The sequence below is a fragment of the Perissodus microlepis genome, chromosome 15 (genome assembly GCF_051167445.1).
Source record: "Perissodus microlepis isolate ML-2025 ecotype Zambia chromosome 15, ASM5116744v1, whole genome shotgun sequence".
Taxonomy (NCBI): domain Eukaryota; kingdom Metazoa; phylum Chordata; class Actinopteri; order Cichliformes; family Cichlidae; genus Perissodus; species Perissodus microlepis.
This window is the reverse complement of record NC_140475.1, coordinates 9,801,258-9,913,029: the sequence shown is the minus strand read 5'-3', so window position 1 is coordinate 9,913,029 and position 111,772 is coordinate 9,801,258. Positions and strand designations below refer to the sequence as shown.

General features: G+C 39.2%; 4 protein-coding genes across 7 annotated transcripts; 3 read left to right on the top strand and 1 right to left on the bottom strand.

Moving 5' to 3' along the window:
* The first annotated feature begins 3,675 nt into the window (after positions 1–3,675).
* Positions 3,676–19,984, top strand: snx9b (sorting nexin 9b). Of its 4 annotated transcripts, none has more exons than XM_084953197.1 (19): positions 3,676–4,008; positions 5,381–5,467; positions 7,330–7,404; positions 8,317–8,442; positions 8,960–9,037; positions 10,037–10,199; positions 13,259–13,397; positions 13,654–13,741; positions 13,983–14,108; positions 14,262–14,379; positions 14,457–14,587; positions 15,490–15,593; positions 15,696–15,799; positions 15,973–16,050; positions 16,288–16,364; positions 17,325–17,414; positions 18,175–18,289; positions 18,377–18,468; positions 18,648–19,984. In XM_084953197.1, exons 1-19 carry the CDS (start codon positions 3,997–3,999, stop codon positions 18,693–18,695), a joined length of 1,851 nt encoding a protein of 616 aa, XP_084809323.1. In that variant the 5' UTR covers positions 3,676–3,996; the 3' UTR covers positions 18,696–19,984. The 4 variants fall into 4 exon arrangements, with proteins under 4 accessions (XP_084809323.1, XP_084809324.1, XP_084809325.1 ...); XM_084953198.1 differs by having other exon boundaries at positions 3,677–4,008; positions 13,657–13,741; XM_084953199.1 differs by lacking the exon at positions 8,960–9,037 and having other exon boundaries at positions 3,677–4,008.
* A 16-nt stretch (positions 19,985–20,000) lies between these two features.
* Positions 20,001–26,437, bottom strand: LOC146371719 (angiopoietin-related protein 1). Its single transcript, XM_084953202.1, has 9 exons — positions 26,239–26,437; positions 25,691–25,937; positions 25,086–25,301; positions 23,947–24,066; positions 23,725–23,839; positions 23,492–23,629; positions 22,457–22,673; positions 22,167–22,362; positions 20,001–22,094 (listed from the first exon to the last, which is right to left on the bottom strand). Exons 2-9 carry the CDS (start codon positions 25,844–25,846, stop codon positions 21,948–21,950), a joined length of 1,305 nt encoding a protein of 434 aa, XP_084809328.1. The 5' UTR covers positions 25,847–25,937; positions 26,239–26,437; the 3' UTR covers positions 20,001–21,947.
* A 6,917-nt stretch (positions 26,438–33,354) lies between these two features.
* Positions 33,355–34,341, top strand: LOC146371718 (uncharacterized). The gene is made up of 2 exons (XM_084954360.1): positions 33,355–33,517; positions 33,614–34,341. The coding sequence occupies exons 1-2, from the start codon at positions 33,415–33,417 to the stop codon at positions 34,237–34,239; spliced, it is 729 nt and encodes a 242-aa protein (XP_084810486.1). The 5' UTR covers positions 33,355–33,414; the 3' UTR covers positions 34,240–34,341.
* Positions 34,342–68,907: 34,566 nt separating this feature from the next.
* LOC146371717 (potassium channel subfamily K member 2-like) lies at positions 68,908–101,029 on the top strand. Its single transcript, XM_084953212.1, has 7 exons — positions 68,908–69,327; positions 73,061–73,374; positions 82,562–82,679; positions 88,640–88,800; positions 90,272–90,467; positions 92,581–92,723; positions 96,738–101,029. Coding segments are annotated over exons 1-7 (1,290 nt in total). The 5' UTR covers positions 68,908–69,326; the 3' UTR covers positions 97,095–101,029.
* The last annotated feature ends 10,743 nt before the right edge of the window (positions 101,030–111,772 follow it).

Sequence of the window (111,772 nt, the reverse complement as noted above, 5' to 3'; positions counted from 1 at the left end):
TCTCTGAGTGCTGCATTCAGATCCTAAGAAAGTTTTAGGTTTATTTCCTTGTTCATGTGTTATTTTTTTACAGTGTGCAATCTTTAACCGTCTCATATTCTTTAGTGAACATTTCAGAGAGATTCTTCTTCTATGCAGTGGCTGAACAAATATCTAATATTTTAAGGAAAAGCACTTCACTTCAAGTAGAGTTACAACTTACATAACAACTGACTTGAGTGCTCTTACACATGACACTTCTTTGGTCATTTTACTGTGCAACTCATCCTGTTCACAGGTTCAGTTGTCAAGTCTAGGTTTGTTTTTTTGGTTTTTTTTTACCAACATATGCAATGTTTTCTTAACTTGAGCACATAAGGAGAGAGGAAGATTTCTTTAGTCATCGTCATCATTGTCAGTGATAAACTGGTTGACAGCACTGATCATTGCAAACAAATATTCATAGAAGTTTTTGCATTCTAGAATTTATTGTTTGCTGGACTTTCTGTTTAGGAGAGTGGGTTGATTGATGGACAACACACACTGTCAAGGCAGTAAAAGTATATCTGGATAGAAAATCACAGAAACTGACTTCCCCAGAGCGCAGAGCTCAACATTTTTGAAGCAGTGTGAGATCATCTTGACAGAGAATGAAAGAAAGGGCGGCGAAAGAACAGCATTCAATGTCCTTCAAGAAGTCTGGAGAACTAATTCTGAAGACTACTTAAAAATCAAAAGAAAGTTTACCTGAGAGAGTTCAGGCTGTGTTAAAGAATAAAGGTTCAAGAGTATTAGAACTGTACAAGCTCTGTTTTTGCCTTTTATCCTGTATTTCTATGTATGCTTGCACTTATTTCACTGCAATTTCTGAGAAAAATATAAAAAAGACTTTTACACAGTGCTGTAAGTCTTTACCAATAATGATAACCCAGGAAATCAGGAGACAAAATAAAAGATAATTGTAACTGACAGGCATCAAAAATTGAATTGAATTGAACTGAAAGCCTTTATTGTCATTATGCACAGTATAATGAGATTTAAAACAGCTCCATAAAAGTGTACAAGTACATAGCATATTATAAAAAAACTATACAATAATATAACTGTACACATAATATAAATACACAGCACCGGGTGACAGAGACAGACAACCAGAGAATAATGACACGGACAATTTGAGCACCGACAATTTTAAGCACAGACATAAGTTCATGCTAGAGTCCAAGGAGCATCAGAATGAGCACTCTAATGGTGCAGTGGTCAGTGCAGATATTTCAGTGCAAATTACTTTTGTGCATGTTTGAGTTGAGTATGTTGAAGAAGCTATCCCTGAGTCTGTTTGTTCTGGCCCATATGGATCTGAAGCGCCTGCCAGAGGGAGGCAGGTTAAAAAGATGGTAGCCAACGTGGGTGATATCCTTAAAGATGTTTCTGCCCCTGCTGAAACAACTGCAGTTATAGATGGTAGACAAGGAGAGCAGAGGCCAGCTGATGATTTTTTGTGCTGTGTTTACCAACCTCTGCAGTCTCTTCCTGTCTGCCTCCGTGGAGCTGGCGTGCCACACGGCATAGGTCAGCAGGCTCTTGACGATGGATATGTAGAAGGTCACCAGCAGTGGGGTGTTTAGTTGCTCCTTCCTGAGCACCCTTAGGAAGTGTAGCCACTGCTGGGCCTTCTTGACTTGCACCGTGGTGTTGACTGACCAGGAGAGATCTGCAGAGATGTGGATGCCGAGGAATTTGAAGGATTGCACTCTCTCACCGTTGATGTGCAGGGGGGCAGGGGCAGCTTTGTTCCGCCTGAAGTCCAGGATGAGTTCCTTGGTCTTGGTGATGTTCAGTGCCAGGTTGTTTAATGCACACCATTCTCCCAGTTTCAGGACCTCATCTCTGTAGGCCACCTCATTTTCCCCTGTGATCAGCCCCAACACCGTTGTGTCATCAGCAAATTTAACAATGATGTCCTCTGGGTGGGCAGGACTGCACTCAGTTGTGTAGAGGGAGTAGAGTAGTGGGTTAGTACACAGCCCTGGGGAGAGCCGGTGCTGAGAGTGTGGGAGGAGGAGAGGCGAGGATCCAGTTTCCCCCGCTGGGGTCTGTTGACCAAAAAGTCCTTTATCCAAGAGCAGGTGGGTGGCGGGAGCCCGAGGTTGGGTAACTTGGGGATCAAAATGTCCGGTATTATTGTGTTGAAGGCTGAGCTGAAGTCAGTGAAGAGCATTCTGACATAGCTCTCCTGTTGCCCCAGGTGACTCAGTACTTGTTTGGAGAGCAATGGCTATGGCGTCTTCAGTGGATCTGTTAGTCTGATATGCAAATTGGTGTGAGTCCAGAGCGGGGGGGAGACAGGTTCTGATGTGCCCCAGAACCAGTTTCGTGAAGCACTTGGTGATGGCAGGGGTTAGTGCAATTGGACGGCAGTCATTGAGACTGGTTGTGGGTGACTTTTTAGGGATGGGGATGATTATAGCAGATTTCAAGCAGGTGGGATGTTCCAGAGACAGGTTGAAGAAGATGCCAGTGAAGACCTGTGCTAGCTGCTTGGCACATGCCTTGAGCACCTTCCCAGGTACTCCATCGGGACCTGCAGCCTTCCTGGGGTTCACTGCACATGCCTCACATCCTGAGTCTCAAGAGTCAGTGGGGGGTTGCTAGAGTCTGGTGTGGGTTGTGGTGGTTGTTGGAATGGTGTGGCTGAGTGCAGTGTTTGAGACTCAAAACGGGCAAAAAAGTTGTTCAGCTCCTCTGCTAGCCCTGCATCTGAGTGTCACAGGACAGGTGTCACAGGACATCCTTTGTTGGTAATAGTCTGTATGCCCCTCCACACCTGTCTGGGGTCGTTAACATGTTCCTCTATTCTCCTCTTGTATTCTGATTTGGCAGTACTGATGCCCCTCCTCAGGTTATCTCAAGCGGTGTTGTACAATGCCCTGTCACCTGTCCTGAAGGCTGTATAAAAATTACAAAACATCAGCTGGACAAAAAGAACAAACCATGGGTTTAGGATTTGTTTGAAAATCTATTAAAGCTGAAACTCAGATATTAAAAATAAAGACATGAAGACTTACTGTAGCTGAAATTTTGAATAACAAAAACTCTTTGTGGCCTTCAGAGATTAGGATTTTAATACAATACTCAGAGAACAACCACACTATTCACAGTCCTGAACCACGGAATTATTTTGGCTCGAATAAATATTTGATATATGAGAAGGTGATAATGGGTGAGAAGGACTACGGATGTCATGCTGTTGGCATGTGCTAGGCGTTTGAGCTGTTATTGAAAAAGTTAAGAAAAAACCCACCAACAATAAAAACGCACTTGCACAATGAGGCCAGCAGAGGGAGACTTAAACAAAAGAGTAAACATAAGTTTAGGTTCAGGGTCACTCCCTTTGAGCTGTCAGGCCCATAGTGAGTAAACACACAATTAAAAAACGCACTGGAAAATTTAAAAAATCCCGCAAATAGTAGAAATTCTTTTATTACTACTACTATTTTGATTATTATTGTTATTACTTATTTTTTCCGACAAGTTAAAAATTTTAAGTTACCACGTTTTATATATATATTGTATTTTTTTAATCATCGTTTAATTATGAAGTGTTTTATTTCTTCATATTGAAAAAAAAATTATTTGCGATTTTAAACAGTCGTGTAGTCTCTCTGGAGGAGCCACCATATCGGACCTGGACTACCTTTCCGGTTTCTGTGCGCGTTGCAGGTCACTCCCTCCTCCGTACTGTCAGCAGCTCTTTACTCGCTTCAAACTTGGTAGTCGCACTCAGCTGGTCTCCTTCCCACCTTTCGTTTTCTCGGATTTTTTGAGTTTTTAAACGACCTACTGTTTTTAAGTCATGTGTTAATGCATTTGTCGCAGCGGCTTTCCACCGGGAGGAGTTATCGTGTTTGCTTCGCCTCCAGTTGAAGAGAAGCGCGGAGGAAATGTCCAGCTGAGGACTTGAAATCCTGAAAACTACAGGGCCTGTTTTTGTAATGATTGATCAATGCTTCGATAATGGCGCAAAAGGTGGGTTTGACAACTTTCCTGGGCTTCTCTTAAAGCCCCAGCACGACTACACTGGCTTCTTGGGTTCCCCCTGGAGCTTGTTTTTCCACCAATACTGAGGGCTGTAGACTTGGACAGTCAGAAGTGTAGTTTCTCGCATTAGTTTTACAGTGAAGACTTCACTCGGTGAGCTCCGCATTAAGGCTGAAAGCATTTAGGGAGTCTGCTTTAAAAGCGCTATGGCCGCTTGTCGCACATCTGTATGCGCTCAGCGAGAAACGAATGCTTTTGCTATACATGGAAAATGTGTCTCATTAACGAAGTGTCTTGTGACATTTTACTACCTTTCCACTGTGGGTCATAGCTGCCTCCGCGGAATTCTGGGAAATGCAGTCTTTTCTCAAAACACTGTTCGTACCATATGTGACTACTGTTTACCTTAGGTGAGGACTACAGGGCCATAAATGTAGCTGCAGCACTGTAAACACGATAATTTTGCTCATAGTATTGTTCGCATTTGGACCTAATGAGTGTTCTTTTAGGGGTACCGGAAATGGTACGTGAAGCAGAGTGTGTATAAAGATAAACCGTATGTAAAACTAAGAAGTTAAATATCCCCTCTACTCTAGATATGGTTTATGATATGCAAAAAATCCTACTGAGAATAATAACACAGGTCTGCTTTTTATTTTAAGTAATCCTTAATAAAATAAAATAAATGGTGTTAATAAAAAAATGCAGCAGTCAGCACAGTAAAAAACATGTATGTGAGGGACCAACGACAGAACGACCTGATAATTCAGTTTGATTTTTTTAAGATCATCAGCAGACATGAAAACATTTATTGTCATTTTCTGGTATGATGCTTCTGTTCAAAAACCTCATCCCGCTTCCTGGACTGCAGGGTGGTGGTTGGTGGACACTGAAACAAATGTTATTTTGATGGCTTCCTAATAGCCTTGCATTCCATCTCGATAGTTAATGAACAATTTCCCCACACACAAAGTGTGTGGGTTTGTGCTTATTTAACTTACAACATACTGGAAAGGTTTCCGTCTACTGTCTCAAATTAATTCATGAGTATAGATGAATAGATAGATGTGTTTTTGTGTGTGTGTGTGTGTGTGAGTGAGCTTCTCTGGGGCCATGGAGGAATGACAGATTAGTACATGTGGGTCACTGTGAGAGATCTTGTTGGCTCCTGTATTAAGCTGAACTGGGTAACGTTGTGGGTCTGCCTGTGTTTTGGTTGATGCAAGAATTTAGTTGAGAGTAAGCATACCATACCAAGAACAAGTTTGGCCTGTTTCACTATGTCCTCATATAATTCTGAAGTTTGTTAATCAGTTATATAGTAAACCTTAGAACTTTTTTTTTTTGTTGTTGTCTGCAGGCACAGGTTTTATACGACTTCACTGCTGAGCCTGGAAACAATGAGTTGTCAGTGAAAGAAGGCGAGACAATTACTATCACCAATCAGGTAAATAATACAAACACTGGTCTACTTTCCATCTGTTTAGCATCAGGGGTAAAGTCTCACACTCTCAGCTGTAAAGAAGCTGTCAAGATGTGACGTGTACGATATGAGTTTTTAATTCAGTGTGTGTGGGTTTTTGTTTTTTTGTTTTTTTGCATCTGCCTGTAATCATTAAATCATAAAACTTGCTTGTGTTGTGGATACAATCATTTTTTAATAACTTTGCCTACAACAACATTGCATACATTAGTCCGGGATCAAATGTTTAGTGCGGCTCTTCCAATTTAAAAACAAAAAACTTAAAGCACATGACCTCACGTTGTCACGTGTGTCACAAATGTGGACAAGAGGTGAAAAAAAAAACAAAAAAAAAACAGAAAGCAAACATGATGTCATTGCTGCCAGCCACAAACAGTTCAAAGGCCACTGGTTAAGTGCTGTCCTACATAGTTTTCCAATCGATGTCTGTGTCATGGCTATCAAGGACTCAGCGTATCAGAACTTTTATTTTTCATCAACTACACTGATGAGGAATTTGTCTCAGGTGTGTACATACATACCTGGCTTACCTGTTTATTTCTTTTTTGCTTGGTACTAAACATTAAAATGATGTTTAAATGGTAAGCTCGAGATCTGACTCACAATGAGTCAAATCTAAGTGTGACTGATAAACAATCTGTTGGGTTCCCACAGGTGACATGTAGTTTTTGTGTATAGGCAATCGCATATGTACAAGTTATTACTGAGCCTGTTTTAGTTACCATACAGCTTCCCTTAAAAATGTAAGGTACAGGATAAAGTTTTTGTAGGACAGCTTTGTAAGCAATGAAGATATTTATCAAAGCAATTTAAAAAAAAAAAAAAAAAAAAAAAAAAGTTTAGGATACATATGTTGCCACAATAGACACAAACACAAAAAATAAGCAGGAGGCTACCAGGCTACCAGACTTAAAATATAAATAGGGAATTGAAGATGATGCAAATGCTTTGACAGTATTGACATTAAGAAAACATAACTCAAATATATAAATTTGATCAATATAAAGTTTCACACACTATTGAGCAGAGAGAAAATATAGAGATAATATGGTGTCTTTAAAGGAAAGCCTCCGTCACCTGTTAAATCTATCTGGAGTATTTGGTTTATGGGTAAGTGATTCTTCCATTTGTATATAAAATAACTTCTCCTTAATCCAGTGCGCAAAGGTAAGTGGAGAGTTAGACTTCCAAGTTAAAAGTACATGTTTTGTCTGCGGGTCGAGCAGGACTGAAAAAAATGTGCGAGCTTCATATCAACCAAGCAACATTTGTTGCATTGAAAGGATATTTTTAAGGAAAGATGTGGTTCTCTTTGGATTTGTAGTAATACGACCTGTACATGAAAAGTAAATCAGAAGCCGTTCAGAAGCTATGTGCTACATTATTACCTTCGTCTTCAGTTTTTGGCATTGAGGTTACTTAAAAATGTGAAGCAGAATTTCTTCAAATGTTGATACCACAACATAATGTTCTTCAGAACATTATGTTGTGGTATTGTGGCCTCAGTGTGGCCTCTGTGTAACAACTGACCATAGGACTGGACATATTACACAAATATGTGGCATTTAAAGAAGTAGTAGTCGGAGAGAAACATTGTAGACAAAACATTTTGTACTTTGAAACATTTCTTTGTAAATGTGATTCAAATAATTTCCAGTAACTTAATACAAATTTTAAAAAGTAAGTAACTAAAACATTAGCTGACTTAGTAAAATGAAAAATCTATCTGATTATTGGCTATTAAACTAACATCCTGAAGGGAGAAATACCTAAGTACCTTGTATTTTTTTTCCTGTAACTAATATGCAGCTGGGTCTCTCTTTCAGAGTATTGGAGGTGGCTGGGTGGAAGCACAGAACTCAAGAGGGGAGGTGGGACTGGTTCCTGAAGACTACATTGAAGTGAGTTATATTGTGTCTGTTGATGTGAAGAGTATGGAGGAGATGCCAGCAGAGCTTTCAAACCCCATAGAATATTCAAAGAGACTTTAATTCACATAAAATTAAGCAAAAAAAAAAACGAAACGAAAACAAAACATTCTGTACCGAGGTCATGATGTACCGTGGGTGCAGTGGAACATTAATCAGCTAGACATTTCATAGACACCTCGTCACAGACAAAGATGTATCTGCATACTGTGGTGCCATCTCTTACGTGAAACTAAAGTCACAACAGGATGTGTCTCATTCAGGGTTTTGCTGATTTGGGTGTTTGTGTGTGCGAGCGTGCGTGCGCGCGGGTGTATGGCTCGATCCAGTAACTCTGACTTCATGTGGAGGATATGATTCACTCTGAAGAAATTTACAGACACAGAAAGAGTTGTTTAAAACTAAAGTCTGTGATGTTAACAACTTAACATCACTGTAAACACTTACCACACAAGAGCTAACAATTGTGTGTGAGGGTGAGAGGCATTGATATTAAACATCTGCTTAACTTTGCAAATTTTGGTGGGTGCATGCTTGTTTGTCTGACCTCGAGTTACCTCCCCAGCTGCTCCCGGACTGTTTTGATTCTGTGTCCAAATCATATAAAACCCACAGATGACAATTGCACTTGTAGCTTATGTAATGCCTCATGAAAAACACCAGAACTCAGTCTGTTTTTCAATCACACTGCTGTTTTTTGGAAAGATTGAGAAAATTAAAACCCTGTTTTGCAAAGCCACGAGTGAAAAATGAGACGATCACATTACCGCATGAGGATGCACCTTTAAAAATCATTAGATCATGCTGGAATGTCTGGATCTATTCACTAATGGGAATTTTTTCTCTCTCTTCCATTGTCTTTTTTCTTTTTTTCTTGATTTGCAGCTCAATAAGCAGTTTTCTGTGTTCCCATCAGCTGCAGCACCTACTCCAAGTTTAGGAAATGTTGCAGCTTCAGACCTGTCCTTCTTTGATGCATATGCACCTGCATCAACACCTGCACAAAACCAGGTAATGCATTCAGCCAGTGAAGATTTCTCAATTTCACAAGTCTAGTGCAATGCTGGGTAAGTAGGTGTGCAAAATATAGAGCGGTACACCTGGCGTGCTTCCATTCTCCCATTCAAAAATTATATATGGTAGGGTTATGCTACAGAAAACAATCAAAAAGCAGAAGTGAGCGATGGCAAAAATGTACTGACGTTAATGCATCCCGTCAACCCCAGAGATGCAGAAGTGAGACCAGCTGGTGTGGGAGGTATTAATCTTTGTCATGTCATTTTTAAATGATATGCAGTCCACCAAAATCTTCAGTTAGCAGGCAGGAAGTTCCACAATAGTGAACATACTGCTGGATCAGTAAAAATATGTTGCGGCTCAGCAAGTGAGGTAAAGCAGGAAATGTGTCGGCTATTGTTCCTCTGACACATCTATATCACTTTAACAAAAAGCCCTGCACAGTGTATACTGTCACATCTGGCGCTTTGTGATGATGTCACCTTTGTTTCCCCCTCCCCCTCCCCTCAAGGTGGATGCTGGGGGCTTGAGTCCCCAGCCGGAAACCCCCGACACCCCAGTTTCCCCCTACCTTTCGTCCCCTGATGAGGTAACCGTGAGTTTGGGGTGGTGGGAGTGGCCTAAAAGCATGAACCCAAGCCCTCCTGTCCTCACTCCTTCTTTGCCCAAGCGATCCTCTCTGATTGGTCTGCTTTGGCAAATTCCCCTGCAACCCTTACTGCCTGCAAAAAGCATGATCTCAACTTCTCCATTCACCTTGCACTTCAGCACAAGACAAGACATTCCACCAATCAGCACCCACACACTGTTAAAAAAGAAAAGAAAAACCGTATGAATCGGTGGTAAAAGAGTTCATGATCCCCACATGTATTTTACTAATCACACTGACAAATCATCAGGCCAGAACACACGCTTGTACCAGAAATCATGATGAAAATTATGCAAATATCAGTAATAATCACTTTTTTTAAGTGCTGCTCTGTAATGAGAAGTATAAGAGCTGCAAAATTTAAAAGCACATGCTCTTAGAGTGTTGTTCCTCAATGCACTTGCTTGTTAATGTCATTTGAGTAGTTTGCCTGTTTATTTTTTTTCAGTGATTTGTTTTTTTTAACCTACAGAAGAGAAACGCACAAAAGCAGTGTTTTTGCATGCCTTCGAGTTGTTAGAATTGTGTATATGCCTGCCTTGTAAGCATGGCATGCTGCATTTTGAGCATTTTTAAATGCTGTAAAAACAAAAATAGGTTGTGTAAAAACACAAATGGAAGTTTTTGTATGCCAGCATGTGCCTCTTTCTCCAGATTATCGGGTATTATTTTGATCTTTTCAGTTAACCCTTCTGTACAGCAGCATATGCAAACTACACACTCACTGCCGGGCTGATTTATCTCAGCAGATTCCCTCAGAGAAGCCCGGTCCTCATCAAATGTTTGGAAAAGGATGTTGTTTTGAAACTACTGTCAACTTCTCATTAAACAGACTCCAAACAGGACTGGACTTTACTCTGCACCTTCTCTTCTTCTCGCGTTTGATCTGTTATTACCGCCCGTCTTCCATTCCTCACAAGTTCTGTTTCACTCTTGCAGGCTACTAATGGTAATGATCCGTGGTCGGCGTGGAACACGGACCCATCAGGGGGCTCCACCAACAACTGGGCATCTAATCCAGAGGGCACACAGACTGGGAAGAGCGCTCCTGACCCCTGGGCCCCTGTATCACATGGTCACCCTCAGGCTTACCAAGGCCCAGGTAAAAAAAAAAAAAAAAAAAAAAAAAAAAAAAACCCAGATAGCTTCAGGAACCATGGTTGTCCTATTGTTAGAAGTATAATGTAAACCTTTTATTATCATAAAAATCACTTTAATATTTTTCGACAGTTTGAAATTTCAACTTTCTCTTTTGTAGCAATACTCGCATACGACTGTGTTTATGTCATTCTGAAGTATGTAAGCTTCATTTTCACAGCAATTTTTAACGTCTTAATGCGGTTACAGGAAAGGTAAAGTCATGCAATGGTTTTGGCTCGTCACACTACCTCGTGAAACAGTTTAGCTCACTCTTTACTTGTTAAACTGTTCTTCTGCATAAGCTGTACTGTATATATGGCTGCAGGGGAGGGAGCAGTTCTACAAACACGAGTGACTTCAGAGTCCCTCGCACTTAATGCATCAAACAGTCAGGCTCACATTGATTAGTTAGGTTGTTTTGTTGCAATCACAATTGGTTGAGGTGATAAAGGTTGTTGCTTCAAACAGCCTGTGGTGCTTTTTAGTGATTCTGCATGAGTTTTTGAGCTCGGCTGACGTTTGGTTAAAGGTGTTTGAATTACAAACAGACAACAAGTTCCGAGTTTGAGAATGCCTCTGTGGTAATACGAAAGATAAATTAAGCTTTGTGTTAAATTTTTGATTCATGCTTGATATCAAGTGTTTTGTTTTTGAATCATGCTTTCTGAAAAGCTCATTTTTAGATATGCAAGTGAGGCATTATGTGTTTAATTTAGCATATTTTTTCAGACCATTGGATAAGATGGTGTTTAAAGTTCTTTAACTATTGTTGCGACAAATTGATATACCAAGTGTTTTTATTACTCCACAAATCACAAACTGCTGTCAGTAGTTGGAAAAAGTCCATTGACTTTGTTTTCAGTGATAAGATGTTCAAGAGGTCAGGCTTTTTATATATGGAAAATGTCCTACTGTGAAAAAAGTGCTACTGAAATAAGGATTTGTGGCTGAGTGTATGAGGAAAAATGAATAATATGTGATGTAGGAAGAACACCCAGATGTATATTTTGGATGTTTCTTTTCCCGTGTCGTGAGAAATAGATGTTATGGAAACAAATCTTAAAATTGCAATTATGATTTTTCATTGAGCAGCCAGTGAAAGGTGTTTGCGTCATATATATCCTGTCCTTCATGTTATCTGATATGAACAGAAATGCATGCTATGTACAGTAGGACCTGTAATCTTGAACTCCACATACTGTATTTGAAAATACTACGTGACTCAGATTTTCACAGATTTGCAGTGACTGTAACTCCTCGATGTGGTTTTTCTTACTTGTGCAGTCCCGCCACAGAGAGAAGCTCCAGCACGGGGACAGAACGGTCAAATCATGATTCTGTTTTCTCTAGACTGTGGAAAATTGTGCCTCACTCATGACTCAGAAGGATATATTACTTGAGCTGCTTTTTAAATTCTTCACTTTCTTTTGTAAAAAAAACCCCCAAATACATAAAAAAATAGTACATTGGAAAAATGGTCAGAGGGGAAATTAACAGACTTTTCCTCTGTTTCTCTCTTGCTAAAGACATCTACCCATATCCTTACCTTATTGATTACACAGGTATTCCGTTTATTGCTTTTTGGAAGCCTGTTGCTCATTTTTGTGTGTGAACTGCCAATAATATGAAGAAAGAAACATTTCTTTTAAAGCATGTGTGTACAGTTTGACACTAACAATATTATCTTTGTATAAGAGGAGGTTGGAGGAGCTTTGTTAGACGCCCTGCACAGATGGAGATCAGTAACTAAACAGAGATATAGTTTTCAGTTATAGACTTTGTTGAGTGGTGCAGGAATAAACTTTTAAACATTTCTAGATTTATAGAAGAACACTTTTGGCAGGACTACCTTTGCTGCCTTTCTTAATCGTTTACCTTTATGGCATTTTAAATTTACAGATAGATAGCGGAGGAGAATGGCTGAGGCTGTGGCTTACTAGCAGGTTAAATATACCCCATAGTTGGTCAACTCGCTTTGGAGCAGGTGGCAGACCTCGGCAGCACATTTGCTTTGCCTTTTGTAGTGTTTCGTTTTCAGTTTGATTGTGATCCGATTGCAGTAAAAAGGAGTTGAACTGGGTCTGAGCTTGTCCTCCTGTGCTTGTCTGTGGGGGTTGGAGCTGTAGCGTTATCAGCAGTGAACAGGCACACACACACAACACACATGTCTCAACTAACTGATCGGACACAAGGACACATATATTTAAAAAAACAAAAATGAAAATTAATGAGTAAATGTGATTCGGCAGGCCAACATGGAGATAGAATGAAAGTTGCTGTAATTTATGGGGTATTTTTGTGTATTTTCTTTGCTATTTTATCCAGTGTGATTTGTTAGTATAATATGATATTTTACATGCCAGTTTCAGTTTTAACTAAGTTATTATATAGTTTCCAAGTTTGGCTTTGAAATGCAGTGTTGGAACAGTGCAGCTATATGTATATGTGGAAATGTTTTCTCTTACCGCCTGCTGCCTGATTCAGACTTTAAAGGTTTGGCTAGCACCAATCCTAACAAATCATGCTCAGCCCTTTTTTGCTTTGAACTGTGTCAATGCGTTTTGAAGCCTGCTTTGACATGAAGTGTGCAGCTTCTGACAAAAGCAATGATCTAGATATCATGTCTGGTTCAGTATGCATGCACTATTTTCACAAATGAGAAGTACTGAAGGACAAATTTAAGCTTTGCAGTGTGTAATATTTTTAGCCATTTAATTGAAAATGAGAGTGATGATGCTTAAAATCTTAAAGCATGAGAACCATTAATAGATTTGCATTGCTTCTGATATAGATGTGTGCTGCATGCCCTCATGCTCAAACAACTGACTCCACTATCTCAAGAAAAATCTGTTATGTTATATTTAGACCCACACTAAGTAAAGCTCAGTGAAGCATTAAGGTGTGAATTTTCACACAACTCTTGTAGTAGGAACATCTATAAATGTAGTATAATAGTTGTACACAGTGCTTTTTTGTGCATGTGATCTGAAAACAACTTGGTGTACACGAATCTTACCTCAGGGGCAGAGGATGACGAGTGGGACGATGAATGGGATGACATGAAATCCACTGGCGGTTATGCTGAGTCAGAAGCCGGAGAAAGTGGAGCACTGCAGAGGGGCGGATCACATGCAACTTCAATGAAAATCTCCCTCAACAAGTAAGAGTTAATAAGTCAGTAATGTGCCTGGCTTCAAATAAGCTTTTAACATAAAATAAGCTGCACTGTACAGTTTGAGCTGCTGATCAGAGTTTGGACAGCAGAATTTACTTCAGCCAAAGTGTGTTCAGGCTCTTACTGTAGATAATAATAAACTGAGTTGCAGCAGCACAGAGTAATCTTGTTCTAATGATGGTAACATCGTATCAAATAACTACACAAGACTAATCAGGAAATTTTGTCTTGTGTCTTTGAGCAGGTTCCCTGGGTTCTCCAAGTCGGGTCCGGAGCTTTACCTCCTTTGCAAGCAGCTTGTAAAGGGCAAAGACAGACTTCCAATTTATGTAGGTCATCTCCAAAAATGTTTTTTTGTGTGTGTGTTTTTCTTTAGTTCTGTTAGAACATCAACGTGTGTCTTATTAAGTTATTACACAGAAGTCACCAGTCATAATTAAAAACCTATGGCTAAATTATTTCTATAGAGATATTCGCCTTTATATAAAGTAGTATTGTAGCATCTTTTGCCAGCTCGCCATATGTTTGTCTGGCGCAGTAGACTTCTGAACCTTCATGTTTTGTGCTCAGATGGGAGAAGTTGGTCCAGTGTGGTCTTACCCAGAAACCCAGCTAGACTGTGTTGTAGCTGATCCCAAAAAAGGCTCAAAGATGTATGGCCTCAAGAGCTACATTGAGTACCAAGTCACACCCAGTGTAAGTATCCAAGAGCTATTTTTTAGGTTATCAAATCAACTAAATGCACTAAGCTAATCTTTAGACGCATAAATAAATATAAGAAGGACTGAAATGTATATCTTTACTTCCTTTAATGGAAGCTGTACTTTTTTTTTCCCCCCTGGCATGCAGACCACAAACCGACCCGTCAATCACAGATATAAACATTTTGACTGGTTGTATGAAAGGCTTCTGGAAAAATTTGGGTCAGCCATTCCCATCCCTTCTTTACCAGATAAGCAGGTTACAGGTAGGTAACTAGCCAATAAATGCGTATGGCTGAATGTATTTGTTTTCCGTTCTTTACGCATTGATCTCTTTTAAAAGGCCGTTTCGAGGAAGAGTTTATTAAGATGCGTATGGAGCGGTTACAGGGTTGGATGACCAGGATGTGCAGGCACCCCGTTATTTCCAGCAGTGAAGTATTTCAGCTTTTCGTCACCTACAAGGATGAGAAGGTAAACTGATACATCCACTTCCCATCTTTTAAGGTCTTTGAGTATGTGTTCTAAGACTGTGTTGCTGAAATCAGTCTTACATGAATGATTTGGGGTGTCAGTTAGTTATTTAAAGCTAATGTAACAAAATAATATGTAATATGTAACTACAGAATAACTAGCTATTGTCAGTTGACTGAGGTGACATGTGTCCATGTTGGTGTACAACTAAAAAGGTACTCTTGGCTGAGCCCTTATTTCCCAAGCGATAGATCTGCATGTTTGATTTGGCACAGATTTTGCACTGGATGCCCTTCCTGACACAATCCTCCCATTCATCCAGGATTGGGACCTCCACACAGGAAGGCATCACCTTGTGGTGCTGTTCAGCAGTTGCATTTAATCAGTTAATTGCTCACAGATGTAAATTCTAGACTAGACAGACTGCCTAACTAGCAAAAACTAATTAAAATCATGCAGAAACAGCTGGATATGGACTCCCATAGTTGTCCGGTTGCCCAGCCTTCTGTATGGAAGTCTTGTCTCTGGAAAGGCATGAAGGAATTTCTTTAAAATTGTCACAAATATTAATTGTGCCCCAAATGAACTGAACTTGCCGGTTATGATTTTGACCATAACTTGATAATTATTACGCTAATTATTACAACACCAGACTGAAATGTCTGTTCAAAAAGTGCAAACTCAGCTTCAGTTTGACTTTATAAAGTATCGCAGAAACCCTTTTCTGGCCACGACTATAAACTGCAAAGCAGTAGCAAACAACCGCAGGAAGTTAATTCTACTTTCTTTCAGCCAAATGTTGCAGATCAAAACTAAGATTGTTATTACTAATAGTTTAGGGTTGGGGCTTATTTTGTGGCATTAATTATTTCTTTTTTAATTAAAACAATTGATTGTTACAGGACTGGAAGATGGGCAAGAGAAAAGCAGAGAAGGATGAGACAGTAGGAGTGATGATCTTCTCCACAATGGAGCCTGAAGCTCCAGACCTGGACTTGATAGAAGTGTGAGTTTTACCAAGAGAAACTATAGCACCAAAAAGTGTTTATGTAACTTGTGTGTAGTACTGTATTGCGTAATTCATGCCAGTGGTGTTCCTCATTCACAGAGAACAGAAATGTGAGCAGTTTAGCAGGTTTACCAAATCCATGGATGACGGGGTGAAGGAAATCCTCACAGTGGGGCATGAACATTGGAAGAGATGCACAGGCCGTATGTTCACACTGCACTCAAGCTAAATAACTGTTTAGCACACCTAGGCCACACCTTAAGTCTGTGCTGTAATTACTATTTACATTAAATGTTCATTATTCTGAATATTTTGTCAACTTAGAAAGATGGGGGAAAAAATGTCTTTGTTACTTTGTTCATTTGTTTTACCATAGCTCTGCCCAAAGAGTATCAGAGAATCGGCAAAGCCTTCCAAAACCTTTCCTCTGTCTTCACCAGCAGCGGATACCAAGGTACGGAGTACAAATATCGATTCAGCGTCATGTGTAATTTGGGGCACTTGAGGCATTTTCCTGGGTGTAAGGAGTTCTGTGTTTGTCACACCGATGTCTCGGGTTACAGCTGGAGACATCTGGAGCAATCAGAACTATGCTGTAATTTGTTATGTGGACTTTGGTTTTGAAATCGAGTGTTCGTTATTTACTGTTGGGAAACAGTAGGATGTATTTTAACAGTGTTTCTCGCTGCAGGTGAGTCAGCCCTAACCGATGCCATGACAGCAGCTGGGAAGACATACGAAGAGATAGCTCAGCTGGTTGCAGAGCAGGTACGTACTTTGACCGCTGCTGTAAAATAATCTAATGTGACTGCTATTAAAAGTAAGAGAAATGTGTCTACCCTTACTTTTCCTCTTGTGATTATGTCTGGAAACTCACACACAGACCATAAAGAGAGAGGGGTGGGGCAACATCTTTCTGTGGCCATTATCTGTGTTCACTGCATGTCTCAATATCTGTGAGCATTTCCCAGTTCCCCTGTTGCTGACCTCTTTAACCCAGCGTCCTGCTCGTCAGTTTCTATCTGTGCAGGAAGAGGCTTACGGCAAACTTATTCCTAGTGCTTCCTTAGTTTTGCTTTGACTCATGTATCAATGTGGCTTTTTTGTTTTTTTGACTGAATGACCCGATGAGTGTGCAAAGTAATAAAGTCCATTCTTGGCCTTTTTGATGTCCCAGCAGCTTCCAGAGGAAGGATTTGTCTGGTAAGCTTGTCCTGCTCCAGGCAGACTTTGTTAGTGATTTGGTAGAATTCTTATTTTAGTTGAGTGAAACCTGTGATGCGGTTTAGTGTTGGAGAAATACGATCACTAGACACTGATTCATCTCAGGGCACAAAAGGAACCAGTCCAATTTATCTGATGTTATCCAAAATGGATGCAAACAGCACTCCCCTGCAGAATAAGGTCAATAGTGAGCAAAGGAATTGGCACTACAATTTAAAATGATAGTTTGGCTAAATATTTTGTGTTTTATTTCTGTGCCATCTCATCCCAGTGTGTCTCCCTGTTGGATGTTCCTCTGAATACATGATGTTTTATATATAGTACTGCTATTTAAAAAAAAAAAAAAAAAAAACTACACTGAATTATGGCTTCATTGTATTTTCTCTTATCAGGCTCTTGCATTCCTTCCTGCTCTGTTTTACTTTCTTCTATTTTTAAGTACTGGTGACTTTTACCTTTTTACATTTATAGTTCATGTTTGTGTCTATTTTTGTTTTCTCTCAGCCCAAGAAAGACCTCCACCATCTCATGGAGACCAACAATGAATACAAAGGACTACTTGGATGTTTTCCAGATACCATTGGAGTCCATAAGGTACACTAACATCCATGCCACAGGAAATGGGCTGGAATGTGATAATTTGCCGTTATGGGGTATCTGATAGGAACAGAGGTGCTGTGCGTGCCACAATATAGATAATACAGACATCATACCAATATCTTCCTTTATTTACACATTTACATATACACACACCCCCACATGCTAACACATACACTTTCAACCTTCAACTACAGTATAACGATACCTGTTTAAAATATGTCACCGCCTCTATATCACTACTACACCTTTACAATATATGTCAAGTGTTCAAGTTAATTATTATCCCTTTTCTTTGCCTAAGATTACAAAAAACTTGGGAATGTGTATGCACACACATTTTGCATGTACAATCTTTTTGAGGGACCCAGTGCTTTTTTTTTTAAGTACTTTCTAAGTAATATAAAAGAAAATTGCCTATGCACTCCATACTAAAGTGTGAGCAATTTCTGTTTTTCATAGTTATTATCATTGCAAAGTGAAAACTCTGAAGCCCCTGACTGTTGATGTCTGGGACCTGTACTATTTGCAGAAATCACTATAGCGGAAGTTCCCAAAACTGCTCAACACACACTCAAACAATCTATGATAGGGTAAAAATAGCACAGCAGGGGAAAAACATGCATATCTGATTTTTGGTTGAACTGTCCCTTTATCAGATAGAAGCAAAAATTAACACTAGCAGTGTGTGCATATTATTATACAAGGTTTAAATAGTCTAACTAAAGTGCCTTCTGTTTACTTTTGGTCCCTGCAGGCAGCCATAGACAAAGTGAAGGAGGGTGACAAGCTGGTAGCCGCCAGTAAAATTACTCAGCAGGACAAAGTCACCATGGCTAAACGTGCCAGCACCATGTCTTACGCATTACAAGGTACAGCACGGTCACAGATACTGAAGTAATTTGCTTTATCGCTGCATGCAGGCTGATCACCGTGGTTTCTCTTGTCTTGTGCTGCAGCTGAAATGAACCATTTCCATAGCAACCGTATCTATGACTACAACAGGGTCATGCAGTTGTACCTGGAGGAGCAAGTCAAGTTTTACGAGACGGTAAAGGCATTTTAATAGAGCATTTCTCACAGTAAATTTGACTGTGAAACAGTTTGTCCTTTTCACTTCCTTATTACCTGGAAAGAAAGTAGTTTCATACCAAAGTGACGATATGAAGGCGTCACATGACCTTTTTGTATTAATGCTCGTTTGTCTTCCTCTGCACCCCCCACCCCCAGATCGCAGCGAAGCTGAGACAAGCGCACAGTCAGTTCACTACAATGTGAAAGCGGCCGCTGGCTGTCTTGCACTAAGAGACGAGAAGATTTAAACCAGCTCAAGATCCAAAATAATTTTGCTTATTTTGCATTTTTCAACCCCTGTCCTCTTTAATTTAAATTTCACTTCTGTTTTTCTCTTACCTCATCTCCTCTTTTTACAACTCATCCCAACAGTCCCTGCTTTGCGGTATCCGCTACTTCGATGTTAAAGAGTACGAACGACATCTGAAAAGGCTTCAAGAGTGACAGCAGCTGTACTTCTTAACACAGACAGGGAAAAAAAATCCATGTTGTAGTTATAGTGGCGATGAAATCAAACCCTGGCAATTCTTTAACGTGATACAGTTTTGTTTTTTTGGTTTTTTTGTACAGCTTCACGTGCAAACATAACCATCTATCTCAAGGTAACGCTCTGCAGCTTTTCACTTTTATTCCATGTTAATAGTCATATAGGAAAGGGCGCCAAATACCAAAGCTATTCTCCGCTCTGCCAATAAGGACAGCCAGGATATATTCAAGCTTTACTGTAGGTTCATTTGAATAATTTTGTTACCATATATAGTATTTATATGTAAAAAGAAATTTACACTATTGTTAGCAGAAGCATTCCTTTAAGGATTCAAATCTTGAAAGAGTTAGCAAAGGCAGTGTGTGCGTCCTCCCGGTGTGTGACCGCCACTCGCAGCTCCCAGCTCCCCTTCATCCCACACTTCCTCAAAAGCGAACAGGAAGCTCCACCTTCTTCCTGTTTTCCCCTTTGAGAAAAATCGAAATGGTCAACCTGGTTGGCACCCCAAAGCTCCTGCATACTCACACACTGCAGTTTGCATTTTAAGAAACAGAATCTGGAATGAGTCTTTTTTTTTCTATTCTTTTTTTTTTTCTTTTCTGTTCTTTTCTTTTTAAAAACATTTAAACTAAAAGTCATTGGATCAGTGCTTCCCTGCCACACTAGTTAACTTTCTCTCAGTACTTCGAAAGAATATTTGCCCTTGTTTGACGCAGTCATTGTGTTTGACATGATGGTACAAGAATAAAGTCATCTGTAAGAATTCGTACTATTAGAGGAGTTTGGAAGAGCCATGAATTATATGTTCTTGTTTTTGCTTATCACCGCCCAGTTTTCAAATCAATCTCTAATCTTGTTCACTCTTTGTTAGAAAATATAAATTCTACTGCACCTATCAGGGGTTTCTTGTAATTGATATGTTATGTATAGAACTATTTGCAATACACGTGTCATTTAAAAAGAAGCAAAAATTCAGTTTGATTTATTAAACAATGATTTGTACTCATTAGGATGTCATTTATTGCGTGTGTGTGTCTTTGTGTGTTTTGAAAGAGCCCTCATCTTGTTCTCTGACTCGGAGGGGACGGCACACTACGCACCCGGATTTCCTCACACTAAAGCCTTTATTCACTGCAGCAGATTCATGCGTAGATATGGACAGGAATGGGAATGAGCTGGCAGCTTGTGTGAAGAGTGCATTTTGTGAATTCTTGTTGTGAAGGAAGTGAAAGAGCCCTTTTTACCCTGCTCTCATTTCACGCTGCCATCAGGTGCAGTTGTTCATGTAGGCCACAGTGGCTATATGAATAGATCTTATCAAATGGAATCACCCGCAGTGTGTTTATTGCTTCACAAGACCATATAGAAAGCTTGCAGAATTATTTTCCAGTTTTTGCAAGAATTTGAACTGATATTTTGCAATTCCGAGGCTTTTTGGGAATATATCTGCTAAACACATACCATATTATCATACTATAGTAACATGAAATGCTATTGGTCTGTGGAAACCCCAGGTTTAAATCAATACGATGTAACTAACACAGATAATGTGTTATGTGTAGAATGATTATACAGCAATGAATGCCATGCCATTAAAAAAAGATGTCTATAGTCATGCATAACTTACGAGGCATAGAAAGTGCTGTGCATTTAGGACTCAGTGCTTTAAAGTGCCAACTGTAGGAGTGTGAGTCCTGCATTACAGTCTAATTTCCAACTCACATGAGCTACATCCTGCTCATGTGCTCAGCTGCACATTTGCTGCTCAGTACTACCTCTTTCTGGCACCATGGCCGCAGAGAGTGATTTGATTGTGTCACTTTTTTATGGCATGTGGTGTGAAAACAAACACTTGGCAATTACATTATTTTATTTTATTTTTTGCTGTAATTACTGCATCCCCCCCTCCCCCAAAAAAAGAAGTGTAAGTATTCACAACTGTGTTATTGACAGCTTTTAATAAGCACATACAGTGCTGTCACTTAAAGCTGACAAAGTCATGTAATGTCTCTTCTAACTCCATATAACACTATTGCATGCTATGCAGAATGTTTGACATGAAGGTATAAAGCATTATAAAGTTCTAAAAAAGTATGACCCACAATGGTAAATTTTTTCTAGACCTCGTTAAAAGCTGTCAATTTAAACACTTGTGGAATGTGTTATAAATGTATTATAATGCCCTGCACATGATGTAAGATGCTTATAATGCATTACAGATAAGACCTTGATGGAGAGTTGGGGAGAGGGGATGCTCTGCTTGTAGTTTCTGAATGTGAAACATGTCTTTAAGCCACATTTTATTAAGTATATATAGTGTTTATTGCACAATTAATACATTAATGTGTATGTATATGGAGTCTTCAGATAGCACATGACCTAATACTTTGAGACAGTAGCACGTATCAGATATTAAGTGACTTTGTTTTGTAATATCAAACCCATTTTATTTCAATTATTTTTTTCCCATTGATTAAAACAGTAGAAGAACTCCAAAATAATAAAACTGGCAATAGAGTGATTACAAATATGGAATAAGCACATACATGCAGAGCGTTCAGCAAACTGTGTCATGTGATTCTTTCCAGTTGCAGGTTGTCTCCACATGGTGGCTAGAAGACAACCTTGTCATCACACAAATACATTTTGGCTGGTATTTTACATGTCAACATTAACAAACTATAGTACAAAAAGAAGTATAAAACAAGGAAGAATTCACTTACCAGGAGTGAGTGGGGGGAAAGAACTAATCAGTGAACAGGATGATGTTTATATTCACACAATACAACATGGATATCAGCCGCAGTCACATAAGATTTAAAAGCAAAGAGGTTACCGGGTAGGTCTGCTCCACACACAAAACGTTTCCTGAGCATACAATAAAGTGTAATCATCATCGTCCTGATCATCAGATATCTTCATCCCTACAAATGCTGCCAAGGACGCCAGTTCCCGTGTCCTCACCATTGTTATGGTGACGAGCGGCTTTGGAAGCTGCGTGGCCGGATCATCATGCTGACTTTGCGTAGGGAATAATAATCAGAGTCTTTCCAGGAGTGCCAAACAATTCCATCTGGACCCAGCGGCCCTCGCCCTTTGGGAGTGTAATGGCCTCCCTATATGATGAAGAAGAAGATAAGAATTTGTCTTTAAAAATGTAAAATGCAGGGTAATTTGTGTATCCTTACCCTGTAATAGACTCCATTAAGGTTGGCGTAGAAGCACTGGTTATACCACCAACCGCCATGTGAGATCTCAGCGCAGATGTTTCCACTGTCTGGTGTACTGAAGCCCTGCTTATCGTGGTACCAACTGAAAGAGTCCTGAACTGTACCACTGAAGCCTGACACATGGAGACGGTACTGATGCTCCTCATCTTCCACACTGCAAGAAATTATGTAAGGAACACAGTTGCTTGTGTATGTTTTGGAATATCCAGCCCAATGAAAGTCTGCATAGTTTGTCATCTGACACTAACCCGAAGCTCTGGTAGAGGGCATGCTTGTGCTTGCTGGTCCAGTCTTCCAGGTCAATCCGCAGGCTGTAGTCTCCCTGGGCACTCAGATCATGTATGTGGTCATTGCCTAACCAGAACTCTGAGTGCAGCTCACCAAATCCATCCCTGTAGTCCCTCCAGTTGCGGTCAAAGCTCACTGAGCCATCAAATCGCCGCTGAATCACAGTCCAGCCGCCACCTGGGAGAAAGTGTAAAATTCATTCCATGTTTGATGGGTTATCATCTGCTCAGCTGATGACTATAGGTCAGGTACAGAATATTTAACAATTTGACGAAAACATTAAGTAGCTATTATAAATGGCAGTGCATATTTTAACTCTGGCCATTTTTCTGATCTCAGTAATCGGTCTGATATTACATAAAGTGACTGTATCAGCTCAGAAAGCCTAAATCCATAGACGAACTGTGAAGGCTTCATGCAAGTGTACCAAGTAGAACTGGTTTTAAAGAAGTTTTGGTCACAAAAATGGTATTGCATTTATGTGTTGGATGAAAATAACTAATGGATAATCTATGGCACTGCTTTTGAAGTTATGCACATGAATAACAATATTTGGTGTTGTATGGTCACATTAATCATGTCCAAAGTTTTCAAATAATGAGGGTTTACACAGTTAAAGCCCAGGCTTTAGACTGCTCCAAATACTCTGTTTTAGTCAGGTATTTCTACCCTTGGCTCTGTATGATATCACTAAGAGTAGACATGATCATATGGTCATTTCAGGCACACAGCTCTGGCTGTCAGCACAGACCTGCTGTTCGAATCTTTTGTTTTGAGGGGCAGCAAATCAGAAGAAAGTTGGCTTAAAGAGAGGAGGAAGTGGGGGTAAAAGCAAACTGTTTTAGACAGGAAATGAACTCAGGGACTTTGCCAAGGATGAGTGTGAGACTGTAAATCATGCAGTGCTACTGCAGTAGAGTCCCAGAATAATAACATGGAGTTGAAAATTACCACCATAGCTTCCCTTTAATCAGGACCGCTTGCACATGACTTACCATCTGTGTCCATATCGCAATAGACTTCCACAGGCATCCCTGCCAGTGATGGCACCACAGTGTAAAGGCCAGATCTCCTGACACCATTGTGGTAGATAGAGGCACAGTCTATAGGACAGTTCCTCACATGCTGGATCTCTGAAAGAAGAGTAAAACAGGCAAGAAAGTGTCAGAGAAAATCAACAAGTGGTATTTGGCACCCTCTGCTGGAACATCATTGCTTGAGCATGTACCTGGGTGCAGCGCATCGTGAGCATTCATGAGAGGATTGGGTCGGACAATGTTGATCAAACAGCCGGGGCTTCTTTTTACTTTATCCACCAGAAGTGTCAGATTATGTAGTTGGTTCTAAACATAAATACAAACAGAGGCCAACACTCAAAAACACTTTTGCTAACGTTTATGAGAAAAAAGAGAGAAGAAATTCTAACAAAATATCCCCAAATGGTAATAACCTGAAGGTCTAGGATCAGAGTCCCCTGTAAGTGCAGCAGGGTAGTGGCTTCAGCGTAGTGCAGCTCCAACTCATGAAAACGCTGCTCCAAGGAGATGTTCAAGTGGACCCTCTCTTCACTCTGAAATCATTGAAATAGAAATACACAGACTCACATGTGAATGAAAGGACGTGCAACAACTGAGACAAGTGCATTTTTAAATTAGTTAAAAATAAAGGAAAGAAATCATTCACATTCCTGTGACAGATATATCAATCTGTTACAGGAACCCTTCATTCACATGTTAGGACATGCAATATCTGCCAAACCAACATCTAGATCCATCCATCCATCCATCCATAAAGGGTCATGGGGCCTGCAGAAGCCCAGACCTCCCTCTCCCCAGCTACCCTCTGCAGTTCATCTGAGGGAACACTGAGACGTTCCCAAGTTAGCCAAAAGATATAATCTCTCCAGCATGTCCTGGGTTTGCCCCAGGGCCTCCTCTGGGTATAACATGCCCTGAACACCACACACAGGAAACGTGTGGAGCAAGTCCACTTGTAATACTTAAAGACAGATTAATCTATTCAGAGCTCAGACACACCACCAACAACAACTCCCATCACCACAAACTCCAGAGCCCTCTCCCCTGTCCTGTGCTTCCTGTGCAACACACAAGACACCAGCCACTTCATCTGTGGCCACCGACCAGTGTCTCTGTTTAAGCTCACACTGAGACGAATGAGGCAACACATGCAAGAGTAGAGTAATCCTGTTAGTGACTAAGGTCAAGGGCATGCTGGGAGAGAAGCCAGTTTGATGACCAAGCACCACATCAGAGTAAAGAACTGCAGCACGTTTCCTGTCGTAGGCGGACATGTTTATTTCAAATAAAACTGCAATCAAGGCTTATTTGATCACATGTGGCTATATTTAATACTACAGACAGAACATATTAAGTTATAATAGTGCAGAAAAGTGAGCCACTACAGGTATAGTCTTAAAAATAAAACAAGAAAATATGTTTTCACACTGTCACAATATTCTCCATGTAGCTATCAAACCTAAAAGGGTTGTTGCTGATGGTTGACTCAAGTCTGCTAAGTATAGCATCCCCCCTTCTCCCACCTACTTAAGTATAAAAATGGAAATCGAACCTGCAGCTCGAGGACTTTGATATGATGTCGATGATTCCTGAGCTCCTCCTGCAGCTCAGAGATGGTCTCTTTCAGCGCCATGATCTGCTGCGTCCTCTCCTCATTCTCATGCAGCCAGTAAGAGACCTCGTCTGTGCAGCGAAACATATCGGGACATCTACGCTCGTCCAGCTGAGGCAGTGTGGCCACCAGGCGACACATCCCATTCTCCATCACCTGTTGAGGACAGGTTCAGACAGCCGAAACAACCGCTGTCTTTGTTCACTTGTTTTTGTCAATGCTCTATACATAATCTCAGATTTATATCAACTCATAACAGTGTTATCTTTTCCTCACTTAAATTCTCTGATTTCCCCCCCCTAAAATCTCTTAAATATATATACTTAAAAAATAATAGGTGTCTTGCCACCTTAGTGTATTATTTTTTATATTTTTTATGCATTTCAAATGTACTTGATGGGAACATTATTCTGACTTCTGCTCAGATGGAAAGCTCCTTAACCTAGCTGATGGATCTCTGGTGTAAAAGTAGCAAGCTGTTGCAGTGATAAGGCTGTGCTACTATTGTCTGGAGAACATCACTGCAAGATGGTTATTGTAATCACCTGGTTTGTGTACTCCCCACACTGGGAGCCCCCACCGTTGCGGATAATGGTAGCGTTCAAGCCGTCTGTTTTGGCCTCTGGGAGCAACACAATGAGGATATAAAGAGCAGAGCACATGCTCCAGCCGGGAGGGGCAGTTAAGGACAGGAGAGACATTGCTGCCACGGGTTGTTAGTCTTTCCCTGCCTTGTCAGCAAGAGTGGGCGTGGGACACCCGGAGTGTGCGCTTCACCATGTGAGGCTCTGTCTGCAAGGAGCGAAAGAAAGACAACACATGCATTATCATTCCACGAGAAAACAGAAACAGAATATAGAAAGGAAGGAATATAGTTCACAAAGCCATAAAGACACTTTAAGCTCACTAAGATATGATTACTCTGACAGACAAGCAACAGAGTCAGACAACTTAGTGTACCACTCATTAAGTCTCACTTACAGTGGATAAGTCATAAAGTTATCCACTATTTTATAGAGATAACCTATAACTAAAAAGAAGATATGAAAAAACAAACAAATAGTAGCACCTGTGGAAAAGTAGGTGTTCTCACCCTAGCTAAACACCACCTTCTAGCCCATTCCTTGCTTGCATGGGGCCAAGGGGTCCTTTCCATTGTCTTTGTCTTTTTCTTCTTCTCTTTGTTGTGTGTTCCTCTCACTCTGGATGCTTCATGCTCCTTTTCTCTCTTGCCATCTCTCGCCCTCGCTTTCCTTCTCGATGTGGACATCGTAGTCCAGTAATCCACCTCTAAGAGGATTCACATGACTGAGGGGTGGGAAGGAGGCAGGCATAGAGGGAAGTGATAGTGGAATTATGGGTAAAAGCCAAACATGTGCCAAGAGCTGAAAAATGTCTTTTAATTTACTAGAAATATCCATGTTTTCTGTTAAATTACTGTTTGTCCTGATTACATCAAACAAACTGTGGCAGAGCAGAATGTGCGCTGAACTGTTACATTTAATGGTTATAGATTTGTGTTCTTAATTATTAAATAAATAAAAATGATCATCTTATAGACCCACACGGTCAAGGATTGCTGTAAGAGGTGCACATAAAGACTGTTTGCACTTTAGAAGAGAACATAATGTAACTAATATGCATCAGCACACACAGTAAACAAACATCACCCACAAGTAATCCCGCTCTGAGCTAGTAATAAATGATGATGCGCGTCGAGGTATGATGGGTGCTGATCCTATTACAGTATCAAAGTCTTTATATTTTTATACCTTTGACTGCAGCTCAGCATGCATGGTCTCATTAAGAAGAAAATGAACTGCAAATCATACCCTCTATTGCATTTTCATTAAGCTGTTATTCAATTGAAAAAATCTTTTCCCAACAGTCTTCGCAACTGTGTTATATCAGTTGAAGAACTCGTGCATTGCAAATTGTCTGATCAGTCATTCACCTGGTCTTTTCAAAGAATTCAGCAAATCACACAGAAGACAAGGCAGTGCCTTAACCTCCAAGTATAGATGCAATAAATGCAAATGAATTCCACATAGAAACTCTCAGGAACTAGATGTGTCCCTGCTGTATATGTCAGCAAAATGATGTCTGTAAGGCCACATGGTGGTGCCACTTAACCACTTTATTATCTGCTGGCCTCTCCAGAGCTCACTGACCTTTCACATGTCAAACTAAAAAAAATTACTCAGAGTTACAAAAAAAGGGCAAGATGGGAAACATTTTACAACATATACAAGAGATTAGGACTGTGCACTGAAGAAAGAGATAAGCTACAAGCGTAATGTAAACAACAGAACACTAAGCATTGCAAAGTTTTTAAGTGTCCATTCATCACCCTGAAAAGGAGTTTTTTTCTTCTTTGTTTGCAACATACAAACAGTGCGGGGTCAGCAGATTTACAAAGTGTGGAAAGAAATGCAGGCAATTTCACATCATGCTCTCTAATCTTCAGGGATGATTAAGATTAAAGAGGAATCATTCTATCAGGGCAGGCAGGAAGGACTCAGGCGCAGACTTGAGAATAACAGTTAAACAGTACTTTATTTTCAACACTGAGTGCTCTATATACAAGTGGGGGGAAAGCCACTTGTGGCCACGCTGGGACAGCCGGGCAGGCACTGGGACCCCAACACATTCACAAGTACCGGTACTAGTTGATACAAGTACCACAATTGTCACATATATTCTTTTATGATTTACTATATATAAATACAAAAAATATTAATACAATAAATAAAAAAATACCTAAAGCTACATAAATAAATCATCATCATCATCATATGATTGTTTGGGTTTTCTCTGTTTTCTTATATTATTGTAGGGCTTTACAAAATAAAGTGCCTTGAGGCAACTGTTGTTGTTACAAATGAATTATTTTAAAAACTAAAGATGGATTTTTCAGTACGGAACTGCATTTTTTCATCTAACTATATAAATATATATATTAATCCACCCCACATGAAACTGGTTACCCAGTTGTCCCCCCAAAAGCATATTGTTTATGGTGGCGTGGGTTGTCTACTTTTCAGAAGATGTATACTGTATGCGGAACTGATCTCAGACAAAATGCTGAACCCCCCAAGACCTCCTGATGTATCCATCTGCAATTGCATATGTGCATGAGCATTAGAATTGTTTCCATGCATGCAGTTTGCCGGGTAAAGAGTGCTCTGGGTGCTGAAAAGCACTATATAAATTACAGTCCATTTACCAAGGACTAGCACAGACAGAACACTGCAGAAAAACTCAGCATTGGGTTCACTGTTGACTAACTTAGTAGTGTGACACTGGCCTGTTGAAGGGTGTATCCAGCCTCTCTGCAGATGTGTGGGATAGGCTCCCATGAATTGGATAAGCGTGTCAGCATGAGAGGGATGGGCAAGAATAAAGAATTAAATTAAATTAAATTAAATTAAATTTATATAGCGCCAAATCCTTTGGCGCTATATAAATTACATATTGTATTGTAAGGTAGTACACTCATTTGTCGAAACTTTAAACTTATGTGCCAGCCTTTAAAATGAGTGTATATCAGTAACAACACATGAAAACACCGTTTTCATCACCTGACAAAGACAGCTTCACATTTGGCATAATGCTAAGCAGCTTTTTCCAGCATGTTAGCATGAAGCTGAGAGCTGAGACTGAGTGATGTGACAGTTTGACAGGATGCAGGGTAGGTGTTGATGGTTGAATATGGGGGTGGAAGACAGGAGGTAGTGTTGGGAGGTATGTGACTTTGTGATGTGAACATGATATGTTTGTAAAGCGACATGAAAAAAGGTATGAAAGCAAATATAGTTTGAAAATATTTATGCAGCTCTCTTCTTCTAACTAACAATAAAAGACCTTTCCTTTAAAAGCTCTGTGGAGATCAATCACAACAGTGTCTCAAAGATCCTTTGAAAGCAGATGAATATGTTTTTTCAGCTTTATATTCTTCTTCAAAAAAATCCAGTGATCTCTCGCCCACAAAGAGTGATTTCTGAATAAATGAGTAAAGATGCATGATGTATGCAAATGCTGCTAGACTGGAGACTAAAGGTCACAAGAAGGTTTGATTAGTATGGAGAGAAAAAAAAGATATAAAATTAAATGCTATGGCCTTCACAGCCATTCAGAGGATTCCTCTGCTAATTGGAGTTTAAAAATAGAGGGCATTATGGCCGTCATGTCATGATAGCATCCCTACCACCTGAAACAGATTACATTTCTTTTAAAAATATAGAGCCTCAGAAATTACATGTTTTTTTGACTCTGTAATTCTTTTTCTTAGCAGCTAATAGTAGGGTTGCAGTCTATCCCAACTGGCACTGAGACGTACCCCGAATAGGTACAATTACAGATTATATGTGATTAGTGTGATTAGACTTCAACATATGTGCCTATGATTGAACTTGCAACTCTACCATCTGGATGGATGGATGGATGGATGGATGGATACAAACAACTTGCATGGGTGAGTGAATAATTTTGACAGTAAAGTGTAGTTGCCATCATACTCACCTTCTGTAACAGGTGTAACACCCTCCAAAGTAACATACTGCAATGCATTATTGTACTAAATAAATTTATTACATTACAGTTACAACTGTGTCATGACAGTCCTACAATAATACAGTACAATGGGAAAGAAAATCTCTCTTTTAACAGGAAAGTGTAAGGTAATGTGAAAAATTACAGGCCAAAGTTTCCAAACAAAAGCTTGGTTTTGGCTATGAAACGTTAATGTGTAGCTTGTATTTTTGATTTTTGAGTGACCAATGAAATCTGACTTTATAACGTCATAAGTGGGCAATCACACCTGAAGAATGAAGACTGTGAAATTTTTATAACATGAAAAATAAATCATCGTTCTTTGTGGATTTCATTCCAGAAATAAACTGCTGGTTCATGCTACACTGATGTAAGTGAATAAAATGCTGCGGTTGAATGGGCTGACATTTTCTTCAGAAAAATACAGCATGACATGATCCTCATTAGCAACAGGAAGGCTTTTAGTATCAGATCAATGCTGGACTTGCCTTCCATTTAAAAAGCTTTATATCTAACCGCATAAAAATCACCGAACAGTGGATAGATGGATTGTTATTAAGTGCTGCCAGTAGTGTCCATTTCCTTTGATTTCTTTCTAATGTGACTGTCATGAAAATCTCATGAGAGGCTTTGAGTGCCCACATCAGTCCATCAGTATCAATCATTGTGCATCACTCGCTACAGGCTTATTTATTTAGTGATCTCGGGCAGCTTAATAATAAGGGATTTAATTTGTTCCATTCATCATGTCTCATGTAAAAAATATTACCAAAAAGCTCCATAGAAGAGGTGGGTCAGTCTAACAGACAGTTGCCCTCTTTGATCATAACAGCGTCAGGTTTCAGCTTTTCAAGGGGGTCGCGCAGAGCAACTGGATAAGTCACTGTGCGGTGATGCAGTTTGTTTTTCCAACATGTCTAGGAGCTGGGAGGACCTTTGACCTTCAGCCTTCTGTTCTTCTCTATTGTCTTTCTGAATTATTTACACGACGACACTGACGCGTCAGCAGATTCATCAAGCACACCATTGGCTGTGTCTCATTGTTTAGCCTGAGGAAAGACTTACTCGACCCAAACGCCTCACTCTCTGTTAACCTAGGTCTCTTAATTTGATATAGCACAGACAAATGACACATAATGCACTAAATATTGCTGAGCTAGATCCAATCAAAAAACGACATTGAATTTCAGTATTTAAAAAAAATAAATAAGAGCTTCTTTTGTTGCTAAATACAAAGACGTAGATGGTATCTTGCATATGATGTCAAGCTAAAATAAAAGCCAATCATTCATGCTCCGTCCTCTTGACCTTCACATCACAGAAAAAGCATTTCAGACATAGTGTGCATTTCATGCATTGGTGCACCAGCGCAAAGTGGGGTTATATGTGTCCTGATGTGCACATCTGTGTGAGTGTGTGTCTTGCACAGTGAGAAAAGACATGGCTGACAAAATGTGCATTAGCTGGAAAATTGAGTCCCTTGTACTTTGCAAGTGCTGGTACAGTCACCTCAACATTTTCATGCCTTATTACAGAAAACCTGCTCAGAGCACCGAGCGCAGAAACACATGGCTGACATTTTCTTTGATGTAAACCGACAAAGAATAAACAACGAATGGCCCGAATCTCCTTATAAGAGAGCGAGGCATCAAAACCATCATAGCCAACCATACATTACAGAGCATCACAAGTGGTATATACAACCCTGAAATTAGACACAGTTTCTAAAGGTTACCTGCTGAAATCTCGAAAAGGTTAAACAAATAGCACAAAGTAAAAATTCGATGAAAAGAGACACTTTCCATACTGATAAAAATACCATTCTTGACTATTCAAAAGTGCCGTCTACCACAGTCGTATTTGATTCCTGGTAACTGCTGTCACATTTAATGTCAGACGTCTGAGACGGGTCTCGCTCTCATGGCATTTGAAACGTTTCTTTTACAGCTGATTTGAAATTAAAGTGTTGGGATTAAAGCAGAAACGAGCTAAGGCCAGTAAGTGGCGTGACTTTCAGAAACAGTTTAAACAGTTTGAAATTACTAGAAGGTTTCATTAAGGAAGCAGCAGAATTTAGAATTATTTTTAATGCAGGATTTTCAGGTGACTCAGGAGGTTTTACTCTCGGTGAGATGTGCTAGCACAAAGCACGCACTCTGTTCAGTGTTTCAGTCTGGTTTAATGATGAAGCAAAACAACAAACATATAGTAATCCCCATAGCCATGTTGTGTTCCTTAATTCCTAGAAATTGGCTCTTTTTTGTTGTTGTTGTTGTTTTTTTTTTTTATCTCAGATGTTCTGTTTTTAGCATTTCTTTCTCAGATTTGATGACACCTGCTGATTGAATAAATACTTGTTTTCTCAACACTTAATGTTCCTGTGTCCACATACCCTCTGGCTACCTGCAGCATGGGAACACTCAGAGACTGAACAAGACATAGGCACCAATACACTTACGAAAAGAAAAAAAAAAAGCCCACGCTGTTTCTTCTGCAGGTAAGTGACAACCTGCTGTTTACACAGCTTTTACACAACAGCGTTTACACAACCTGGATCACAGGGAAACATATTGATTTTAATAAATGTAAAAATTATCTAAGTACTCACACTCCTAACAATTTTGACAGAAATGGCTGAGCTGATGAGTCACAATTATTTAGTGACTTTGTGTTTTTTCTAAAATGCTGAACTAAAATGAGCTGCATGAACATTTCTGAGGCCACTGCTGCTAACACTAAAGTGAACCAAACTCCCTGCAGAAGCACACTGTATCTGACAGCCTATTTCACCATGTGTGGCTGCTTTTAAGCAGAATGAAGTGCTGAATTAATGTTTTATGAGCGTGTCTTCGTGACCCTCCTCTCCCCCTGCCTGTAGTGTAAAAGGGGATGCAGCTTCCCATAAATTACATTATCTATACAGAGTCTTCAGCTGTGGTCTTCTCCTGATTGTTGAAAACAAGGCTGCCGCCATCATGAAAACACTCATGAGCAGGTGTAAAATAGGAGGTCAGTTTTTTCTCTTATTTATGATGTTTGTGTTGTCAGTTTTATATGAGAAGACTAAATATATAAAACTTTTACTACTGCTAAAACATTTGTTTACTTTAAGCACATAAGTACATGCAATATTAATTAAATGACTCACATCCCAGCCATTGCCGACTTTTTTGTCACAATGAAAGAACCAAGCTCAGTTTTTTATTTTTACTGCCATCACTACTTAGAAATGGCTGTCTGTTAGCATGGTTATGTTTTTTATATATCAGTATATTGTGATTTATGCTGATTTTTGTGTTAGAAAAGGGCTAACTCCTCCCTCCATCAGGGTCATAGGGTACCTGGAGTACAGTGACTACATTGGTGGTCCTGAAGTAAGCTTACATAAGCCCTGATGAAGGCCATCAGAGTTGGCCTTCCTGAGGTGGAATTTCATGGAACACTCATGGGATGGAATTCTGGTAGTTCTTAAGACATCACAGCTATTGCACAGTTACAGTGCAGGTTTAAATGTTACAACTGAAACATATTTTTGACTCCAGCAACAAGCAGATACACACACAGCTGAACTAGGACATTTTCATAGAGCAGTTTCTTTGAAAAAAGGGTGAGTTTTGGGAGAACTGCTTTATAAGTGAAACTTAATTTTGATGCTGTAACTTTGATAGCTGATGATAGATATTTACAGTGAGATTTTTGAGCATGCCCTACAGTACAGATGGGAAATGTACTGCTTAACTTGAATAACTTGTGTCTTTGTGGGATCTTTAAAGCTCAGATGACGGAACAAGGAGATGGGGCCCATGCTCAGCCTAATGAGGGTAAGAACTTGATCTGTTATTGTACAAAAGAAACATAATGCAGTGTTGAAGTTTCTTTTGATTAGCTGTGACTTTGCTAACTGAACTTTCATGTAGAGCAACCACTCTTGGCTGAAGGTGGTAACTGGGGAGATATGGACAACTTCTTTGAAAATGGTGTGGAACATGTTATAATGTTTGCACCACGTATCTTTGAAGTTGCGAGACTTTGGGACCCAGAGCAGCTTAACAACAACAATGGTGATCACATCAATCAGAATAATTTCTTCAACATTCATTTTGAAATTGATGACAGCAACTCTGATGATGGAAATGATGACAATAATGCTGATGATGAAAATGACCACAATAACAGAGATATTGAAAATGACCACAATTATTGCAATTATAATTTTGCCGATGATAATCAAAATGCTGACAGCAGCAACGATGAAGAAGAACGCAATGAAGCTCATCAAGATGAAAATGACCTTGCTGCTGCTGAGGTTGACTATGAAGTCAACCCGGATGAAGGAGAAGCAGAGGAGGATCTGCTTCCTGGAGGATTTAGGAGACAGTTTAGAGAGGAAGACAGTGATGATGAGAAAAGTCATGCCAGCGAACAGTTCCACTGGTGGGATGAATTTGCTGACAGCGCCTCTGAAGAACAAGACTCCCTACTTGAAGGCAATAAAGAAAGCGATGAGGGTGATGAAGATGAGGGTGATGAAGACGAGAGGTGAATCCAAAAGTGACATGCCAACCGTCACTCAGAGTGACTGAATGGAACCTCTTTAATAAAAATGCATCTTCTACTCAGTTGTCTTTTGATTAAATACGAGCACTGCAACACTCTTGTTTTTAAAAAGATATAAAACTGTTTTTGTAAAACCAAATTACTCTTGCAGAATAGACGTACCAAGGTATGGTAGTATTCAGATTCTGATATTTAAACACAATCAATGTGCCATCCTACAAAAACAACTTTACACATAAACTTTAAAAGTGTAACAAGATGCTGAAAAATAATGCTAAAACATCAGTCCTCAACCACAACATTTACTGTAATCCAGATGCTGATATTTTTTTAGATGTGACATTGACAGGATAGGTTAGAGTGTGATGCAGAGTCCACAGACTACTAAATGTTTAACACGTACAAGGGAAACCAGCAACATGACGAGATACTATGAACATCTCGGGAGCAAAAGGTAAACGGACTGGTACTTATGCAGCACTTTACTACTCTATTTGAGCACTCAAAGCCCTTTTTTTTTTTTACTACATTCACACTAAAAGGGCCAACTCTGTATGTAGTAACATGCCCAAGGATACTTTGATTACAGGACCCAGGGGATCAAACCAACGATCTTCCAAATGGTGGACGACCTCTTCTACTTCCTGATCCACAGTAACCGGGCGGTTACTGGTTATTTTAGTGGAGGTAGAGAGGATGGCATGACATGTAGATGGACAAAGGAAGACTGAGGCAATATATTAACAAGAGGTAACAAGGAAAGCAGAGACAGTATGGGAACTAAACACAGCTGAAAACAATCACGATAAACAGCTACCAAAACAAAACAGGAAGTTAGCCACAGCTAATCAGGAGAGCAAGAAAGAGCTTGACACAAAGGAAGACAGGTATTGGACAGAAGAACAATAGACAAGTATAGAGAGAAAACAGAAGGAACCGAAAGGGAACACAGAGGGAACTAAGTAAATAGAACAAATAGAAACAATAATGGAACGAAATTACAATAAGAAATAAGGGGCTCACAACAACTTGGGAAAGAAATTAAAACAGGAATAATAGTAATAACAAAACTGTGAGGGACCAAGCAGCCAAGGCATAGAGGACACAGGCAAAAAAAAAGATATATTCAAAAAGGGTTTTCTTTATTTCAACCCTAAAAAAGTTCAAAAAATGACAAAGTTTTATTAGTTTTAATCTTTTAACTTTATGCATCAAGCAAAAATTTAATTATATGCAACATTCTCTGACTGGAAGAAATTTGTTTAACATTTAAACCTATTTTCTGCACATTCCAGCACATAAAATATTTTTTTGTCTTTACACTCAGTCTTTCAAATAAATGCAAGTGAAACACAGCAGAAAATAAATAAAATCAAAGACGCAGCAGTCCTGTTGCTCTATTTTCACCTGTATAGCAGGCAGGTGTTTGCCCTGGTGCAGGTGTGCCGCAGCGGTCAGTGGAAGAATCCGTAAGTTTGTCTGTGAATTTCCCATTACGTCATAGCGTACTGGGTGCTTGCTCGGAAGTTAAGGGTTTTTTCGCTGTAAAAAGAAGTTTTCTTCCCACGCAGTGAACAGTGGACGCTAATGTTTTTGTCACTTTTTACGGAATCAAACTCAAAGTAAGGTCAGTACTTCCACGCTTTAAACGCTGCATGCTCATACTCTCTCCTGCACTTGATAGATTATCCTTTGTTGATCTGCACACAGCTGTTGCCACGAACGTCGCACTTGCTTACGTCACTGTCATGAGACACGGTTTTAGTAACGCAGTAACACGGCGTGCTTACGGGAAAGTAACAGTAATCTAATTACCTTGCTTGCAATAGTAATCCTTACATTACTCGTTACTTCAAAAAAGTAATCGGATTACAGTAACGCGTTACTTGTACTGCCCATCTCTGTTGTTGACAGACATTAACATTAACATCAGGTTGTTTTTGTTGTAATGATGTATGTTTCGGTGCAAAAACCTGTCATTGCCAAAATCTCAGTTTTTCTTTGCAAAGTAAAACTTTGTTAGTTTAGTAATATTGAAAAATCTTAAAAATAAACACACTGGTTGGTCTAAACAGTGTAAGAATGTTGAATGTTCACAGTTTTGCTTAATCATTTTAGGATCTGGATAATTTCATTATAAAGTTGTTAAACTTATTGCATAATTTCTCTTCTGGAGGAAGAAGAAATATATGCAGAACTAGCTGTTGACTGATTTTCATGATGAGGGTGTGCAGGAGGTGCTATGATGAGGCAACATAATGACATCGGATGAGCCCATTAGAAACATGGGTTTTGCAAGTGATTATATTTTCAGATCAGCATTGCATGAGGCGCGTGTGGTTGTTATTCAAGGCCATGAAAAATTTGTAATTAAGATGTATTTGGTACAATTTAATAATCTAACTGTAAAAGTGTGTCTGTATGACTGTCCTCTGCTTTTCTTAGTGACTCATCATCCAATCTAGTTTACTGTAGGAGGCCAAGAAAGTACAGTGTTAAGAACAAAGTCATTTGGCTGAGTGGGTGGCTTACTTTCAATGATGACATCATGATCCTTCACCATTAGGACCCACTGACAGAGCATTCACAACAGCTGACTGACTGCAGCTTATTCTGTACTCAAACTGTAACTAAATGTATTATTACCCTCCACCTTCTTTTCCCTCAATGTCAAGTTGTTTTGGATGCTATCTCGGGAATTGGTTCTGCCACTACTTCTTTTAAAAACACAGTGGTAAATGGAAGCGTGATGAAGGTAGGGGCCCTGATTTCAGTGCACAGTTACACAGTGCTTTACAGTTTGAATAAAACCACATATTAAAGATAAGTAAACATGTTCCAGCATAGAGACACAAAGTCAAATGGGTGAAAGACTGAGAAAAATTGACCTATAAAAATGAGTTTTTAGTAGTCTTTGAAAAACACCACAGACTTAAATGGCTTGATAGGTGTAGACAAGTTGTTACAAAGTTTAGGCACTTCATCCTCAAAAGCTTGATTGCCTCTGGATTTAATACTAAAGAGGGAAACAGTTAAGAGTTAAGAGAGGCTAACTGCTGGAATAAGGTCTCCACTATATATGCAGGAGCCTGACCATCAAGCTTTATATGTTTTTATTAAAGTTTTTAAATGGATAAAGAATTTAATTGGGCAGTGAAGAGAAGAACGAAGAGGAGTGATGTATGAGTGTCAGCTAGTTTTTTGATGGGTCATATCTTTGAGATGGAAGAAAGTTAAAGCGTATATACTCAAGATTCAAATTAGAGGTTGGATTTTTGCAGTGTTTCTTAGACGAAAGAAACAAGATTGGATGAACTTCGAGATGTGAAATGTGCATTTCAAATGCTGGTCAAAAAATATACCAACGTTCTTGGCAGATTTGATATTAATGGTGGATGAGCCGATGTAATGACTCCCCCCCCAAAGAAGCTGTCGGGGTGAAAAAGAAGAAGTTTAGTTTTGCCAGGATTGATTCTGTATTCAGCTGTTGTATTATAGTTAATTCCTCTTATTATACTTAATTATACTCAGTTATTCCGGCAGCTCTTTTTCTGCATTGCTGATAAAAACAAGAGTGTGGATGCTGATTTAGTAATTGGCAAAAATGAATAAAATAAAATGGAGATTTATCTGAATTTCAGGAGCAGGCTCACACTTCATGCATTCCCTTTCCATTCTCTGTTGATATATGACCCCCCCCCTGCACTATAAGCAGTTTGTTCTCATTTTCATGCCCCAACCTCCCTGGGGCAAACATGGGGATCTGCCCTGTCCGGAAGCCATCACCAGTCCACTCAGAGACCTTTTCTAAATCGTAGACTCAACTCATTTTCATGCCATTATCTACTAGAAATGCTGTGAGAAATAAATGAGGATGTGGTCTCAGCCAGTGAAGCATCTTACTATAGACGGGCAGGGTTTGAAAAAGAAAATGGGAGATAATTGCTGTTAGATCCTCCTTCTTCTTTCAGCAGTTCTTAGAGCTCACCACAGCAGATAATATGCCTTCATCTCAGCCTGTAACTAGTATTCTCCTCTGCCACACCAACCCTCTGCATGTCCCCTTTCATTCATTCATTCATTCATTTCTTTAAGTAGTCTTTAGGAATAGTTCTAGGACATTTAAAGCTGTTGTTGAATGTGGGCTGACTTTTGTTTTGTTAGTCTGCCTGCCTTTTGATGCCACTTATTGGTTCTTGCAATTGGGCTACAATCAGCTGATAGCGACACAGTGTAGAGCGAGGATATGGACATTTATTTTTATTGTACAGAAGGGTGACATAAATGGTAAAGGGGAAAACTGCTTCCAGGACAGAAACAACCACATTATTCTGCTAACACAACTTCAGTTCTTTGCAAGCATTTGTGCAGACAGCATGCTAACGCTAAGCTAGCCAAGAACCCAGAGTGCTCAGCGAATGCCGACCCCAGCAGCCAGACCCTTAATATCAGGTAACAAACAGATGAACAGTCAGGCTGTAGCCTCTCTTTAACATGCTGCATTCCTTTTAAGAAAAGTTTTCTGTGTAATGTCTGTGAAGGTTCTCAGTCATCCAGGTCATCGTAGTGTAAGGAGCTTGGAAAGAAAAGCGTCTGGACTTCTTTAAGTTTCCTTGAAGACGTTTCACGGGAGTGTCCCCAAGAGAGCCATGGACCCCTTTTGGTCCTACCTAATCACACGAGCCAAAGTGTGGAAACGGGTGTAGTCACAAGCAGCCAAGGTTTCAGGTGAACCCATTGTGAAACCTAGCCCCACCCTATCATGCGATTTACTGAGGTCAAATTGTCCATGTTCTGTTTAAAATGTGTAATAATTACTTTTTTGAGTAATGAGTCCAACACTGATCTCAAAGAAGAGGGGAAATACCTCAACAAACATGAAACATTTGACACACAGCATGCAATTAATTTGCATTAATGTAATTTCTTTATTGCTGCTTAGAGATTGCGGTGACTCTCAAAAGAGAGCCAATGAGAACCCAATGACAATCCATAAGAGAATCAATAAGGAATTGAATCGATAAGTGATATCAATAATGGAGTTTTTGGAATCTCTGTCATGCTAAAAAATGAAGCTGTTGCCAGTAGGAACTTTTATAGATGGTTTGGTGGATCCAAATCTGACAGTACTTTTCTGAGTTTATAATTCCATCAATAGTGACAAGCTCTCCAACACTGCTGGCTGCCCCAAACCATGACAGAGCCTGCACCATGTTTTACAGACAACTGTTATATGTCTCGCCTGACCTCCTTCATACATGATTTGAATTAAAAATGTGGATAAATCACTCTCTGAGGCCTGTTGCCACTCATTTTTCAAACATTAAACCAAAGAAATGAAAACAAATTATGTATTTTTGTGACAAGCTGCTATTAACAAAGTGGCTAAAGATACAATTTAAAGTTGGTTCTTTGCTAAGTTGTCTGCTATATGTAAACTCAACACTGGTTCATCCCCTGAAATAGGTAAAATGCTTGAATTATTCATAGATCAGTGTTAACTGTCTTAGTAAGCAAAAGAAACATTTCTCTGAAAATGGTCAGGTACAAGGACTGGACCGATAATGGGTAAAAAAACCAAAAAAACCAAAAAAAACAATTGGCTTTGTTTTATGATTGTTAGAGCACTGAAATGAATCAGTTAGCGGCACTTGGTGTGTCTTTTTCTTATGCTCTAGGGGCATAGCAGGACATTGTCATGACTCACATTTGGAGAGTTTTATGTAATCAAGTGTCAAATAATTATGTGTTGTGAATAAAAATGCTTAATCACACATTCACAGTGTGTTTCCACACTGAATTGCAGCAGCTGCATTAGCAGCAATGATTTCTCTGCAGAAAAAGAAATTAATATTGTGCTAATGTCATTGTAGGTGAAAAAAACTTGTATCACTTATACTAAGGACTTGGAGACCTAAAAGATATTAGACTAACCAAAGTGCATTAAGGGGTTGCTGCATGGGGTTATACAGCACAAAGTACAGGAGATATTCTGACACTTTTGTAAATACAGAAAACAAAATATTGTAGTTAAAAAGGAATAAACAAGTTTGGGGTCAAAATACACTTCATCCCACACTACACACACATTGAATACACATGAGTTCACGCTATCCAGCCCTCTTCACTCAGGTGCCCTGATAGTAAACAAGGTCATGGTCTGTCATGCATGTGCATCCCACACATGAGCACAGCTTTTGCGGCTGTTGAGAGATTTTTTTAGTTTTGTGTTATGTTTAGTTGTAGCTTCATTTAAAGGAAGGAGAGCTTGTGAATTGGAACCACCACAGGAAAAGAGAGTGAAACCATATGTCCAGAAGAATGCGGTGACATACGATACTACCTCCTGTGTTAACAGACAAGTTAACGGTCTCTCTCTCTCTCTCTCCTTTTATGGACATGTTTTGAGATCTATACATACCAAGCTATCTCCTGTTTCAACAGACAAGCTAAAGGTCTCTCCTTTTAAGGAAATATTATCAGTTCCATACATGCCACTCCTACTGCTGTGGAAACTTGCTTGAAGTATAAATAAAGAATGTGCTAAGAGCCCTGGGCGGTTTTCCTCTGGGTCACATCTGTTCTGCACACGTTGGTGCAGAGCAGATCGGACCGTGACGGGGGATCGCCCATGTATATTTACATGTAAATAGATATCTGAGTCTGAGTTTCTTTGCCTTCTAACAATTTTCTCCTCACATTTTCTTGGTCCTTCGAGCCGGATAGGAAGCATCGGCCGCTGTGTCCTGGCGTCGTGGAAAGCTGCACTGAAGCCTGTCGACAGCCTCTAGGTAGGAGTGAAAAGTCCAGGGACGTTGAAATTCGATTCCTGGCCAGTGTTTTAATCGAGTGGTCCACGACGCTGGGATCCAGTGGCTGACTTTCAACATAGCCAGAGAATCTTGGGGAGGTAAAGAAACCACTCACTTACACTCGCGTAAAACGAACTTAGGTCTAATCCGCCGAAAGGATTTAATGAGTCTGATCCACTGCACGGATCTGTAAGAATAGGACTAATCCGCCGAAAGGATTTCAAATTAGGAATTTTTAGGACTGACCTGCCGAAAAGGTCTGCGCGACTGTGTAAATGTCTGTGTAAATGTTTGTGTTTTCTGTGTGTTGAGAGTGAATTGATTTAAACAGCACAATATGCTGCTGAATCACTCTCATTGTTATTGTTATTTTATTTCCTGTCAGTAGTTGAAGTACTGGTGACAAAAGACAACGGTTGAGTTTCATCTCATAAAATTGACACCGCTCCAGAATAGCTGGAGTAGAAGGGCGTGTCAATAACCACTCTTATTCGTCTAATACCAGAGAAGGCTCTGCAGTTCTGTTTAATGGGTAATCAGCCCACTAAGTTTACTGTTGACGAACAGTGGTTAGAAAAAAAAATGTCCAGGCGCCGGACAAATTAGTGTGCAAAGATGGAGAAATCCATCTGCACTATTACAACTTAAAGAAGTAGGAGAAACAAAAGATTTAAAGAAAGAAGGAAAACGCACGCAAGAATTAGAATATTTCCAAGTGTGGAAGCGAGAGGTAACAGACAGGGACAGAGGAGAGGAAATAGAGGCAGAGGAAGAGGAGGATTTAGGGGAAAGGGCCAGAGATACGTAGAACAGACAGACTTACGCGAAAGAAGTGAAGAAAGAGATAATACGTGCTGGAATTGTGGCAAGGAAGGGCATTTCGCCAGAGATTGCAGACATAAAACAGACAAACGGCAATATTCAAATGAATGACTAAATGAGAAAAAGCCAAATGAAAATGACAAAAATGACGCAGAAGTATTTAATGTCTATCAATTAGTGTCTGAAGTAAAAGGCAAACTTACGCTGACAGTATATGTTAATGGCAAACCAGTGCAGATGTTATGTGATACAGGAGTATGTAAAACCGTTTTGAACAGAAAACCACAGGAAGTACAATTCTCAGAAGATACTTTAATAGTAAAATCAGCATCAGGTCACACTACAGTGCAGTGACTGACAAAACCCTTATTAAGTGAAAACCAGAGATCAAAATAGTTTAAAGTAGTTTAAAAAGGTTGGAAACAGACCCCACCGAATAGATATAAATATAAGAAGTACAAAAATAAAATAAACAAAGACAAAATTACATTAGAACTTATTTTTAATGTATTGAAACTAATAATAGGAAGGATAACAACCTGTAAACTGATATTAACAATGAAACATAGTTGGCATGACGACCATGCCCAGAATGTATAAAATGAATAAAAGGAAATAATTCACACGAAAACCTTTTAAATAAAATAGAGAGATGCATAAGGTACATTAGGGCTGTGTCATTGTTCAGCCAAGGAAAGTGTGTGAAAAGGTAAATGTCTCCAGCTTGGGAAAGGGTGACACTGCAGATCACCCGAAGCCCTTGATGGATACAAAATAAAATATAAAATATATAATAATAAATTGCTTGGTTCGCCACGCAACAGAGAGAATGAATGTGACCGAAGGTTGGATCTGAGATGAGACAAACAGAAGACCAGTCTAAAAAGTAGGCACAAACCTGTTCAGGGAAAAAGCAAATTTGTACAGATTGGATGAATTCTAAATTATCTGTTTGCTGAGTAAGATGATCCTAACTATTAAATTGGCTCAGTAGTAGTATAATGGTATACACTAATAAAATATTGTAATATACTATTGTTATTATATAGAAAGAAAAAGATGATAATATTAATAATGACATAATATTAATAATAAGAAGCAACCTAGTCAGTTATGATGTGAGGTGGATGATTGTTATGAAGTAATCTGTATCAAGCTTAAGGTTTGCTCAAACTCAGTATAATGACATATGAGATGAAGAAAATAAAGAAACTATCTAAACTAATTAAGTGCATAGAGGCACCTGACCTGCTTGAAAATCTGTCATTTATCCTAGATAAAATATTACTGAGATATAGAGCACACCTATAATAACAACTAATAAGCCAAACCCTGTAGACAACAGCTAAACCTACAGGATTGAGAAGCTGAATTAAATATGTGGACACCGCTAAGTTGATGAGCATGTTACACATTTTCTTTTATTTTTATTTATTTGTTTTTAGAGCAGAGGCTGCATGCTATTAAAAGCCAACACATGCAGCTGTCTGTGAGCTCAGTTTTTCCCTCACACTTCTGCTCTGTTTCAGTAGCAGCATTTTTCTTTTTGTGTCCTGACTCATGTATGTTTTCTGTTTTGTTTGATTATTTTATTTTATTGATTTGGAAACAAATTTGTGACCATACTTGTGGATCACAGTGACACATAGTGATTAGGCATATGATTTACAAATGCCTAGTTTTAGAACTGTGAGCAATTCAAAGTTTAAAAATATATAAATATATATATATACAAAAAACCCTAACTTCAAAGTTTGAAATATGTAAGATGTGTGAGATGGGTGAATTCTTTGAAAAACTAGAAATTATCTAAAAATGCATTAAGTGAAAATGTAATGTTGCATCTATAGAGAAAGAAGAAACATTCAGTTATTTAAAAATAGGCATTACAGACAGATACAGTTTTAGCACTGCCTGACTATGATAAGCCTTTCTACTTAGGTGTAGATAGAGGAGCAGGTTATATGAAAGCTGTGATAACACAGGTATTTGAAGAAAAATAACGCCTGTTAACATTCCTGGTGAAACTTAGACTCGTGTAAATTAGACTCTGTTGCGTCAGGCCTGCCTGCATGTGCAAGCCTGTGCAGCCGCAGCAGAGGCAGTAAAAAAGTCAGCTGCACGTATGCAGTCATATGTGCATATGAATTGCACGCAGGCCAAAATATAAATATATACACTGACAGCCAGTTTGTTTTTTCAGCAGTGCACCACTTTGCAAAAATTTGGCATAACAGAGGTATGGTCACCTCTACGGATAACCCCGTGCAACACGGCAGCTTATTAAAAATTTTATTGGAAGTGATCAGCTTGCCAAAACAATTGGCACTTTGTAAATGTGCAGCACATCAAAAAGACAATTTTATTATCACAAAAGGAAATAATTTTGCAGATCAAGCAGCAAAACAGGCTGCACAACAATCGGCAGAGCTACTAGTATCCGACTACTGCCCACAAATACCACTTGACGTACTAAAAACCGAACAAAAAGCTGCAACAATCATTGAACAGAACAAGTGGCTGAAATGTGGAGCACAACTGAAAGATGACTTAATGGTCTGTGATGGAAAACCAATATTACCAGAGTCGTTACACAGGACAGCGGCTGTAGTGACACATGAAGTAACACATGTGTCAACAGGAGGGAAATATAGTATAGATAAACAATACACACTTTTACACTATAAATTTTGAAACTTCAGCGAAAAATTTGTAAGAACATGCCTATTCTGTCAAAAACACAACTCACAAGGAAACTTAAGACCTAAGAGAGGCCAGTTCTCCACACCATCCACATGGATTTTATTGAATTGAATGAATGTCAAGGATTAAAATATGCCTTAGTGTTCATAGATGTGTTTTCAAACTGACCAGAGATATATCCAGTAAAAAGCAGAGGCAATCTCCATTGCAAAATGTTTATGTAATCATTTTATTCCAACATATGGTATCCCTTCTCTGATAAGGTCAGACAATGGGACACATTTTCTCAATGATGTGATCAGTAAGGTCTCTGGAGCACTAGGATTCAGCATAAGAAATCACTGTGCTTATCATCTATGGAGTGCAGGGTTAGTAGAGAGAACTAACGGCACCATAAAACAGAGACTCAGAAAATGCTTGAAATAGATAAAAATGCAAAGAGTTTAGTTTATTTAAAAGGCAGTGTGTGTGAGAGGATTATGAAATTATTGTGTGAATGACGTTACATTTTAGATTAAAAGTTAGTAGAATTACAGAGGGTTTGTAGATTGTAAATACAAAATGAGTTTGATTAGCCTGTAGAAACACAAAAGAGAGTAACAGGAAGTGTGTGTGTGTGTGACAGGAACTTTGCATGCCCATGAAGGGAGTGAGCACCCAGAGAGAAAAACAGAAGAGACAGACTCTAGCCAGATGAAGCAAATGGAGGCTTTAAGAAAAGAAATGAAAATGATATTAATGGTATGGTTTAGTGTGTCAATATAGGTCACAAATAAATAAAGGTGGACTTTTCTCAACCTAGAATTTTGAGCATTGCAGCAAAACCATAGATTAACATAACTGGGAGAAAACAAGCCAAAGTTTGGCTTAAAATTTTACAGCTTGACCTCCCACTTGTCCCGATCCTGAGAAGAAGCTCAAAGGACAGTCAATCTCCTGATGAAGACCAACAGAACATCGTGGACTTGAAGAATTAACAGCAGGCTGGTAAGAACAGTGTGACATAACTGTTTAAAGGCACTGAATGTGATATTTTGCCTGGCTGGGACTTAATCTAAAAGGAAAATACTGAAAAGAAACAGAGAAGAAACAGATTGTGTTTGCTGGAGATTTAAGACAACAAAGGACACTTTGAGAAGGGTACAGGGGCCAGTGGGAAGGTGAAGCCCAGAGGAGTATAATTGGGTTGAAATTGAAGCCTGAACTCATGATGGTGTTTAGAGATGTCCACCAGATCACAACAAAGAGGTAAACAAAAATAGAAAACACACATATATAAATTGTTACATGTGAAATTATTTTTGGAAAGAATCAGAAGTAAGATAGTTTGAATCAGACCTCAGTGAAAAGATGCATGAATTGATGCAAGTGGACCAATAGATAAATCTGTTAGAAAGACAACTTTAGTAGAATGAATGGCAAAACTAGTAGAAAATAGGGATATTGTTTGAACTGCCGTGCGACGCTTCTCAAGTCTCTTGCAGATTAAAACCAGGTGATTGGGTCCTTATACAAGTACTCCTAACAACGCCAACAGCTTGCAAAATCGCTGAGAGGCCCTCTTGGATCCACCAGAGCCATTTCAAAAAGTGGAAGTGAGTGACAGCACAACCTAAAGACACCACCACCCCGACTCTTTGGTGATCTACAGGTGAAGGGAGGGCTGATTGGGTATATCCCGCCTTCTACTTCTCGCCTGTAGTCTACTCACCAGAGTAAATCGGTGTGTCTGGTCATCATGAAGATTATTCTGTTTACCACCTTGGCCCTGCTGCTTACAGCATGGACCCTGATGCACTTAAAGGATCAAGAAGCCAACTTGCATAGAAGGGCATGGACATATGACAACTCACACCGGGCTGAGGTGACACAGGACCACATCCATCCCTGGATGAACAACGCCTGGTACAGATACATATATAATCGCAAAGAAGGCAAAGATTGTTATATATGCTCACACATGCCTGCTACAACACAGCATGCTACATTATATGGCAGACCTATGAACATGACTCAAGTGACATGCGCAGCAAGCTTTGCCAGTCTAGGTTATCAATATTCAGGAATTGTCCTAAACCACAGCGACCCCCTGACTATTGGACTATAGTTTTGGGCTGTTTTTAAATGCATCGACCAGCATCAACAAAGAACAAAATCAGGAAATTGACGCCATAAGAATAACTGTTATGCAACACCGAGTTGCCCTGGACATGATCTTGGCAGAAAAGGGCGGACTGTGTGTTTTGTTTAATATAACTTCTTGTACATATATTCCAGACAATGTGCATTCTGATAATATGACAAATGCTCTACAATTACTTAGAAACGTTCAACAGGCACAGGTAACCGATTGGGCAAATTTACAAAGTAATTAGTGGGATTGGTTTATGAGCAGCTCATGGAGAACACTGATGTTTAAGGTTTTGATGTTTATTGGCCTAATACTTATCATGTTTTGTATCTTTACTACATGCATTATCCCCTGTGTAAGAGGAATGGTATCAAGAATGATATCCTAATCTCTTGTTGCATATGTCACTGTGCCAGACGAGGAAGAAGGAGAAGACGATGAGTATGAAACTAATGTAATGAATGATTATGTTTGAATGATACACATTTTATGACGACCAGACTGAAAGCACTCACAATGTAGGGTCTGTGTCTGAAACACATTGATGTATCTTTAAATGCAGCTACAAACAGGAGGGAATGTTGAGAGATTTTTTTAGTTTTGTGTTATGTTTAGTTGTAGCTTCATTTAAAGGAAGGAGAGCTTGTGAATTGGAACCACCACAGGAAAAGAGAGTGAAACCATATGTCCAGAAGAATGCGGTGACATACGATACTACCTCTTGTGTTAACAGACAAGTTAATGGTCTCTCTCTCTCTCTCTCCTTTTATGGACATGTTTTGAGATCTATACATACCAAGCTATCTCCTGTTTCAACAGACAAGCTAAAGGTCTCTCCTTTTAAGGAAATATTATCAGTTCCATACATGCCACTCCTACTGCTGTGGAAACTTGCTTGAAGTATAAATAAAGAATGTGCTAAGAGCCCTGGGCGGTTTTCCTCTGGGTCACATCTGTTCTGCACACGTTGGTGCAGAGCAGATCGGACCGTGACGGGGGATCGCCCATGTATATGTACATGTAAATAGATATCTGAGTCTGAGTTTCTTTGCCTTCTAACAATTTTCTCCTCACAGCGGCCAACGTAAAATCAATAAAACGCTGAATCAGATTTTATTGTTCTCCACAACATCCAGTCAACCCCACCTAAAAACAAAAATAAAACATAATCGAATTGGAGGTATGAGGTTTTCACATCATTTAATAATAACAGCTTCACTTACTGATGCTCTACAGTAAATCTGCACCCGATATCGGTTTCCTCATTGCATAGTAAAATGTGTTTGTCATGACATTTGTTGTTTGGGGATCCATTACTATTACTGTGATTTCATTATACAATATATTATATTACACAGAATTGTGTGTCTTGCTGACAGGCACAGGTAAAACGATAACAGAGACAATATCATTTCACAATATCACCACTTTATTACCCATTACCTCCGTGTCAAGTTTTATGCCTGACCCATATATATCTCTCCAAGAGTGGCTCTGCAGTGTCTACGCAATACAGTGACAACATTTATTTCTTTTGTTTTTACAAATCGCCTGGCTCTATGGATATAGATGTGCATAGAGACAAGTTTGACTAGAATATGCCACTATTTTTGGACAGGTAGTTGTTGGAAGAAGTGTATTAAAAGATCAGAAATGTCCTTGAACATTTTTGTGGCTACATAAACAGGATTTTGTCCAGTAGTTGAAGGTGAAAAGCTGGTTGAGTTTGGTTGTGGATGAAACAAATGTAGTTAAGTTGTGTAATACAAAGCTGTCAGGACCTGATATGTGTATGCTGCTAATAACAAACAACAGATACATGTATCTGGCTCATTGTTTATTCATTATTGTTCCAAGGAAAAGAAAAAGAAAAGGATCTAATCAAAACACTGCAACACAATAGTTCATGGAGAAAGGAGGTCTGCTGCTCTGGATTTTATTCATGAGGCACGCTGGAACCTGTGTGTGTCTGATGCTGCAGATTACCCTCTGACAGGTCTGCAGCCCTGGGAACAGAACAACAACAGGGACTGCACGATATCAACAAAACATGCTTCCAACGAACTGTTACCTACTTACACGGCAATGTCCTGATAGAAGGAAAACTATTACATATCTGTTATTTTACATTCTAATATATCGTTTAAAAACAGTGTTTCAGAAGCCTCTTTTTATTTGTTTCCTGCTAATGATAATACTCTGCGGAAATTCTTAAGAAGTGGTTGTCTCCCAAATGTCATTATTCTGAAAAAATCATTTATCCGCCTGCCGTATCTTCTCTGCTTTTGTTTATCCCCCTTATGTCTTTACAAAAACCGAATAATGAAATGAATTTCTGCAACAGGGAGGTGCAGTGTCGTGTTTTAAGTTGTTTCTCATATTTTCAGTTGTTACATTTTTACAACAGTCATTTGCTAAGTGACTCCACCAGCTAATAACCTACAATAATTACTTGAAGTGCCAATAAAGCCAAGGGAGCATCCAACTGGTAGAACTTCAGTATTCAGTTGTGTAAACAAGCCCCTGAAGAAGCCCACCTCACCCCACCCCGTTAGAGTGAATGAGCTGGAGTATGGACAGGTGTTCCCCATAATGCTCATGTGCCACCATAACAGCCTTTCCCATACAGTGCAGCAAATGTTGGCATGACAGAGTTGCAAATAATGCAGACCTACAGTACAGTGCTTGGTAATATTTGGTATGACCACATTTATTCTTCAACACAGTTTGAGCTCTCTCATGCAAGCTTTCTTGTCATTTCTTGGAGTAAAAGAGTCTCTAGGCTTCTTGAAGTACATTCAAAGCTCTTCTTTGGATGTTGGCTGCCTTTTGAATTGAATTGAATTGATATAACTTTATTAGTCCCACAAGGGGAAATTTCATAAGGCTGCCGACCTATTGCACGCAATGGCGGCGCCATCTTACCCTCCGACCATATATACATTACACAAAACATCACATGGGGAAGACAGGTCAGAGAGGTATAACAATGGAAAATGCACCACATGAGGAAAGATAAGGAGAAAAAAATAACTCCCCCCAGACTGAGCTCCAACAGGGAGATCAGTTTGAGAACAGAAAAAAACACCTTTGCACATAGCACATGAAAAAACTCTTAATACACCAAAGAAACACATGACAAGCAACAGGGGTGGGTAAAGGGTGAGAGACAGCCGAATTAGACAGTACATCCGAGCCTGCGTGCGCTGGTCTCCTTGATCCACCGTCAGCATCGGAAGGGAATAAGCGTCGAAGGCGTTTGGAAAGGCAGGGGGGATGAGTGTGTGCATATCAGTGTATATGTATGTATGTGCGTGTCCAGAGTTCAGCTGAGACAGTGTCCTTCGCCCTGCTAGGCTAAGTAAACAGTCTTCCAGCCAACCCAGGTGGCCTTGCATGGAATGGGAAGGAACAGACTAAACACAGTCGTTATCAGGGTGTTGTTGTTCAGCTCCAGCCTTGAGACCGCAGCTGGCGCCAAAGGGGTATCCGCATAAGTGATGGTGGTTTTTACTTTAGTGCGAACAGCTCATATGAATTTCAAAGCAGTTCTGCAGTCCAACACTGGTCTCTCAATCTCCCGTTGGAGAGCCGCGAGCTTCGCCATACTTGCGTTCTGTGATGTTGTCATTTCTTGTGCTGAAGGAGCCGATTTCTGAGAACTCACGGCAGTGTGCCTCCCCGAGATGTCATCCAATTTGCGCCCAGAGATGTTATTCCGAGCGAGCCCTTCCGAGATGTATCCAGTCTGCAGTCAGAGATCTTATTCTGAGTATTCACAGCAGCCGTAGCCTCTCCAAGATCTTATCCGTGCTGCACTCAATGAGCCCATTTTGAGAAACTCACGCCTCTCCCATCGTTCCAATCCCAGCGGGCAGCCTTGTGGGGGTTTGAACAGCCGGTTCCGCTTTCTTAATTCTTCGATAAGTCAGGGCCAAGCCAGCTCCGATCAGCCAGAACCCTGTTACCATGGTTCCGAATAGGTAGATATCTTCAGCACTCAGGCTCACCCAAGCCCAAACTTCTTGTTGAGAAAGGGGTGTCAATTGCATTTAGGGACCAGTTGATCCAATCCATAATTCCTCTTTTAGGTTTTAGAGAACAGACTGTGAGAGAATGTTCCAGGGAAAAGTAATACAAAAAACACGAGACTAGACAAGGACATAAGAGGCTAAGCAGGGAAGCTAAGGGAGAGGAGGAGGAGGAGAGGAGAAAAGTGCGACCGCCTTCGTCTAGCTCTCTGTTAAAATGATCCCACACTGCTTCAATAATGTTGAGTTCCAGGCTCTGGGGAGGCCAATCCCCAATAACTGATAATCATCTGTTGAGTTTTTTCTATCCAGGTATGCCTTTGCTGTATTGCCAATGTGTTTGGGATCATTGTAATGCTAAATAATGAAGCCATTGCCAATGTCCACATGGCATTGCATGGTGGATCAATATCTGACGGCGCTTTCCCTTTCTGTGCTTTGAAAGATCCCCAACACTACTGTCTGAAATCCAGCCCCAAACCATTAGAAGTGATGGATCAAAAATATTTTTTCATGTCTGTCAAACTGTTTTATGTTTGGCATTTTTCACACATTCAGCCAAAGAAATGGGAATGCGTAATATGCCTTTGTAACAGGCTTCTAATAACGTGCCTATATATACAATTGCTGATTTTTTTTTTTTGCTAAATTGACGTTATGTGTAGATATATCACTTTATTCTTGAATGATTCATAGGTCAGAGTTAAGTGGTTCATCAAGTAAACAAATATAAATTAATAAAATTCCTCTAAAAACAAGCAGAGTCAAGACTCGTGCTTTGCATACACCCCCCCCCCCCCCCCCCCCACACACACACACACACACAAAAATCTCAAACTTTAGCTCCACAACTAAGTAGAAAATATGTGAAAGGCATAGTGAGACACAAACATAAGCAATATTGCTCAACTACCTTGTATTCATTGCACCATTTTGAGAAGTCTGCCACTCAAACGAGAAATTCTGAACTTATAGAGCTGCACATACTTTTTTTTTCTCTTGCACCCTGTAATTTCAAAGTCTCCAAAGGCAACATGACAGGCCACTCATTCACACTGGTTCTGTTCGGTCTTTCGAATTTTTAATCTAACATGAGGAAATTGATTTGCTATGAATAAGGAGCCAACAATGGCAAACAGCTAAGTAAATACACGCCAGGCAAACCTGATCAAGTCAGAGGCTGCCAAACATTACACCGAAGAACATGTGCCATGTGTTCATGAATGCAGCATGCAGCCACAGATTACATTTTGCCCTCTGTGACCTGGTAACCATGGCAACAACACATGCATGGTCATCCGTAGCAAAGTAAAAGTCACCCTCCTGCTCAGATGAAGGGAACAAGAAAAGTAGATGGATGAAATACAGTGAGAGGCCAATAATGGATGCGTGCATCAAACTACAGATGCATAAAAACAAGGTTCTGCTGCTGCTGTGCTCTGCTCTTGTGACTGACAGTGTGTAATGAATTGCCATAATCCCTCAGACTGCATGTCACTACATAACTCTATCCTCCCACTCTGGGTTTTTAACTTATAGCTCACTCAGCCTACTTTGTGTGCTAATCGCACTGCCATGCTTTCTTTCACATTAGCATTTGCATAATGACAATGACAGGAGGAATGTGTGCTTGTGTGTGTGAATGTGTTTGGGTAATCTAAAGTGTCCCTCTGCTGCCTCTGTTAGGACTGTTATACAGTTTTTCTTGGGTATTCTCATTCAGCGTCATGAGACTAATTCTGCCATTAAGCTGGAGATCCTACAAATGACTCGCTATTCATTAGAGCATCATCTACTAATTTAAAATGCAATATTTAATAGTCATACACCAAAAACAATGAGATCATCCAGGCACTCAACTACAGGAGCCCTGTGCTCACATTAAAGTGATAAGATCCATCTGCCAGACAATATATCAGAACAAGATTTAAATTAAATAACCAAAAAGGTGTCATGGTCCTGGCAAGCCCCACTCTTCTTTCTCTTTCACTCTTCCTCTAGATTCCCCTTTTCTCTCATTTAGTGTTCGGAGCAGGTTTTCTGGTTCTCAGCTCCATCTCTGGGCAGGGCGGTGCCGGCCCCTCTGACCCAGCTGGCACACAAATCCTTACTTAACTCTTCTCATTACTCTTTAGTTCAATGGATTTAAGGCCATGCTTATTGTTGCCAGATTATTGTTGCCTCTATGGTGGTAAATTGGCCTCACAAGGTGTATGCCTGTTTCTGAAATCTTACCTGTTCCTGAGAAAACTGTCTTGGGCCTCTCCTAGTTTATGTCCCTGCTTGTGCTTAGATGGATCCCTCAGAGGAATCTATTTACTTTCAGCTAAATCGCCTGTGATCTTCTCAAGCTGGTCTCAGTAAGCCATTCATCATTTTTACCTGTAGTTACCTGCCTACCCACTTCCCACCTTTTCGTCCTCTGAATTTATCCTGGCAGTTCTCCTCCACCTTCAGCCTAAGGAAAAGATTTAAGTGGCCTCCCTGGAGAATACCAGCCCAGTCCCAGAAAAAGCCTTGCCTGACTTCAATCTGTCAGCCTCTGAGTCCAGATTCCTGAGGTCCTTTCAAATGAAGTCTTTTTAAACTAGTCACTGGTCTCTTGGGTCGTGCTTTAGAGTCCTTCTGTTTTATATATTATATTATATTATATATTAGATATATTATTTTAGATATTAGACAAACGGGTAAAAAGAAAGACATTTCCACCTGTTCAGTGTCTTCTTTTAAACCCTCTATTTTTATAGCTATAGACTTTACCTGATCTCACACAATCTGCTGACTGCTAGTACTTTAATGAAAACAATGACTTGCTTTACTGAAATACTTGAAGAAGCTATTAGAAATACAGAAAAAAGCATTGGTTAAAGCAATGTAAAAAGTGCTTATTAAAAAGGTATGCCGTTTGGTTCAGATCCACTTTCATAAAGTCATTAGATAAAGTCAGTACAAAGTTATTAGTATAGCTGTTTTCAAAATGGACATGATTTGTTATTTCCACATTTTCCCCATTTAAAAGCAGCCCTTCAAAAAATGTTAGTAGCACCACTTTGTGTTTTAAAAGATTCTATTTTTTTAAACATGAAACTACTTTACTCTTTCACACATGGGCAAACACACACAATGCTGCCAGCTTGGGCATTTCAGCAGGGAAGTGCACAATATACAATAAAAAGTGTATTTGCTCTTGTCTTCAAAGATGGAAACTGTCAATCACTGATCATGACACCATATATAGTGGCATGTGCATTAAGCATCAAACATGAGGAAGCTGTCAAGGTTTAACTGTGTGGGAGGCAGAGTAGGGCCAAATTGCAAGACTTAGAGACAAGGGATTACCTAAAAGAGGCAGTTTTATTGTTGTTACTACTCAATTTTACACAAATTCAGTCAAAGAAGGTGCAAAGAACAAAGGAACAAATAACTAGGAAGAAACTAGGAGGAACTAGGAGATGAGGAGATTGGAGACATCTGGTGAACACAGGTGAACAGAATCTAACTAACGAGACAGGGGAAACCAAAACAAAGGACAAGAGGCTATCATAATAATGAGGAAACAGTGAAACCAGGACTATCTGGAGCCTATCAGAGCTGTGGACAAATTGTTAGTCTATCACAAAGCAAACACGGAGAGCTAAACAACCAATCACGCTCACATTCACACACATGCAAAATATAGTTTCACAAAACTGACCTAACTGTGAGAGGAAGCCAGAGTACCTGGAGAAAACCTCCACAGGAACATGCAAACTCCTTGCCTGTGTGGAAGCACCTGCATTCACTGTGTTTCTCCACTTATTCTGCATTCTTCTTATTTGTAAGTACAGCAGATCAAGGGTCACAAAGAGGACAGCAGGGATTCACATAATTCTTGCTTTTAGTGAGTTAAGTTCATGCTCATTTTCCATTTTCAGAATTTTATGAGATGTCGTCCTCCTTCCTTTCTGAAAGCCTCAAACCTGCACCACTGCTTACAGGCTTGAGACAGTGATAAAGAAAATTGTATTCTTGAATTAAATCAAGGATTATATTCCATCCAGACAAGACGGATAATTAAATTTCTCCAAATTCAACGGTCATTCGTGGTAACAAAGAAAAAAATCTTCTCAGGTTGAGTCGCCGTTCCCATGCATTTTATGTGTTTTGGTTTTGATAGATCCAAATAAAATATTGATGTGTGTTTACAGACATTTCTTAATATCACAGTTTTGTTCTTTTTTTAAAATTTTCTGCTAGTGCCAAAGGGTTTCTTTCACACTGCAGAGGCGGTTGTGAGAACAGGGCATGCATGGTGAGAGGTTATGTAACAAAGAAAGCAAAGTGCTGCATGTTTTAGTGCTGCCTCAGCATTTTGTTTTTAAGATGTTTTTGCCCAGTATGTGTTGCAGTCCCAGACAGTGACAGCCCTGAGTGATATAATCCAAAATATAAACATTTAATTTTCTCTTAAAAATCCACTTTTTCCATTAGGGTGCTGTAAAACTGTTTCTTATCTCATCTGTTTCACACAGTGTAGGTAATTACAGGCTGCTGCATGCCACCAAATTACCCAAATCACGTCTCTTCTTAGCGCCTGACAAATTGCAGCATTGAGAAAGGTAGGAGGTTCTCCTTCCTCTGCCTTAATTTGGGGTATTTTTGTGGCACACAGATATTTGTGAGGTGAATGTTCAATACATGGCTGAATTATTGATAAATTTGATGAATTTTACAGTGGAAAGTTCAGAGTATTCCAGGTCAAAAAATTCAAAATGCATGCCCATCATAGGAGAATATATGATGTCCAGCACCTAGATTATGAAATCACATGTATTATTGGAATGGAGTCTGAACTCTACATGAGATGAGTTGTGCGGAGTTGAGGAAAATCTTGAATGTAATTTAAAAAAACCTACCTAATTTTAACAGCATAATATCCTATCTTATTGCATATCCAATACAGCATTAATGAGATATTATGCACAAAAATATTGCAAACGATTGCCATTTAAGTGGCTTTTATGATCAATTTTGCTGTCGCCTATTGCGGCCTCTGGATAGGAAGTGAATGAAAATTAAAATAATAACCTAATAAACCAGAAAGCCAGGACCCTTGTTGCTCCTTTGCAGTATTGCACTTCATTGTTGTTCAGCCTCAACATTGTGCCCTGGTTCAACTAATGCAACTTGTGAAGTGCTTGAAATTATAGTTCAAACCTCTTCACTGGAAAATATCTTCTTGGCAACTGGAGAGCCGGCGTCATTAGTTCCAGCATTCGGGTCTCACAGGTGGAAAAGTTCTTCTCCAACACCTCAGCAAACGGCATTTGAGGTACCAGGTTCATCTGGCTGTGAAAAACCTGCTGCTGGATCTGGTTAGCGGCTCCTTGACAGCTCCATGCACACTTGAAAAGAATGAATAGCCCTCAATAGCGTGAAGGGATTGTGTAAGCAAGCTGTCTACTGTGGCAAACGGTGCTTGTGCAGTTATTTTTATATTGTTCTCTGAACTACAGAAGTTAGAGAAAGTTGCTGGAATAGGAAGATACTTTAGTACAAACATGAAAGACATATTATTTCTGGAGCACGTTGATGCTCTGAACAGATGGTTATTACTAACAAGTTAATTCATTTCCATTTACTGAATAAAAATGTTGCCCTTCCTAAGCAACCTTTTCAATATGAAACCTTTTGTGTTACGGCAGTTCAACTGAAAGCTTGATTTTTTTTAAAAAAACATCAGCGCCATGCCATTCTTCTTCGACTTCCATGTGTCAAAGTGAGGAAATACCTTCTGAAAAGTGTACAACAGATGCTTTGTGGAGAGTTCTTCCACCACAATTTGCTATTCCTGGTTTGTATGTCTGCAATTTGGACGACGGTTAGTTGCCCAGCAACACAAGCTGCAGTTATTGTGATCCTTTTAACGTGATGCTGGCACACAGGCACTGAAGATGCAAATACAGGTCAGTGAGTCAAGGTCCCCTTCCCGTCTCCTCTAAATTGGAAAGCATATGAGGGAATCATATACTAGAAGTCAAGCATGTTCTCTGTTCACTGTTACATAACTTAAAACGAGGGAGAAAGAACATGTTGTAAAACTTCAGCATCACTTTTTAAAGCAAGAGTTCAGATTTCTTGCCAAATTCAGAATCATAGTTTGTTTGTCTTTTTTTAACAGTTTTGCTGCCAAAGCAGAGCCTCATATATGCACAATATTTTACACCAAACATGCCCACAGGACTAAATGGGTGAAAAGCTGAATTATTTATGAAGGTTTAGCAGCAGATTTATTTTTTGATTGATCATTTTTACTGTAGAAGTCAACAGACTCTCTGCACTATACCATCTGGCATTCAGTGACACAAGAAAAATTAATGTGAGATGATGTGTGCAGGGAGCCCCACAGGACCCACAGGAGAAGAACGGACTGCATTTGATTTCAAGAACATAAAAGAACAATAAGCTTTGTGGAGAAAAACACAGACAGGGATATTTCTGTGTCAACATCAGCATTTGTCTTGAAAGGCTTTGGCCTTTAGCATCTTGCCTCATTATTTCAGTGATGTTTAAGTAAATGTGGGAGCTAGAAACAGAAAATATTGCAAGCAATACTTTAAAACATCAACCTGCTAATAACTGTCTATTTGTGAACTGTTTTTGGGCGGCGTTCATGTCAATAACATGGTTTCCACTTTGCTTTCATAGCAAGCTGTCATGGAAAAATACATCTAATTTCCTGAAACTGCTGCTGCTGATCATCTTTTCATCAGGCGAAAAATAATAAAGAAAAAAAAAGTATGCATCAGACTTTATTTCTATTATGAGCAGCAAGCTGATGTAATTTGGCAAGATAGGAGGTGCCTCTGTGGCAAAGGCAGACAAGTTAATTCTTGATTAGAGTCACATACAGAGTGTTGCAGGTAAACAGGACACCTTGTATTAACATCTAGCTGGCCGATATCTATTTTCTGACAGTTTCATTTCCACACAGGTGGCCCCTGCTTTCTGGCAAGCATGACAAGATAGCAGAAGCATCTGGACGCGAACTACAAATATATCAGAGTCATTTCCCCTTTTTAGAATTTTCCGTGTGTGCGTGCGTGAGTGACAAAGTAAGCAATATCTGTGTTGTCCTACATGGCAGGGAGCATGTGATCTAACACCCCCACTACTCATCGGCTGGCGTGCAGCGCAGCGAGTGTTTGAAGAGAGCAGCAATAAAAATGTCTTTGCAGCAGCACAAGTTGAGAATGTAAAGCACGTTTTTAAACGAGAGGCGCTGAAAGCACCAGATAAAAAGCCAAAGTGAATATTTCAGCATAAAGGTTTATCTTTTTTCTCTCTCACAAAAACCGTTAAGAATAAAGGCCTAATCGCAGGTTCGAAAGGCTTCAGATGGCGCAAATGAATTCACATGCACACAAAAAGCTGCCTTCCAAGTATAGTATGTGCCACTGAGATGAATGTTATCCAACTGATAATGAGCTGTTGGGCTGCAGCGAGTTGAAGTCTCCAAAAGGGAAAATGGGTAACCACAAAGTCAATGTGATAGGAAGCGAGGGAGGACTCCTGTGGGGTTTTTTTTTTTTTCTTATCAAAGCAACGCCACATAATCATATCCTTGGGCAACAGCTTATTATACAAGGTGCAAACCCCAGTGCTTCAGCAGACGCACACACTCACACACATTCAAACATAACCGTGAAGAGCTTTTTGTTTTCAGCTGAATTTCTGTATTAGTATCTACAAAAGCATCCCGTTTGTTAGAAGTAGGAATCGGGATCTTTTGTGGTTTGGTGATGTTGTTGCTCAGTAGTCGTGTTTGCAGGGAAGGACACAGTGGGAGTTAAATGCGAGAGCTCAGTTCACTTGTATGGATTACCTTCTTCAGCTCTCAGACGTTTATTGATCGGTCCATCTTTGTCTGACTGCTGCGTGTCACTCCCCTGTGAAGAGAGAGGGAAGTGCACAAGGAACAAGGAAGGGGCAGATTCCCCCATGCGCACACGTGTTTGTGCACATGTATTTAACCACATATAGATACAGAAAGAAAGTGGGCACAGAGGGGGAGGGGGAGCAATAGAATCTAGAGACAATTATTAAAACCGTCACTTCTCCAAAGACACCCGCTTAATTAATGAATCAATCAAATGCCAACAGTAAAATCCAAAGCAACAGAGAAAGATATCAGATATCTCACACACACACACACACACACACACACACACACACACACATATATATATGTATATATTTATTTATTTTTTAAAATTTATTTATATATATATGTCAGATTTGTAATAGAGCTCCTAATTTCACCACACAGATTGTTATCTAAAAAGCTCTTCACCCCTGTGTTATTTGTCCTGCTGCTGCTGCATGTGTGAGACACAGGTATTACTCAATGTTGTGGGGACCTAAAGTTTTATTGAGACTAAAAGGTAGCACCACAATGTGAGTCATTACATTGTAAAGCGAACGAATGTTTTAATATTTTGGGTAAGGGTTAGCATTGGGCGAGTAGTGGATCTGATAAAGGTTAGAATACACCTTAGAAAACAAACATAGGAAGATGTAATAGAGACTAAAGTCATGCATCTAAGTGCTTGAAAACCTCCCCGCCAAATAGGTCTTCTCTCCCCGAGGAGAAGTTCCCCTTTTTTCGTGACAGGATGCTCCACCAATCCCATAATAATCTCGGATCCTGCAGAAGGAAGAAAAGGCTGACAAGAGAGTCACAGTTAAGTCGAGGACACACCTACGCGGTCTATTATCTATGAGTAATATTGTGAAGGTACCCTTTGTGATATTTCTCTGGAAAAAAGAACATCTAATTCTGCCATGTGCAGTTGTTATGTATGTTTGGCACATCCCATTCTGAACAAGCAGCGTTCAATAGCTTACGCAACTTCAGCCCCACCACCTGCAGCTCCCTGTGAGCACCTGTCATTGTCCTCGTTGGTTTTCTTGTGCTCCTTTGTGTTTCTCGTTTGTTTCAATCATTTATTTATGAGTTATTTATGATATTTATGAGTTTATTTTTGTTTTTTTCCCATTTTTCAATGGATGTTGGCGTCCCTGTGTATCTAATTGTGGTTTTCACTTCCTGCCTTTGCCCCCCAACATCACCAATGCTTCATTTTCTTTCATTTGCATATCTCGCCTCTCTGTCTTTGTTGTATTATATATGCATTTTCCCAGTGTTCTTTGTAGCCCTTTCGTTTTTTTGTATCAGTGCTTCTTGATCCTATCCTGACAGTTTCACATGGGATTTCTGTTACCAGTAACTTCATTTAAATATCTGTTGTGTTAGTGTACCCAGCCTGACGCCAGTGTCTGCGACTAGGTCCACTTTTTGTCCAAAAAGGAGAAGCAGCTGACAGAGATACAGCCTAATAACTGCCATCTGCATCTCATTAAATATACTATGGCTTTTCCAGCTTTTTATTATTATTACACACCATCTCAGTAAAGACACCAAACAGAGCATCAGAATGGAGAAGAACAGGGATTTAAGTGACTTTGAACATGACATGGTCGTTGCATGACAGGCTGATTTGAGTATTTCAGTAACTGCTGATCTACTGGGATTTTCCCCACACTTTCATCTACAGAGAATGGGCCAAAAAAGATAAAATCTCCAGTGAGGGTAGTTCTCTGAGTGAAAGTGCCTTGTTGGTGCCAGAGGTTGGGGGAGAATGGCAAGATTGCTTCAAGCTGATGTGAGGGTAACTGTAACTTGATGGGACAATGGGACAAGCTTGGGGTGATGACTCAATTTCTGAAATATCTGCTATAATGGTAGGGTCAGAATTTGGTGCAAATAACATGAAAACATACATTCTATCCTTCCTTGTATCACCGGTTCAGACTGGTGGTGGTGTAATGGTGTGGATAATATTTTCTTGGCACACTTCAGTTCCCTTTGTCCCACCTGAGCATTGTTTAAACACCACAGACTACCTGAATATTGTTGCTGACCACAGTGTACCCATCTTCTGATGGCTGATTTTAGCAGGATAACTAAGTAGAACTAAGCTAAGCAAAGTCTCAATTTATTATGAACAATTTTCATATTTACTGAGTTTTATTAAATAGAGTTATTGCAGGTTGGGGCATAAATGCGTTCAAGACTGTAGTAAATTAATCATGCCCTGTGTGAATAATGTGATGGGCATTAGAAGGCATGATGAATAAAGTGTCAAATCCAAGATTTTCAGAGTTGGCTTTGTATATGGAAGAAGATGTAACAAGGCAGGTATTGTCACACCTGCTGATTTTATATGCAGCGTTCATGATCACAGATGCAAGCTTAGTCAGCAATGCCCTTGTCTGCCACCACATTAATCTGAATTAACTCCCCCTTGCTGAGGTGTACAGGTGTGAAAGAGCAGTGTGGGAGGGGGGGACTGTAAGATAACAGGAAGGATGTGTGAGGGTCAAAAATCTAACGTATGAAGGGATTATCTGACATCCATAACTTTTCCATTACAATTTTTTTTTCATGAAATATTTTAAGGTCTTAGTTTAAACATTTGTGAATAAAATATGAGTTCATGAGTGTTGTGGAAATTTTGACACAAGCAGGTTGTCGTTATTTTGCCCTTTCAAAGGGGGTCAAACAATACAGAGTACAGCAGCAGTCTGCATGTTTCCTGATCCTCCAGTCCTCCTCTCCTCCCCTGTGTCTTTCTGTGTTCGTGCTAATCACACCTTCTGTTACCTCCTTCTTTGCTTCCCGCTACAGCACACCTGTGATAATTAACTCACCGGTTGACAATTCTGTGATCAGCTGTTGCTACTACTTAAGGAGAAGGAAGCCCGTCAGCTAATGCTGGATTGTTAAGCTGGAAACAGTCAGTGTTGCTGGCGCTTCTTACTAGATGCTTTGTGGTATTTTGCTCCCGTTTCTTACCTGTTTTTTTTTTTCTCTCGTCTGCACAGGACTCCTGCTTCTCCATCTGACACGACTTACTGAGAGACAGAGAGAATATTTTCCTGTAGGAATCAACTCTGTGGGTTTACCTGTGGGAGCCAACAAATCCTCTGACTACTATTGCTTGCCTTTGCATTACTGTTGAACAGCCACTGTAAATAACCACACTGAACTTATCATCCTGAGTCTGCATCGTGTCCTGCAGAACTCACGAGTTATGATGGCATGGCATTTGACATAGAAGAAAATCAAGCATAGAACCATTGGACAGAGCTGGGGTAATGAGACACCAGTTAACACAATCATTACAATAAGGAGACGACAGACACAAAAAACTGGTACAGGACATAAAAAACAAAGACGACTGGTATAGGCCTGATTACTAATACTTCTAAAGATATATGAGAAAGGAAACCCAAAGGAACCAAGAAGTAAACAAAACAATGAAGAAGAAAACACAAACAGAAACACCGAGAGACTTTTACTGCTACAATTACTACTATTAATAATAGTAAGAATAAGAATAATAGACAATTACCAAAACCGAAGACTAAACAACATTACAAAAAGTCAACCTGAGTATTAGAATCATAAGGGAAACAGGAATTAAAAACTTTAAGTAGTAGAACAATAGAAAAAAATCTAATATACAAATATATTAACTAAAGATTTCTAATTCAAAAACCAGTCCCAGAGACCATACTGAATATAAGTGAGGTCTGTGGCATTGATGATCGGGTAGTTTGTCCTATGTGGGATAGGGATGTGCGGATCGATCCTGAAATATCGATTCCTCCGATACCGGTCATTTATGTTCTAGAATCGATTCTCACATTAAAATATCGATATTTTAGTAATTTAGGGTAAATTTGTAGTTTATCATTAACAAGAACACAGTGGAAAGAAACTATATCATTCGGATTGTCTACATTGGAAGGAACTACTTCCTCTTCCGCCTTTCATAGTCATGTGTGAAATACGGCTGTATAAATAGGATAATTGAAGTAATGTGCGTAATTGGAGTCATGTGCTGACGTATTTTACATCCACAAACAGCCGAGACGTGGTTTGCAATACATGTGGCAAGAAAGTGAGGTGTTGTGGCAACACCACAAATTTGTCAAACACCTCAGAGTAAATCATATCAGAGAATATGACGAGCATATATTGAGACGAACTGAAGAGGAGGAGTGGACATGGACAGGTGCTGCTAGGGCGAGACAGACATCTCTCATGGAGTCCTTTAGTGTTGCAGGCAGGCAAGGTGTTCAAATAGCGCACAACTTCAGGTTTTTTATTTCTATATGATGAACTCTGCATTATTAAGTGATAAGAACAAGTAATCTGATGTCCTGTAATCATTATGATGCTATAATTTGAGATACAATAAAAGATACAATAAATAAAATACGGTTTTGTACAAAGTATCGGTATCGGATCAGTATCGTCGATACCACCCTGAATTTTACTTGGTATCAGATTGGAAAGGAAATCAGTGGTATCGCACATCACTAGTGTGGGAGAGCTGACTTAGTTTTTTTAACAGCAGTAATGACCAGACTGTGTTACTCTTGCACCAAACTATCTTCAAAACATTCTCTTCAAACATACAAAAAGATGATAGATTTGCTTTTTGCTTGCCAGCAGCCTGAGACATTATTTTAGACTTAGTCATTCTAACAGTGACCTTTGAGAAATACTGTGATTGAAATAACATCAGCATCGATCCAAATCCAACAGTTTCTTAAAACAATTAAGCCATTACAGCAGGTCAGGCCTGGACATAATTTTTTCTGCAGAAATGTTTGTCAGAAGGTTATCAGGAAGTAGAGCAACCCTCATTTATTTGAAATGCAAGGGAAACTATTGTTATTTAACTTACCTTATTCATTTAACTGACATTTTATTACACTGAAATGCTGCTCTAAACTGCATTGTGTGTTATAAATGATGTTCTTTGTGACTTTGGTCCCCTGTGCAACAAGCTTCTCCCATGTATTTTTTGGAATATCCACCACCTTTCTCATGATGATCATTATCCCATGATTTTCATGGAGCTCCTGGCCAAGGGTGATTGATGGTTACCTTATTACAAAGGTTCATGCTGATGATCTTGTAGCCCATGCCAGCACTGTGCAGGTCTACAGTCTTGTCCTGAATGTCCTTTGACAACTCTTTTATCTTGCTCTCAGTGGTGGAGATGTTGGAATAGGACAAAGTGATACTGTGGACATGATAAATTTAAGTTACTTCAATTAAGTTTAATTCAATTTGATTTATATAATGCCAAATCACAACAACAGTTTCCTCTAGGTGCTTTATATACTATATATAAGATAAAGACCCTACAATAATACAGAGAAAACCAAACAATTAAACAACCCCCCCCCCTGAGGAAGGACTTCCTATCCTGTCTCTCTACATTAAAATTAAACCACAATGAAAATTAGAGACTTTATTTCTTTGTAAGTGAATAAACATACAAATTCAGCAGGGGGTCAAATAAGTATTTCTCCTAATATGGGCGTATTATGTGCATGCATCTGTGTGCACCTGCAGGTGTTTTGAGTGAGCAGGTGCTTTTGGACAAGTTCATTTCGCTCAGTTGTTCATGGTGATTGATTTTTGCAGGGCTCAGTTGACTGAGCAGGAAATGAAAGACTCCAGTCGACGGATAATGCAGCCTTTTTTCCTTTTGAGCTTAATTATCCATCAAGAACCAGTGACTAGAACAACTCGACCTGACAATGAACGTGAAGCACAGGGTTAATTAGACAGACGCTTGAGAGCAACATCAGTTATAAAGATTGTTTCCACACAAATGCTAACCGTGTGTCAAACTATGCATTATTGGCTGTCCTGTGAACACAGTGAGAGTAACTGATACAAAAACAATGTGCAAAAAGGCTGCAATTAACTGGACTTCACTGAATCCCAGAGAGCAAGGCTGTTAAAGCATTGTCCCATGCAAGATGTATAATTCTCTTTTTTATAAGTTGTTTCAAACAGACTTTCTAAAATGTGTGCTGTCTTCATAGTAATTCTTTTTTAATGATTTTTTTTTCAATAGATTCAGTTTACTTTCAGAACTTGTTGTCTGTGTTGGGCTTTCATTAAACCTACCTAACAGAAACATCAGTATTTCATTAATACAAAATGACAATTTCTGTGGATACTGACATTGTTGTATATATTTTGTAAAATAATGAAGATCAGAAAATTGAAGATCGATCTAAATCTGATCTTTCTTGTTTTTTAATTCAAAAGGCTTGTGCTCCTAAAAACTGCTGATAGCTCTCTGCAGGATTTAGAAAATGCAACCTCATTAGAAAAGATTCAGGTGTGTATTCAGCAGGATTGGGGGCAGAGATGCAGTTCATTTGTTCAGCACTAAACCCTCTGAGCTTTTACAATGCAAGTTTGCAGTGAAGACTATATTATACAGATTTAATCACATGAAAGTTTAAGCATTTCTGTTTGCTGATGTTGCTAATTATCTGTTTCCAGAGCTTTTTTTTAACATTACTGCAGTCACATTTTTGACCAAGGCAATATTTCTGCATGTCCTTGCATCTCTAAGCATGTGGGAATAACAGCGAGAGTTGAAGCATTTAGAAACAGATCCTCAACCCTCTGTTCCTAAGATACAGGATATATTTTACACTTTTTGCATCTCTACCAAATATGAAAAATATGCCCTCAATAATACACCCCATAATGTTGATGCACTCAAATTACCAGATGCAAAACATGCTATCGGGTTCATTATGATATAGGTAATAGAAATACAATGTGCAAAAAATACATTTGAAATGTAAATCTTTAAACCTTTGTGATTAAATTTTAATCAACAGAAATTTTATGTAAGCAACTATTACGTAAGAACCTTTTGTAACGGGTCATGGGTGAACGCTAAAGTGGCTTACTACAACAGCATCATTTCGCTGCACCATTAGGAGAAATTACTGTGGTAATATGGCCCATTAGTGCAACAATGTCACCCATAATAGGATTACTATCCTGATTGCTGTCTGTAACAAAAGCCATATGTTCCAGTTACAGGTGCTGTCCAGCTTGAGCGAAACAGTCTGCAAATTACGATGAATTAGGAACCATGTGCTCATATTTCATGAGGGGACTCATAATGAGATGGAAAAAAAAACCTCTTCGTGTCCAGAAATATCTAAACAGCTCTACTTCAAATTCCTAAATGATCCTCCTGACTAAATAGCATTACCGCAAAGTTTAAAACTTAGGCAACACTGGTAGTAAACACTCACAGACATTTTATTAGGTATACCTTGCTTGTACCGGGCTGGTCCCCCTTTTGCATTCTTTAATTCAACAAAGTGCTGAAAACATTCCTCAGAGATTTTGCTACTATAGATACTGATACGAAACTATCCCCCGCACTTCCATCCATCCTGAGCTGTTGCTGCAAGGCAGAATGGATCTCTGCTTTCATGTTGTTTATGCCAAATTCTGAGCATCATCAGAATGTCGCGACAGAAATCAACATTTATTGGACCAGGCGATATTTTTTCAATCTTCTGTTACTCATTTTTGATTAGCCTGTGTGAATTGCAGAAACAGTTTCCTGTTCTTACCTAACAGGAGTGGCATTCATGGTCTTCTGCTTCTGTAGCCAATCTGCTTCGAGGTGGGACATATTTTGCTTTCAGAAATGTTCGTCTACCTTTTCTATAATGAGAGATTTGTCTAGTAACTGTTGCCTTTCTATCAGTTTGAAGCAGTCTGCCCATTCTCCTCTGACCTCTGGCATCAACAAGGCACAGAAAACTGATGCTCACTGGATATTTTTTCATTTTTGGGCTGTCCTCTGTAAACCCTAGAGATTGTTGTGTGGGAAAATCCCAGCAGATCCTGAAATACTCAGACAAACTCATTTGGCATCAACAACCATCCCACGTTCAAGTCACTTAAATCACCTTTCTTCTCCATTCTGATGCCAAGTTTGAACTTGACCAAGTCTACATGCGATTGGCTCATTTGTATTAATGGTAAGTTGAATGGTGTACCTAATAAAGTGTGTTAATGTCACATAAAGCTGAAGCACATCACTACATATGGTCTCTTACCTCATTCATTTAACTTGGACGTAACCTTTAAATTTCTTCAGGTTTGCAAATAATCAGAATGGCAAAACCATGAAGAAACAAATGTTATGTTTCAGCAGCTTTATACACTAAGCAGTGGTGAGATGGTCAAAAAGGCTTGCCGCTTTTACACTAAGAGCAACAAAAAAGATGACTATAGCCGAGGGTAAAACAGCTTTAAAGCAAAGTCAGAAAGATTTACAGCCACTACAGTGGTTTTGTAGTTTCTGTTGACAGAACATTACAGCATTAACTGCTCAAAGACTTTGCAGCGGGTGTTATAGCAGCAGAGCGAGCATTATATTATATGCATGTATTCCACTTGAGTGCAAATAAATTCTGCTCTGCTGCTTGTTGAACTGATGTCTGACTTGGCTGAGGACACAAGCTGAACCAAAAAATTCAGCCTCTGATACCAGCTCACAACAGCATGTTGACAACTAAGAAATAATTTGTACTGACTCATAGTCTCTCATTTATTATGGTTCAGACAATCAATGGCAGTTCTCTTTGGGTAAACTGGAGTTAATAGTTGATGAGTAAATGCAATCCCTTGAGCCTTTCAGTACACATTGCTGATATGACTGCATGTGAGACACAAAAGCCGCAATGTAAGTCTCTCATATTTTATCCAGGAATGGGTTTTTCTTCTGTTGAATGATGAATGAATGAAGGAATTAATGAAAGTGTCACACATGTACAGTACCTCTGTGATTAATGCTCTGAAATGATTAATCGCAGATTACTTGGATCCTGACAGTGTGACCAGCATCCATCATAAACAATGAAACCACGACTTACCTAGAAGTCGTGTCCTGGAGGACCTAAAAAAAAAACCCTCCCAGATTCTCTGAGCATGTGAGTGCAGATTGGATGCTTGAGTGAATTAAAGAAATTTAGAGAAGGAGAAATGAACAGATGGCCAGAAAAAGATTATAATGGAAAAGGAAAGGATGGAGCAAATGGTTGAAAATCTATGAAAGAACACGCGGTTATTGAGAGCAATCTAAAGCATTTTTAAAGTGCGGTTACAGACTACATGTTTACAATTCTTTTCATTTAGCGTTTTCCCTTCTTTAAATGAAAATTTTGTCCTCTTTAACCTCAACTACTGTCCCAACAAAACATCAAAAAAATGCACAAAATAGAAAAAAAGTAGAAATCAATCATATATGATATCATTATGACTTGTATAATTTATACTATGATTATGCATTGGTTAGAAAATGAAATAAACATTAAAAAAAAAAGGAGAAAATCAAATATCTGTTAAAGGGATCACGTTTTTCTTTCAAAGACGCCTTCCTGATTAATGAATCAATCTAATGCCAACAGTACATCAGTATCAAAGCATGAAAGAAAAACAGAACTCCCCCAATTCAATTAGCAGCAGCTGATCATGCATGTAATCAATACTGTGGTCTCATCTGCACACACACAAACACACACACACAAGGGCACGTAAAGGAGCTGATCAGCAACTGACCATCAAATTACTGAGAATCCTTGTCAGTGTTGGTTTTCATGTGGAGGTCACGTCTGCATGCCAAGGTAAAGATAACAAGCAACACAGGGGACATAAACCTTACAGACAGTCTCAGAAATTCAAATTAATTTAATTAAAGCCAGGCTTCAAAGCGTGGAGCTGCAACCTGGGCTCTGCTTCTGCCTAAGCTGGCTTTTTCCTGGAGGTGAGATATGGCCCTTTGACTGGGATGTTGCCAGTTTAGTCCAGTAAAAAGACAGCTCTATTTATTTATTTATTATTATTATTATTATTATTATTATTATTATTATTATTATTATTATTATTATTTTACCACCAAAATGGTATTAAAAATGGCCTTTTTTGGTAAAATTCATGCATTTTAAGGTGAGTATTCTGTAGTATTCTATATGCTCTTCAGCTCACCATCTACCAAGACGTGGATGTCAGACAGGTCTGCTTTCTGGTTCTGAAGCTGAATTGTACATTTGGATGATGCTGGAAGGAAGAAAAGTGGTGATCCTTTATAATATATGAACATATAGAGGGTTTTTTTTTAATGGAGTGGAGGTTTTAAGGAATCCACATCTCCCTTAGGAGGACGTTTCTCTCTCTCTCTCCATCTCTCTCTCTCTCTCAACAAGAGCGCACACGGTCACTGAGAGCGCAGCCGGAATGCGCCACAGCGCATCCAGCAGTGTCACACTGATGAAGCGCGTCTCCTGACCCTGACAGCCCAAACCTTCCCTCCGGAAGAGCACGAAATGCCTGCAAACACCTGGCTGGATTTCGCGGAGGCGGTCTGTTCTCCGTGTTCCTTTTACGCTCTTTCTCAGCGTTGCTTTTGCTAGGAACGCGACGTCCTGGATGCGTTATCTCCAGTGACGCTGATGTGAAGGGCAGTTCGTTGAAGCCATGTGAAGAGCGGACATGTCTCTTGTCGGGAGCACCGGAGGCAAAACGCGAGTCCAGTAGAGGAACAGTGCTCGCACTTTATTGGAGAGCAAAAAAGATCCTTCCATGAGGAGACGAAGAGAGAAGAGATGGTAGAGAAGTAAGTACGCAGACAAGTTGGAAATCTAAGCCTAGCAAATGACGATTAGCTGCTTTTATTCTTCGTGACTTATAACCTGTTATCAAGTTTGCACTTTAGAGAAGATGTTAAGGGGGGAAGCTACCGTTCAGTAGGTAATTGGTTCACTGATAATTGATTGAAGGTTAATAACAGGGATATTTGAACTATTCGTATTATTGTTTTGAACTTGATGACACTTTTACTTAATTATAGACAAGAAAGCGACATTTTTAATTAGGCAGACCCATCAAAAATGGACTAATACAATAAAAGTGCTTACCGCAGTTGCGTGTATGTGCAAATAACCATAAAACCTAAAACAGTTCTTTTTGTTTTCACTGGATTGTTTTTGAGCGTGTGATCCTCTCCATGAGTTGTTTACTATAAAATTATGTCCAGGACCTCTCGGGGTGGTTATGTAATTGCATCTACTGTAGCAAGCTGTTTAGGAAACGGGTTTGTGACAAAGAGTTATAAATTTTTAATGAGCGTCCATTCTGTTGCTTTGCACATTTATACTGTGGGACAGCAGCCAAAATAAATAAATACATGCATGCATGCATACATACATACATGCATTTAAAAAATATATAAAGATATAGTATTTTAACTCATGGAGTGCAAAGGGTTGCATTCTTCTTTCTTCATTCTTCTTCACATGTTTTGCATGCACAGATTGATTGATTGACAGATCGATTGAAGTGATATTTGGGAGTTTTATATCAGTCATATGTATATTTATTGGACATAATTCGGAAGAGGATCGAGAGATAATGAAGCCGATTGTAAAATTAGGGCTGATGCATTGTGTTTTTTTCCTTCAGTGTGAACACAATGTGAATGAAAAGTGTCCAACCTCATGCTGATCGCTGGGGTTGAGGTGGCGCTGTTTCTTAAGAAAAACATAAAAAATGTAATTAGACAAACCAAGTAAAAAAAACATTATTACTTATAACACCATTAAAAAAAACTGCCATTCCTACTGGACTTCTATTTTTAAGATTTAATGATCAGCTTTTCTGCCAGGTTACTGACATTTTAAGAAGGTGGTGGCATTAAAATACTGCAACAGAAAGTCTCACTATAATATCTAATATTAACGTTTCTGAAATATCTTTTTTCTTTTTTTTAGCAGCCAAAAAACAAAAAATTCTTAGCTGTGTGCCACAAAATTCAGAAATTGTCTGCACAGAGGTCATCTTAGGTGATTCCAGTGATTCAATATAAAATGCAAAAAAAAAAATGCTGTATATACAGTTTTTGTTCTGTTGTACATATATATAGTCAGTCCTCATGTATTTACACTGTGCATATAGTAACTTATTATCCATCCCTTATCTATTCCACTATGTATTACATCTTTGCACCATTGCATCTTAAACATGCTTTAATTGTTTTTGTCTGTCTCATTATGTCTGTGTCATGCTGATGTCGTGTAGTCAGTATTGTCTGTTACATACAATGAGAGCAAAGAAAAAAACGGAGCCTAATTCCTTGTATGTGTACAAAGCAGATTCTGATTCTTTTTATTCACTAGATATAGATATTTGATGTTAATCAATCAGTCAATTTAAGATTGTTTTTCAGAACTATGCAGCTTCTCTGGTAAAGTCTAATCTTTCTCTTTCTTCAGTGTAACCAGTAATTTGAACCTTGTTGTAAACTTGTTCTATTTCCAATCATGATGTCTCTTCATTGTAAACTTTAAACGTGATCAGCTATCTCCTCGAGTGTGCTTGACTTGGTTACTTCAGCAGTTCACACCTTTTTGGCTCAGCCAGCCAGTGCATTCATTCTTTTTAAGAATTAACCAAATTGTTGATTCAACTGCTCCTTTGTTTTTTCAGTCTAATGATGTCCTCACTTGCACTGACATCTATTTGGGCATCATATTCAGAGTTGAAACGAAGGCTACCAGAGCTTTTATTGGCCTAATTTGTCATGAAACAACAAATTAACAGCCCTCACCTGCTCATGAAACCACCTGTCAGTCAATTGTCCAATTAATTTTGAGTGTCTAGAAATGGAGATCGTGTATAATAACGTCTGATTCCAAAACAAAAAATGTGTAAAAGCCTTGAAACAAGGCTGAGCCCAGACTCTGTTTTATTTTAAATCCTTTGTTTATGTGAAGAGGAAAAAATGTAACTGTCAAAAACTTAAGGACCCAACTGTATACATTGAGAGATAAAACATTACAATCCAACCCTGCTCTTTTCTTTAACACATTAGACCAGATTTTCTTAAATATACATGTGAAAGAACCTTTTTCCACATCTGCTCCATGCTTGTCGGTCTTCTGGACCAGACAGGATCCTGGTAGTTGGTCAGAAACTTTCCATTTCCTTAAGGAAATGAACTCCTCCCTGTGCTTGAGGAATTTAGAGTAATGTAGGGGGAAGGATAATAAAATCCTGGGATGGTTATAAACCACTTCGTGACTGGAAGAGAAGGTGTTGAAATGCCTCATCGACCCATTACACAATTATAAAGTGTTCTTGAGACTATCTAGCTTGCCCTGACAGAAGTTTCTCAGAGAGGTCACAAAGAAATGGTAACTGCCGCTCAGTGTTGTGTTGTATATATCAATTTTGAGTTCAAGAAAAGTTAAAGGTTTTATGCCTTTTAGGATATATATTTGATCCACAATAGCAGTTTAAACACAGAGTATGAGTTGTGGTTGAGTTTGAAGTTGAAAGCAGCTCTTTGAAGTAAATTTATGAGTCAGAAATGCCTGTAAACCATTTAAACAACGATGTTTTGAAGTGTCAGGTATTTAAAAATATGAAACTGAAAATCATTTGTACTCATTTACATTTTAAAGACAGATAATTAATAAAAGCAGTTATAAAGAACAGTCTGCAATAGTGTTCAGGGACAGCCAGTCCTGGAACATTTTATGAGTTTAAAGCATGGTAAGATTTCTAATTATCTCACAAACTTTTTCCTTTATGTGATGAAGAAGCAAACAGTAATTTAAACCAGCGGTCCCCAACCCCCGGGCCTCGGACCGGTACCGGTCCGTGAGTCGTTTGGTACCGGGCCGCGAGAGTTGAGGCTCAGGTGTGAAATGTATAGTTTTCAGGGTTTTTATCGGTTTTCAGCGTTATTTTGTTATCGTTTTTTTCGTTAACTCAGTTTTCCTGGGTCTTTTCACGTGTGTTATGAATAAATCTTCTTTTTTTTGGTACCAGTACTAGTTTTATTTTGTTGTATTTATCCGCGACACCTTAAAGGCCGGTCCATGAAAATATTGTCAGGCATAAACCGGTCCGTGGCGCAAAAAAGGTTGGGGACCGCTGATTTAAACAGTTAGTTAAATGACAGAATCAATAACTGGCAATTATTTTGTTGATTAAACCATCTTTTTAGGCAGAAATATCACAGCTCCTTTGGTCCAAGCTTCTTCAGTGAGAGCTCCTTTTTTGTTTGACACATTTGTTAAAGGTTTATTATTACATTTAGCCCTGTTTAATTTGAATGAATAAAACATATTATGATACTGCACTGTCTGGATGGTAACCATGAGAAATAGTTAGTCGCAACCCTATTATATTATATTATGTAAATTTCATATGGCGCATATTGTTTCATGTTTATGTCTGTGATAAAAATAGCACAACCAAGTCTAATCATAGGAAAGGTTAATGATGTGATAAATGAGGAAACATGTAAAGACACTGATCCACGTAAATCATTTGTGTCCTTGCAGTGGCTGCACCTGACCTTCTTGACCCAAAGGCTGCCGCCCACAACTCCAAGCCTCGCCTGTCGTTTTCAACCAAACCAGTGGTGCTGAACACCCCAGAGGACGAGTGCGACACTCGGACTACGGTCATGAGGTGGAAGACCGTATTAGCTATCTTTTTCCTGGTGGTGTTGTACCTCATCATCGGGGCAACAGTGTTCAGAGCACTTGAACAGCCTCACGAGAGCTCCCAGAAACTGGCCATTCTTACTCAAAAGCTGGACTTCTTGGTTGCGCATGCATGTGTAAACTCCTCGGAGCTGGAAGAGCTGGTCCGGGTAGGTGGAAGCTTCAGTGCCATAATAATAATCCTAATTTATTCTGTTGTGCAGGTCTTAATGTGTAGCAAAACACAAAATTTGTCTGCAGATTTTTTAAACTCAGGGAGAACACTGAGCACTGTGCAGTTTGTACCTGGCAGCTTAATGTTGTTTAAGCACCCCTGAAACCCTACCCTGCCTCTAACATTATGCCTTGCAGAAAAGTATAATAACTGTAAATAGTTTTTACCCCACAGCTGTAAAAGTCTGATGGAGTATTGTCGTCACCCTGCCGGGGAACGACCAGGGGGTGTCAACACCCAAGTTTGCAAATGTGATAACTCAAGAACAAGGCGATGTAGGATTTTGACATTCATACCATAGTTACAGCTAAGAATCTCAGAAGAGTTTGAGTCTCAGTGACCTTGAAGTCAAGGTCAGAGGTCTTTAGAAGAAAACCCTTTTCCAAAGTTTGAACAAAAATACCACCACCCCCACCCACTGGAGATATAACTCTTTGTTATATCCATCACCATCTTTGTTCCAATGCAGGACTCTCTGACTGCCATGTGTCTCTGTCATAATGTCTATGTTTTAAAGCTAAATAATACCATTCTTTAAAGATAAGCAAATTTGGGGTTCTTCTGTACCTGTTCTTATCCATGAAATGCATTTTTCAACAGTGATTTGTGAGGGTTTTAGAAGCCGTAGACAATTGATACAGGGTTACAAATCATGAAATGCATCTGTTTTGCTAAATGGAACTTTAAAACAAAGTTTCATTCTAGGGAATTCCATATCACAGCATATCTTTACTTACTTTTTATCTGCAGTTTCATTTGAAGAAACAGAATCGAACCATGCAGGGAACTTTTTATTTTCTTGAGCTCACCATATGCCAAGCACCAGAAAATTACTACTTGAGGCTGAGACCAGCGCGGGAGTACCTTAGAAGAGGCACGTTTAAATGTTTTTGAGCTGTAAACTAAATGACATGGAACCCATCATTGCTGGAGGCTGATGCTAATTTTGACATTTCTATTAAAGCTATTACAAATTAGCATGGGATGAACAAAAGGGCTCAACAGGCCATCTACCGTTTCATCATCCCAAATCTTGAATGCTAGTGCTGATGTAAATTTAACCATTTTGAACTGCTCTGCAAAATAAAATATACAGAAAACAAATATAAACTATGAATGGCAGCAAAATAAAGCACAATACCGCCAAATTACCCATCTGGGTCCTCAGGTTTGTGTTATGTTTGCCCTTTGGGTATTCAATGTTTGCTGAAAAGAAAGTCAAAGATGTAACTACAAATCAAGCCATGAAGTCTCAAGTTGAACTAGTAAATCTCACTAAATGAAACCAATCCGTCAACTTGTAACTGCACATCAGTGACTAAAAATAAAAATGCACTAAAAAAAGATATATTGACGGTGCAGCCGTTTAACTGGTGAAGTCATGACTGTTTCTCTATGGATTAGTTTATCTAGCAGGCAAACTTGTCAGGGTTGATTAAAAGCATTTCCTCTTGGGGAATCTTGTTGGAGCATTGCACTTGTGGATGATGATTACTTTTCTAATGTGCCAAAGCTGAAAGGTCTTAAATCTCAAGGGAAAAATGATTTTCTACCTTTTCTAAATTTGGCCGCTAGCTGCAATTTCTCATTAAGAGTCTGCCACTTGGAGCCAAGAAAAACACCTTCAACTATCAAAATGTGCAAGACCAACGTTATGTAGTAACATGAAAAATTAAAAAGGTAATATATCAAAAAGCAATATATGTATTTTTTTCACATAGTATGGTAGGATGCCCTAAAACATTGCAACAATGACCAAATGCAAACAAGTAATGAGCCAGCAAAGTAATGAAGGTCTACAGAGAACATAAAGCAAGTTTATTATACAATTTCCAATCTATGATTTCTTTTCATAGTATTCATTTTATTTATTTTTTGTCTGTTTGCTTTAACCAAATCATCGTGTCACAAGTCAAATTAAGCTACTGGCATAAACATACAGTTTAATGGCAAGGATCATTTCATTGTGAGTGGAGCAAACATTTTTAAAATAATAAAAAATTCTAAGCAAACACTTCAAGTGAAAAGCCCATCATATACTATAACCCAGCGGTCCCCAACCCCCGGGCCTGGTCCGTGAGTCGTTTGGTACCGGGCCACGAGAGTTGAGGCTCAGGTGTGAAATGTATGGTTTTCAGGGTTTTTATCGGTTTTAGCGTTATTTTGTTATCGTTTTTATTGTTAACTCTATTTTCCTGGGTCTTTTCACGTGTGTTACGAATAAATCATCTTTTTTTCGGTACCGGTACTAGTTTTATTTTGTTGTATTTATCCGCGACACCTTAAAGGCCGGTCCGTGAAAATATTGTCGGGCATAAACCGGTCCGTGGCGCAAAAAAGGTTGGGGACCGCTGCTATAACCTGCAAACCAAAAGCTGTTTTAACGTTTGTTTTTAGTTAATAAATTATAGAACAGCAGCGCTTGAATCATTGGTGCACGCTCTGATATGGATTTCACCTCACACTGAAAAAAAAAAACCCTTGATTTAAAAAGCAGGTCTTCTCATTCATAACATGAGAACAGGAGAAAACTTTCACAATATAAAAATATTACTTTTTATTTCACTCTGGGTTTTATTGTTTAATACTTTAAAGGGCTTCAAAGTGTACTTAATGCGTATTTACCTTTTGTGGCATTAAAGTAATAAAAGTATTGGCATACGCTGTTTATAGTACATGTGTGCTCTAACATAATTAAAACCAATTTCACGCTGAAAGGATTTATTACTGCATGTATTGAAAAATGTGTCGTGGCCACAGTTGTAACAGATGGCAGTTATTTATCTTTAAATTGCCGAGTTAATGTTTAATGGTGATGGTGGTGCTTTCAGAGCCGAGATCATCCATCTTTCACATTGTTAGAGTGAAACCTGAGGCTCTGGACAATGGAAATCATCCTTCCAGCTCTCTCTTTCAGTCCCACTACCTGTTACATGACGTCCAACAATAGGGCTACGACTATACAGTGAAGCTTATTTACGGTTAAGACATACTTAAAAGCACATCATCAGGAAAACATATGGAAAGCCAGCAGTAGCAGCAGTTGATTCTGCATCATCGTCATCTAAAAGTAGGAACCCACGTAACAACTTACATGACAAAAAGCAACTTTTTTTGACAATATGCACTGAGATTGGATCAGTCTGTAACAAAGTAGGAGTTCTGTTGACAGACCATCACCTGTAAAACTGATAAACAGGTTGAGGAAGTTTTTTGCTATACAAGTATGTCTCTTGTCCTGCGTGTCCCTTTTTCTGCAGACTGTCCTCTGTCTTTAGATGCATCTGAGCTCTATGGGTTTCCTGGACTTCTGGAGCAAATTGGAACTAATTACTTGCTCAAGAACTTAACCTAAAAATCCTGGGCAAGTTGTCTCTGGAAGCATTTAGAATCACTTTAATGTTTGGTATTTTGAGGCTAATTGTAAGGCAGATAGCAGTGTTGATATAAATCTTTTATTGTGTTTTCACGAGACTAGAGTCCAGCCAAACTCTAGTCTCGGGCAGAGGTGGGCAGAGTAGCTGCAGTGAGTACACCAGCCTTTCAAGCAACTATTACTCTTCTGATCATTTATTGATAGGCAGCTTCAACTGAGGTCCCCCCTCCCCCTCCCTCACACACACACTTTTACTTAATGATGTATACAAACACACACACATGCACACACCTTTGCAGGTTCCTGCTGATAAAACACTACTCAGCAGAGGATTGAGGAGAGATGTGCTCTCAAAGGGAGTAATTAAAAAAAGTGAGTGATGTTAAAAGCTCCAACTTTTTCTCTCCGGTCTATTTGCCTCAGCTTTGAGACGTCCACTGCGGTCTTCACGTCATCCTTTCTTATCTTTTATTAGTTTGCATATAGCTGAGTGCCAAAGCGGTGAATTAGTAAGCTCACTTGGCTGGGGCACGAAAGGGGGCTGACTGAGCCAGGGCTTTCTGATCTAATGAATTGCTAAATTATGTTTTTAAAGCCACTGTGAATGTAGTGGAATTAACTTTAACCTCCTCCTCCTCCTTCAGTTTATTTGGGCATTATGAGGTTTAGACAAAAACATAATAAAAGCTAATCTTGGTACATGTATTAAGTCTCATAATACAGCTGTCCTCCGGTGGGCTCTACCAACTCTATTATAGCAGCTAATGAGTGGAGAAAACTGTAAATCAATTAATTCTATGCTTTCGTGCTTTTCCTAATTGTCGTCATTTGAGCTCGTTCTAGTGACTGATGAGCAACATACGGTGTCTTGTACACTTACTATATTATAGCAACGTAACTCCAAACCTGAGAGGTTTCACTAGTCTTGATCTTTTATCTTTCTCGTTTTATCTTGATGCTGTAATCCTTGATACCAAACAACCAATACGATCCTTCCTCTCCATCTCCTAGTAGCAGAGAGAGGCCGGGGTTTGTTTGATTAATTATATTAGCTGAGTCTGCCATACTCATCGATGTCTTATTTGGCTCAGGTTTACTCAAGCTGGAATCTCTGTCCATGGATCTGAAACATCAGTAATCCAAATGAATGCATCATGATGAATCTGTAACAGTTTCCATGGTGCTGTACAGGGAGTGCAGAATTATTAGGCAAATGAGTATTTTGTCCACATCATCCTCTTCATGCATGTTGTCTTACTCCAAGCTGTATAGGCTCGAAAGCCAACTACCAATTAAGCATATTAGGTGATGTGCATCTCTGTAATGAGAAGGGGTGTGGTCTAATGACATCAACACCCTATATCAGGTGTGCATAATTATTAGGCAACTACCTTTCCTTTGGCAAAATGGGTCAAAAGAAGGACTTGACGGGCTCAGAAAAGTCAAAAATAGTGAGATATCTTGCAGAGGGATGCAGCAGTCTCAAAATTGCAAAGCTTCTGAAGCGTGATCATCGAACAATCAAGCGTTTCATTCAAAATAGTCAACAGGGTCGCAAGAAGCGTGTGGAAAAACCAAGGCACAAAATAACTGCCCATGAACTGAGAAAAGTCAAGCGTGCAGCTGCCAAGATGCCACTTGCCACCAGTTTGGCCATATTTCAGAGCTGCAACATCACTGGAGTGCCCAAAAGCACAAGGTGTGCAATACTCAGAGACATGGCCAAGGTAAGAAAGGCTGAAAGACGACCACCACTGAACAAGACACACAAGCTGAAACGTCAAGACTGGGCCAAGAAATATCTCAAGACTGATTTTTCTAAGGTTTTATGGACTGATGAAATGAGAGTGAGTCTTGATGGGCCAGATGGATGGGCCCGTGGCTGGATTGGTAAAGGGCAGAGAGCTCCAGTCCGACTCAGACGCCAGCAAGGTGGAGGTGGAGTACTGGTTTGGGCTGGTATCATCAAAGATGAGCTTGTGGGGCCTTTTCGGGTTGAGGATGGAGTCAAGCTCAACTCCCAGTCCTACTGCCAGTTTCTGGAAGACACCTTCTTCAAGCAGTGGTACAGGAAGAAGTCTGCATCCTTCAAGAAAAACATGATTTTCATGCAGGACAATGCTCCATCACACGCGTCCAAGTACTCCACAGCGTGGCTGGCAAGAAAGGGTATAAAAGAAGAAAAACTAATGACATGGCCACCTTGTTCACCTGATCTGAACCCCATTGAGAACCTGTGGTCCATCATCAAATGTGAGATTTACAAGGAGGGAAAACAGTACACCTCTCTGAACAGTGTCTGGGAGGCTGTGGTTGCTGCTGCACGCAATGTTGATGGTGAACAGATCAAAACACTGACAGAATCCATGGATGGCAGGCTTTTGAGTGTCCTTGCAAAGAAAGGTGGCTATATTGGTCGCTGATTTGTTTTTGTTTTGTTTTTGAATGTCAGAAATGTATATTTGTGAATGTGGAGATGTTATATTGGTTTCACTGGTAAAAATAAATAATTGAAATGGGTATATATTTGTTTTTTGTTAAGTTGCCTAATAATTATGCACAGTAATAGTCACCTGCACACACAGATATCCCCCTAAAATAGCTAAAACTAAAAACAAACTAAAAACTACTTCCAAAAACATTCAGCTTTGATATTAATGAGTTTTTTGGGTTCATTGAGAACATGGTTGTTGTTCAATAATAAAATTATTCCTCAAAAATACAACTTGCCTAATAATTCTGCACTCCCTGTATGCGGTAGACTGATTTTTTAATTGTGCCCTTTTTCTCTCTTATTACACCTTAGATCTAAAATCAGAGTTCTCAGAGTGTGTCCTTGGGTAACTTTTTGTGCAGTCCATGAGGAGGAAAAAATTAGTAGACTAAAGAAGGAAATTTTCATAATATTCATAACAAGGAAATCAAACATTTTATTCACATACACATTTTCCCCTAGCGACCAGTGGTTACCTGGGCAACTCTCAGCTTTACAGCTTTACCTACATACTGTAGTATCTGTGCAGGTTATACACTAGTGATTAGAGATCGATAGAGGTTAGGTAGGTCAGTTGAACTAGTCAACTCCCCCCAAAAAGAAAAGAAAAACAGTTAGAAACAGGTAGCAGGAAGAGCAGGAAGATCACAGACACAGACTGTTGTGTGCTATTGTACAGTACTGTTGTAGTATTGTTATTATATTCCTTTAATACACTTTAACCTCCTAAGATCCAGAAGACAAAATGTTCTTTTTCAAAATTGTAATTTTTTTACTTTTTATGTTCTGCTTCTGTCCCTTGAAGTGGACATCAGGTCTTGTTTGATCACAGAGTGATATGATGGCTGAGTTGAGCAGAAAACTTTTTGGATATATAAAGACAGATAGAACTATAGAGGTGGAGTCAGGAGCTCTCATTTTGTCTCGAGGAGCATGGGAAGGAGCAAAATGATGACCCCCAAAGTTGATCACAGATAAGACGTATTGCATAAGCAGGGGCTCTGAAGTTGTGGGATGTGGTTTGGAATTATTAGGCTTGTTGCATTCTATTTGGAAGTAAATTTTTAAGTTCAAGTTTTAATGCTTCCTTTGGAAATGACCATTTCCACCTTGTTTGTGTGCTGATTTTTTTCTAAAACCTCATTGCCTGTTTTCTGTTTGATGGAACCAGAGGACCACCCATTTGGTGGTTTTGGGCAGTGTTGTCCTGTTTTCATGTTTCATGCTAAAAACTATTTCAGCATTTATGCTATTTTCACGTTTGTGAGTGCTGACATTTTTTTCTTCTCAAACCCGGTTGCCTGTTTTCTGTTTGATGTTATCAGAGGACCACCTGTTTGGTGGTTGTGTGCAGCGGTGTCCTGTTTTCATGTTTCATCGTGAAAAAATATTTCAGTCCAATTTTAGCATGGTTGAAATTAACCTGATAAAGACAGGAGACGTACAGTTTAATGCACTTAGCATGTATTTTATTAATTACATAAATCAGCAGGATAAAAGAAGAAATCAAACTCTTAGCTGGTGTGTGTCTGTGAATTACACACGTTTATACAAACAGATTTATTAGTTAGGTTTAGGAAAAGATCATTTTATGGCTAAAAATAGATATTTAACATGCTGACAAAGAAGATGGACAAATTTTAACAAGCTGTTTTCATAAACTGTTATAAAACTGGATGTGACATCACACACTGGTCTTAAACTCATTGTCACTGTGGAAATTTGGAGTCCGATATTCCCTTCAGTTTGCAAGCTGCATACGTAGCTAACTGCTGAATCCTAATTAGTGCTTGGTAACAGACTTATAAAATACTGAAATTTCACTCACTAAAACTAAAGAAGAAACTCGTGCTGCGCAGCAAACTATATCATTTGTCAGATCATTGCAATTAAATGCTCCCAAAGGCACAGACACTACAAATGGTTGGATCTAGCAGCATGGAGGTAAGGGCCTAGCAGACGTGACTACAGCTTCCTGTTGGGCACATGTCAAAGTAGCAGCACCTATAATTCAGTTGTTAAGAAAATATATCTCGTCTAGAGTTGTTGTGAAGTGGCGAAACTATCAATAGAGGGCAAAACCATTTTTGTACCAGTCTGTAAACATTTTACTGCAGTAAAGTCATTTTATTATAAAAGTAACATATGCAGATTGATTTGCTTTTGAAGTTGCCACTGAAAGAAATAACATTTTTGGCACTTTTGGCACTTCTTTTTTTTTTTTTTTTTTAAATACCATTTAAAAGTATTCTTGATGCCAAGCTATGAATAGCCATCAGGAGACCAGTCACTTATTAGGCCGTATTATGGTGTCTTAGGTGGACATCTATCACCGTAGCTGAATTGTGCAATCTCCCTGAATTAAATTTTTCCCTCCTTCTGGAACACATCAGACATTCTAATGCATTAGCTTTCCAAGGTATAATCTATCATAAAGAAAGGCGATAATGCCACAGCTGTCTGCGTCTGGCTATATTTATCCAGTATGCAGTTTGCCAGCAGGGTGAACTCACTGTAATCAAATGCCCAGTGTTAAGTATAGACTGAGTGGACTCTATGCAAATAGGTGAGAAAAGAAGCAAGTCTACATGTTACATGAGAATTTCAATAAGGAGAGATCATTTAGAAGAACTGAACATGATTTGTTGAGAGAGTAAAATTAAATAATGTATTTCCCAATTAAACTCTGATGACCCTTCATGGCAGAGCAGAATCCCAGCATTGATTTAGGACAGGATCCCTAGATGGTGGTGAAGATGAAGATTGAGGCTTGGTGGATAGAGCTCTGTTGGGTGTGGTGGAGATGGGGAGAAGATGGGCTGCACAAATGAGACTCTGAAAGGGAGAATGACAGAGTACTCAGATTTAACAACACAGAATGGAGGCAGATTGGCTCAAAGGAGGCAGGCAAGAAGATGATAGGACTGTTATGATGTCAGTACTGACTCAGACAGCGTGGGAAACTGGTAGTGGTGTAAAGAACAGACTAGTAGCCGAACGTCCAGGAAAGAAGGCAGACGATTACATTATTATTCAACTTACACATAAGCTTCATTTTGATGTATAGAAAAAAAATGTAAAAGCGATTTTTCAAAACATCATCTCGCCGTGTAAATACAATGAACTTGTGCGCAGGTCATTCCACATCTTTTGCTTGTGACATGTAAACTTTGGCATGGAAAATAGCAGCACATATTTACTGTATTCTTTATTTCATGCTAAGGCTGTTTGCTTTTTTTCTTTCTTCTGCAGCAAGTGGTTATAGCAATTCGAGAAGGTGTGAACCCTTCAGGAAATTCATCCAATCAGACGAGCCTCTGGGACATGAGTTCCTCCTTTTTCTTCGCTGGGACTGTTATCACCACCATCGGTAAGCAGAGAAATTTCTCATTCGGTTGTGAAATAAAATGGAAATGCAAATAAATTGTAAGAACAATGTGGAAGCATTTTGGATACAAGTGGATACACCTCAGTCCCACTACCAAAAAGTGTGAGCCAGTGCCTGAACAGGCCTTAAATAGCTGTTTTAGTTGAATACTTGTCCTGATCCAGTTTGGTCTATAGCAGCCTCTCACTTGAGATTATCCCAGTAAATAATTTTGTACTTCATTTGCAAATTGTGCCCTCAATGTTAGCTACTGTGCTCTTTATACATAACAGAGCTTAAATGTCCAGCTTAAATATGTAGTAATGTAATTTGGCTTCATACGAGCAAAAAAACAGCCTGAAACTCAAACACACTTCCCTTTTTTCCATCATTTACACCATTTGCTCTCTCTCTGTCACCTCCAGCTGTAAGAGCTTGCTAATCAGAAAAAAGGAATGGCACGCACACAAACACCCACACAACCGGTTTGACAGCTCATCTGGCTCTTCCAATTGGACCATGACAGTTCGCCGTGTCTGTTCGGTGGGCTGTTGGCTCCATTTCACATCTGTTGCACCTTTTCAGAGCTCACCCTCCTTTTAAAAACACCCTAAGTGTGATCTTGATAAATATTTTAGCGTCAGACTTTGCTTGCTAACACTAAGACTTCTCCTGCAACCTCTTTCCAGATTTCTAGATTTTGGTGCACTGCGCCAGGCTTGTGCTTGCAGTTCTGCTCATGAAAAATTCCCCTCCACACACACACACGATGGGTATAACATATCTGTGTGGTGGGCTGTTGAGCTTCATTTCATATTTCCTGGATTCTGTCACAGCTCATCCTTGTGATAAAATGTTGCTAATGCATTGCATTACCATAAATGGATTTTGCCTTCTGGCTTTAAAATATGCTTCCCCTCGAATTTATTGCGAAAAAGCAAAAACTGCACTGTGGGTTTTTCGTCTGCTCACCTGAGACTGAGTATGTTGACTCTCTCTTTTATACTCCTGTGCTCCAGTGATTTACAGATGTCGAGTTTTCTCAGTACAAGCAGGTTTACATAGATTTTCTATGTAATGTGAGTGCAGTAAGTGATGCAGAGAAATGAAAGAGCTCTGCTTTAGTTTAAAAACTAATTAAAAAAGCATGAAGCATCCAAAACTGTCTGAAATTAAGAATTGAAATCTTTTTTGGTAGTAAACTGTGCTTGAAATTGGATTTTGCCACAGAAGTCTCGATCCCGGGTGGTGATTTTGTTTGTAGTATCTCTGATGGTTGTTCATGCAAACAACATATAATTGCTGCTCTGTCTGTTGGCAATCATTTTAATTTTGCCTTACTGGAACAAAATGTTCTGTGGCCTTTGTGCTGCTATGCAAAGACATCTTGCTTTAGAGAAGCCATTATGTCATTTCTTGTCAGCGCACAGCCTGTAAAGAATCTATTAAGAGTCCAGACAGGAAAACATTTCTGAAGCCATATCAAACATTACATTTCATACACACATACTCCTTTGTTTATGTGATCTTTAATTGGATGCCCATTATTGAAACATAGCATACCCCCCTTCATCGTTGCCCTTTATCGAGGAAATGAACTGGAATAACTTTGTGGGTTCGGTTGCCTCTCCTGGCTCCTTCCTACCCTCTCCTGGGAGCTAAAGAGCAGTAATCATTGATCTCACAGCATTTCTCCCTCATGGGATTTCTTTGTTAAGACTGGTATACTTGGAAATTCACATTTCTACTGTATTTACACCAACAGATCTCAAATGATTCATTATTTATAGACTGTAGAATTTTTTTTATTATTCTCTCATACAACTTTGCTCCTTTTGGACTCTGTTGGAAGGTTGTTTTTACAAGAACATGTTGCGACATGTTGTGCAATGGTTTTCCATAAAAAGGTATATTTTTATATATTTTTGATACCACCTCAAACCCACTGTACCAACATCTGATTCAAGGAAAGAGAAAGAGCAACCAAACCTGGAGCCTGTGTCTTTTTGTAGCTAATGAAGTCACTGTGTTAAATGTTGTGCAGCTGGTTTTCTCTCCCTGTGTCACTTAATGAGTTTAGAAGGAAGTCATTAAGCTTTTACTGTCCACTGCAATTGTCATCGCTCCTACGAGAGATTGCACAAGACCTGACGTGTTACTATATGTAATCATCACATAATCCACTCAACTGTGTCGGGAAAGAGGCGATCCAGGGCTCCTCCTTCTAAAATCTTAAGGTTAATGTACTGTTCATGAGGCAATGCTCTGAAACTAACTCAAGAATACCTTTCATGGTTTTTGAAGTCTGATATATTGCAAGTCCTGTAGGAAAACAGCATCTCGGTAGAGCAGAAGGCAGATAATATATTTTAAAAGGATGACTTCTTATGTTTTTAGATATTTTTAAGAAAATATGTGATGGTTTAAAATTGGCTGTGTTTGCCCAGGGCTGTCACACTATCAGACTACCACATCACAGTTACAGTCACACAGTAAATCAGTATATTAACAATAACATGCTGATATCTGCATAAAAGTGTGAAGCCAGTCATTATTTCATTATATTTTGCTTCCAAGGACCCAGACTTAAAAAAGATTTCAAAGTGGTCTTGAGTGGTCAATTTCAATCCAGTAGTTTCAGCTTTACTGCCAGTGCAGTAAAAGCATATCTGGTTAGAAAAACATACAATGGACATGATCAGTCATGGATTGGCCTCCCCAAAGCCCCAAACTCAGCATTACTGAAGTAGTGTGGGATCATCTTGCTAGAGAATGAATCAAAAGGCATCCAAAACTAGCTTTGAATGCTTTTTTTTAATAAGAACTATTCCTGAAGATTACTTAAAGAAAAAATGCAAAAGCTTTCCTGAGAGAGGTTCTAGTTGTGTTAAAGGATAAAGGTGGTCATACCAAATATTGACTCTTAAGGTGTTAGAATTGTATAAGCTCTGTTTTTGCCTCATACTCTACTATACTTATACTGTATTTCCATGTATGTTTGCACATTTCAATGACAAAACTAAAAAGAAACATTTTTTATTTATATCTGTCATGATTTTAGTCAATATGTAGTCATCATGACACTCCTATTAACTATTTATTATTTGATTATTTATGCATAACGAGGTAACAACATCGCCTAATGAATAGACAGATGAATGAATACCACAGATGTCTTCTGCCACATGTGACTAATACCCTTACCGTACTAAGCTTTTATGTCTGCTATTGAAATAAAACAAAAGATGAGCTTAGAATATAAACTATAATTAATTCAGGAAGAAATGAATTAAGTACAGGTTCAAATTAGAGAGCTCCTGCTTCTCATTTGTTTTGCAATGTCACCCGCAGGTTAAAAAACCTAATCCGACATCCTGTCTCCCATTGTACTGATCTTAAAATTACTGAGCCATGATTGACAATTGTTCTCACATTAGGTGTCACCCTGCTCCAATGTGATCATGGAAAGTTGTTAGAAGACACCCTGCAGCTCATTTCCTGAGACAGATGACTACATTAATGAAGAAAAGTGATGTAGTTCATTATGCAGATGCCTTATTAAACGTTAAATAATGAAATTGATATTGCATTTTGATGGGTGTGTGGGGTCAGGAGTACGAGAGGCGCAGGTCTTGTTTTTAAACAGGATGTTGACTTTAATAACCTCCATTTGAGTTTCTAGCTGCAGCTAAATATGGGTTTGGGGATTAAAACAAAGGCGTTAAACCTGTAATAGACTCATATTTTTGTTTCTCAGGTTTCAGAGGTACAGCTCAGTGTTCATCGTTTCATTTTTCCCCCCATTTTTCATTCATGTTAGAGTTGGCTGAGAATAGAGGGTGCGAATAATAAGCTTTTTTCCGAGTCAGAGACGTTACGCAGCTTCTACTGAAATTTCTCAAAGCTATTCTTTTGTGCCTCTCAGCAATCATATCATAGCACAGTCAGACTTCGTGAAAATATTCTTGTCTGGCAGGTTTTGTTTTGTGCAGCCTGTAATGAATGAAGTTCTGAAATTCTGTTGTTTTTTTCATGTGAATATTTTCTCTGCTTATTTATCCATTTCTATTTGTGTTATTTCAGTAATTGCATTATATGTGGTACAGTATAACAATGTCTAAGGCAGGATAGACAGGAAAAAAAGCACAATGTATCGCCAACTACAGCTCTTGTATAAAAAAAGAACAGACATACAGCACGTGCAACACAACAATTATAAAATACACAGATACATAAATCAGCAATCTTCTTGTAGTATGAGTGTGAGACAGAGAGAGCATGTCCAAAGGCAGGCAGACATGGAACCAGAGTCCCAGAGGACCAAAGGCAAAAGGGAATCAACCCTGATAGAGGCCTGTCACTCTGGTACAATTCAAGAATAGGGTCCCAGGTTTCCAGGCACTCAAGAAACACCTGGAGAGCAAATGCCGCCCGAATCAGTGGCAAACTGGTACTGCAAAGACCCTCAATGTCTAACTTACAGATAAAATGAGGGTCAGTGAAGGGGTGAATGGGGCCACTGCAGCAGCCCCACGAAACAACCTCTGGGTACTGCACTGCCCCCCATGGCCTATGTGTGTGGTTATATGTCGTGAACCATAATTATTAGAGTTACTACTCAAAAGGGGGGTTGGGGTGAACTACATCAGCCATCCCCAACCCCCGGGCCACGGACTGGTACGTCGTTTGGTACCAGGCCGCGAGAGTTGAGGCTTGGGTGTGAAATTTATGGTTTTCAGGGTTTTATCAGTTTTTATCGTTGTTTTTTTAATCGTTTTATTGTTAACTTGGTTTCCATGGGTCTTTTCCCGTTTGTTCTGAATAAATCTTTTTTTGGTACCGTTACTGGTTTTATTTTGTTGTAATTATCAGCGACACCTTAAAGGTCAGTCCGTGGCGCAAAAAGGGTTGGGGACCACTGAACTATATGATTCCCCCCTCCCCCCAAGACCCTAAGGGTGTGAGTGATGTGATGTATGGAGCCGGGACATGGAAGACCAAGTAAGAAAGGAGAGAATCAGCAAACGTCTGGTTCAGTAGGCAGCCCCATTCCCCACACCCTGCCAGAGGGCGGTAAGAAGTCAGGAGTCAGGCACACAATGACAATGACAACGGTCCTGAACACCGCCATGTCTAGGGCAGCACCCAGCGCCACCACCACAAAGAGTAGACTGGAGTGTGCAGATGAGTCCCGAGGCTTGGAGCTCATCTGCACATTGCGTCACAATAAAGGGATGAGACAAAATGGTCTGGGTCTGGGACAAGCTCCCTGAGACAAGATGCCCTAACCCACCCAATTGGCCTACAGGCACCCACGAGCCCTGGAGGCACAGACCGGACATTCTAACATGGGTCAGCCCACCTTACACATCGAGGTGGCCGGTGGGGGGGAGACCATCCCCACATAAGGAGGGATCCAGCCAGTGACCAGGCAACGATTTGGTTGCGTTGCTTGTCGTGTAGCACTGCTTCTCTGCTCATTTGCTTGCATGTTTCTCTGAGCCTCAGGGTTTTGGGTTTGGGTTTTGGACATTGCTCATCCTCTGTTTAGGACTTAAAACTGAGTTTTTAATCTAAATAAACAGTGCCTTCTGTTTAATCTAACCAATGTCTGTTTTCTGCATTTGGATCCTTCACTCTTCATGTTCCATTTCATTACAGAAGAAAAACCAAACACTTGTTCACACGATTTTTCATGATTTAAACTGACAAGCGTGATATAGCAAAAGTAGAGAGCAATAAGATTTTTAAAAATGTGCAATTTCATGAATGAAAGCTCAGAGAAAAATAAAACAGGTGCAACTATGAATCAACAATCGCCTTTAACTTTTATGTTAGAAAGTATGCAAATTGTACATTAAAACTATGTTCTGCTCCAGAGGATAGAATAATTTGGAAACATAAAATCACTGAAACTGTCAAGATCCACTCAACATTCACTGTGTGTGTGTCATTTCTCTCAGGATTTGGGAACATCTCTCCTCACACAGAAGGTGGGCGGATCTTCTGTATAATCTATGCCCTGCTGGGGATTCCCCTATTTGGATTCTTACTGGCTGGTGTCGGGGACCAGTTGGGAACTATTTTTGGGAAGGGCATCGCCAAAGTAGAGAAGATGATCGTGGTAAGATATGTTCTCTATCCATCAGTGACATTATACATGAATAAAGTTGTAAAAAGTGAAATTTATTGCGAATTTAGATTAAAAATGAATACAAATCTGTTGATAAGGTAGATAGGCACTGACTTTTATTACCTTGAAGAGTGTAGCATCTGGTAGATTCCTAGAAGAAAGACAAAAAAAGATGAGGGCCTAATTATCAGATGTTTTTCATTTCCTGATGTACTTTGTTTATCTTCCGTAAAAGTCAGCTGAAATCATACGTCCCCTCAAAAAGTAGTTTAAGAGTCTCCTGTTTTAGTATAAAAGCACTGACAAAAGCATTTTGTCAGGGTACTGATTTTGATGTATAGCTGGCTCTGTCCCTCCCCGGGGAGGAAAAGACAGGTTGGAAGGTCATGGAGACAATGAAAAAAGATGGACTGCCACCTGCTGAACTCACTGCCGTGCAGTGAAGGTGCTGAAATCCATCAGCTTCACTGGTCCCCATGGAAATACAGTGATGCAGTTTTAATTTGTTTCTATAACATTCACTGTAGATTACCTTTCAACTGTGCATTGTTGTACTATGCTTTTTTGAGAGCGATGAGGACATAAGACATCACAGACAGAGTGATCTGAGGGCTGTCTGCTCTTTATACTTTACCTCTGAGGTGCTGTGCTTTGGTCTTACATAACTGCAGAGGAAAAGGGCATGATACCAAGAGACCCAGCTGAAAGCAGTCACCATGAGTGCAAGGGCAGCACAAAAAAGGACAGCGTGCAGAATATAATGCACAGTAACTCAAGGAAAAGACGAACTCTGGGGATAATGAGGAAATGAAATGTGCATGCTGTTGTTGAAGCAGTGCAAGTGCTGACTGTAATGTACCAATTAGCATACAGTAGCTGCTACTAAAAATGTAGTATATCTGTTATTAGAGCATTTCCAAGGGATGTCAAGTCATGGGTGGGCGTTCCATCTGAGAGTGGAAATGATGTCGCATGAACTTCACAGCTTGAGATGTTAGAAAACATACAATTTATTCCTAGGAAGAGGTCAAAGAAAGTGACTCATTACAATATTCAGATCCAAATAAATAAATAAATAAAAGCATGGGTTGTTGTTGTTGGTGTTTTTTTCAGTTATTACATTATATGTAGTATACATATTGACAATATCTAAGGTAGGACAGGCAGGAAAAAAAATTGGATCGGAATCGGAATAAAAGGATAGCATACAAATAAAAATTCACGATGTATCGCCAGCGGCCGCACCTGTTAGGAAAAACAAACATCTTGTTTTATTAGCACATCAGAAACCAAAGCACATGGTAACTATTCATAAAATTCAGCCGCAGTGTTTCCATGTAAAGCTTCTGCGCTGTTTGAATTCTTTCAAGCACTTCCGTATCGCTCCCACAGATTGAATTTAAAGTTTTAGTCTCCGAAAGTGCGCATCATGTATTCTTCATGTGAGCAAATCTCCCTACAGAAGTGGAAAGTCAGCCAGACAAAGATTCGCGTCATCTCCACGCTGCTCTTCATCCTGTTCGGGTGCCTCATCTTCGTGGCCCTGCCAGCCGTCATCTTCAAGCACATCGAAGATTGGAGCACTCTCGAGTCCATCTACTTTGTCGTCATCACGCTCACCACCATCGGCTTTGGAGACTTTGTCGCTGGAGAAAAAGGTCACTTGAATTTTTCTTTTGTCCTTCATTTTTATGTAGAATCAGTGTATTTATAGTTGAATGATTTATCGGCCAGCCTGACTCAAAGGATCTGCGCAGCAGTGATAAGCCTCCCAGTGCACTACAATCATATTCTGTGCCTCACTTTAATTTACAAGCACCTTGACAGTAGTTCTTATGAACACCGATAACATATTTAACTGTAAAGACCACCAAGCTCATAGCCACTGATTGTGTGAGTCTCTGGAGCTCTACCAGAACATCACATTAGTCTCCCAAATGTTGTCTTCATTTGGTGCTTTGAAGATGTTGATGGGAATTACTTTATATCCAAGCAAGCATAACAGAGCCACTGGTCAGATTATGTTTCTAAGGAGCCAGACCTTCTAGTAATTTTTTCCAGTAGTTTTGGACAATAGTTCTCCATCTTTCTGAAAGATTTTCACATTTTTTCCTTCGGACATTGGTTCATTTCACAATAATTATTCCCATTTTGTTCTACCATATTGTTTAATCTTTGTGAAACAGCAAGCTTGTTTTACAGTTGTTGGGGTTTTTTTTGTGCAGAATAAACAATGTGTCACACTGTGTCTGATGGACCAGTTGGCATTTTGTTATCTTCAGATATACCCTGCTTCCTGCTTATTTTCAAATTTTATACAGCTGCTGGAAGTAGATTCATTCTCCTTCCATAAATAAACCCGAGAAGAGCACTGATCATGACTCACCACAAGAAATGTAATAAGCGTACCGCATTTCTTGAAATGTCACACTATTTCATGACGCAAGTCTGTAAACACCCTAAAAGAATAATTATAAACAATTAACTAAACACACATACAGACATACAGTATGTCTGTGATAGAAAAAGTAAGAGGGTGTACTGTGCATTTTTCGTAGCTTGTGTGTATTTGTGTAGCAGCTGGTATTAGCTTGATTTGACCTTCTTGGCAGATAACAAGAGAGAGGCAGATGGGACAAATCACAAACACTTAGACTGCTGGATTAAACTTTCCTGAGCATGATTATAGATTAGATTGTGGCACCTGTGCCAACCCCCAGTAGCTACACTAAGCTAATCAATGTGGACTCCCGTTAGTTAAAATGTTGTTGTAATGGGAGATTATCTAACTGGACACTGAGCTGGCTGGCGCTGACTCTTCATCCCTGCTGATATTTTACGGAGTCATTGAAAGGTAAGGACCATAATGGGGGCTGAGGTGGCATTTAAATGGGCTTAAGGTAATATGTTCACAATGACAGAAAACCAGAACCAGCCCATGAACTGATGCAACATGGATCTATTATAGAAAAATCATTATATAAAAGCCCCTATTCCTGGGTCATTCATAGAAATAGATTTGGGTGAAGTCAAGCAGAGCGTTGTGCAAAAGTCTTTAGCTACCACTCATTTCTTCCAAGGAGCCAGACACCTTTGTTTAAAAGTGTTCTTGAGACTTTCTTAAAAGTTTTTCTTTGGTTTTTCACTCATTTTCTGTCCATTCCCTGTACCTGACTGTTTTCAAAAGGCTGACCTACAAATCATTCAATCGTTCAAAAAAAGGCACCTAACTCAAGGGAACAACCAGTATCTTTATCTTTAGGCATTTTGTTATTAGCAGTCTGCTGCAAAAACAGATGTCAAATCTAACACTTTTAAATGCATAAAATAGCATATTTGCACCAACAAGATGATTCCCAAGAATCTATGAGCTAAAAAAAAAAAAAGCTTTAAAAAGTTTGAGGAAATTGGACAAGTGGGCGACCAAAGAAATGTCAGGCCTTAAAAAAATATCTACAGCAGATGAAAAGTATCTGAAAGTCATGTACTTAAGAAATTGAATTCAGGTTTAAAGCTTTTTTCTACCGCCAGCTGTGAAACATGGTGGCAACTCTGTCATGGTTTGGGGCAGATTTCAGCCAGTGCTGTTGGGGATCTTGTAGTAAATATTGGCACACATATATTTAAATTAATATTTGCAGCTACTTCTCATTTTCCAAGCAAAATGTAAATGAGAAATGAGAGGTGGCTCGAGACTTTTGCACAGCACTGTAAGTATCCCAGAATGATGTGACCGACTTTTATAATACAGTTTTGTTTGTTGTTCTTCAGGTGGGTTCGAGAAACCAGAATACCTTGATTACTATAAACCCGTGGTGCTCTTCTGGATTTTGGTGGGCTTGGCGTACTTTGCTGCAGTACTAAGTATGATCGGAGACTGGTTTCGGGTTATCTCCAAGAAAACTAAAGAAGAGGCAAGTAGTGCTGTTAAGTTGGCTCTTTTGTTGGTTTTACTGACAACATAAAGCATGCAGATATGCAGAATCCGAACTGAAGTTGAAGAAAGAACTCTGTCAGCCCCTCGAATCCCAAAATTTATCTTAGAGTCTTATGCTAATAGCATCCCATGTTTGAGGAACCAAGCTCGTGGTTGTCACTTACTGAGAGGTTATTCGCATATTTTATTTTCACTTTTTTTTTTAAATTGCTGTTTGGCCTTTATTTCACACAAAGTATCCACCAAGTTTGGAACATTTTCCAAAGCCATCCAGCAGGCTGGATTGGAGTCTTTGCTGGGTAAATTCTGGCCCCCAGGCCTTATGTTTGACACCCCTGCTCTACAAGGTATATTGAGATGATAAGTTAGTATTCAGTGAATTTTCACTCTATAACCCTCTCGAGGCAGGCGTTGCCAATTTGCAACAGTTAAAAACTAACGACCTGATTACCCCACATACATATTTTAAGAGTTTTTTTTACTCAGAAGTACCATTGCAGGACTTGGTTGTGCATTTGCAACAAAAAGTTTAATTTGAGCCTGAGAGGGTTAAGAAGCAAAGCGAACAAATTTGTAGTTAATGCATTTTTTTCCAATGACAGAAAGGTTCAGGTTACTTTTTTTGTACCTGTGAGTACAAACATTTGGTCTGCAGTAAGTTAATAGTCCTGCACACTTTTAAAACAAACACAAGCCTAATCCAACCTAATGAATTGAATAAATAATCATAAAAGAATTTCCACATCATGAAGCATAAATAATCAATATAAGCAAAACTACGATCTGTTCATCTGAAAGATGGCAGCTGGAAAAAAAAGCTGTTTTTAAGCCTTGTTGTTTTACACTTCACCCAGACGGAAGAAACTAAAAATTGCTGTGCAAAGGGTGGAAGGCGTCAAGTAAAACTGAAGCAACGAGTTGTTGTAACTGTCTAGTATAGAAGGACACTGGGTTCACTGTGGCTCACCAATCAGCCTTTTAGATCAAGCGTTTGGTCTCAGAAAATTCTCACTCATTTCTTTCAAATTACAACCAAACAACTGTACATGTGTTAAAGTGTTTCACAATGATGCTACAGATTAACTATCCACAAATATAACTCTGTCGATGGAGGGGTTTCTTTGCAGTTACTGAATATGATCCTATTTGTCTGTACTTTTTAGTTTTTTCCTCACACACAGTTGAAAGTGAAAAGCTCAATCTCCATCCTGGCCCCACCCTGTTATGTAAAAATGCCATTTTGTGCAGGACTTGGTCAAAATCTTTGGTGTGTTTGCAGTGGCTGGTGCTGATAAATATGATACTGTGCTGCTGTGGCAGGTTCATTATTTATATGTAGAAAGAATGGGAAAAGCCACACATCCATGCACACATTGAAGGGCATATAGCACTCTATAGTGGGAAATCCTTTCACAGCCATAATTAGGAGTACAGCTGTGTAGGCTGTGAGCTCCGCAGGGAATTGCATTACTGACAGACAAAGTGGGAGACTGAGGGAATGGATTAGGGGAAGGGAAGAGAAAGTGAAAAGACAGCGGGGAAAGCGTGCAGTGTTTGTGCTCCAATGTGCGCCATCATTTTCAATTCAAGTGTACCTTAGAGCCTAATAAATAAACAAAACAGCCGGGAGAAACGGGTCTAATTCATAATGAAGGTGGGATCAATGATATGTTGGCCTAACTCCCTCTTCCCTGTCACTATTCAGGAACCATAAATAAGCATACTGTGCAAAGCACATACAGTATATATCCGCCAGAGGCCTGTTCAGTAGGTCACACACAGCTCAATGACAAAAACTCATTTTTAATTCATTGCTTTAGGCTCCTGCATTAATATTCTTTGAGAAAAAAATCTCAGCAGACCAGTGATGAATGGTTGGGAAAATGTCTGCAACCTCTAATGTGTGTACAACATCTTGTGCCAAATGCACAAAAAAAAAACTCGCAACACAGACCCATTTCTAAAAATCACATTGAATTCGGAAACATTTTCCTGCTTTTAAGTCCTTTTAAGTCCGCTACCCTCAGGTTAATGATAGCACAGGAGAATGAGACTAAATGTACTAATGCTTTAAAGGATTTTATTCTCATTCATTTCCCACTTCTCATAAAGTTCCACATCTGCTGTTGGCCTTTACGGTAGCTAACTTTTATTGTAAATAATGAATGAATGTTAAAAAGGTCTGTCGTGCTCCTTTGTTAATTGGAGTGCTGGCATATTTTGTGGAAGAATGCTCTGGATAAGAGCTATTAAACAGGGGTTTGCACTGATTAACGGAAATGACATTTTATAAACCATGTTCATGTAACACATCCAAGTTTTTTTGTTTTTCCTGGATTTAGTGCTTCAACTCCATGTTTTACATTAGAGTTATAAAAAATTACTTTGTCTCTTCACATGAATTAAATTTTAATCTGACTGTGTGACAGAGGATGGCAGTAAAAGTGTCTCTAGTGTAGATGCTTAGAACTGTGCCAGAAATAGAGAAGCCTCAGGGTTGCCATGTCGGTGTCTCAAAACCACCCTTACAACCAGCAATAACAAGACCAAAACCAGCCTAATATGCTGCAATGGGATCCCCATATTAGTACGGCAGTGTATGTACATGATGAGTAATGTTGGTAGATTACTGAAGTTAACAAATTTAATATGAATTTTTATTTATAGATATTTGATTTATTTATTTATGACCAAATTTGGCACATGGGTACATTTGGGACCCTAAAAAGTCTTATCCATATCCGATATTATGATCTCATCCAGTTGTCTAGCAACCTCCTGTCAGTTAAATTTACACATTTTAGCTTTTATGAATCTTTGACAGCCTATAAAAGCAACATATCATTTTAACTTCAAGACAACAATAAATGTATGTCAACAGAATTTGAATACTTGGATATTATACGATATGCTATTGTCATGGTCCTGTGTTTTGGAACCCTAAGTTTTGGAAAGTTTTTGTGTTTTGGAACTTTGTATTCTTGGTTATTAAGTGTCCTGTTTCAGTTGTGACTGGTTGTTTAGGGTTCTTAGTTTTTTATTGTTTTATTGTACTGCTGCTGTGTTTGGTCTTGAGTTCAGACAACCTTGGTAGTCTGGTTTTTGTTAGTGTTTACAGTATATTTTTGAATGCTTTACATAGTCTAGCCTCCCCAGTGTCCATAACTACTTGTTTCTGATCCCCTTTAGTTATTTTCTGTTTTATTTTGGTAGCTGGTTGTTTCTTGTTTTTAGTTTTACTTCCTTGCCCTGTTTTTTAAATTAGGTTCAGCTGTGTCTCGTCACCCTCCTGTATCCACTTCCCTTGATAAACTCAGTGTACATATTTAAGCCCAGTCTTTCCCTTCAGTTGTTGGCAGAGCATCTTTTGCCATTCGTGTGTTTGCTGCCTGTTTCTGAGTTAAGCGGATTTAACCTTCTTTCACCCCAACCAGTCGTGGCACATGGCCGCCCCTCTCTGAGCCTGGTTCTGTCGGAGGTTTCTTCCTGTTAAAAGGGAGTTTTTCCTTTCCCCATGTTGTCAAAGTGCTTGCTCATGGGGGTGACTGTTGCTGGGATTTGGCGCTTTATAAATAAAATTGAATTGAACTAAACTACCTTTCATTTTTTCATTGGCCTTCAGATTCTGGATTCTACAATCACCCTGAATAAAGGTTCACCTTGTGTTTAATTTTGTCTACTTTTAATGCCATGTTAAAAGTAGCCCAAATCTGTGGGAAACCCACAAATCTGGCAACCCTGAAGACAGCTTCAGCTCTTTGTCCAAAACCACCTGCACACAAATTACCAACAAGTGCAACTGCACAATCTATCATAATAATTTTATCACTGTAAAATACCAGCAATGATATAATTCATGCATGTTACCCAAACACAAGTAAACAGAGACATTTAGTGAAACTAGACTTTTCTAACACCAGGTGTAGATAGAGGAACTTAGAATCACGTGTTTGATCGCCTTCAAACATCAATCTTCATTCTTTTTCTGCAGGTTGGGGAGTTTCGTGCACATGCAGCAGAATGGACTGCAAATGTGTCAGCAGAGTTCAAAGAGACCCGCAGGCGACTCAGTGTTGACATTTATGACAAGTTTCAGCGTGCTGCATCCATCAAGCGCAAGCTGTCATCTGAGCTGGGTATTAATGCGTCCATCAACCAGGAAATGACCCCTGGCAAGAGGACGCTGTCAGCTAACTTTTGTGAGGACAGAGAGGGTTATCCCACAGTGAATCTTTCCCTCAGTCCTGTCCCGGGGGCCCTGGCGAGGAACGGCAGCCTTTATCTAAACGGCCTCAGTCCAGAATACGCCGACCGACAGGAGATCGCCATCATTGAAAACCTCAAATGAGGAGCAGCGTGAATAATAAGATTTGGGGAGCTGTGTAAAATACATCTAGCCACTGACAGAGATTACAGATACAAACATGCTTTTGTGTTCATTCACAGAGCATCGCTGATGAGATACCCAAACACATTTGTTAAGTAGACTGTGTTGCAACCATCCCATAAATCAGTCATGAAGCCATGTACCTTCATGTGTGTGAACCTCGCACATAAAAACACACAGTTTGGATTTAGTCTGTGAAAGAAGTCTGAAGTCTTTATGTCATCAACGTGACTGACTGACTGCTGTGCTAGTGACTGAGCCAAATCAAAAAAAAAAAAATTGTTCCAGACTGGAGCAAATGATTGTATTGGAGGCATGAGCTTGAAGAAAAAAAGAAAACTCCTCCTGAGCGGAGGAAGGAAATGAAAACCCTGTACCGAGGTAGCAACACACTGGGCATCCTGTCCTCCTACCCCCTGCAAACAAAGACCAATAAATTCATCAAACTTCGGAAGCAATAGACGTGTCTTTGCAAAGCTCCTGCTGAATTTTTCAGAGGCCCTGAAATCTGCATCAGATCGAGAGGATCCTCACTGATAAAAACACTGCATCATCAACAATGAACACGTTCTCTACAAGGCAGCAGCTCTGTGCTAACACAAAGGAATGTCCCTCTTTCTTTTGCATTACGCTTGTTACAGCATGAATTTATATGCCTTGCATCTGCCGGTCAGTCTGCCCTCGCTATAGAGATGAATGTTGACATATTAGTTCCTTTGTGACTGACATTCAGTTTCTCATTATGAGGAATATTCCACTTGTGCCTTACTAAAAAGTATACTGAACCTTTGAGGATGACGGCGTGTGAGAGACTGAGCAGCGCTTGTGCGAGCTCTCATATTTCTTATTTTTGAGAACAGCAGTGATAAAGATGTATTTGGGATGTGTCTTGGAAAATAAGTGGACATTTTTTTTCTTTGACTTGAGGGAGTTTGCATGACAAGGGAGGAGAAAGCATTTTGAGATATATTTGATTACTTGAGGTAACATTTGAGAAAAGGTCACCGCTCTATCAACTGTCTTAGTTTTTTTTTTCTTTAACCATCTTAATGTGCCGACAGTTACATTAACCACAGTGCCAGGCTTTCTGATCAAACCCTCTAACTCCAGTATACCAAAGCTATGATCCTGCTTTCCTGACAGAAGAATAAGATATTTCTAAAATCTAGCATTTCAGGGTTTTGAAAACTGAATTTAAATGAACTTCTGGCATTTGAGGTACTGTAGTAGTAAAATACCCGAAGCTGTGAGGCACATCTCCACCTTACCGCTCTCTGTGATTGAGCTGGTTGGAGAATAGTTCCTCTATTTGTAAAAATAAGGTCTGTTATGTATTGCTGTTAGTGAATGTATACAATCAGAAATCCTTATTTACTGTGTGTCACATTAGTGACCCGGTTGAGGCTTTACAGATATACTAGGGGCATCATATACAAGAAGAAATTATTTAAATAAATGCCGCTCTCTTGCAGGTTTGGTGTTGATGAAAATTTATACTAATGGCAGGAATGTTATTCAGGCACAGCCTATATCTAACTTCCATTTATAATTACACAGATTATGAATCTACTTCTTCTTTTAAATTATTAAAATATAAAAGTTAATCAATTTTTAAGGGATATTTTCCATTTTAGTCTCTCCTAGTGTCTTTAGTGCATCTTGCTTGTCTGATTTTGTTCAGTGCATTTAAAAAGCCACAGCTGGCACTGTCCCATTCATTTAATAGTGCCATTTACAGTTTTACAGTTTGTCTTAAAAGATGATTTGTTATGCCATGTCAACCTTCCTCCATTCTGCTGCCATTAAATACTGCTAATTTGTCAAAGCTGTTGGCATCTTAGAGGTACCCAAAGTGTCCTTTGTCTTGACACTCCAGTTGTGGCAGTAGTGAGGCCAGTCAACCCTTTAGTTCAAGCACACCAGTTACCCTTGAATGCCATTTAACATGCAGGGGTAATGTAAATGAGGATGTTTTAGCAAAAAACACAATCTGGAAATTGAATGCTAAGCTAAACTGAGAGCACAAAGGCCCCAAATGGGATACAAATGAAGTTTCATGGTTGATAGGTTTGTGATTTATGGCACCTCCCCCTGCATCCTTATATGGTCTTTGTTGTTCTTTCACACTTTACAGTTTGGCTTCATCTAATATTCCCATAGCTGCTTTGCCAAGACACAAACAGTGATGAAATTCAGGGAAAAGTAAATTAAAACAGCTTGAACCAAACAAACAAGGTCTTATATAAGGATTAGTTGTCAAATATGTATGTCGATGAACTACCAGTTGTAACGTTTAACTAACTTAACTCCACCTTATATTAGCTTGATATTTCATTACTCATTTAGACGACTTTGGGGGAAAAAAGTAGTTTGTGATATGGTCAGCAAAAGTGACCTTTTAATCTGACCTCAGGATTATGCCAGTACAGTTTTTCTATGTATCTAATATGTTCCAGTTCATTTAAATAAATCAAAATGCAGAAATATGTTTCATTTTTGTATGTATAGAAATCAAATCTGAAGTAATTCTGCTCTTACAAAAGATTGGAAATCATAACTATTGCTGCATATCATCCCACCTCCTAAAGGTGTAAGTAATAGTTTTAATATGTTTTTATTTTTGTTTGTTTGTTTTTTGCCTTTCTAAGATCTTTACAGGCTAAGACATTACTTCAATTTTACTTCCCAAGTGACATTAATCCCCAAGTGTGACTCAGTTTGGCGGGCACAACATAATCCCTGACATGTTTTCTTGGTTTGAGCAGAGTCTGGTCGTGTGTGTTCGTGTATAAAAGCCATTCGCTATTATGTGTAATAAAATCAAAGGGGCATCACTGAGGAAAATAGAAAGGAACTTTAACAAATAATACTGTTACTTCTCTTTATGTTTCTAAAAAGCAATCAATACCATGTAAACAGTTATCTGTACCATGTGCTGAACTGCAATACACTGGGAGAAAGACTATTAGTACATAATTGCTGAGTAGTCTGAGGAAAGCCATCCCAGCTTTAGTGTAGCTTCTCAAAGCAAAGGCCCCTAAAAGACTGTGCTGCTGCTTCCCTTGTCAGATACATGATTAACAGCCTGTGAGTGCTGCAGAAAGTCAAGGAGGACCGTCAATGAAGTATTATATAATATGTCAGGACACGTAAGGCCACATGCACATGGTGGTTTGTATGACCATTAACGACTGCACGACTGAGCGTGTGCGTTCGGGTTTGAGGAAGCTCATTAAGTTTCCGCCCACACACATTACGTTTCCTTCTCTTTTCCCGAGGTGATAGTTTTTAATTAGGTCTGTAGCTCACATCAGAATCCTGATTCAAGCATGGTGAATGTATCCACCCATCATTGACAGCTGAGAGGAGCCTCATTATAGACGTAAGCACATGCATCATTTAACGCAGCGATAAATGCTTGCAAAGGTGTTCCAATAGCTCATGTGGGTATGCTGTGAAAGGCCTTTTAAAGCTCCAGCCCTCATTAATTCAGAATCAGAATGCCGTAAACGAGAATCATGTATCAATCATAGTCATAACATGAACTAATAAATATATATCAACTTGGGTTTGGAAGATGCATGAGAATTTTACAATTTGTGATGGAAGGACAACACAAATAATTTTCACTGTATTTTTTTTATATATTTCTATTTGTTGAATATATGTGAAGGCTTCATGGACACATGATCTTTTTTTTTGAAACATGACATCATCAAGTGTTGCATGCTATTTTAAATGTTGTTTATTGATCATGAATTTCCTATCCTGGGCTTTGTTTGGTTTTTAAAAACAATATAGCATTGTATGTTTCCAGTGTGTTAATGTATGGTATGTCACATTAAACCATGACCACTTTTTTTGAATATTTAGAATAAAAGGTTTTATATGAAAAAGTTCATTTTGTTTTTGTTCAAAAACATAATTTTTTTAAAGCATAATTTTTTTTTTTATTGTAACATTTTACAAATCCAATGATAAGACAAAAAAAGACTGTCTCTCTGTATATCAGCGGTTTCTACTAAAGATGTAGAACTTTTTTAAAAATGAATTATATGGTTTTAGCTTAATATTATTAACCAAATAGCTAAGCACTGTAAATTTCAACAGATTAACACGGTAACAGTAAATATTGCATTTGTTAGTGATGCATGGGCCATTATTCCTGCAGCAAAACAAATATTGCTGTTAAATTACAGTAAAGTACCTGAAGCTAGATTTCTTTCTGGTAACAGTATTTTAAATACATCCTGCAGCAGACTGATAAAACGGGACTAATGAGCTCTGAACTTTGCAGCAGAATTATGGATAAGCTGAAACCTTCTGTTAATGTTTTTGGGAAGTCCAGCAAAAAGAGCATTGCAGTAATCCAGTCTACTGGAAATTAATGGATGGAGGCTCATAAAGGGTAATGTCTTGGTTACATTCCTAAAATGGAAGAAGGCTGTCTTTATGATAAAAATCAATGTGGAGTTTAAGCTCAAATCAGAATCTAAAATAAGAGTTTTACTGTGAGCTAATGTAACTAACGTATGAATTAACATATCATGTCTGATTTTAGGCCCAATTAAAAGAACTCACATTTTGTCTTTTGTCTTTGTTAAGTTTTAAGAGGTTTGTGGTTATCTATTTGTTGCTGTCAGTCAAATACAGTGTTAGAGAGTTCGTCATCTAACTCAGATAGGTATAGCTATGTATCATCTGCACAACTATGGTAACACGTTATGCTGTGTGAACAGGTTGCCAAGTTGTAGCCCATATAAGGGCAAAAGTAATAAACCAAGGCAACTGCCATGTGGAACACCACAGGAAAAGTCATGAGTGGCTGATACCCAATCTTTCCTGTCAGTGATATATGATCTAAACCAGGGATGTCAAACTCATTTTACATGGTGGACCACATACAGCCCGCTATGATCTTAAGTGGGCCAGAAGAGTGAAGAAAGTCCCTTTCTCCAAGTGTAAAGAAGTTTAACTACACATTTACTTCCTGAGATATTGGGCAATTTCAACAGTAGGTGTCAGTTTTTCTACATAATAAAGAAATGCTGCTGTACCACAATTCTTTGGGCTTAAATTGTAAGAGGCAAATGTGTAGACTTATAAAAGAGGTTCTAGCAGCTCATTGCCCAGACGCTCCTTTAATTATAAAACAGGAGGTTTCTCTTAATTTACAGGAAATGCCCCTTTTTTTCTTAGAATGGTAATTCTATAGTAGATTATCTAATTGTCTATTCAATTATCTATTGCTTAGCTATTTTGGAGTAGTATGAATGGCAGTGAGGGAGGTCTTTATAGGATGAGCTCTAAAATCAAAAATACAGTTAAAAGACAAATAATTTTGCCCTCATTCACATTTTCTGAAGCTGTCCAGTAGTACATCTTTTGCACGAAAAGGGATGGTTTGATCTGTAATGAGTTTGAAGGTTTTGGTCTGTAATTAGTTAGTATACTAGTATCAAAGTTTGATTGCTTTAGTGGTTTAACTGTGGTTGTTTTAAAAGCAGAAGTAAAAACTCCAACCTCAAGTGATGTGTTAAGATCATTGCAACAGACTCAGAGATTCAGCAAAAAATGTGTTTCGGAGAAGGAGTGAGGACTGGATGTAGTTGTGAGGTGGAGGACTTGCAAGGCCATACAAAAGGTACAGAGCTCTGAGACAGATACAGGAGGAAAATGACTGTTTAGATTTCCTAGCACTTGGACCTAAAGGTTACTAATAGTGCTGTGTAAGTTTCCTGGATGTAATATATCCCAACAGGAATATCAGTCATGTGGTGCTTGCTAGCTAGACTATAACACTGTTAAACCACACTAACAATGAGGGGGTCTACTGAGAAGCAAGTTCAACACAACAAGAATGTATTTATTTCGATTGGCTGGAGAAAAACTAAAATATCAATCAGAGTGGTTAGAATGGTGGTTCTCAAATTGCTGTGGATGAGAACGTGTTTGGTCTTAAGTACAAGTTGCAATGGTGATCTATTCTTTCTTTTCTTCCCCTTATCCAACTGAAAAAAAAATATAAAAAAAACCCCCCAAATATTACCAGGGTCAATATCCAGCAGAAATACACACAACTGACTATTTACAGGGAGGCTAATCATTTTGACCCTGTGCAATGTCGGCATACAAAATAAAACACAATAGTTCAGTTAAATATTAGTAAAAATCCTGCTCTATTTATTTAACTGCATTTGATAAATACCTTAAAAGTTTACATTTTCATATAGGGGATATTGTGTCTGTAAAGTCAGCATTAAACGTAAAATAAATTTTAAAAAAAGTGAAATAGTCTATTTTAAAACTAGTTTGTGTTGCAGTTTGCAGTATAGAGTATTCAACTGTATTCTCAAAGAAGATAATTACTTTACTAAATTTTCTGTATTTTTCAGTAATGTGTATTTTTACCCATGTGTTAAAGAGATTTAATCTACATTCGGTCAGCCTTTAGCCGCCACAAACCAAAACAAACTTCTCGTTAACAGTTTTAGTTTTTTACAGGGTTTGTTCGAAAATGGAAGATTATGACTAGATTTGTCCCATGAAATTACACCTTAAAAAGAGAGAGTGATAAAGAGAATCATGACAATATATATTGCTTTACATCAGCAGAAACACCATCTTGAATAACTGCCAACTTGTCCAGAATGAACTCTGCTGCATTTCTTCTGGATAAACAACGTGTGTTTTCTGTGCACCTCAACAATAAAGGACACAGTAGTGCGGTAATCACGTAAGTAATGACGCACACCGTCTGATAATGGACAAGTGCTGACAAACTGATCTGAGTCACAAGCTGCAAAATGCTCGTCATGGTTAACAAGCACAGCATGGACCGAGAAGCCTACTCATGAGTGACTGCACTGACACCTTCACTTACCTCGAACGCTTTGTATTGAGAACTGTTTGTGCAATAATGTACAATTCTTCTCTAGGTCGTCCTCGACTTTCTTCTGTGCTAAATACAGAAATACATAAAGCAATCTGCAACAAAAGCACTGACGCCTCTCCGTAGCCTACTACAGTTTTCCTTAATGAAAACTGACAGGTTACTTAATGACTTTCAAGATGGAGAGTGACATTGCACATCACCTTCCAGCCTCTGAGCTGTCAACAGACAGACAGGACTATAAGCACATTCTCGAATGCTACATTTCACCAAGAGGACACAGCTTCTGACTCTGCTCTTTTAAGAAAGGCTATGATTCACTGCTCCTTGCCATCTTTTTATTTTGTAAACTGATAACAAAGTAAGTATTTAAACAATCATAATCTACAGGTTTTATAACTTATTTAACAAACAGGTTGTGTATACAGGAAAACTGCTTTAGCTAGAATTCTGGGAAACCTTTTTTTATTCAAAGCCCTCTGATCTTGCAGCTGGCGGAAGACTTTAACTGTATATAGCTGTTGTGAACCTTTGTAGTCACTCCACACTGAAAAGGCTGCTTGTGATGTACTTAATAGCAAAGAGGTAGACTATGGCATCCCGAAAAATGCAGCCACAGAGCCAACTTGGTTGGAAATTCGTTCATTAGTGATTCTGTCTGCAGTGACATCAGAGACAAGCTGTGACTCAGCCACCAACCACAATCGTCTGTAGTTGAAGAGGTACATGTTGAGGTTACCTCACACACTGAAAGCGAGCTGGAACTGTGTGTGGGTGCGTGGGTTGTGTGTGGAAAGACTTTGACAGGTCCTTTGTAGACTTTCAGTTCTACAGTTTTTTGGCTTATAATTGGCCTCATGATGACTTTTTCTTATTTAGATATTTCTGTTTCTTCGCACTCATTAAGCGCCGCTGAGTTGTGCAGCTGTGACAGCAAAATAAAATAGAAGGTGAAAATAGTTTTTAAGATACACAATGTAACACACATTTACTTTTGTTGTTCCACTGCTGCGTTGAACACTGGAATACTCACCTTTTCATTTGGCCTTTAGTCTGTCAATGCTCAATATTCCCAATGCACAATATCTGTAATAGCAACGCAGTAAAGCCTTTTAAGAGCATGCAACATGTTGCATTCAAGACTTTGTTTTTTTCCTCCTTTGTCATTCTTTCCATTGTGCATTACAAATTGTGAAATGATCAGGACCCACACAGTGTTCAATTGTCACGCTGAGCGCCTTTATTTTTTAAATACAGCGTTCCCACTGCTTCAGCGCTGGGAAGCCAGCTTTCCAGCTCCTTCCTACACCCCATGCCACTCCTTCCTGAGTCCAGGCACTAAAAAGGGGCAGATTTCATTAGTTCTAATTCCTCTCACCTGTCACCTTGGTCCTCCCGGCACAGCCCCGTGAGCTTACTGTACCACCCCTCCATTGCAGCAGAGCCAGAGACCACACCCCTGCCACAGACATCCTTTCCCCACTAAATTAAAATGCACTTTACAGCTTTAAGAAGCTAAAGTGCAGACAACAGTAGTATTCTACTAGTAAAAGTAAAGTTTGTGAACTGTGATTCCTGTGGAAATTTAACCCAGAATTGAGAGACAATTTTCAGAAATATTTTCAAAATTAATTCTCAAAAATACTTTAATGGTTTCGCTGGGTGAGCAACAATGCAGTACTCTGATATTGAATCAGTTTGAATGTTTGTTTGTATTTTATCATATTAATGTATTGCTGCTACTTAACACAACAAATGTAGCACGGTTGTATTGTACTAGCTGACTTTTCAAAAGAGTGACCTAACAAGCTGTTAACTAGTTAGCAGTAGGTGCTGCTAGCATCTGACAGAGCCATGCTAGCTATTTCCTCATCCACCTTCTCAATACACTATTGCAAGCAGCAGGAGGAAGACGGCACCCCCGTGCATTTTTCAACAGGTTGCTCTGTGCTGATTATGAAATGTAATTTTATTTTTACCAGATACTGGGGAAACTGACAAGGTGAGCTATTAAAAAACAAACAAAAATGTCCAGTCATAAGGTATTTAAATGAGATTATGAAGCCAATTATAAAAGTCAAACAGGAAACAAAGAGCAGCTCTTTAAAGCCAGATGAACAATATTTAAACTCTGACCTTTCTATCTGAATCTCATTTTCCTATCATGTGCTGGCTGTTGCAGAAAGGATATCCTCCCATGCTGGGAAGATGAATAACATCCTGACCTTTACTTCAATACTTGCTGAAGAACACAAATAGATATCGTTTAAAGGTATCCCTGATAAATAGAAATGACAATTATAAAGCTTTTAAAATATCTTTAAAAGGTATTCTACAGTGAGCCGATACATTCTAGGATACGATAATTATTCAGTCCAAAAATAGTAAACTTCATAATTTGGATCATGAATAGCCATCAACCCACATAGCAAAATTGGTATGGCCCCGATCTGGCCCACACAATGTGCTTACACATAGGCCACATACCGCAAAGAATGACGGCCCTTTGGTGGCCCAGATCTGGTTTGCCAGAGGTGGCCCACACATGGGCCAGCACAAGGCCAGTTGCAGACATACTGGTGGTCCTGTGCTTGTCCATTTGTGGATTACCTCTGGCAAACCTGATCTGGGCCACCAAAGGGCCATCATTCTTTGCGGTATGTGGGCCATGTGTAAGTTGTGTGCAGCCACGGGCCAGTTGCAGACACTTGAAACATTGGCATCTATAGCAGTATAGTATTGCAACGTGGCATTTGGATCTTCCAACTAAAATAGGAAAATAGGAACATAAATAGTGCCATCATTGCCAGACCTGGCCCACATCTGGTTGACATACACCCTGCCATGATACCGGTCAGTCAGAAGTACCAGCTTGATGCCAGATCCGGGCCAGACCTGTTTTTTTATGGGCCTGGGCCACATAAACCAAACCACAATCGAGCCAGATATGGCATGTCATCTCATAGACAGTACCATCTATGCCAGGCCTGGCCCATATCTGGATGACATACGTCTTATCATGCCAGAAGTCAACCAGCAGAGCCGGCTTGATACCAGATCTGGGCCAGATCTTCTTGCTATGTGGGAAGGAAGCCAGGGCTTACTTTGCATTCTGTTGCAGCCTTAAAGTTACGCCTGTTTATGAGAATTTCATCATTTCTCTTCAAACTCCTGCAGATGTTACTGAGAGGTTAAAAGACTTCTGAGAGCTCTGCAGCAGGAAGTCTTTGCCCAAGGCATTAAAACAAGATTTCACAAGGTCTGCAAAGATTTTCACTCCATTAGACAGGTTTATGATTTGATACCACAGCATAGATGTCAAGGAGCCTCAGTGACCTTGAAGGTTTTTGTAAACCTGTGTGAGAAAGGCTGAAATGATAGACACTGACAGACTGTCCAATCCCAATTTATAAAAGTGCTTTGGAAACCTGCAAGGATTGCCTTTAGTTCATCCACCCAGTGCACATAAATACACTGATTATGCTACCAGCCAAAAAAAAAAGAGGAAACATTGTAGCCAACATTGTTGAACACAGAAAATGGTCTTGCACAAAACATCTGAACTATTGAATGGATAAAAAAAAGTAGTTATTCTGTACCATATTTTTATGATGAAGAGTGTGTGTGTGTGTGTGTGTGTGTGTGTGTGTGTGTGTGTGTGTGTGTGTGTGTGTGTGTGTGTCAGAGAGCTGTCAAGGCTGATGTGGAAGTCAGGTGTGGAGTCATAACAGTTGTCACGGTTCATATTTTTTAATGCTTTGTACCACCTTCCACACCAGCTAAGCTCTGCACGTTGAATGGATGGCCTTCAAAAGGTGAAAAGTGCAGTATCAATGGCTGCCTCTATCTGAGCTCCAACAGCTCTTCATGTCTATTTCTGCTCAGCAGAAAATTTCCAGCTAGTGAGAAATGTATTCAATTTACATGGAAATGGTACATGATAGTTCATATTATTATTCACAGTTCCAGCTGTCTTTCAGAAAAAGAAAAAGAAACTACTCAAAAGAGAGCAAAAGACTGATAATATTCTCATTCTATTCTATACATTGTTATAGCAACTGTTATAGTATAAGAATGAATTTCCCCTGAAATGAACCTATTTCTCTACACATAGAGCAGTCCAGTTTCAGTTCTCTGTTAAAGCCAAAAATATGGATACAAAAAATTCTCCACAGGTGTATGTTGGCTACAGTAGGCTCCAGCTCCCGTTAACGTTTCTTAATTCCAAACTGGACAACCAAAGAAAGAGTAAATTGAAGTGGATTTCTGAATTTGTGCCATGATGAGTTCTTATCAACCTCACAACAATGACAAATCTAGAGATCACTGTTCCTATCTGTTTGCCAACAAATTGTTACAATATGCAATTTAACAAATGGGATTCAACTTGTTAATTATACTGTATCTGTGGAGATAATTACAGATGTAACTGCAGGTATATTTTTCAACAATTATCACAGTCAGGTTAACAGACTTTCCTGGGTTTCCATTGTCTATATTCAGCAAACCTAAGCACTCCATGCACACACACATTCTTATATTTGCTGAACAGTGAGGACTTGGTAAAAAAATACCTTCAAAGTGGGGTCACATTTAGGGTATAAGACATTCCTGCTCTTATACCCGAGTTTTTCTAGGATTGTGGGAGTGGCATGTACAAGATCGTTGGTTTCTGTAATGCTGGAAGTGAGGATGATGAGTAGAGTAGGATCCCTTCTGATAAAACTCTTTCAGCCACAGTTTTCATCCTTAGCTCAGTAGATGGTGTGTCATAGCAAGTGGCTGGGCATCATCTAGTTCCTAAGGCCATTCTCTTCTACCAAGGTCAGCTCATTATGTCCATAATCTCCTCATAAGATTGTCACCTTTTTGAAATACATTAGGGCTTTTCACAGAAGACGTCTTTCCTTGCCAGAGCAGGTTACCTGTTTTTAATAATGTCCAGTACCATGAGATGACTAAAAAAAGTCCTTTTTATTCTGCTCTTTGAACCGCTCTCTATCCCACCAAACACTTATGCACATACGCATGTACCACATTTACACCTACTCAGCTCCTGTATTTATAACTATAATTGGAGTGTGCTGAAGAACTGAAATGAGACATTGTAGGTACCTATAAGTGCAGCTGTTTCTGAGAGACTGAAGGGCATTCATGCATAAGAGCAACTCATCGCTGAGGCCAAATTAGGAAGGAGCGTTAAATCCATCTGCATACAGAATTCATGCACGACCACACTCAAACTGTAACTTTGATTGCTGTTTTAAAGCACTTGTCGCCAGGGAAATTTAAAATAGCTCTTAAGGACAAGAACACATGAAATGTTGGCTTTACTCTGTACATATACAATAAAAAAGGCAACGCTGAAGTTTTAAATGTGCAGATACTGAGTCAGTGCACACTGTTTAGCTACTGGCAGTATACTGTATTTTCAGGTAAATTTCCCAGTCATTTAGAAAACAGGAGATAAGGGGTAAAGGGATATGAAGAAAGTTGTGATATAACCTATTACACAAATTATGGTCATTACTACTCTCATTGTGAATAATCAGCATTTTCATCAGAGATAAGGACCTACCTCATAATAGCAGAGAAGGTCAAGAAATACTCAAAGAAAGGTGACTCAGTTATTGTGCTCAGTGTCTGAGGAGCAATAATTTCTTCAAAAGTAAAAAAAAATCATTGACAAGACAATTAATCATACATTGACTTCCTCAATTTAAATGTTATATAACTACAGTTATATAATGATTGCTGGCAGGAAATCAGTGCATGCTGTGAGTTTAAAATACATACAGTATGCTTCTGCATATACCATTATTTTCTGCATACACAAGCAGCTACATTTGGTAAATTAGAGCCAGTCATCACAGACAGACATTATCAGGATATAATTAAAACCATATACTCAGTCAGGAAGCAGCTGAACTATTAAAGGTGAATAACAGCAGTTAATTTAGCAGGATTTTAAAAGTTATACAACAGCAGAGCTTCGCTATTTCTGGCCTGCTGCAACAGGTGGGGAAGAGTCTGATAAACAATAGTTTTTAGCACATGTCATGTAAAAAATAAAAAGAAGGGGGCAAAAGGGAAATCTCAAAGGTAATCTCACACATGAGTTAACATGAGATGAGTCCTGCCTCTAAACAGGAAACACAGGAGAGAGGTGGACACTGAGGAAGAGCTTTCATAGTCCATCACATCAAATGGTAGCTTTCAAGTTCTATTTTTGTTTGATTTTTTTCCTGCACACACCTACTGTCTGTACCCAGACACATGCAATCTTGTCAGAGAAGTGGAATTTCTGAGTTATTTTTTCTCTGCTTAGTGCAGCGGCACATTTATTTTTATACTGGCAGCGGATCAAGAGTAGTTGTAAACTAGAGTTACAATAGGGAAAATGAAAGAATAACCAACGGACTTAAGTTCGTAATTTTCATTTTAGCTAACTATTTAAGGGTCGTGTTTACGGTTGACGCTTGTCCCAGCTGTCACAGGGTACATCCTGAACAGGTCACCTATCTGTCACAGGGCTAACACTGAGACAGACAACCATTCATCCATCCATCCGTTTTCCTCCCCTTATTCCATTCAGGTTCGGGGGGGGAGGCTATCCCAATTGTCATAGAGCGAGAGGCAAGATTCACCCTGGTCAGGTCGCCAGTTTATCACAGAGACAACCCTTCGCGTTCCCAAGTTCACCAATTAGCCAAAAATGTGTGTGTTTTGGACTGTGAGAGGGAGCCAGATTATCCAGAACTCTGTACAGAAATATCCCAAGCTGGCAGGTGAATTAGCCCCAGGACCTTCTTGCTATGAGGCAACATTGCTCTCCACCACACCAACGTGTGGAGAAATGGATGGATGGATATAGCTTGAAGCTTAGTATGCAGGTTTCCATTAGGAAAGCTACTACAAACCCATTTTACCTGCATTACGTTGCATGCTCAACACTAAAATAAATGAAAAATGCCCTTAGTTTTAGTCATTTCCTGAAGAAGCTCACTCATGCAATCATTGTCCAGAATATCACTAGCCAAAGCCGTGCAACAATCATTTCAAATATTTCCCAGTTCTCAACTGGGTACAATCAATCAGAGTACATAATGTTTTACATGTTCTGGGTTTTGATGGTTCATTGGGGTATAGGAAAAAACACACACACTAAAATCTCCAGACTGGAGTGCTTTTAATAGAGCATCAAGTAGTGGCTCCTTTATGATCCCGTTATGGGAAATATAATACCTGCATGGAGAAGTCAGATTGAGAGTGCTGATTGAAGTGGTTACATGTTTCCTGCACTTTTGTATTCTTTCTCAGGACAGCCAATCACTCATCAGGACTGCCTTACGCAGAAACAGATGCCCACTCAGACCTCTCAAACATAAGTGACCAAACAAAGCAGCAAGCAAAGAGAGGGGCTTAAGTAGACTCAGCACAGGTGCAAACAATAATTAATCAGCACAGGTGTTAGCACTGAGCCTAATTAACTCAAGACTGCTCAGTGGAGAAAACACAACCGGGAAGGACATTTAGTGAAAAGAACACAGTGAGGTGCAAATGTTTGCTTTTCCCTGGTGTTTCTTTTTTCTTCTTTAGTGTTTCAGGTTAAACTTCAGGCTGCATGAGACAATCCTCCCACATGGAGCTCGGTCAATATTCCTCGCAAGAAAATGAGCTTGAAGACAGCGAGACTCACAGACAGGAGTCAGGATAAGACCACATCAATCTCTTGACTGTGCAAATG

Bases quoted from the DNA above. Each gene is read 5' to 3' on its own strand.
- LOC146371717 (XM_084953212.1), top strand. The intron at 82,680-88,639 runs GTAAGCAGAGAA...CATTTCTCTCAG, and splicing joins GACTGTTATCACCACCATCG to GATTTGGGAACATCTCTCCT. The intron at 92,724-96,737 runs GCAAGTAGTGCT...CTTTTTCTGCAG, and splicing joins CCAAGAAAACTAAAGAAGAG to GTTGGGGAGTTTCGTGCACA.
- LOC146371719 (XM_084953202.1), bottom strand. From the start codon at position 25,846: ATGTCTCTCCTGTCCTTAACTGCCCCTCCCGGCTGGAGCATGTGCTCT. The intron at 25,302-25,690 runs GTGATTACAATA...TGTCCTCAACAG, and splicing joins GTGGGGAGTACACAAACCAG to GTGATGGAGAATGGGATGTG. The intron at 22,363-22,456 runs GTTAGTGTCAGA...AATTTCTTGCAG, and splicing joins GCCCTCTACCAGAGCTTCGG to TGTGGAAGATGAGGAGCATC.
- snx9b (XM_084953197.1), top strand. The intron at 15,800-15,972 runs GTATGTTCACAC...GTTTTACCATAG, and splicing joins TTGGAAGAGATGCACAGGCC to CTCTGCCCAAAGAGTATCAG. The intron at 16,051-16,287 runs GTACGGAGTACA...TTCTCGCTGCAG, and splicing joins CACCAGCAGCGGATACCAAG to GTGAGTCAGCCCTAACCGAT.
- LOC146371718 (XM_084954360.1), top strand. From the start codon at position 33,415: ATGGGAAATGTACTGCTTAACTTGAATAACTTGTGTCTTTGTGGGATC. The intron at 33,518-33,613 runs GTAAGAACTTGA...ACTTTCATGTAG, and splicing joins CCATGCTCAGCCTAATGAGG to AGCAACCACTCTTGGCTGAA.